Below are 144,179 nucleotides of genomic sequence, written 5' to 3'. Positions count from 1 at the left end.
CTGTTGTGGGACTTTGCGACAGTTCAATGGTTTTGGGCCGATGTGTGGAGATTTGTGACACTGTACCAGGTGCTCTCCACCTTACCCCTCTGATCTGTCTGTTTGGTGCCTCATTAGAGGATTCCCTAAGTAAAATAATATACACATATATATTGACACTAGCAAAAGTCATAATAGTCCGTACATGGCTTGATGCTGATTCCTCTGACTTCCAATAAAGGCGAGCTCTCGTAAATGATGTAAAGGACCATGAACGCTATATGTACAAGGTTAAAGGTATCAGTAATAAATATTTTCAGATATGGCTTCACTGGTAGCAGCGCCGGTGCTAGGGTCCTTGGCGCCCTAGGCACAGTTTGAAAATTGCCCCCCCCCCTTTAAAAATCGCTGCGCCCCCCCTTTAAAAATCGCCGCCCCCCCTTTAAAAATCGCCGCACACAATTGCTTGATAGCTTATTTGTACACTGAAATTTAAAGTTGATATTTGTGTGCTACATGAAAAAACAGTCAGTATTTAACTTATGTGCAAAACAGAAAACTAATTTGCACCCCTTGTAATGTAACATGGTTTTGTCCAGGAGACTGAAATAAGATACCTCTTCATTTAAGATCCTTAATGAATCAGGTCCATAGTCTTTAATAGAGTGGGAAAATTATATTTTATGGCTCATATTTGTAGATTTCAGTGCTAGGATTTAGTGGTCCTTTAAGATATTTGAATAAGTAATAGTTCTTTTTAGCAAGCTAATGTCATTGTCTTTTGTCTTGAAGTTTCCTATGGACATGGATCACTGAACATGCCTCCTTTAATAATTAGTGTGTGACAGGCCAAGTTAGTTCATTGTTGGGGCGAAGCTGAGCATATGTACACAGCATTTCAGTGGTATAAAAGTAGTTAATCTTGTCTCTTCATATCACAGCTGTACAGAAATATACTTTGGAGATTTTTAAAAAGAAAAGGGCCCTTCGGTTACCAAGCACTTACGTTTCATCTACATTATCCTTGTCACTTATCATGACTCCAAGTGATCTATATATGATCACAGTGGAGTTTCTGCACAGTTGTGCAATGATAAAGAGCATATTACTTCCTTATTTGTTACTTTTTTCCACAAAAAAATGACAGACCAGGTGTTATCCATTACTTTCTATGGGGAAACAGCTCTCATTGAAGGATTGGGAATGGAATGTAATTGAAGTTCAATTGAGAAACTTTAAAAGTAGAATGTTAAATAATTTACATTCAGTTAGTTATATATTGCTTATTTGTTTTTGCTTTTTCCTGCACAACTGCCCTGCAATAATTATTATTGCCATGTGGTTCCATTTGCAGAATTGATCTAGTTGGCTAATTATTGTGGGAGATGCAGGTTTCAGATAAATGATAAAAATACTTGTGCTTAATTTTCCTTTCTTTAAGCATGATGATGATTATTAGAAAACTGGATTTATTTTAATATGCGTAATATTATTTGTGCACGTTGTAAGCTCTATAATGTTTGTGGATTACCCATGTGATATAGAAATGTTTAAGCACCAATAATAGTATACAGGTAGTTAATAACTTTCATACATGATTTATTTAGCAAATAGCACCAGTAGGTCACATTGACCCTAGACATACAGGATGTGCTCAATAAATGGAACAGCAGATTACATTCACTGCATAACTCACCAGCTTTTCCCACTTGTTCCCATGAAATGTTCTGATGATAAATATAGGAGAGCACATTTAACTATTTGTACATATGTTAAGTAAATACAGTGGAACTGTACGGAGTGATGCATTTTGCCTTCAATATTTGAGCAAGTGACCTGTGAATTCAGCAAAATAAAAACAGTTGTTGTTTTCCAATGCTTGATACACTGCTATACTGGAAAGGGGAGTGAACTATATGTGGCCACAATGCTTAAATCAGGACTCTGTGTTGGGGCACATTGCGATAACACATAGACATAGTGTATCTTGTAATATCTTGGACAACATATGCTCTCTAAAGACAATGTGGACCCCATAAGCACTCTGGATGTGCCGGAATGCAGAGAAGGGGGTGGCGTGGGAACAAAGTAGCCTCTTTTGGAGCTGTGGTGCTTATGGTGGGGTGAATTATAGGCTAGAAAAAGTGTCTGCGTAAAGCAATAGCTTCCTATTGGCCCGCACGGTCACACTGCTCCTTCTACATTTGCCGAAGCTCCATGAGCAAACTGGCACGATCAAAACCCCATAACAGAGTAGCGGTGAACAGGCAGCCCTTCTCCTCATAAATTAGTAACGGGGAGAGAAACACAGCCTATAAGGCTGCCGAAGTCTGCCTGTGCCATCAGCATGGCAGCATGCGAACAATTGTTCAACTCCAGCGGCGCTGGAGTGATTTGAGAAGGCGACAACTGCATCTCCTTGAAGAATTGAGGAGAGATATTAGAAGGTGTAAGTTTACAATTAATAAAATAATTATCATTTTTTCCCCCAGAGATGATTATGGTTTTATCTGGCCCATTACAAAGCAATATGGCTTATAATAACCTTCATTGGCCAAAATACAAGGCCTGCTATGCAAAAGGGATGTTTTCAGAGTCAGTGTGGGATTAATTCAAACCTTCCAGGTCAAGTCCATATGAAATTGGTCTAGTGGTGTGTTCCTCACTCCTCAACCAATCCCTTTCCCCAGTCCCAGAGGAGCAGTCCAGTCCCAAATTCTGGGAGGGAGCCCTGGTCATAGTGGAGGAGCCCCTGGAGGAGAATGCCATGGAGGAGCACATGGTGGAGGAAGCAGGAACATTCCAGGTCCCTTCAGAAAAAAATAAGTATCTTGATTTTTTAATGCAGTCTAATATTAATTCCTATGTTTGGCAGCATAAAAGTGTAGTCTTCAGAAGGCCTTCCCTCTTGACGGATTTCCTCGTCATCGCTAATTAGTACCCCACCCACCAGATCATATTACCGTTAAATCATTCATGCGATTGTTTTACTTTGATGTGAACTATAAAGCTAATGAGGTATCAGCACGGTGGCTTAGTGGTTTGCACTTCTGCCTCTCAGCACTGGGGTCATGAGTTTGATTCCCGACCATGTCCTTATCAGTGTGGAGTTTGTATGTTCTCCCCGTGTTTGTGTGGGTTTGCTCCGGGTGCTCCGGTTTCCTCCCACACTTCAGAAACATACTAGTAGGTTAATTGGCTGCTATCAAATTGACCATAGTCTCTGTGTATGTTAGGGAATTTAGACTGTAGCAGGGACTGATGCGAGTCAGAGAATATTGTGCTGCGGAATTAGAGGTGCTATATAAATAAATGATGATGATGATCAGCTAGGAATTTGTGAATTTTTTTTACTTTATGTACACTTTCTCTTCCCAAAAGTTTGACGAAACAAGAATTCCAGGAACCACAATAGCCAGATTTTCAAAGTAATTTTACTGATGATCAATGCGAGCAAACTTCCTGAACTTTGTACAACATATAAATAAGTGACCCCAAATATGACGGTTTCTGAAAAGAAATGAATAAGCCTCTACCGCCCAAGTCCCGGAGATATCTAAATCAGTTACAGGAATAACACAAGCAAACATTCTTTTTTAAAAAGGTAACATTTACTAGAAAATGTTCCAAAGTTTCTCTGAAATGTAGTCATCCATTAAGTACATTTACTTCTCTGTCAGGTTGTTGTGACTAAAAGCCAACAGATGTTTCTTTTAGTCATCATAATATGAGAACACTCTAAAAAACATAATAAATTTAAGCGTGAAGATTAAAAAAGTAAGTCACACAAAAGTAAAACCACTGACAAAAGACAGGGTCAGATGTAGTCTAAGGAGGAATATACTGCAAATCCAGTGTCTGATCTTCTGCTTTGTCTTAATTTGCCTTTTTTCTCTTTTATTAGTTTTCATAGGCAAAACATATTAACATATTAAAATAGCAAAACATTTACCTGGAACCACCTCCAAATTATCTATAAACCAAGGAAAACTGGTACTCACTGTCATCAGCGCAAGAGAGGGAGCAGTATCCATCCATATTGATAATAAACAACAATGCCAAAGCCCAAGATCTTATAAAGGCAATGGTGAAAATACACAAAAAAATACCACAAAGGAAAAAAAATACTATGAGTTGCTGGAAGGCTTGTACAAGCAGTGTAAGAATGGAGCATGAAGGGCCCACTAAGGGAATGCAAAGGTAGATTCTCATGTAACAGCATGTGTCCCACCACGAAGTGGCATGGACAATTACTAAAGGGGGTGTGGCCAATTGCCAGCTAGGCATGGCCAACCACCAGAGGGGAGGGAAGGAAAGGAGGGGTAGTGATTCGTTTTTTCTTCTGACAAATGCAAGATTTCTAGAGGGTAGCTTCCACGTTATACCACCAGAGTGGTCATAGCCATCATGCAAGAGGCATGGCTATCATTTTGGTCATGACAAAGCAGTTGCTTTCCAACCCCTTTCCATCTACTTTAAATTAGAGATGTTCACTGACCCCCATGTTCTGGTTTGGTTTTGGTTTTGAATCTGGATTAACTTTGTGTTTTGGTTTTGGCAAATCAGCCCTTGTATGTTTTGGTTTTGGATCCCTATTTTTCTCTAAATTCCCTATTTTTTTTGGATCCCGATTTGTTTCTAAACTCTCAACTTTTTTTGCTAAAACCACATAATTTGGCTCTTTTTTCTTCCCTACATTATTATTAACCTCAATAACACTAATTTCAAGTCATTTGCAGTCAATTTGGACCATCTCACAGGTTACAATATTATTGTCATACATTTTTAAACAAAGACTGCAGTGACCTGGCTGGATGCTAAGCGACAGAGCAATGACTTAAACACACGGTAGTGCCGAGCACATCTAGGACACATTGCCACACAGCAGTGTCAGTAAAGAAAAGTGGTGCAAGATGGAATTGTCCTTGGATCATGAAATCAGTTATGGTTCATTTGATCGCTCCCCCTGTTTCTTGTATAACTGTGGAAATTCTACAGTTAATACATGGCGAGGAGCGCTGACCCCCCTGGGATACATGCTTTTATCAGACCCAGACCAATCCTGGGTGCCAGACAATGTACTAAAAAGAGTCATTGTAATTCACAGCAAAAAGCAAGTTCATCACTGAGCTTCGAATCAGTCCCAATTCACAAAAAATTATAATACAGTTAGGTACCTTTGTCATAAAGTGCAGATTACAAACACTTTGTGTAATACTGATGAAACAGCAGCAAAGTGGAAGGCAATATATATACAGTAGACAAGAGCAGATTTTAAAATGTTGTGCTGAGTCATCTGCATCATCAATGGGTGTCTAAGATTTTTGCAAAGCACACAACAGTATATAGCGCATGCAGGTAACATTGGCACACAGCGGTAGCTGAAAGGAAAAGTGGTGCAAGATGGATTTGTCCTTGGGCCCTCCCACCAACCCTTAAGTTGGATCTTAAAAAGGACATGCACACTTTAACAAACCAAGCACTTCAGCGACAAGGAGTCCCACTGTTGAGGCTGATGTGCTTGGTTTGTTTGGGCCCCCACAAAACAAGCTAACAATGAGCTAAAGGCACCTAGGGTAACAGTGCTGTTAATGAACTCTACTGTGGCAAGATGTTGTCATCATCCTCAGCCTCATCCTCACCCTGATCAGTTTGTTCATCATCCTCACACATTATTAATTTATCACCGCTGGAATCCACCATTACAGAAGTCTCAGTATTTTGATTTAATTGGCGGGAAAGGCCTTCCTCGTGGAACTTGAAGTTCATTTTTATGAACATCATCTTTTCCACATTTTGAGGAAGTAGCCTCCTACGCCGATCGCTGACAAGGTTCCCGGGTGAGCTGAAAACTCTTTCCGACTACACACTGGAAAGTGGGCAGCTTAGGCACTGCAAAGCAAGTTGGTACATGGGTCTCCAATATTCCTTTTTTTCCTCCCAGTATGTAAAGGGACTGTCTGATGTGTTTATTTCTATGCTGTTGTGAAAATAATCCTCCACCATCCATTGAATGTTGATAGTAGAATTAGGTGAAGTTACGGCAGAGGTGTCATTTTTTGTTCAATTCTTTTAGACCAGACCAGATGTCAAAATGTTGTGCTGAGTCATCTGCATCATCCTTAGATCTCTTGGGAAAGCTAAGTTGTTTCCTAGCAGCAGTTGAGTGAGAAACTGAAGGAGGAGACGCCGTCCTGTCACTTAACACTTGAGCTGTCATCTTGCTCACCAGGAGTTCCTTGCACCTCTTCAGATCTGGGTCAGTTTGAAACAAAGAGAAGACATAGCTCTTAAACCGAGGATCAAGCACAGTCGCGAAAATGTAGTGATCCGATTTCAAGATTGTGATAACTCTTGGATCCTGGCAAAGCGAAAAACGTACTTGATCTACAAGTCCGACATACTTTGCGTTATTGCTATGTTTAATCTCCCCCTTCAGTTTCTCAAGCTACTTTTCCAAAAGTCTATTATTTTTATTATTATTATTATTATTATTATTATTATTATTTATCTATAGGGTTCCACAAGGTTTCCGCAGCGCCGTACAAAATACAGACAGTGAAACATACATTTTAAAACATACAGAACAATAAACGAAAATTACTAGGGCTTCAAAGCTCCAACATAGCATACACATTGAAGGTGGAGCAGAAGAATAGGTAGAGACAGGAGGGTATAGGGCCCTGCTCGTGAGAGCTTACATCTTAAAGGGAGGGCAAACAGACAGGAGGCACAATGGGAAGTCAGAGGGGAACAACTGCAGGAGAAGCAAGAGGCAGGACAGGGGAAGACAGAGGAGGAAAACAGGCATAGAGAGCAGGTTAGGTAGCTGGCTGGAATGCTTTGAGGAAGAAGTGAGTTTTAAGTGACCGTTTAAAGGTGCACAAATTGGGGAAGCGTTGGATGAATTGTAAGAGGCCATTCCAGTGAAGGAGAGCAGCCGGGGAGAAATCTTGGACTCTGGAGAAGGATGAGGTGATCAGAGTGGAGGAGAGGCGACGGTCATTGGCCAATCGCAGAGAACAGGATGGGGCGTGGGTAGACAGGAGGTTGGAGATGTAAGGGGCAGTGGAGTGGGAGAGGGCCTTGTAGGTGAGGGTGAGGAGTTCGAATAGGATTCTGTAGGGGAAAGGAAGCGAGTGAAGGGCAAGACAGAGAGGGGAGGCAGAACAACTGTGGGAGAGGAAGATTAGTCTCGCAGCAGTATTAAGTATAGACCTGAGGGGGGCAAGGTGGTAGAGGGGGAGCCCGGTGAGGAGAAGGTTACAGTAGTCAAGACGGGAAATGATGAGTGCATGGATTATGGTTTTAGAGGCATCCTGAGATAGGAAGGGCCAGATGCGGACGATATTGCAGAGTTGAAGGCGACAGGATTGGACGAGAGATTGAAGGAGAGGGAGTTAAGGGTGACACCCAGGCAACGGAGTTGGGAACAGATGAGATGGTGGTATTGTTAACAGTGATAGAGAGATCAAGATGGGAAGAAGATTTAAAAGGAGGGAAGACAAGGAACTCAATTTTAGCAATGTTAATTTTGAGAAAACGTGAAGATATCCAGGAGGAGATGGTGGAAAGGCAGTTAGATACACGAGAGAGGAGCAGGGCGGAAAGATCGGGAGAAGAGATGTAAAGTTGAATGTCATCCGCGTAGAGGTGATATTGGAAACCAGAAGAGGTGATGAGATCACCCAGGGAGGAAGTGTAGAGTGAAAAGAGTAGAGGTCCAAGAACCGAGCCCTGAGGAACTCCTACAGGGAGGGCAGAGAGGGGGAGGATGAACCAGAAATGGATACAGAGAAGGAGCGGTTAGCGAGATAAAAGGTGAACCAAGCAAGGACAGAGCCAGAGAGGCCAAGAGAAAGAAGGGTCTGCAACACGTCTGTCCTGCCTGCTAATTAAGGGAAATCTAATTAAGGGAATTCTAAGAGAAGTCTAATTAAGGGAATGACTTGACTCAAGCCAGCAGTGTCTAAACTCACTTCACAGATGACTACTTTGAATGATTTTAGCACCTTGCACAACACGGAAAGTATTCTCCACTGCGCTTGAGTAAAATACTTCCTATCCCAATGTCATGGCTTGTGGAGTAATACTAGCATAGTCGCCATGGCGTCTGCGATCCACTTTGCGACTGGGTGACAGCTTTCATACTTGCTTCCTCTTGCAAAGGTTTGTTTAACAGTCAATTGTTGTAAACTACTAGTAGTCTTCTTTTTGGTCTGCTTTGGTATGAAGATTCACCCCCAGCAGCAGCAGCAGCAGCAGTGTCACACTTCTGGTATCACAAACAGAACCCAATAGCCAGGTAGTTCTGAAATAAACAGGATTTATTTTGATATATAAGTAATTCTCAAGAGACCAACAAGAAACGTCCAAAGTATCAACAAGATAAAGGTCTTGTAGAAGTATCAAGGAATTGTATTCCAAATCACAAGGGAGCAAGTTTCATGAGACAGTCCCGGCCATCTTGGATAATGGCTATTGTAAGGGCAAGTTCATAACAGAAATCCAAGATGGAGACTTCATGAGGCAATCACGGCCATCTTGAATGAGGGCAAATCTAAGGGCAAGTACATAACAGGATGCCCCCTTCTCAACGACGTCCTCCGGACGACTTAGGACCAGGCTTCCCAGGATGCTGTTGATGAAATGTTTTTACCAAAAGTGGGGCATGAACATCCTAAGCAGATTGCCAAGAGTTATCTTCTGGCCCGTACTCCTGCCAACGTAGCAGATACTTAATTGATTTCGAAATATACGAGAGTCCAGAATCTTTTCAACTATAAATTCCTCATGCTCATCAACTTGAATTGGCTCAGGAGGAGGCAATGAGCGAACCAAGAAATGGATTCTTAACTGAATGTTTCAGTAATGACACATGGAAAACTGGATATACCTTCATGGAATCAGAAAGATTGAAACGAAAAGCCACTGAACTAATCTGTGCAATTATCTTTTATGGACCAATAAACTTACTTCCCAATTTAGCAGATGGTACCTTCATCCTTAAATGTCTAGTTGACAACCATACTTCATCACCAATATTAAAAGTTGGAGCAGCCCTTCGTGATCTGTCAGCATCACGTTTATATCTTTCTTGAGCAGTTTTCAATGTCTCTTTTAATAATTCAAGATTATTTTGCATAAGAATCAGTCTTTCTTCCACAGCAGGAATTGGAGAGTCACAAGGTAGATTGGGACATATATTTGGATGATATCCTAGATTAGCATAGAAAGGGCTAAATCTTGTAGACGAGTGTTGAAAATTATTGTATGCAAACTCAGCCATGGGGAGGATATCAATCATCTTGTAGGTGACAAATATAACATCTGAGGTATTGCTCAAGTGTTTGGTTTGCATGCTCCATTTGTCCATTTGACTGTGGATGAAATGCAGTGGACAAGTTCACCAAAATGCCAAGGGATTTGCAAAACTGTTTCCAAAATCGGGATGTGAATTAAACGTCTCGGTCTGACACTACATCATTAGGAACGCCATGCAAATGAAAAACTTCTTTTATAAGTAAGTCTGCTGTTTCTTTTGCTGTAGGAGTACCATGGTCATCTTGAATGAGTGCAAATCTAAGGGCAAGTACAATACAAGCAGTGGGACTCAAGAATTCTTCTGAGGAATCCAGAATAGTGCAGGAGTCATCTAGCCTTAGCAATTTGGATGTAGGACTACCTCCAATCGCTACTGAGAATATTGATGAGGACGGTGTTGTGGGTGTCGATCTCAGGTGTTGGGATCTAGGTGAGAGAAGGGACCTAGCTGATGATGGACTGCTTGTTGCTATTTTTTAGCATAAGTTTCTGATTTTCCCAACAGCTTGCCATGAACTCGTTTCATATGGCGTAACATGGATGAGGTTCCTAGATGGTTAAGGTCCCTACCTCTACTGACTGAGGCTTTACAAACGCTACAAATGGCTAGACAACTGTTGTCAGGATTTGGGTAAAAATAATTCCACACATAAGAGGTGGATGTTTCGGTCTTATGCCCAGGCATGACAAAGGCTTTCTTCTTATCACGTGCAAGAACTGCTTCCACTGGTGCAGGACTTACAGAAACAACATCATCCTCATCAACATCCTCATTAGCCCCCCTTGTCAGCTACACAAATACCCCCCTCATCCTGTTGCAATTCTAAAGTGGCATCCTCAGTTTGTGTATCACTGGCTGCACTTGGGCTGTTCATGCACACATCTGCAGAAATGTTGAAAGGGGCCTTCTTTATGGGTACACTATCAGACAGGTCAGAATTTCACATAGCACTTGTGGATATACTCACCTCAAGGATTTGTGTCAATTCTGAATCTTAACATACATTTTCCTCTAATGCCTTTCTGTTTTCTTCCAGCTCGGCTTTTACATATAAGAGTATTTGGACATTACTTTTGGAGTCCGAATGACAAGGTCTTGCTTGGTCATGACTGACCTTACAAGAAGATGCCTCAGTGACAGTTGCAGAACAAGCACTTATAGAGAAAGGCGAAGGCCTCATTCTTTCCTTTCTACTGCGTGTGTAAAATAGCATGTTGGCAATTCTATTTTTTTCTGCAGATAACTTTGCCTGGATTACAGGTCTTTTTCTTGACCAAGGTAAAAAGTGTTTTTTTACATTTTTGTTTCCCTGACTTAAAAACACTATGCACTTTAACATAGGCTTTAGCAGATGACGTAGAGGGATTACTATTATCATGACTGGTACCAGCAGCTCCTTGGTGCTCCTGGCCTTCTGTGTACTGCTGTGAATCAATTTTGATAATACAGTACAATGTGACTGCAGATTAAAAGCAACACTGCCAGCCCTATTATTTTTACTTTAGCAATGACAATTAGCAATGGAGCAATGGAGCTCTCCTCTTTGTGTTTTACCTATATGACACAGTACAATGTGACTGCAGATTTAGAAAACCAAGCCTGCCAGCCCTATTATTTCTATTTCAGCAATGGCCTATTAGCAATAGAGCAATGGAGCTCTCCTGTTTGTATGTTACCTATATAACACAGTACAATGTGACTGCAGATTTAGAAGACCTAGCCTGCCAGACCTATTATTTGTGTTTCAGCAATGACAATTAGCAATGGAGCAATGGAGCTCTACTGAATGTCACTGTAGACTTTGAAGAACACTGCTACCCCCACCTCTTTCTTTTCTACCTATGACGCTGCCCAACTGCACTAGAGACTTCCTGTGCTATCCCTTCTGTGTCCCTCTGTGAAATGGCGCTGGATCGCCATGGAGGGCGTTACTTATAGAATCCAAAACTCGCGAGATCCGAGATCCAACGATGTAATGATGACGTTTTGCCTCGTTTCCAATTCCGAGGGCGCGCGAAAGTACTGAGCCGGCTCGGCTCGGTACTCGGATCTACTAAGTTCGGGTGTGTTCGGTTCTTGGGGAACCGAGCCTGAGCATCTCTACTTTAAATACATGGGGAATGCTGCATGCTCTGTTAGGTGCATACACTCACCCTTTATGAGCAGAGCAGTGTGAAGAGGAACATACCTCTCAACTGTCTTTGCCCTGGGGACAAAGTCCTGACTGAGTGGGACAGTCACTCAAAATTAGGGCTTCCTCATCAGAATCAGGATTGTTGGCAGGCTGTCCTGCTCTCCTACCTGTTTGTACAGTTTTCACTATCTGCTGCTGCTCATGTAGTATGAAAAATTGATAATTATATGAAATATGTAAAGTCTAGCAATGAGTGAATCCACTAAGCCTTCCTCCCTCAAACCAGCCCCAACATCAAATCAATAGCCCCCATGCCTAATAAATAGGCCTCACATGTATTCACATTTAATAAATGAACCCATTTCCTTTTAAACAGCTTTGACAATAAATAATTAGTATTCACATTTAATAAATAGACCCTATTCACCCCAAACTCAGCCCATATTCAATTATTAGTCCCCAAACTACACCTACATTAAATTGTACTTTTTAAATTAATAATCAATACAATGATCCCACTATTGAATTAAATAACCCCACCATCAAATAATCTGCCACCCCTACCAATAAATTAATATCTAGTTCCAACTCTACCCACGTTACATAAAGAAAGAAAATAAATTACACAGGGGTCTAATTAAGCCGCCTAGCGGTTGATAAAAAGTCCGGCTTGCATTATACCCCCTGACAACTGTTCAACATCCATATAAAAGAAACAACGTCACAGGAGACTTGCTTGGTGGAGAAAGGCACAGATTTATTGAATCAAATCAAATCAGTGTTGGCGAAGAAAGCAGAGGCCAATAAGCTATCAGCCGTTACTAATGTCAAAAGGCTTCTGACGCTTCTAGGCTGTAAAGATGCACAACTATCCTTTAGCTTAGCAGCAGCCACACAAATGGTGCCCCATCCCCCCACACACACACACACACACCAGAGAGGAAGTGTTAGTAACAATGAACCTCCCTTTTTGTGGGAGAGTGCTTTACCACTACCCCCCCCCCCCATAGTGAGAAGATAGTCTTCTCGGTACGACCTGGGTGAGGGACAGTGAGTGAGGGACAGGGTCAGCCCTGGAGTAGAAGGTGAACACCGGCTGGTGTTCCCTGCAGATAGAGGGAGGAGGTCCAGGGGGTTCACTACACCCAGTACCTAGCGAAGTTGCATATCTGACAATTAGTTGTTTGTTTTAGGGTCCGGGCACCTGTTGTTAGCTAGTGCCAGTTGTGTGAGTGGTACATTTAGACTCACCTGTAGAGTAGTGGGAGGATGTGTTGTGTTCTGTCTTCTACAGGTGACGGAGAGGAGCAGGAGAGCAAGGATCGGAAGTTGGAGTGCCCAGGTGAGTATAACGCTCTATTCCTTCTTCCGTGAGGTGACAGAGGTTCAGTTGCTGGTCTAGTGGGAAATGAGAGCAGCTGGGGTGTCTCAGAAGTGGACAGAAGGTGGCCATTATTTGAAATGTAAGATATTTGTGTGCGTCTGTCCTGTTCCCCGCAGGTGTTACAACTGTGTGTAGGGTGGGGTGCAAATGTTACACAGTGCACCTCTTTCTCAAGCCCTGGCTAGCTGAGAGCCATGGGTGGAAATGTCCCTGCACATGCAGGTGTTTCTTTGTAGTTAGTGGGACACAGGTGATGTCATTTTGTGGTGCAGTGCAATAAGAGTCACAATAATTTGGGCGCCAGACCATCTCTATCACAAACTTAACTCTTTATTTACACTCCTCTTCCTCCAGCACGATAATCATGATAGTTACATCAATAAAGAAATATATATATAGCTCCTTACTCTCTCCAGCACAGTTCTTAATGAGAAATACGAATATTGTTGCAAATATATCTCCTTACTCCTCCTGCACCGTTCTTAATGTTATCTAGATGTAATATAACATAGTTCACATGTCTCTTACACTCCAGTACTCCATACTTCACTGCAGTTTCCCCTTCTCTGCAGGGGCATTCATATGGATGCTAACAGACAGGCAGCTTCTCACAGTTCAGCCAGAATCACAGTGTAGCTTATCTTCAACACATATGCAGTTCCTACATGCAGCCACTTGCAGCAATTCCCCCCTTCTCTCCAGGTGTCTCTGCTCTAGGGACTCTCCCCCTAGTCAGGCACACAGTTCTTGCCCTTGCGCAGTCCCCGTGCTCGCACTTCCAGGCAATGCCGGGGGAGCCTGGAAGGAAGCTCCCAGGTCCCCAGCTACATCTCTTCTCTGTCTGTCTCTTCTCTTTCCCCGATTTCTCACAGCCCCTCCTTCCTCTCACTCAGTCTCTCACAGGCTGGGCTGGGTTATCACCATAGCAACCAGTTTGTCACTTTTCACAAACACCTAGCTTGCCCTCTAGGTGACCCCTCCTGTATTCACTGGGGTGCAGGGTTTACTAAAACGCCACTAGGCGGCATAACACAATAATCATAAATACTATACAACTAAAACATGTCTAGTAACTCAACAGCAATAGATCATGAATAAAGGCACATCAGTGTCATGGACTTATCAAATAATTAGTCTTGTGAAAAGTGAATCAATGAAATAGAAAAAGTCAGAGGATTGCTCTGATGAAACTGTTCTAAGTACCGGAGAAATGCGTCAGTGCTTGGCACTTATTTAATCGGCATGGAGAATTTCAGAACTTTTATATATCTTAACCCCAGGTTTAGTCTGTACTCCAGCGGACAGTGAAGTAAGTGGATCGATACTGGGACATTTCTATTATTACCTCTCCATTCCATCAATGGATTCCAGGTGGGACAAGCGTCTTTCATCTATTTACTTCATACAGCACGTATTGCTGAAGCTAATCTCTGCATGCTAACAATTTCTTTCTTTGGTTGACGAGGTTCTCTGGTAGAGCCAGGAGAGTGACTATTTCTATTTCAGTGATTCACTTTTCACAAGACTATTTATTTAATAAGTCCATGACACCAATGTGCTTTTATTCATGATCTATTGCTGTCTAGTTACTAGACATTGTTTTATTTGTATAGTATTTATGATTATTGTATATTATTTTTAGATATTAAATATTGTGTGGATTCAACGCTCTCCTATTTTTTCTTTCTTTGTAGCCATTTGCAGATACAGATATCTGCATGTAGGTTGTTGCGGTCCACTCATTTCTGTTTATTTGCAAATGATTGATAGCGCCTGAGATTATCATTTGTTTGGGTGCTTAAATGCCTTCAGGCAACCTTATCTATCAATAAATACGCTACAATTTTAAAAATAAGAAATATAGCTGCTGACAGAGGAGACTGTGATCTCTTTCTTCCCTGATTTAATAATAGGGGAGAAAATTTGCTGTGCTTACAATCTTATAAAAAGAAAAGTACAAGCTAAAATATCTATAAAAATTAGAGATGTTCACTGACCCCCATGTTTTGGTTTTGGTTTTGGATCTGGATTAACTTCATGTTTTGGTTTTGACAAAACCGCCCTCGCGTGTTTTGGTTTTGGATCCCGATTTGTTTCTAACATCTCAACTTTTTTTTGCTAAAATCACATAATTTGGCTCTTTTTTTATCCCTACATTATTATTAACCTCAATACCATTCATTTCCATTCATTTCCAGTCAATTTGTGTCAAGTGACAAAAACACAGCTACCTCTCCTGTTTCTGTATGAGCAATGGCACTGGAGACTGGAGAGTGACAAGAACACTGCTACCCCTCCTGTTTCTGTATGAGAAATGGCATTGAGCAATGCCACTGGAGACTGGAGAGTAACAAGAACACTACTACCACTGTTTCTGCATGAGCAATGGTGCTGGATGTCCTGGGGAGGGAGGTACTTACGGAATCCAAAACCCGCGAGATCCGACAACGCAACAATGACGTTTTGCCACTGAGTTCGGGTGGGCTCAGTTTTCAGAAAACCGAGCCTGAGCCTCTCTAATGGAAATATTTATAAAACAAAGTTTATATATATATATTCATCCTTTTGATAAAGTCTGATAGACGAAACGCGTCAAGGATCTTCTCTGAGGTGCACTCGTTTTTGGAATCACTAGCTGAGGACGCTATTGTCACTTACTTGAAAAGGGCTGAGGAATCTTATCCCCTGTCGGTATATTGATGTCAAGGAGCCAGGATTACCGGTGTCTGGCGAGATCATAACTGGACTGTGGATGATTCTAGTGCACAGATAAGCTTGAATTGATTTTATATAATGTACGGGCAATGAATTTGCTGTTTATGGATACAATTTTATGAATTAAATGATGTTTCACTTTTGTTAAAACGCACTACTCTATTGTTTGCTATTTTCTATCTGAGTTCTAGTCTGGAATACCCTAATCTGCATAAGAAGGATTTGGAGTTCGCAGAGGGATACTATCTCAGATAAGCGAAATTATATTATTCATCTGGTACGAGGATAATTTGATAATCAATCTGATCACTGCTCTAACTTGGCAATATCACACTATGTTCTGGCGCTTCTTTTTCTCATTTGTTTATTTAGATTGTACATCTGCAAGCTGATGTATCAAAGGGAAGCAGCCTAATGTATGTGATTTTAAATATTTTGAGCACAGGTTTTTAAACACGTGATCATTGGTGTTTGCACTGAGCGCCGTTGTCTTTTTCACATTGTTTTTATATATATATATATATCTTAAAAACTTATATAATTAAGAAAAAATATTTATATACAGAAAAAAATAAAATGGATTAAAATAGGCATATTTCCATACACACAGCAGTGATAACATATATTCATTATTTGAGTGGCAACATAGGTGGAATAATGGAGTAATACCAGGCAAAAATGTCCCAAGATAAGTCTGTGTTATATATCCTCATAGAAATGGTGGTAAATAGTTGGAGAACAAGTCAGATCTTATTAATAAGAAATATGCATGTCTTATAAGAACGCAATATATTATTTATCTGTAATGTCAAATCACAGATGCACTGTCTATGCAGTCTAACCCCCACCCCCTCTTGCTGGATTTCCTCACTGACACTGATTTTTCTATATAAGCAGTAAATTCATGTAAGAGCACACACATGCAGTGGAGTCCACCAGGCATTGTTATGGTTCCCAAGTGAACCAGTCCATCCTTGTGTACAAGCCAATACATTAATGTCATCTGAAGGTGGAAAACCCCATTATATTTCTTATTAATAGAATAAATGTAAAGTTCAAGTATACTTATTATATTATTATATAATGTATAAAACAATAAATATATAAATAAGTGGTTATACTCTAATGCCATGATTGCCAAATACATAGCAATTACTTTTGCTTCCAGAGGGCAGCATGTGTAAATCTTACATACCTGTGTCTGTCTCATAACACTCTCTTAATTATGGTCTGCGACTGTGATTGGAAGCATTAATATGCCAGTAGGAACACTTTGATCACCCGATTGACTCCTAGGTGCAGACAGAGTGATCTCTGTGAGACTATTTTGTCCTGTGCAACAAGAGGCATGTCTGGGAGCTGCCTTAAATACCTGTGATGATATTGATGTCATCACCAATGATTCCCATGAGGAAGGAAAGTCTCAAAGCAGCTCTCTCACAGTGCTAAATTATAGCCTGTTAACACATGTTGTTATAATACAAATATGTAAATAAATAAACACCAAGCCTATAAGGAATGACAAAAAGAAAATAATCAATAAAATTAAAAAACACAAAAGAAAAATGTATTTTATTACGACCAACACAGATCCAACCACTAGTAAATTACACATATTTATTATGTCTATAATTGTTTCAAATAGAGGAATAAAGTTTAGGGTATTTGTGTACCTATAAATGAAAAAGATATTTAATGAACTATGCAGTGCCTGATTTACTGGTTCGGGCCACCCTAGGTCAGTAGGCTAGTAGCGTCCCCTTGCCTTCCACACTAGGCTACTACACAGTAGGCTCCACTTGGCTTATTAAAAGGGTCACAGTCATGTTTGTCACTCATTTAATTTTCATTAAAATCAGAACTATATGGCAACATGGAGACATGAGCGAGTGCTACTGAGAGTGACGATGTAAGGGTGGCTGCGCCTGACATTATCCTTGTCTTTTCTCCCCCTTATCCTCACGTGCCCACCCAAGGATGACTCGTTATCTTCACCGTTTATCATGGGACTATGTCAAGATTAAAAACTTACTACATTTTTCATGTTTTCTTTTTACTTTGGAGAACAACTATTTTCTTATCTTTAAAAACTAATTTCAGTTTATACCTCTCCCTGTTATAATTTTTCACCCCAAAACATTTTGCACCCCCTAAAGCCTTTGCGCCCTAGGCTGCAGCCTAGTCAGCCTATTGGATAATCAGACCCTGTGTCACGGAGCCTGAGTTTGGAATAGGCCTCGAAGCCCCGCTCTAGATAGACTTACTTCCAGAGAGGTGCGGAGTCTAGCGATAGAGAGGTATTCACCAGGGATCCCCGCAAGGGAATATGGACTTAGCTGCTCTCTATTCGCAGGTTGCGGTCCTCTAAGGGGAATTAGAGCAGGGTGAGATGGAACTGTGGAGTGGAGCAGGACTGCTGGACGATAAATGCTGAGGTTAAGGTGAGTGCCAGTGAACTGAAGCATTGAGGTCTTTAGAAAATGAATAGCTGAGAACAAGACTGATTATGAGGCACGAGGTTCCTGTAACAATATCGCAGGTCTTGATCGTGGAACAGGTAGCACACAATACCAACTGAGAGGTGGTGAACTGCAGAGAACTGATGCACTGAGATCCCTGGAAAGCAAATAGCTTGAGGACGGGACCGATGATGAGGCACGAGGTCTTTGCAATAATACCACAGGTTTGATTGTGGAACAGGTAACACAGGATATCGATGTCAGACGGGAGCCAGAGAGAACAGTGTCCTAACAGGTAAGGAGACCTGAAGATCTGGCAACTTAGTAGAGAAGCAGGTGCTTTAAATAGACAGAGCTTGCAGTCAATTAGCCAATCAAGAGAATGCAAGAAGTTTGAAAAAACCAGGTGTGCGCATGCTCAGTTCAGACCAGCAAGTGAATGCAAGGAGTGAGAACCAAGGGAAACAGGTAAGAACAGTGACCAAAATACAGGTTATCTGGTGCAATGTGTGACACCCTGAAACTATGGTACCAAAAGGAAGCCCCATTCACTTGAGCGGAGAAAATATGTGTATAATTCACTGGCACTGCAAGGATTAATATGCTAAATGACTCTTGATCAGTCTATATGAAAGGCATATACTTAGTAAATTAACATGTATTCAGTCTCTAATGAACTTCATTGCGGAATTGATCACTTTATGGAACATATTTAGCACAGTCAGCTCTCTAATAATGAATGCACTCAATAAGTGCAGTGAAAGTAAAAACCCAGTATATATAATGTACATAACTTGATTTTTTTGAACCGCAAATTGAATTTGTTTTTTAATTGACACATGGAAGCTGGTTTTAATCAAAGCCTCAATGAGTCGTATAATTTAATATTGATGCTATCACCGATACAGTATTTTTATATTTTGTTAACTCCAAGTCAATATTCCCTAGTTACCAAGATAAATTCACTTTAAAAGACTGCTTGTTTTTAAAGGCGGTGTGTAATTTCCATTCTAAAGCTCAATCATTTTGATTAGTAGGACATTACCTTGTTCTTTCGAGTCTTAATGTTCCTGGCAGGTATTACCTGTGCCATGTAATGTACTATACTGTCTTGAAAGCTTTCTCTGCGCTGTGTGTTTAGTGAATAATCAATGTCTCCACAGCTCTAAGATTTTAATTTTATAAATGCTAAAGGCAGTAAAAAGCATAAAATGTTAACCAAAATTTAACAGTGCATTTTGGATATTTGTTTTATGTTATTGCTCATATTTTAAAATATATAGCTTCCAAGATGAAGAAAAATCTCTGCAAAACCGCAAGCGCTAAACATTTATGGCCTGATTCATGTTCGGACATAAGTCCGTTTGTGTGCCGTATCTTGCATGAAATAGTTCTGCGCATGCTCAGAAACGGATTTTACGCCAAACAAGGCAATTGCATGAAATTCATGTCAAAATTCAATTGAAACTAATAATTGCTATGACTTGAAGGACGGAACAGGGGTTAGGGTGAGGGACAGACAGAGGTAAGCAATATACAGTAAGGATGTGCTGACACAGATGCAGCTGATTCATATCACAAGTAATGTCCTTGCTCATTGTTGACAGTGACTGGGTTATCCTTTTTCATATTTTAGCAAACGATTTATTGCTTTACATTTAAGATCTTTAAAAATGGTAGATTAAGTACGTTTCATACATTTCTTAAATATATGTATATTCATGGGCTTATCTTTGTGGAGTTTGTATGTTCTCCCCGTGTTTGCGTGGGTTTCCTCCCACCCTCAAAAAACATAATAGTAGGTTAATTGGCTGTTATCAAATTGACCCTAATCTCTCTCTCCCTCTCTCCCTCTGCCTGTGTATGTTAGGGAATTTAGACTGTAAGCTCCAATGGGGCAGGGACTGATGTGAGTTTAGAAAGTAGACATATGTACGTCACTAGCTAGCATAGAACATATGTATGGAAGAAAGGCAGACCATAAAAATGCATTGTATGTACAGTACACATTGCGAACATCTTGATTTATGTATTTAATATACTTGGCTTTATATATAAGTGAAGGGTCCAGAGTAGTAGAGCAAAGGAATCAAATATTTATTATATCAATAGATATCTTACCTATTTGTTGGCTTAATCCTTCCAAAAGTGAAGCACAGAAGTGTAACAAAGAAGCAGTTGTTTTCAATGTAATAGGCTATGTCTAAAAGTTCAGCTTCCATTTTCATAGTTGCAAGACAATTACTAAAATGCAATTGCTCTCTGGTCTTAAAATGAGAAAATTCCTTGATGAGAAATAGCTCTCCATCTCTGCATCCTAGGTGTATCCATCAGTTCCTCCAGACTCTAACTTTAACCGTAAACTCTCTCAAAACTATACTCTTTTCTACTCGCAGACTTTTGGCGTAACTAGAGGCTCCTGTTCAATAGTGTGCTTGAGGGAAGGATAATGTAAAGCCCACATTACAAGATCCATTCCATGTGCTTTGATACGCTAGCATAAAACTTAACTCATTATGATGTATAGTATAGAAGACAAAGCACATTCTGAGGATAGTTGAGCTGGAGGTCAGAGTCAACACAAGGATGAAACAAGTGAGTTATGAGGGTGCAGTCACACAGGACATGGCTATGCCACACATGGAGTATTATGGCCGTGTAACAAAATTTGTTGAGTAGTGTTTGTGCAAATGTGTGTCACTGGCTTTTATGTATTTTAATGGTGGTCTCTGTGTAGTGTCTGTGTTCAGTTCTCCTTTGTAGTCAAAGCCAGTATCTCATCTCAAAATAAGACCATGAAACTCATTTACTAAAGGACAAAAAAAACATTGCCAGTGAAAATGGGTGTTTTTCTCACTTCACCCCATACAACAAAGGGTTAAAACTGACAATGTACTTTTCTAGAACAAAGGGTTATGGTCAGGGATAACACAGATACAGCCTTTGCATGGGGACGCTTATTAAGCAAGAATTGTGATGGTATTTGTACTGTCACAATATCTGTTCCGCTATCACCATCTTAGGATGGCAACACCAGATGTTCTTTGAGTAAAACTTTTTTTTCAATGCTTAAACTTTTTTTTCTTTCAATTTTTTAAAAGTTTTATTTATTAATTTATTATTTATTAGTGGAACTGAAAGCCCAAAAGCCCATCTCTAGTGTTTAGAGAGCAAAGCTGAACATATTTTAATGGCAAGTGGGCAAAGCTCAGCCAAATGTTGTGACTTCTGTGTAAACCTGAGCTCAACCTTGTGGTTAATAGGCAAAGACTGTCCAATGTACTTACCGACCCTAAAACATCAGTTGCGAGGAAACAGAATTTTCTAGTGCTGACTGACTGAGCTCCATTTCTTGCTATGCACAGCATAAATCTGTTTGGATTTCAGTGAAGGACAGAAATGAATTTCTATTAGCCAATTATACTGCTGAGTGTTAGAAGCTCTGTCTCACGGCTGGCAGTCCTAGCTTTCCTTTGGCTGCTACCGCAATGAGCCCCATGCCACTTCCGCAGGCTTCTTCAAGTGATTAGGCCCACCAAAGTTGCTACTTCTGCATCAATGGTAGTCCTGCCATTGCTGCATGCCAACCCTAATCCTACAGTCCCCCATGCTGTCTATCCTTAACTCTAAGCTGTCTCAACCTCATAGACACATCTTAACCTACTCAACACTCCAAGTCCTATGTCTGAACTCCATCCTGCTGACTAAACCTATGTGCCTCCTAATCCAGCTTAACTGCTTCTGCAAAACACAAAATCAAAAGGTAAGTGGAATCCAAGAGTAACAGAACCTGATGGGAACCCCAGGAGCAAATGGCTTACAGCAAGTGTGCTAATACTCCTTTAGAAATTTTCCCTAGGATGAATCGCTTGTGTTTTGGTGGATAATTTTGAAAATGAAGTAGTAAGTTGCAGGGAATTGAACATATATATACTTTTTCATAAATGTGCTTTCACTATGTAGGGACAATGTAGTTTAACATCATGCATTCAATTGTTCCAATCTATTAGAGGCAACACATCTTTTAAACCCATAGCCCTCTATGTCTATTTCCTTCATCAGCTGGAGAAAAACAATATTAGTCATATTACAGTGTGTGATATTATCCTTTCACAGGGCACAACCTTCTCAATAGATAAAGATTTTTAATTGCTTTTTACTTTACAAAATAATCAAGATTTAAACACAATACTTTTGCATGTGCTAACAACAAATGTGTGTCACATCAAGGCATAAATGATATCTTTATCATTTACTGTGTTATATTTTTATTGACAGGGTGTGTGTTTATTGATAATATTTAACTCAGAGAAATGGTGTTTAGAGTTCAGATAGGACTTACAATTATCATCATAAAAAATAAAGAGACTTTAATGTGTTTAACATTGTTGTGATTATTACAAGTCCCAGTATTTCATGCAAGCCCCTGCATGGTTTCCAAACATCTCTAATTACTATGGAAAGTAATATTAACGATTTCCACTATTTCATTTGTGCTTATTCTTTGTACTTTATAATAAGAGCTGCATTTAATATATCTGTAGACATATCGTATTGGCATATCTACAAACATACCTAAATTCATAAATATGACAAATAAAGTCACTCCCCAGAACCGCCCAACCTGCCCAGCACCCCACTAATCTATCCATAGGTGTTAGTAATTAGATCAGTCTGGTTCCTATCAACGCTACTTGTAGTTTAGAGGCACTAAATGAGGTAAGTCCTATATTAAAGAATTATAAATTGTTAGGAAAGGTACCCATCTGAAATACCTTGAAGTGGGAGATGGACATCCACAGTGTCATGACTAACGGTACTGACATGACCTCCCAGAACAGATGGTAGAGGTCTTCACCTTTAGAAGCTGCCTTCCCTGTAGAGCTCGTTGCGCTCACAGGTACTCAGATGACCCCAGGTCTTATACTCAGCGTAGTGGGAGCTTATGTACAGATACCGTAGCTCAGGAGATGGGAGAAGAGAACCGGTGTACAGGAGACTGAGTCGTTTCGGGCTCCAGGGGGTCAGGGCAACAGGTAGACTACCAGAATCCTGTAAACAGGCAGTGGCCTGGGCAACAAGCACACAAGCAGAATTCGGAGAACAGGCAGAGGTCAGGACAACAAGCAGAATCCAGTAAACAAGCTGAGGTCACAACAGATAGCAAACAGGGGTTTCAGGAAAAGAATCCGCAGGGATAAGAAGCAGGTCAGCAAAAGAATAAACAGAAGTTATAACCGCCAGAGAGCTAATTGTGCACGCGCCTGGCTGCTTCTCATGCCAGGACACGGTGTTACAGGCAAGGAGTGTCCCTACCATTATCTTGGCAATGGCCAGGGTGAGGAGGAAGTGATGCCCCGATCGCCATGGAGACGGCATGGGTCACGAATGCGGGCACAACAGTGAGTTGTCATAACACATAGATTGATCAAAATCTGCACTAAGAACCTCATGTTTATTCTAGTGGGTTAACTATAGAGTTTAATTATGTATAAAAATGGTCTTAGTGCTTAACGACTGCACCTGCATCTTGGATTGTAATACATTTATTAAAATGAAATTCCACCCACAACTGACGAGAAAAACCCTTTACCTTTACATGGGCAAGCCTCTTAAAAAAAAGATATCCCTGCAATACTTGTACAACTAGATACCTGCAAAGCTTGCCTGTGAGACAATGCCGTTTTAAATCTGCCCTGCAAAGTCGCCGAATATCAGCAACTTGCAGAATGTGCAGATTGATATATTTATTCCCTGGTGTCCTCTTTGGCTTATGATTAATTTAAGACATAAACCTATCAGTATTTTTTTAAGAACAACAGAATTTAAATGAATGGTGTCGTTCTAAAGTGATTAGAGAAAAAGTAAATAGGACTTATGACATCTACACTTTAGCACAATCTTCAGATTTTACCACTTTTAAACACATCTATATGAATAGCTGCTGCCGCTGATGATGATGATCTAGACACACTTCTAGTTTGTGGAGGAATCCTTTGCGTGCACATCGGTAAGGTGGTCAAGCCATACTCATTAGAATGTAGCCTATCATTGTACTCCTTGCTTCATGAATATTGATCTGGAATGAAATTATTAATGTCACTAATTCCTAATGTATTAATAAGGTGCAGTCTTATGATTGTTTTCTGAACCCACAAGATCGGTGTATCCACTGAGTCTAGCGGCTAGATTTACTAAGCTGCGGGTTTTTAAAAAGTGGGGATGTTGCCTATAGCAACCAATCAGATCCTAGCTGTCATTTTGTAGAATGTACTAAATAAATGAAAGCTAGAATCTGATTGGTTGCTTTAGGCAACATCCCCACTTTTTCAAACCCGCAGCTTAGTAAATCTGGCCCTAGGAAGGTGCTCTTTGATGAAAAAAAAAAAAAAAGGTTCAAGGGTTCTGATCCAATTGCCATACTGGAACCACTACAGAATGTTTCTTCTATTTAAAGAACAACAGTGAATTACAGAGTTTTGTTTTATTTGTCGTCTTAACATAATTAAGAAGCCAATGGATAAAGTATAGAGGATTTTTGTTTCTGTCTAATGACTATGGCTAGGACTCACTACAGTGTTATTTACTTGTGACAATAATATTTGTTACTTGTGCTAATTCATTTAAATCATGTGTCAATAACACATATTGAGAGGAAGCAGCGTGAGTGAAAAATATACACTTTTTACTTAAGTAAAATAAAAATGTCCTCCATTTTTAGATCTTGCTTAAATGTATTTATTTTCCTTAAAAAATGCACTAAATAATTTAGATACTGTATATAACCAATCCCATATAAAACTAAGAACGGTATTTATTTCAGTTTTGGTGATTTAGCGGTACTAGTGTGTACACCGATCCAGTGCTGCTTTTTTGACCAGGAACATAATGTCCATTTCGTGAATTGAGGTTGGAAGATGAAGTTTCTGTTCTCAAAATTTGAGCCCGAGATTTGCAGCAGCCAAATTTGCTCATTAAAGTGTAGAAGTCTTTCCGAAAAGCCTTTGTAAAAAAGGCATACAAAAATGGGTTAGCGCATGAATTAATTGGATAGAATAGAACTAAAAGAATCTTGGAATTGGACACCGTTATTAGAGGAACCTTTAGTGATGCAGAAATGGCAAAGAATGAAATGGGTGCAGTGCACAAAAAATTTGTGAATATTAAAACCGCCATACGTATGGCAGTCTTGGTGTCACTGTGCGAGGAGACAATATTGGGATTTCGTACCGTTACATATATATGGACATAGCAGATACAGATAACCACAAATGCCAAGACATTAAGCACTAAAATAAATATTATGTATGCCTGTGAAACTAGCGTCTCAATGTCCATCGGTAAACATATGCTAACCTTATTGTAGCTACTAACTCCAACAATCGGCAGAACAGCAACTACAAATGCAAATATCCAACCAGATATCATTATGATTAATGCATGCCGAAATCGAACTTTGCGTTGTAATTGCATTGCAAAGGTTATGGTATGCCATCTTTCCAAAGTTATGGCCGCCAGCGTAAAAACCGAAAGTTCGCTGGCAAACATTGTAAAAAATCCCGCTGAGTGACAGCCTGCACCCGTTTGCCATTCAATTGCATAGTTATAATACTGACTTTTGGTTTTTATGTCCACAGATGCAATGAGCAAAAGATAAATGCCCATGCAGAAATCGGCAAAACTGAGATTGCACATTAAAAACTTAGGGACGTTAAATTTGGACTTACTAGTTATCAATATGATTAGCTCTACTGCGTTGCCCGTGATAGCCAAAATGCTGATACACCACATAAGAATTCGGAGAAAATTGTATCCCATTATATCTTCACATGGGTTGAATTCATCTGGTTTAGGAAAGCAAGCAACATGTTGCACATCAACGCAGAAATCATAGTCAAAAGCATTGTCCAAGTGGTCAAAGTGTAGACCATCGCTTAGCTGATAATCGGATTGTGCTGATCTCTTATCCACTGACGGCTTCAGTTCTTCGTGCGGGAAATAAATAGTTTTATTGCAGAATGGGTGCAGATCTGAGCTGGGAAAAGAAAGCAAAGTGAAGTTAAGGAAATACAAATATATATATATAATATATATAAAAAAATTTAACTCAATTTTTTTAAAATAAATCCATATGGATGACAGCAATCAAGTAAGAGATAATAGGGAAAGAAAAAATAAACACTGTCCCGATACATGTCAGCATTTCTATGCATAGCGAGATATGTTGATGGAAAAAAAAAACATTTCTACTGTAGCAAGCAATATCAGTATAATTGGGCGGGTAGTGGAAGGGGAAGGAGTGGGGATGTTGGTCGTCAACTGTGGTGAATTAAGGAGAGGAATATTCTCTGAGATGGAAGAAAAGCAAAGGAAATGGCTCTGGGGAAGAAGGACTACGAACAGGGGTTGGAGGTATGGAAGAGGCAGCCCATAGGGGAAGAGCGGCCGGGGACATTACTAATATAGCGAGGGAGCCCAGATTTGGTGAAACTTATCTTCCTTGTCTCGTCAGTCAAAGATTATTTTCTCCATGTTAGCTATGAATCAGATATAGAATTTTAGAAAAGAGACGAGGGAAGGCTCCGTGCGTTTTCACAATTTGGCTATCAGGCACCTAGCGGCCGCTAAGACATGCAAGCCCAATTTTGCAGAGTGAAAATCAACGTATTGTATAGGATCGGAGAGGAGGAAGGACCAATGATCCTTCCTGATAGGGCACTGGAGAAGGGAGGACAGGAAGCCAGCTGCTTTATCCCCTCATGTAAGAAAATAAGCTTTGAATTTGTTCAATAATAAAATAACTTATATTCTGTTGGTGTTGTAAGAATGCGTAAAGTAGAAATATGTTGTAACAAGCTGTAACAGAACCTAGAGAGTATAAAATATGTTGGAAGTAAAGTTGGGTACACACTACAGATTTTTCCGACCAATGTGTTATCTACAACAATTGTACCATTGACTTAATAAAAAAAATAAAAGTCCCGATCAGCATGCCGATTCATGTGTACACACTGCATATTTTTTAAAAGATTCACCCTCAGATCTGTGCTCTTCATCTGTAAACTCTATGGAGATCCTGAGTGCATTCACACTGCTGGATTGGAACGAGATTTATAGTTCTGCTGAACAATCAAATGAAACGACGAACGGTACTTTGGAACCACTATCGTTCATCGTTTAAGCATACATACTAATGCGATATTGACCTGAACTGTCGTTTTTTTGTATGACTGACCCAATATTCGGCTGGAAAAACCTGCAGTGTGTACCCAGCCTAAGGAGATGGTTGAAATGAGTGGTTGTTTTATCCTTTCAAAGTCTTCAATACAAATCTTGCTACAATTCAAGCGTGTACTGTTATGAGCCGCAGCAGTGCCTCAAGTTGCTGCTTGACATAATAGTCCTGGGGCGTTTATTATTCCGGTCCTCTTGCTTCTCATTGATCTATGTCTGTATATAAGGCAGAGATGGCTTAGCCTCCCTGCTGGTTATAGCGTCCAGTTCCTGGCTGCGGACCTGCTCTTTTCTATTCTGCTTATTCTTGGATTGCTGTCTGTGTATGACCTTTGGCTTACGTTTCTGGACTTCTGATTATTTGCTTGTGACCCTGACCTTTGCTCGTGACTCGGATACCCTAGTTTGCTGCCGGCCCTGATCTTTGCCTGAACCTGACTTTGCTGAATGCTCCTGCCCTTGGACCCTGGCTTCTTCCTGACCATGTTGCTGCTGTCATCACCTCCTATTCCCGTGCTGCGGCATTACTCATAAGATTGCACTACATTGAGTTTAAGACCTGGAGGAATCTGAGTACCTGTGACCATATTTAGCTCTATGGGAAAGGCGGCTGCTATAGGTGAAGACCTCTGCTGATAGTTCTGTAAGCTTATGATAATAGCTGGTAGCCATAACATGTATAACTGAAGATATGGTCAGTGTCACTATTTAATGAAGCAGTTCATTTGCTAAATAATCAGTGGGTTATAGCAATCAGATAGATGTAGCAAGTGTTAACATGACACCAGGTGCATAATGATATTAAGTTGTGCCATTCCTAAATTACATTTTTGCATTGTGATACTATACCAAGCTGTCTAACTTGGCATTATTTGTTAGATATAGTAGCAGCGGTGGACGCTTGTGGGACTCTTATTGTATCATGAAAATCATTTATCTATGCAAGCCATTGGCTGTCAGAACATGCTGGTTCTTAGTGAACTAGAAGCACCAGCATGCTGTGGCAACCTGTGCCTGCTGGAATATCTAGTTCCACACACTAAACTAATGATAAATAAGTGGACACACATTGACTTTGAAATAAATTTTATTTAAAAGAAAAGTCTTAACCATGTTATTAGTAACATAGTTAATGAGGTTGAAAAAAAGACACCAGTCCATCAAGTTCAACCAATTTTGGATCTCCTGCGATCCCTCACTTATATTTGAAATTGATCCAAAGTAAGCAATGGCCAATCTGTTTCAATTCTGTCAAAATCCCCCCAGACCCAATATTGCAGTCGCATTTTTACCCTATATCCACTACTATCCTTAATTTTAATTAACAGTCGTGTCCCTGGATACACTTTTATGCAAAAAAATTGTCAAACCCTTTCTTAAACATATCTATTGAATCTGCCATCACAACCTTCCCTGGCAGTGAATTCCATATCTTGACTGCCCTTCCTTTGCTGGTTGTGAAACGTCCTCTCCTCTAACCTTAGGGGGTGACCGTGCGTCCTGTGTATAGTCCTTGGGTTAAAAAGTTCCCATGAAAGTTCTCTGTATTGACCCTTAATGTATTTGTACATAGTAATCATATCTCCTCTTAGATGCCTTTTTTCTAAAGTAAACATGCCTAAACTGGCTAACCTTTCCTCATAACTTAATGACTCCATACCCTTTATCAATTTTGTCACCCTTCTTTGAACCCTTTCTAGTTCCAAATTATCTTTTTTATAGAGTGGTGCCCAGAACTGTACTGTATATTCAAGATGAGGTCTTACCAATGATTTATGCAGTGGCAAAATCACACTCTTCCCTTGCATTAATTCTCCTTTTTATGCATGCCAATACTTTATTTGCCCTTGTAGCTGTTGCTTGACATTGAGCACTATTGCTAAGTCTACTGTCTACAAGCACTCCCAAATCCTTTTCTATTATAGATTATCCTACATAAATTCCATTTAATTTAGAGATTGCATTCTTGTTTTTGATCCCTAAATGCATAACCTTACATTTATCTGTGTTAAACCTCATATTCCATTTGGTCGTCCAATCCTCCAGTTTATTTAAGTCCCTCTATAGGGAAGCTACATCTTGCTCTGATTTTATTACCTTACAGAGTTTAGTGTCATCTGCAAAAATAAAAACTTTACTCTCTAAACCATCACCAAGGTCATTAATAAATATATTAAAAAGGAGTGGTCCCAGCACGGAACCTTGAGGTACTCCACTTAAAACTTTTGACCAATTAGAAAATGTTCCATTTATCACAACTCTCTGTTCCCTATTCTCTAACCAATTTTTGATCCAAGTACAAATGTTTTTTCCTAGACCCAGTTCCCTTATTTTGTAAACCAACCTCTTGTGTGGAACTGTATGAAAGACCTTTGCAAAATCTAAGTAGACCACATCTACTGTGCTGCCCTGGTCTAAGTTCCCACTAACTTCCTCATACTGATTCCCACTAATAATCTTATTGTGCACCAAGTAATCCTGAATACTATGCCTTAATATACCTTCCAGCACTTTCCCCACAATTGATGTCAGGCTTACAGGTCTATAATTCCCTGGTTGTGATCTTGTTCCCTTTTTAAACAACTGCACCAGATCTGCTATTCGCCAATCTTTTGGTACTGAGCCTGATGAGATTGAATCTATGAAAATTAAGAATAGCGATGTAGCTATTTCTGAGTTTTGCTCCATTAGAACCCTTGGGTGTATGCCATTTGGACCTGGAGCTTTATTTATCTTAATATTCTTCAGTCGCCTTAACCTTATAAATAAAGAGGGAATCCCTTTCCTGAAGTAGTCCATAGGGAATCTTCATCCCAACGTAGTATAAACTGAAAGAAAATAAAAAACCACAGGAGACAAATGCAACAGCTACTTATGGAGTCCCGCTGTTAAATGTCATTGAACCGAATGGATCTACCTACATGTAGTGTTGTGTTGCATATGATGCATTTCAGCACCAGATACAGTCATAAGCCAGCAGCTTATGACTGTAGTAGTAGCACAATATTATTATTGTAGTACAATATTATTATTTTCATTATTAATTTATTTATTTATAAGACGCCACAGATTCTGCAGCACCGGATACAGAAGCAAGTAACAAATAGATGGGGTAATACATGTCAGTAGCTCAGATGAGTGTGAGTAATGTTATGGAAACTCACACAGAGTGCAGCAAAAGACAGGACAGGACGTACGAGGGACAGGAGACAGAAGTGGGACAATAGGTAGAGAGGACCCTGTCCGCTAGGGCTTACATTCTAAAGGGAGGGGTGATGAGAGACAGTAGGACCAACTGAGAGAAAAATTTAGATGGTAGATGAGGAAGAAGAGGTGATGGATAGAATGGTTAGGAGGTGCTAGGATATGCATGCTTGAAAAAGTGAGTTTTGAATGAGTGTTTGAAGGACTGAAGGTTGGGGGAGAGGGGTCTTTTCACCCACGTCTAATGTTATGTTCTGCGTATGACAAATTTGAAATGCCTATCTAATAGCTTAGTGACATGGAACTGAATGCAGGCACAGTGAAAACTTGTGCATCTATATTCACAATTAGCATTTTGTGCCAGACGCAGCCTGATAGTCAACATCTACAATACATTATAGTATAATATTACAGTATGTTTTTTGTGCACTTCTACTGAAATGTTCTGCATATGACGCATATGAAATGCTCCACATGAGAGAGCCTGCAAGGGACAAGTAGTGTCAGGATTACAATGCATTGTATATGAAGTAGGAGTAGCCAGTAATTAGGTAAGAGTACTTAGCTACATAGCCAGAAGAGTTAGCGGATGAAAACGAGTCCTACGAGTCCAGCCACTGACATAGTACCTACTTTCCATTACTTGGTGATAATCCAATAATAAATATGGAAATGTAAATGTGAGACAAATGGCCATAAAATATGTAATTTGTTAGTATTTAATGGTATGTAAAAAAATATTAATAAAAAAAATGTAACATGTATGTGTGTAAAACACATATTTATTTCCATATGTTACAGATGCATATCATGTATGAAAATATCTTTAACTTAGCTGTGTATTAATGAAGATATGAATGTATAAAATAAAGATATTTTCCTGCATAATCAAAAAATAATCCATTAAAAAGTATAAAAACATACATATGCCAAATGCCCAAATTATTTACATGTTCTGTTGATCAATACAAACACAGGATAACATTGTTCATACAGTATATTATGATCCACTGCACATTTGGCAGGCAGAGGAGGAAGAGAAAGCAGCCCAGGGCCATGAGAGGGGGCAGGAGGAGGTCCCCGATATAACACATAGTGTAAATCCCACAAGTTGCAGACATGACACTGACAAAGCACTGCTCAATGTATATAGCATGTGTGTAGATGTTTGACTTCAGATACATTGCTGCATTTGTTAACAAGCATAAGTTACCTAAAAACTGTTTACCTAATAACTTCCAAACAATTGCTATTGTGCAACATAATGAGCCTGATTCATTAAGGAAAGTAAGGCAAAAAAATGAGTACGTTTCCTCTGGGACAAAACCATGTTACAATGCAAGGGGTGCATATTAGTATATTATTTTGCACATAAGTTAAGTACTGGCTGTTTTTTCATGCAAATACTTGATAGCTTTATTTTTACATTGAAATTTAAAGTAGATCTAGGACATGCCCTGCCCCAACTATAAATCTGTCCCCACATTCTAAATTTACCCCCCCCCCCCTCCAATGCAACATGGTTTTGGTGCAAAGTTACTCTTTTTTTTTTGCTTACTTTCTTTAATGAATCAGGCCCAATGTATGTAATGGTGTTTCAGCAGTTGTCCATAGAGATGCTGGAATCTCCGTTAATATATAAATATATATAAGACACAGGTAGGACTTCGCTAGAGACCACATATATTTTTTCACTGATCAGTCTCTAGCACAGGCTACCTGTGTTTTATATGAAAAACAGAAAAGAAATACATAGGATACAAGGAACAGAACAATAATGACTGCATTATAAATGATACATTCTTCTCATCTTCTCATACACGGTTCCCGGAGAAGACGGCGGTGTCAGCAGGATAGAGCCAGCAGTACCAGAAGAAGTCAGGTGGCGCAGGACTTGTGTCTGCTTTCATATGCTACAGAAGCAGCTGAACAACACTGCACACTGACTGTCAGATTATTCAACCACCTGGCTTCATTGCTTTAGCTTTTTAATATTATAATTAATTATTCTTTTTGTTTTTAGCTTAATGTTTTTGGTTATTGAAAGTCATTGTATTCTGATTGTATTATTTTATTTTATATAGCCCTTGGTACCAGATATAGTTCGCTGTCACCTCTTCTGATACGCAGTGATCTTACGCTTTGGCAATGTAGCTCATAGCGATGTTGACCAGGGGTTGATTCTGGACCTGCAAATTAAGTAGTTGCATATTTTACTTAATTCCCAGGGAAATTGGACTTCATCCAACTCCAATACTTTATGTTTTATATTTTTAGTGAATTAAGACAAGCTTTAGAGTTGTTTTTCTATTTCACCTTTTAACATTTATAGTATACAGTTACAGTATAAGCTTATTTAGATACATACAGTAACATTAAATAGGACGTTGTCAGATACAGATATTGTACATTAGATGCTGCTTTGTGGTTGCATCTGGATAAAAAATTCACCACTCACAGTACTTTGAAGGCTACTCCGTGACTCCATTCGGTTCCATTTGATTTAGCATTTCATTTCATCATACTCAAAACATAACAGTAGACTAACGCGCCTGGCACAAGAGTGCGTCATATGCAACGTAACTCTAGATAATACCATTCAGTTCTATGGCATTTAACGGTGGGGTTCCATAAGGAACAGTTGCGTTTTTTTCTTGTACTTTTTCTTATTTTATTTCACTTTGAAATACAGCGTGAATGTAGATTACCTTTGGATTTAGATATTTAATAAAATGGGTAATGAGGGTATGGGGGAGATTTTATTAAATAAGTGTTCTTTGAATCCAGGTTTGTGTGTTTATTTATCATTAGTCCAGTGTGTTGAATGACAGGTTTCAGTGGGCCCTGCTGCCAGGACATGCTGGTGTTTTCAGTTCAAAAAGCAGCAGCATGCTGTGGCAGCCATTTGTAGTGCCCACAATTCAATTCTACACATGCCAGCATACCCATGTTGTTTAAATTACTTATTTGTTTTCAATAGGAACAAATTTTTATGAGTGAATGACTTTATTATGAAGTGAGTTACATAGCGTATCGGTGGGAAATTAAGAGCTACGACAACTGGTGGTAGAAAGCAGTACTGCATGTAAAACATTTAATTGTGAACTGAAACCTCTGCAAAGTGTTGCGATGTGTTTCCGTGAAGAGCGTTACAGTAATGGAACTCTAATATGCATGGCATCATTTTATTACTTGTTACATCAGTAGCTCAATGATTATAAACTTATTTTGTACATAAATGAATGTATTTAAAATGTATTTATTTTATGAATTATATGTTTGGAGCTTGTTTAATTGCCCCAAACCACTGTCCCCATTGAAAATCATGGGGACTGCGATTTAAAGCGAAACTTAGAATAATGCAGTATATATCTATGATATCTCCTGCATTAGGCTTTTGTTACATAGCTATGTTACCTAAAAATACCTACACCATGGGGAAAAAGCCTTCACTACATCGGTAATGGCTTAATAAATAGGCCCCTATATCACTCTACACCGGCGGTTCCCAAACTGTGCGCTGCGGCTCCCAGGGGTGCCGGGACCCAGCAGCCTCCTCGCAGCTTGTTACTGACGTCTATATTCAGTGACAGCTGTGGGAGAGAGGAGGCTGCTGGGTCCCGGCTCCCGGCGGATTTGTTAAGTTTCTGTGTTCTTTGGTTTTTCTTTATGTCTGGCTCGCGGCACCCCAGTGACAGCGCCGCAGACAGAGGGGCAGAGGAGAGTGACAGAGGGGCAGAGGAGAGTGACAGCGGGGCACAGGAGAGTGACAGCGGGGCACAGGAGAGTGACAGTGGGGCAGAGGAGAGTGACAGCGGGGCAAAGGAGAGTGACAGCGGGGCACAGGAGAGTGATAGAGGGGCAGAGGAGAGTGACAGCGGGGCACAGGAGAGTGACAGCGAGGCGTGACAGAGGGGCAGAGGAGAGTGACAGCGGGGCACAGAAGAGTGACAGCGGGGCACAGAAGAGTGACAGCGGGGCAGACAGAGGGGCAGAGGAGAGTGACAGCGGGGCACAGGAGAGTGACAGAGGGGCAGAGGAGAGTGACAGCGGGGCACAGGAGAGTGACAGAGGGGCAGAGGAGAGTGACAGCGGGGCACAGGAGAGTGACAGCGGGGCAGACAGCGGGGCACAGGAGAGTGACAGCGGGGCAGACAGAGGGTCACAGGAGAGTGACAGAGGGGCAGAGGAGAGTGACAGCGGGGCACAGGAGAGTGACAGCGGGGCACAGGAGAGTGACAGCAGGGCAGAGGAGAGTGACAGCGGGGCAGACAGAGGGGCACAGGAGAGTGACATCGGGGCACAGGAGAGTGACAGCGGGGCAGACAGAGGGGCACAGGAGAGTGACAGCGGGGCACAGGAGAGTGACAGAGGGGCAGACAGAGGGGCACAGGAGAGTGACAGGGGGGCACAGGAGAGTGACAGAGGGGCACAGGAGAGTGACAGCGGGGCACAGGAGAGTGACAGCAGGGCAGTGGAGGAGGACACAGCGTGAGAGGGGCAGTGGAGGGGACACAGCGTGAGAGGGGCAGTGGAGGGGGATACAGCGTGAGAGGGGCAGTGGAGGGGGACACAGCATGAGAGGGGCAGTGGAGGGGGACACAGCAGAGAGGGGCAGTGGAGGGGGACACAGCGTGAGAGGGGCAGTGGAGGGGGGGACAGGGTGACAGGGGGCAGTGTGAGAGAGGGCAGTGTGCCTGAATGCAGAGGGGGCAGTGTGTCTGGATGCAGAGAGGGGAGTGTGTCTGGATGCAGAGGGGGCAGAGTGTCTGGATGCAGAGGGGGCAGAGTGTCTGGATGCAGAGGGGGCAGAGTGTCTGGATGCAGACGGGGCAGTGTGTCTGAGGGCAGAGTGTCTGGATGCAGAGGGGGCAGTGTGTCTGAGGGCAGAGTGTCTGGATGCAGAGGGGGCAGTGTGTCTGGATGCAGAGGGGGCAGTGTGTCTGGATGCAGAGGGAGCATTTTTGCATACAACTAAATAAGCATTTCTGTCCTGACCTAAATACCTATTATAATTTTTTGACCCAACTACTTCTAAAACAGGACTGCTCAATAATTATTTTGGAGGGGTGCCTTGAAAAAATTTGGAGACTCTAAGGGTGCGGCGAACTGCAAAAGTTTGGGAACCACTACTCTACACAGATAAAAGAACAATGGAAACATGATAGGACCAGCAAAACCATGCCATAGCCTGCACTCGAGGGGTTTTCAATGCAGGTATGTTTTTTTCTAGAAGACCTGAACATGCTCAGCTGTAAACTAAACTTGCCACTTGTACATAAAACACATAGTGAGATTCATGGTGACACGGCAATTAGCATTGCTACCTTGTAGCACTGGGACCTTGAGTTACATTGAAATCAGGGTGTTCAAAGATATACTGGTAAGTTGATAGGCTCCTAAATATATTAGCCCTGTTGTGGGCCTGTACTAGAGAAATTAGATTGTAAGCTTGACTGGTGCAGTGACTGGTGTGCTTGAATAATCATTCTCTGCACAGCGCTGTGTAATATGCTAGTGCCATATAAATAAATAGTAATAATTATTATACAGATAAGTTTAATACTTATAACATAGTAGGTGTAGTTCTAGAATAAATCATATCATTTTTACAAGGAAGGAAGTCGGAAAAAGCTACAACAGAGCACGTAATTTCTGTCTTCTTAATGGCACATTCTGTATCCTTAGCACGCTGAGAAAAGACACTGAAAAATGACATGAAAGTTCCAATGACATAATTCTCAAGACCTCAGGTGAACGCAGTTCCTATTTCACAGACAATTTATTTTAATTGCCTTTTCTTGGGACTATACATTCACAATCAATACTTTACTAGAATAATGTATGTCACATTATTAGGTCAATGACGTGGGTGATATAAGTTATAATTTGAATCCGTGAGTACCAGTGCTTCCAATTTTGTACAATTTATGTTTCAACTGGTTATGAAAAGTTAGACACTTGCATTATTATTTTAATGAATATTGTGTAAAACCAACAGCCTCAGTACGCTGTTGGTTAGTGTTACAAAAATACCTTCTTTAAATTAAGTGAAGGAAATCAACTTTGAATAGGGAGGAACAGATACACAAAAAATGTATATGAGTATGTCAGATCACCTACATTTATTGGCTGTTTTCAAAGCAAATAGAAACGTACCTTTTCTGTTTCTTCCAATTTGCAAAGGCGCAGCAGTGGCTTGGGTAAGTCAGGTTGGCTTCAATCAGATTGGACAACGTTTCCAAAGCAGGCAGCTTTTTCAAGTTATAAGCATGGTTAGCTATCAGCTTTTTTAGATTTTCCAGACCATAACCCGGCAAAGAACTGATTTGTGTTTTTGAAATATCCCTTCAAAAAGAGACAAAGTGGAATTATGGGAAGGAAAACACTTCCTTATGATTCAAATTTGATTCAAACATTTTTTAGCTTATTGAAATTGTGTTGACCTCATCTTCCTCCTCAGGCTTTATTTTGACTCTGGATAAATAAGAAAAAGTCTTTCAACAAAGAATGATTTTATTAGAGTTTGACCGATGTACCTTTTACCTCACTATAGCGTCATATGTTTTGGAGTACATTTTTCTCAGGTTATTTATCTTTACCAGTATCTGGATACTTATAACATAAATGAAGAAAACATTATTAATACAGTCTCAGGTATGCAGCATAATGCTGTGCGATGACTCCACATAGACTTCTCCTGTCAAGTTATGATCTTTATCAGCGCTGAAGCCTACTAATGATGTTGTATGAGAACATAGCATAAATCCATATATAACAATAGTATATATATTATATATGCTCAATATTGTAATAGTATATAATACTCAGAGTAAGAGTACTTGTAAATTTTAAACCAGGATACGCCATTTTTATAATCCAGCCTGTGCCACAAACAGACCCGATATGTCGCTTCCGATGCCAACCACCAGACCATGCACAATGATGTCAGCTGGTCAGGCCCCTTCTACTAAGGCAACAGCATCTATATGGAGAGACACCAAACCATTCCTCACAACCAAACCATTAACTCCTAAGTACCCACATGTGTCTCTCCCCCTGAGTTCACAACACCCTCACCCAAACTCAATAACCTTACAATAAACACTTCACTCCCCAATAACTTTCTATATATCTATATATTAAATACAAAATGTCTCCCATAGGCAGTAATATAAATGTCAGGTTTAGGAGCATATACAATGTAAATGTGACCCTGTGAGCAATCTAGTTAGGGATAACCTAGACCTGGCCTACCAGCTCGCCTCCGTGCTGACTGTAGCAAGACAACATTACCCTGTTATTGACATTGAGTACTGTATTGAGGGGATATGTTGCTCCAAATGGAATGATATGCCACGTGGTATATACCGGTTAAAAGACAGAAGGACCCAATTATACAGATCTGTGGTATTAGCTGGCACTTAATAATATTTGACAATAATGATAATGATGATGATAGAAAAAAAATCTTCACTCTGAGGCAGATCTAATTTGCTTCAATTTACTTTATAATACGGTACATAAATATCTGTTCTTTCCCCCTCACATCTCTATGTGACGCAAGGGAGAATGAGCAGAGATTTCTGTAAAAACTTGTGCACTGTGTCTCCGCTGATTGTTCCGGAGACAAATTACGTCCCCATGGACCCATGGACCGTGCAGGAGCATCTATACCTGTAGGAAAATACTAAACTCTGCAGCCACATTAATCATCATCAGCATCAGCTATTGATATAGCGCCACTAATTCCGCAGCGCTGTACAGAGAACTCACTCACATCAGTCCCTGCCCCATTGGAGCTTACAGTCTAAATTCCCTAATATAGACACACACACACACACACACAGACTAGGGTCAATTTAATAGCAGGCAATTAACCTACTAGTATGTTTTTGAAATATGAGAGGAAACCGGAGGACAGAGGGGAAACTCACGCAAACACGGGGAGAACATACAAACTCCACACAGATAAGGCCATCGTCGGGAATTGAACTCAAAAATATCACAACTGTCCCTGGCATTGTGACACATAACTGGCGAGCGCCACACTTTTTTGTGGTTTACTCCCCATATAATAGTAGACAAGGTATCTTGTAATTTTTCATCCCCCTAAGCATTATCATTCATCCTGATAAAATAAAGTAAATGGGCCTTCTTAAAATACACAGACTTAGATAGGAATTCTCCATGCTGGGGCTTTATTAATAAATGGTGCAAGCAGAACATATATGCTGTGAGTTGACCTATATAAACCAATAAGATATTGGCTAATAACTGTAAAGTCTTTAAGGCTGCTATCTGATTGGTTGCTATAGGTTACACACCATCTTTCCACCAGAACATCAAAAGATATTTGCTGTTTTCTTTTTTGATACATTGTAATTTCTTCTTAGAATAAATAAACCAGCGATACTTAATTACTATCTTTGCCACAATTATTCCAATTTTATTTGTTTGACTTGTGAATTCCTCAATTGTTGCTTAATTGATGCAAAAATAAGTCAATGTCTGTTTAAGCGATCACCTACAGAAAGTAATGCTAAGTTTGCAGAGAGAGACGGAGGCCACTAGGACAAGGTTGGAGTGGCAGCATTCCTTGCTAGGTACAGAGTAGGCACAACGATGCGTCTAGTATTATGGAGCAGTCAAATATAGCATTTCATTTTGTGGAGTCAGATTATTAAAATGAGATAATTAGGCAGAGACAGTGCATTTTTAGGGACATTCCTTCCGTTTCACCTGTTTTTCTCACCAGCACCTAAGACACACTTTGCACGTTCCATTTGCACCTTGGCAGAGAATTGTATTTATAGGTCTACTTTGTCCAATGTAAAAAAAAACTTCAACCACACAAAAGTGTTACTTGTTCCATCACTCATAATTATTTTTAGCCATAAATGAGGCTAAGCCTCAAACTCCATGGCTAGGTGTCGTCTTTGACTTAGAGCTGTCATTTGTTCCTTATTTCCAATCTGTCCCCAAATCCTGTCACATGCATCCAAAAAATATCTCACTGCAAACCTTTATTCATGCCTTCATAATCTTCCTCATTGACTACTACAATTCCCTTCTTACCAGTCCTCCCCTAACCAACTGATGCACAACCCAGGCACACATGAATCTCACATTTATTGCCGCCTACAGGAAGCAGGACAGGTGCATGGTGCCCCTGTAACTTACATGTACATGCTTCAGTGCCTACTGTATGTACCATGAAGGGTTATTTAATACAGCATTAGATGCAAATATTTGTGCACACAGTTATATTCTTATTCACCATGCTCTAACACTGATGATATGTTGAACTCTGCTACAAGCAATGGGTGGTGGCGATATCTTCACAGCAAGGTCAGGAAAGATAATATTGCAAAATGAAACTCTACGGTCATAAGACCTACTCATCGCTAACATCGCTCTTTGGAGGTGATGTGGAGCGCAGACATCGCGCTGCGCACATTGCCAGCAATTACAAACAATTAAAAAACTTTGCTCATTTTCCATCATACATCCATTCTCTCAAATCTCCGCCATGCAGTGTCTCACGGACGTTCTGGACACACTTAGCGGCAAATTGAACTCCCCCCTTTATTCTTCTTTGGTAGAGGCACACATGTCACAAGCTGGCAGGATGGTTGGTATTAAGGTTGAATCCAGTCATCAAATAAGTTAGTTACATTAAAAAAGGAAAAAAAAATGATTTTAAGGTGTCAACTTTGTTTCATATAGATGTACATTTGCCACCACAATCCAGCATCAGTGTGACAGCAGCATGACATCACTACTCTGTGCTGCTGGATAATCTTGCTCCTTCAGCTATCTAACTCTCAGTCTGTAGCTTTCTGCTTGCCTTCATTCTTCCCCTGATATCATCCACATCTCATCTGTGAGGAGTTGGTATGTTCTCCACGTGTTTGTTTGTTGTTTCCTCCGGGTCCTCCGGTTTCCTCCCATACTCCGAAAAAACATACTGGTAGGTTAATTGGCAGTTAACAAATTGACCCTAGTCTATCTGTCTGTGTGTGTGTTAGGAAATTTAGACTGTAAGCTCCAATGGGGCAGGGACTGATGTGAATGAGTTCTCTGTACAGCGCTGCGGAATCAGTGCCACTACATAAATAAATGGTGATGATGACATGATAGTTACCATAATACAGCCCTCATGAAATCATTGTCCTGCTCTCTCGTACGCACTGAAGGGCCAGAAATAAAGAATAGCAAATAAAAGGTGCTCTGACCTACTCAAAAGTAAAATTTCAAATAAAACTAATACATGAAAAAAGCAGAAAATGAAAATTATCAACTTATCTGCTCGGTTGTACTGTTACACACAGACATCAGACAGGCCTCTTATAGTACAAATGACTGAACTACATCAGCCAATTGGAAGTGCCCTTAGGACTTCACTGACTTTCAGATTTGTGTTTGCAATTCCCATACTTGTATCTGGGATTTATGATGTGCAGCGCAATATGCTAGTAAACGGACACCTCAGAATTACAAACTAAACTTATATATCTCAGGTATTGATTTGTTCTTTCTCATAGATCTAAGCTGTAGACAAAACCAAAGATCTCACAAGTTTAATTTAAACCTCATCAAGGAAAGATATAACTTACAATACTTCAGGTCCAGTGGCTCCATGGAAAACAAGATCTGGTAATGTTGTTAGTCTCTGATTGCCGCTCAGGACTCTGCACAATAAAATTCAAGGAATTAATAACAGTATAAAATGAGAACATGTAGCAGATAAACTTGTTCAATAAACTCACAGTTCATGTAAATTTGTGCCATTGAATGCGTGGTTTTGTATTTCCTCAATAGAATTCTGTACAAGCTTCCTGGAAAAAATAAAACTTTTTTTTAAAAAGTTTATCAAGTAGTGTTATTACTGGATTATTGTGCATTGGTATATCTAAAGTTAGTTTTTAGTGCATTAATAGGTTCCATTGTCAGGAATATTGGGTCCATTTACTGTAGGTCAGAGGTGTCCAAACTCAGTCCTCAAGGGGTACCAACAGTTCATGTTTTCAGGATTTATGTCTGTAGAAACAGGTGACATAATTACTGACCCAGCCAAATAGATTAACTCACCTGTGCATGATTAAAGACATCCTGAAAACATGAACTGTTGGTAGCCCGTAAGGACTGAGTTTGGACACCTCTGATATAGGTGTTTACTGTGACAAGAACATATCAAACATTATTTTTATGACGGGTACCTTCTTGAGATCAATCTGCATCTGCTGTTTTGAAGAGAGTGGATAGGTAGAATAACCTGTAGCCAATTAGATCATCATTAAGTTCACAGCATACAGTAGTTCAGGAGACAAGTGTGCTGATTTTATGAGAGTCAGTGACCTGTACTGTGACCTTGTTAGTTAGACAGGACTGCATTTCACAAGGGCAGTGTAATGACATGGAAGGGAAATGGAGGCAGGCAATAGACTACAGATAGACATATTATAGCAAGGAACAAGGTATAACAGTGGAACAAAGAAGCGATTTGAGGCTCCTGTCAAATTGTGGTGGAAATACTGTACCTTCAAAAGCATTCCTAAAAAAATAGTTAGCTGCAAGCAGATGCTTCTATTGAGACAATAGGGGCCTGATTCATTAAGGAACGTAAATGTCGATATGTGCCGTATTTTGCTCAAAATTGCACTGCGTATGCCCAGAAATAGAGTATACGCCACTGAATGCGAGTGCATGCAATTCATCTTTGAACACAAAGGACACAGCCAACAATCTGAATGGTGGAACGTGGGAGGAAAGGGGCGCATGCATGTAGGCAAAGTACGCATGCCAAGATCGAACGCACGCAGATCCATCTGAATCACACTCTGGGCATATCTTTCAGGTACGTGAATTTTAGCCGTATCACATGCACCAGCTACAGGGCAGGTGTAAGTGCCAAGTGATAGTGATGACGGTCGCGTGTACATGCTAGAACGCGGGTTTGCAATCATGAGTAACTGTAAAAATGCAATTTGAACAGTAAATAAATAATAAGGACAGTTTCGCCACTGTCAGAAACCTTAATGTGTAAGATTTTTTTTTAAATGAAATGTTTCGATTTTTCACTGTTATCAAGTGTTTCTTCTTTTCTTGTTTTCAAAATAACCTTGTTATTTAATATCTGACTATAAAACATAAAAATACATAGTTTAATTTTATTAAAATACAAAACTGTTCAGTGCACATTAGCTCAAGTGATGCAAAAAAAATAAATAAATTTGAAACATAAATCAACAGTGTCAAAATATATCCAGTGCAGACTCACCAAGTAATCCCCAGAATTCCAAGTAGTAGTGTCTGCTCACCTTTTAGTGATGCACCTACTATTTGAATTCTTGTAGGTTAGCCTTAGTCAGTTTCTTATGGATATACACACCTCTAGTTGTTTAATAAATCCTCAGTCAGCTCCAACATTTGTATATATAAGTAAAGATACAAATACTAGCAGATATAGTGCATTACCGTTTAATTAAATCTTCAGTATTAAAGAATAAAAACACACTTACAAAATAATATATAAAAAACAAATGTATATAAAAAATGTAGATGCAAATATTCCTACCAGAACTGGAATGTCAATTTTGCAGTGTTCAAAAAAATGCTAAAATCCCCAGAGTCTGTGATCACCGGACGCTAAGTTCCAAAGATGTAGCAGTAGGTAAGAAGATTTTAATAACACTTTTCCCAGTCCTCCAATGAGTTTCATTTGCAAGTCACCGGTATATTTTAAGGCAGATAGGGTGAAGTCAGTTTAGATCCATTTTATACTCGCTGTGACCAATTGCGACATTTATTAACAGTAGTTGCTAAAAATGAAAATGTTAATATACATACATACAATGATCAGCCACAACTTTAAAATCACCTGTCTAATATTGTGTAGGCCCCCCTCGTGCTGCCAAAACAGGTCTGATCTGTCGAGGGATGGACTTCACAAGACCTCTGAAGGTGTTCTGTAGTATATGGCACCAAGATGTTAGCAGAAGATCCTTTAACTCTTGTAAGTTGCGTGGTGGATGCCTCTAAGGCTTGGACTTGTTTTTCAAGCACATCCCACAGATGCTTGAATGGATTGATATCTGGAGAATTTTGAGGCCAATTCAACACCTTTAACTCTTTGTTCCTGAAGAATTTTTGCAGTGTGACAGGGCGCATTGTCCTGCTGAAAGCGACCACTGCCATCAGGGACTACCGTTGCCATGAAGGGATGTGTTTGGTTTGCAACAGTGTTTAGCTAGGTGGTATATGTCAAAGTAACATCCACATGAATGCCAGGACCCATGGTTTCCCAGCAAAACATTGCCCAGAGCATCACACTGCCTCCACCGACTTGCATTCTTCCCATAGTGCATCCTGGTACCATCTCTACCCCAGGTAAACGATGTACACGCACCCAGCCGTCCAAATGATGTAAAAATAAATGTGAATCATCAGACCAGGCCATCTTCTTTCATTTCTCCATGGTCCAATTCTGGTGCTCACGTGCCCATTGTAGACACTTTCGGCAGTGAACAAGGGCCAGCATTTTCATTCTAAACAGTCTGCGACTATACAGCAAGCTGCAAATCGCTGTGAGTTCTGACACCTTTATATCATAGCTAGCATTAACTTTTTCAGTAACTAGTGTTATAGTATCTCTCTGTGGGATTGGACCAGATGCTATGCATAACTTCCCGCAATAATGATAAAGGTAATTTGTTTTTCTTCTGAATGTTCTAAATGACAACACTTACATAGTATGTTTTTCTCTCATTACTATCGTGAGAGGTTTTCAATGTTACTAAAACACTTTAAATATGGTGTGACGGGATTGGGCAACACCGCCAAGATAATCTCCCAATGGACCATCAATTCGCAAGGTTACATGGACTGTCAATCCAGGACCAGTTCTTAAATTTCACCCGGTGGATAGGGGGAGGGCGATTGTTCACACATGGGGGAGTAAGAAGTAAGGGACAGGAAGTGAGGGACAGCTAGAAGCCCTGACATGTACCAAAAGCATGGAAGAGGTTAATTTCAGGATGGACTGGGTGCTATTTAAGATCTGGAGGTGGGGAAAGCCAAGGATTATCCATTGTCCTCTACAGGACTCTCCAAGACATTATGGAAGGGGAGCCACTGTGGAAGGCTGACTCATCTCCACTCCCACTCCAACCCCCTGGTCCAACTCTCACTAATGTTCAAGAAGGAGAGACCCAGGGATTTGCCCGAGGGGAGGGGGGGCGTGCTTTCTGAGGATTCATTTCCTGAATTGTACATCGCTGACTAATGTTGAGTTTCTGGGCTCTACAAGCAGATCCATTGATCATCACTGTCCTGTATTTTGGGAAGGAGGCTGTTGCTCCATTTGGGGAAATGTCAACACCTCACTCCATTGGGAGATACTGGGAGGTTCTGGGTAAATTGGTGCACCCACAGAAGTAGGGAGACTGATACCCAGAGTTGGCTAAGTGGCCAGAAACAGCAAGATACCAGGACCCCCTGAATCTCCTGTTGACAGACTCTTTTGCCTGTGGAACCTTTGCATGACTAAAGTGGGTGGGGAACTTTGCTGGGACTCCTTTTGACACTTGCAATCCGCTGACCTATTGTTTTAGTGTGCAAGCATATCTCCTGTTGTGTTGCTGTAGAGAAAGTAAAGATAGCATTATATCTTTCATTCTCCGCCTTGCCTGTGTGATTCCTGAATCTAAGAGGCCAGGGTAACCTAGTGATGTTCAGTTCTAAAAACCCGGAATCCTCACATACGGTAGTACTCACTGTTGTTTATAACCTTCTCCATGGTAATCAGCACGTCCATATATTAACACTATGCAAATGGGAATATTCTGTTATAAATTGGCATCTTATGTTTCTAATAGCAGAAATGGACTTTTTATATATCTGTCTCCAAATTCTTGAATTGTGTCCCCTTTATTCTTAATAGGTTTACAAGCCAGACATACTTCTCACTTGTGAAATCCCTTGGTTCTAACTTCTACATTTCACCTGACACATGTGAAAGGTACTTTTACTCATTGATAGTTTTAACAAACTAGCTCTACAAACTAATATCGGATGAAATTTAAAAAATATAGGGAAAATATATAACAATAAAATTAGATCTAATTTAACAAAGAGAGAGAAGCAATACAATTGTCACAGAAAGATACGACAATAATCATAAAAAAAATCAGATAAGTGAGGAAGTGTGGTAGTATTAGATAACAAGAAATATATAGCAGAAATAGAGAGACAATTTAATGGGATGACTACTTATACCAGATTAAAAAAATTATCCAACTAATACAATTTAAGACAGCTTAAATAATTTAATAATATATACATAGACGACAGCACCCTTATTAAAGAAGAACAAGCTTATTTTGTTATTGATGAACTATCCACACCATTTATATACATTGTCCTGAAGATACATAAGAGAATAACCAATTCCCCAGGAAGACCTATTAATTTCTGGGGTGATTGGAATAATTAAAGATCTTTCATCCTTTATTGATTTTTGTTTACAGCCCTTAGTAGTGCAGAAGTCTTCCTATTTAAAAGACACAAGTGATTTTCTGAAAACATTATATATGATGAAATGGTGAGATGAACATTATTTGCTTACAGAAGATGTAACTTCATTGTACAAGATTATTGAACATCAAAAGGGATTAATAATTGTTGACTTTTTCTTAAGAAAAAATGTACTCAAACAAGGTCTAAACATTTTTGAAAAGGAGGGTATTATGTACAGTTTGTCCAAAAATGATTTACTTTAATGGACAATACTACATTCAGGGGACAGGCATGGCTATAGGCTCCATGTTTGTCCCAAGCTATGCCAACTTATTTTTGGCTTATTGGGGCAAAGTAAGCATTTGGGAATCCAACCCATTTGGGACAAGCCTATTGTCCTCATACATATTTGTTGACGACATGCTATTTATTTGGAGAGAAGACAGAAAAGAACTAGAGGAATTCTGCACCTATTTAAATAATATTAACTATAACAGTACATTTGCATTTAATATCAGCCAAACTTCCATCAATTATTTAGATTTAAGTATCTATATAAAGAAAGGACGGTATACACTAAATGCTACAAAAAATCCACTGATGTGATTACGTATATTCAAGCGAACATTGAACATCATGAGAGCTGGCTGAATGGTGTTCAATTCAGCCAATTCTTAAGATTAAAAGGAAACTGCACAGAAAAAGATGTTTTAGAATGTCGGATGGATGACATGGAAGAGAATTTCAAAATACAAAACAAAAAAATTAGAACAAGCAAAAGTAAAAGCGTTCAAAAGAAAAATAGAAGGAAACAAATAACACTGATAAGTCTTTTATTACTAAATATAGTTGTCACCAGAGGGAAATTAGAAAACATTTTATGGAAATATTGGGGCATTATATGTAAAGTCCCAGCACTAAAACTTACCTTCATTTATGGAAGAGCCCCAACTCTTGAGGATAAACTAGTTAAAAGTGCCTCTCTGGAGAATTTAAACTAGGGACATATTAGAACCAAGGGATTTCACAGGTGTGTATTATGTCTGGCATGTAAAACTATTTAGAATAAAAGAGGCAAAATTCAAGAATTTGTAGTACAAGGCCAGACATATAAAATAAATCAATTTATAACATGCAATAAAAATAATCTATTTTATTTGATGGGATATCATTGCTGCCTCTTTTATATGGGCAAGACTTCAAGAGCAATTAAAGTGTGGCTAGCCAAACACATCTGGAATATTAAAAAGAGAAAGGAAAATCACTCTATTTCAGTCCACTTTAAGGATAATGTATCATTGATTTTTGGAGATACAGGATAATTGGAGATATAGAAATTTTGAAAGTCAACTTGCCCGGGCAGAGGTGTCTTGGTTTTATAAATTAAATAGTTTATTCCCTAATGGTCTTAATAAGAAGTTTGACATTAAATGGGTTTTAGCCTAAAAAAAGACCAAAGGGACCATATAATTGGAATATGTGAAAAGGTTATAAACAACAATAAGGGCTACAATATCTAAAGCATCTTAGTAACGTTGACAACGTCTCACGATATTGATAAGAGAAAAATGTTCTACGTAAGTGTTGCCATTTAGAACATTTGGAATAGAAATGATTTGCCCTTCATCGTTACCTCGGAGGCGTCCAGGTTGCCATGGTAACCTCTCGCCAGAGTTGTGGGTGATAAGTCTGCTTCAATATCTTAGCCGACGAGAGACGCAGAATGGAAGAAAAGAATGCCATATGGATTATGGGAATTGGTTATTAGGATAGCGTGCCACAACAAATGGATATTAAATTTCCTGAAAAGTTAGAATTTGAACTGCGCAATGGTATTTCTAGTATAGGAAAATAATTATGTATATTAAAATGTTAATTTTTAGCAACTAATGTTAATGAATATCGTGACTGGTCACCTCGAGTACAGAATTGACCAAAACTGACTCCACCCCAACCGGCTTGAAAAAGACTGGTGACTTGTTTTTGAAACACCTACTGCAACATCTTTGGAACTCAATGTCCGATGATTACAGCACCCTGGGGAATTTACCATTCTTTTGAACATTTTAATATTAAAAATCCCGTTCTCGAAGGTAGAATTTACATTTTGGATATACATTTATTTATTGTGTATTATTATGTAAGTGTGTTTTTATTCATTAAAACTGGAGATTTTTTTTTAAATGGTAAAGGAGTAGATCCGCTATTATTTGTGTCTTCCCTTATATACAAATGGGGGAGCTGACCAAGGATTTAAGGCAGGGGTGTCTAACCTTTTAGCTTCCATGGGCCACATTGGAAGACGACGAGTTGGTTTGGGCCGCACATAAGATACACTAACAATAACGATAGCTGATCATCCAAAAAACCATAGAAAACATAGTTAACATATATATATATATATGAGAAAAAAAGTGAAATATATATATATATATATATATATATATATATATATCACTTTTTTTCCAAATCCCCCTATACTTACCTTTCAATCGCCCTGTTCAAAAAATCCTCTCTAGTTATTATACTATAATCACTTTTTGCATTGTTTCGATGCAATATCAATAAAGTGCATTTAAGCCAGGCATTGTATATCAGGGTGCCCTGACCAGGCCTGCGGTACCTGACATATACATCACTGTGACCCCAAATTGTGACCTGTTTTGCTAATTACACCACTATGTTAGTTAAGGGATAACAACTTATAATGGGCCAAAGAGAATAATATATAATGCCCCATTAGTATTACAAGTAGAAGTATGTAGCAGGGAGATAAGGTCCATGATGCTCCAGGACCAGGTGACTTTTGTTCACTAGTCAGCGTCCCTTGAAATAATAAAAAAAATCCCCCTTAACTTACCTTTTAATTGGCTTGTTCTTCTGTCCTCTTCTCTTCTTTTCTTCAATTCTGTGCTGCTGATTGTTCTTCTCGCGTGGGTGACTCCTCTGTGTTGTGCTCCGCAATGGATGTTGGGTGTGATGACATCACACCCGACATTCACTGCGAGCACCGCAACGGAGGAGGAGACAAGGGAGGGAGCCGGAGTACCAGCTGACGTGATCGCGTGACCGCAAGGTAAGTATTTTCTTTTCTTTTTTTTGTAGGATTTTTTTTTCCATTAACAGTGCTGCCCCCTTGCCACAACCAAAACTCCTTCTGGGCCACATTTACAGGTGTGCTGGACAACCCTGATTTAAGGAATAACTAGAAGTGTGCATATCCATAAGAAACTGAATATGGCTACTATACAATAATTCACATAGTAAGTGCTTTACCAAAAGGTGAACAGGCAGTACCACTGGAGATCACTGGGAGAAGATGTAGAGTCTGCACTGGATATATTTGGACACTGTTGAATAGGTTTCAAATTTTATTGCATCATATAGGCTCAGACGCATTACATGATTTTGTATTTTAATGAAATTACACTATGTTATTTTTATGTTTTATATTCACATATTAAAAACCAAGGTTATTTTGGAAACAACAACAAAAAAATAATTAATTCACAACTGGGAAAAATATAAGAATTAGATTTTTTTTTGTATACACATTAAGGTTTCTGACAGTACTGAAACTTTCCTTATTATTTATTTACTTAGTTATTCTTTTAAATGTGGTGTGATTGCTAAAGGGAAGTTTGGCTGCAGTTAGTTGGGGCACTGTAAGAATATATGCACATTTATTATATATTGTTTTGTACAGTAGGCATTAAGAACATCTTGATATATGTATTACATGTGAAAAAAACTTTTTAAAATGTATTTTTATTAATTATTATATTACCAGGTGATAATGTATTTAATAATAATTTATTTTAACTGTGCGTTCTGATGGGACTAAGAATACATATGCATTGTGCGTATCCTACAGTGTGTTGTTTCTGTCTGCATACGACCATATAGTCAGAATGTACATTTACCCGTATTCAACTAGAAACGTTTCTTGAGATCCTCTTAAACCTGAATATGGGTGTACTTGCATGCAATTTCTGTCCAATTTAAAATAAAAACGCAAATTGTGTTCACTTCACGTTTCTTGATGAATTAGACCTTAGATTTCCAAACTGTTCGCCCAATTATGGGCCAATGATTGTTGGATTTTGGGTGGCTAAACTGTAGTGAAAATCAAAAAGTGCGGCCAAGCCACCAAAGCGTGAAAGACTCCAGACCAAAGAAGATTCTTACAAAAGAGAGTGGAAGACTGCCCCGCAATATAGAGGGTCAAACTATTTTGGATCCCTAGGTTTACTTCTTATTTCCTGGGATGAATGATCCTTAGAATAAAACATGTCTGCCTATGTTTTCTTTAAAATTCTCCTTCATAAAGATACATTATTTAAGTTATTATTCTAATATATGGACATACTTACAACCTGACACTTTCTTTACTGAGTCCAGCAAATGCATTTCTTTCAATTTTCTTTATATTTATATTATCTTGAATATCCCTAAAAAAGAGAAATAAAAATAATTTCTGGTATTAAACATTGGATGAAAGTTGTGTAATACATTTATATCACTTATTGCTGTGGGCTTCTGTAGACTGTAGATGCTTTTAAACTTGATGGATGTTACCTGTTAGAAGAAGTGTGAGTCAAATGCTAGAGAAGAAAGGAATTGAGAATACAGGTCTATGAATAGAACCGAGCAGTGTCTGGGACATCCATGTAATATTTCCTATAAGTAACAATAAAGTACCTGAGCATGACAGTAATGACCCACGAACCTATACTATCATCTGTGACAAAGGAATGGAGTAATCTGGCCTGATTTATTAAGGAAAGTTAAGCAAAAAATTGAGTAAGTTTTCTTACTCAAGTTTTCTGGACAAAACCATGTTACAATGCAAGGGATGCAAATTAATTTATTATTTTGCACATAAGGAAAATAATGTCTGTTTTTTCATGTAGCACTCAAATAATTGATTGCTTATTTGTACACTGAAATGTAAAGTTGATCTAGGACATGCCCTACCCCAAATATAAATCTGCCAAATAATAAACTAATGTGCACCCCTTGCATTGTAACATGGTTTTGTCCATGAGAAAACTTACTTATTTTTCCCCTTACTTTCTTTAATGGATCAGGCCCATTGAGTCTAGTACAGACATATGAACTAAGTCCCAGCATTCAGAGAAAAAAAAAATACACATATGATACACTACAGTAGTTCATTTACTTCAATTTCTCTACAGTGTTTACAGTGTAAAGATTGATATACACTAGGCAGTAACTATTTAACAGAATACAAAGCATAATTCATCACTGCTAACAAATCAATGGAGTATACAGGAATTCAGTGGTGTATAGTAAAACATTAAACTTTTTCAAATATATAAATTAAAATATGATAGCATTTGAACTAGGTAAACTGCCATAAAGCAATAAATACAATAAATAATAAATATACTTTTTATATATGTTTTTATATTTGTTTACAAAAAAACAAACAGTGCTAGGAAATATGTTGTGCTGGAATAAATTATGCATATTATTAGATATCATTACTCTCAGGAGGAAGTACATTTTTAAGATAGATGGAGAACCTGTCTTGGATGATCTGCACCCAAGTGTGCTGAAGGAGCTATGTTCAGTTATAAATAACTTTTAGTATAACTCCTGCATAACAGGATCCATGCGGTAAGACTGGCACAAGGCAAATGGGAAAATCTGAGATGGAAAATAAGATATATATATATATATATATATATATATATATATATATATATATATATATATATTTATATATTATAAGGTATATTCAGTGGTCCAAGTGGAAATTTAGAAATGTAATAGTTATATAATGAAGTAGTTGGAGAAGTGGCAGTATGGCATACCATCGTAAACACCCCCACATCGACCACTGGGTATCAGTAGACAATAAACTTAGTGACATCCCCAGGTACAAGTTTCTTCAGCTTCAAGCTGTAATTTCCCAGCAGGTTCTGTTCAACACTCCCCTCTGCTCTGATATCCCTCAAGACTGACAGTTCTCTCTGCCCAGACCACTAATCCAGTGCCCTTCTGGGTCAAGTTCTCTGGAATTATCCCACAGCTCAGTCTCTCCCAGGATGTTCTTCCATCTCTCGTGCCCTCTGCTCTGTTTTCCAATCTCCAAACACACAGACCCATTAGGCTCTGAACCCTTTTCACAGTAGCCTTCTGGGAGATATAGTTTCTCTTCCTGGACTGGTAAATGACAATGTCCTTTTCTTTTCTTATTGATGCAAATGTGATTAGTAGTCCCTGGATACTCAAGTTCAACTGCAGCATCCACAGCGGTTTTACTTATAATAAACAAAATAACAGTTGGGGTGATTGAGCTAGAGATTTAAACTAATTGCCATGCATGGGGTCAGGGAATTTTGTTTTCCCCCTGTAAGGTTAAAGTGGCAGTTGCTATTGGGGAGTTTGCTTTGAGTTGGTCTGGATCAACACACTTGTCTGTATGTCTTTTATGTATGTCTTAAGCTAGGTACACACTAAAGAATTTTTCACCAACTTTTTATGCCGATCGATTTTACATGCGATCGATGGTCCGATCGCTCGGTCCATGGACTGCATACACACTAGCCTTGTTTAGGACGATAAAGGGAAGAGCGGACGTCCCTTTAGCGACTTTTTACAGCCATGTTGTTGTGAGCAATGACTGTAATTTTGTACTGACTGTTGTGGATCGGTCGGAAGTTTATACACACTACACAACAGAAATGAGATTGGAACGAAAATATTAAACGGTACGACCAACCAAATAAGGCGACAATCGTCCATTTGAGCAGACTTTCGACCATCGTGTCACTGCACACACTGACCCGACTTTTGAACGAGCGGTCGTATGTCGGCTGATTTAGCCGATTATTGGATGAAAACTGTGCAGTGTGTACCCAACTTTACTTCCTATCCAACTACCATCCACCCTGTCTCTGTCTATCCATTTATCTATTATAACTGTCTGTGCATTATACATGTTTGGTCTGCAACACACCTTTTTTTCAATCCACATTCTATGGCATTCTCTTCCAGCTTCTAAAATGATTAAATATTTAGGAAAATGTGCTTAAAACTTACAGAAATACTATTTCGAGAGACTGTATCCTGGAAACAGCAGGGATAAAATGTATTCCAGTGTTGTATATAAACCTAAAGGAAAGGATACAATTGAAAATTAAGTTTCAAATGATTCTTCTTAAATACAGCTCTTAGTTTAATAAGTAAGTATTAAAGCTAGAATATAATTAAACTATAGAAGCACTATTTTCTTCATATGTGGTGTTACAATCATTAAGTATTTTAGAGCTATTGAATTTACAGTATTATATAAGAAATATATGCAGGGAAGCTGCTAATGAAATGTCCTGTATTCTCTTCTATAATAAGAGTATTAAAATTCGGATTCTGAAATACCCCAGGTGTTATAATTACAGTATCCATGGGACAGCTGTTAAATTCACAATGCCATCGACTAAATAATTCCCCACATAACAGCATTATGAGAATATATACTTTATTCTTTGTATTTCCAACATGATAATATGTTTGCATTAGTTTTGGAATCATGAGCTCTGTGTGAATTATTTAAGGACTAAATGACAGAGACTGCTTGTGGCTTATGTATTTTGCTTCTTAAGAAACAATTAAGCCTTCCGCAGTCTGCGTAGTTTAAATTCTACAGAACTAAATAAATACTATCCTTTATCTATGATAAAATGTGGCTTATAGAAAAATACTTGACAGACCTGTTTATGAGTTGGACTTTGCACAACTGAGATTAAGTAACACTGCTGAGATTCCAAAGATTGATGGTTTAAGAGCTAGAGGGGGAATTCAATTCCCCATGATGTGCCGCCGAATATCACATCGATGTCTGAATGGAGTACCTGAACATCACTTTTTTTCTGCTCACCTCTATGGGGGTGGATGGGCAATCAGCATAGATACATCGGTGTGGAGTAGGGATGGTGCATCGATAGAAAACATTGGTTGTACCGATGTTTTAAACATTGGTACAAAACATTGTTTAATCCTAAACATTGGTTCAGGAACCGATGGTAACCAATGTTAACCGATGTTTCCATATTTGTAATTTTTTATTTAGTAGACTGGCTTAAACACACAATACACCATAAGCTTCTGAAAACATCCTTATGTTTCTCTAATTGTAGGCTAACAGTGTGTTTGTGTGTGTGTGTGTGTGTTAGTGTCTGTGTGTGTATATATATATCTATATCTATATATATATATATATATATATATATATATATATATATATATGTATATATATATATATATATATATATATCTATAATATAAATGCTTAGTGGCGTGTGTTAGTCTGTCTGTGTGTGTGTGTGTGGAAAAAATAAAACCAAGCTGCAGCGCCACCTGCTGGGCAGAGTTATACACTGACCTACTAAATTCTTAGTGTGTGTGGAAAAAAAAAATCAGAAAGGGCTGAAATTTGGTATACTAAGATGTTTTTAATTTGTTAATTTAATTTGTTAATTGTTAAAAGTGTTTATAAAGATTTAAAAAATATATATATATATTTCTTGAAGGAGAAGTGACAGTTGGGAGTGGTTGGTGGTTGCCGGGGGTGACAGTGGGGAGTGGTTGGTGGTTGCCGGGGGTGACAGAGTGAGAGGAGTGTGATACTCAGGACCACTGAGAGAGATCCCTGTGTCTGGATAGATGTGGCGATGAAAATGAAGGATGAGGTGATGGAGGAGAATGATGAGGTGGTGACATGTGGACAAAACCACTTTAAAAAAGGGCGCTTACGTCGGGAAGTAACGCTCTTCCCCTGAGGAGGCCTGGGCTATGGCCCAAATGCATGACAAGAACCTTTTTAACACCTTAAGTATCTTGATTTGACTAGAATGCATGAGTATCATGCACGGGTTAACTTATATATATATATATATATACGAAGCATTAACAATAAGTAGCAAAACTTTAAAAACTTTAATAAAACAGCTCACTGGCACTACTGGCGCCTGAGTCATTAAGGAAAGTAAGGCAAAAAAAAGGAGTACATGTTCTCTGGGACAAACCATGTTACAATGTAAGGGGTGCAAATTAGTTTGTTATTTTGCAAATAGTTAAATACAGGCTGTTTTTTCATCTAGCACACAAATACTCAATAGCTTTATGTTTACACTGAAATTTTAAGTTGATCTGGGACATGACCTACCCCAAATATCTGTCCCCACATTTAAAATTTACCTCCTCCTCCAATGCAACATGCTTTTTTGCCCAAGTGCAAAGTTACTCCTTTTTTATGCTTTGCTCTCCTTAATGACTCAGTTACTAAGTGACTAATGACTTTTTTAAACTGGATTTGTAATGATAGCAACATAAACATATAAAATAACAAAAACTGCGCATACAGCATATTCATTGAAACTGTGAGTTTATTTTTATCTTTTGCAATATAGGAGTATACTATTGAGGTAGATTCATTACGGGCCTCACAACAACGAGGGAAAAAAACAATTGAACATGGGAAGAGAATGTTGGAAAAATATCTGGACATGGGGGTGTGGGGAACGCAGGTCCAATGCACTTTTAAATTGGCGCACAAATTCTCTCATCCCTGCTCTGAAGAAATAGTAAATTTGAAAGTAGCTTACCCTTTACCCTATTTCTGGTTTTACTTTTAATGTCACCAGCCTTTAGAGAACAGGCGTTCTGAAGGAACTGAAGTGCCCACATTTGTCAAATATTGTCTCGCTATACAGTATGTCCACCATCGGTAAGCATAGGAAAACACAGGAGAAATCTAGCGTTGGTGAGAAAACATTGGATCCTCACCATTGCAGGATTAAACATCGAACATCGGAACCATCTAACCCCTAGTTTCCCAAACTGGATGCCGCAGCTCCCAGGGGTGCTGCGGCGCTGTCACAGGGGTGCCAAGGACAGGAAATGGAAAAAAAACCAAACAACAACTTACCAATCTGGCTGCGCGCGGGGACCAGCATTCTTCTCCCTCCTCGCTTCTCACTGAATGTCGTCATCATGTCCGACATTCATTGACAAGAGCCAGGAGAGAGGAGGATACTGGGTCCTGGGCGCCGCCGGATTGGTAAGTTGCTTTTTTTTTCTCTTCCAGACCATGACAAGATGCACAGGCACAGAGAGTGTGGCGATGATGCAGAGGGGGTACCGAGAGCGTGGCGATGATGCAGAGGGGGCACCGAGAGCGTGGCGATGATGCAGAGGTGGCACAGAGAGTGTGGCGATGATGCAGAGGGGGCACCGAGAGCATGGCGATGATGCAGAGGGGGCACAGAGAGTGTGGCGATGATGCAGAGGGGGCACAGAGAGTGTGGCGATGATGCAGAGGGGGCACAGAGAGCGTGGCGATGATGCAGAGGGGGCACAGAGAGTGTGGAGATGATGCAGAGGAGGCACAGAGAGTGTGGAGATGATGCAGAGGAGGCACAGAGAGTGTGGAGATGATGCAGAGGGGGCACAGAGAGTGTGGAGATGATGCAGAGGGGGCACAGTGTGTGTGGAGATGAAGGAGGGCACAGAGTGAGTTAGCTGTAAATTATTCTTTGACAGAAATATAATTGAAAAAAAAAATATAAAAATATTATTTTCCCTTGGATTTATGTGTATTTTTGCATACAACTAAATAAGTATTTCTGTCCTTACCTAAATACTTATTAAGTTTTTTGACCCAGCTACTTATAAAATGGGACTGCTCAATAATTATTTTGGAGGGGTGACTTGAAAAAATTATGGAGACTCTAAGGGTGCCGCGGACTGCAAAAGTTTGGGAACCACTGATCTAACCGATTGTTCTGAAGAAACATCAAACGGGAGGGAATTCACTTCTCATTGAATTCCCATCAAAGTGTCTAAGCCATTAAAGTCTAACAATGAGCCCAGGTGGATACAGAGAAAGTCATATTATTCCCCTAAAAATTTCAGGTCATAGTGATCCATCTTACTCTATTAGCAGAGTGGAAAAACAGCTTATCATAATGCAAAGCAGAGAAGCATCTAATGACCAATTTCCACACTAGTGAATTTGCAAAATTAACATACTCATGAGGTTCATGAAAAAGATTTAAAAAAATAATAGTTTACTTGATTGTTTTGGGTAAATTTGTCTACTTAAACAAATGGCACATATCTTATCAAAAATTGAAACAAGTTCTTAGATGATTGTAGATCTAAGCTATTAGCCCCTTTTATTGATCTATCAACAACTCAACTCCAAATTAAGAATGACTGAGGATGTAATTGCAACACAAAAGAGTCAAAATTGAATCACAACCATAAATTGGAAACATGCAATTAATGTATCACATTTGACTTCCTCCATCACACCCTTATCTACCTTCTTCACTTTCCAACCCCACAATTGATCACTTTATTAGCTACATCTCATCAAACATGACCTTGAACACTTATAACCAACAATAAACACCCATGCCTCAACAATACTGGTCGGTGCAATTCTTCATCACGCATTACAATTACTCCTCAAAATGCCCTATCACATATATCCTAGCCCTATCACATATATTAAATGTACCTCTTTCCCCTGCCTGACGTTCGTGTGGACCAGTAATTTAACTACTGCTTCCTGGCGGTTCATCTGTATATGATTGGATGTATATGTATTGTCCTGATTGGCACTTACTACTGTAAAGATATCACTGAGCTTTCTGTCCTTTTGCTAAAAAAAGTATAATATTTTTCAGGACCACAGTTAGAGCATTCATGTGGTTGGGGGCTGTGACCAGGCTTTTAGGACCCCAGCTGTGACTATTCCTGGCGCTCCTCACGTACCAGGTGTTTCCATTTTATCATCCAGAAACTATAGATCTAGCCATGAAAGGGAGTATACATATTTGAAAATACAACAGATTGCACAATTTAACATACAAATAAATGGATAAATATATGCACACTATTTTCAGTCACTATAATATACATATCTGTCATTTAAAAAAAAATAAAAGCAATTGTATGGAACCTCATGATCATCATCTAGTTACATATACTTTTTTTATATTAAGGACAGGAGCCAGTGGCTTCAAAGTGAAGGAATAATAAATAGCTTTGAAGAACATGTGATTCTTCTCGTGTCCTCATTTTCATGTAACAGAATGCAGCCATGTGACTTCCCAGCATTCATTATTGGTGAAAGGAATACCTTTTGTAACAAATCACAGCTTGTTCTGCAGACTTCTTTAAAAACCATCAATAGTCATACAAAATCCATAAAACTATCTACACCAGAATCAAATACATATAAATAAATAAAAACTTTGACACAAAATGGAATCACTATCAATATTTCAATAAATGTTTTAGGTTTATTTTTCAGCTGGTCAAATGCATCTATTCATGTCTCATGCAGTGCAGGGATAACATACCCAACACCTTATAGTAACTGTATTTTAATATAGTTTTTTCTACAATGTTAACATGCTATTAATATTAACAAACACTGAATACTGCTTACAGGAGAAGTGACGTTGTACTGTTCAAATAGCCGATGCAAGAGGAAAACAAACCTAAAACAGGGTGGACATTGTACTGAGCAAATACTCTAATAATAGACTTCCAGTGTAGCATTGTTACATTTTTAAGTCTATTTTATCCTATCTGTTTTTCTGCTATATTTTGTGCAAATTGAGTTTTCCGGAGGAACAGGCTGTTTTTTAAGAGTGGATTCCTTGAAGTTCTGTTCCACGGTGTATTTGTTAAATCCTATTTCGCTGAATTTATAGTCTATGAATAGAGTTGGAATAATGATGGACAATTTACGTGATGTGCAAAATTTTTCCAGACAAATCTGATATGAGGCGAATATTTCACGGAGCGTTTTTGCAAATTCTGCTAATTTCCAGCACGCAGTTGATATCTGGCTGCGTAGTCCTACGGAATGTGTTGATGCTATGTAAACACATATTAATTAATAAAAAAAGAATAAATACTGACACTGCTTTCTGCAGTTACTGCTCCTCCTTATAAGTCTTTTTTTATTAACAAGAAGTGCAAAGTGGTTTCAATTCCTAGCACTGTCATGTTGAATACCAAGAACATTAATCTGATTTAATAATTATTTGCAATGATGGTGCCAAGTTGGCTCGGTTTGTTATGCTATTTTTGGAAACGAGTGCTTGTTTCTTCTACCGTGAAACAGAATACTGCTTCTCTGTGCACAGTAGTAGCCCGAAGAAAAGTGCCTCTTGTAACTCATTGATTTTTATTATAAATATTTCTTTTTCTAAGGCCTTTGGCAAAGAGTTTACCACTACAACTATTTAGTGCCAATGATCTGTTATGTACAAACAACAACAATAAAAAGTAACAATAACAGTATCCACTGTAATATCATTAGAGAACTACTGATTATTTATTATTTTATTTTCCCACAGACAGATAACAGCCTTTTGTACACAATGTTATAAACAATATGGTGTTGCTGAATGTTTTTCAAATAAGTTGATGACACGAACCTATGTATGTGCTAGATGGTCAAATCGCACTTTGGTGCAAAACTAAATGCTCTGCAGGTATGCAATTGTCTGGTTAGCAAATGAGCCTTTATATTTTCTACAGCCTACCCATCACCTACACAAAGAGAAGGTGGCTAATTTGTGGGTGGAACCATTATTCAGGTTATTAATGAGCTAGGAACAAGTAACATCACAGAGACATGAGGCACTTCACACTTCTGCCTCCGAGATGTCATTAGTTCTAAGTGAACTGCACTCTCAAGAACATAAGTGGAAATGTTCAGAAAGTGCTGACTCTGAGGGGGGTATTCAATTGTTAGCGAGATCGCTGAAATACTCGCGCTCCAAAAATATTACCGTTAATATGGTAATATTGCGCGTAAATACCGTTAATACGGTAATTTACTCGCTGGATTGTATTAACGGTAATATTTTTGGAGCGCGAGTATTTCCGCGATCTCGCTAACAATTGAATACCCCCCTGAGAGTTTAAGAAAGCAGGTGCATGACGCAGAAGTAGAATAAGGGTTATTACGGTGAGCCTAAAAAAACATAGGTAGAAAAAACATAGGTAGAGGTAAATGAACATAGGTAGAGGTAAATGAACATAGGTAGAGGTAAATGAACATAGGTAGAGGTTAATGAACATAGGTAGAGGTAAATGAAAGGTTTAACATTAGTAAAAGTTAACAGATGGTTTGGACAACCTCATCTCTAAATCCCTGAGTAGTTAAGTAGTTTATGTGCTCCACTAACTGAAAACAGAAAATACCATAGTAAGTGTAATGTCAGCTCATCTCCGGTGCAGTTATTCAGTTTTTGAGCAGTGTAGGAGGAAGCTTTTCTAAACACTTGGTATTTGCACAGCTGACCAGTGGCAGCCTCTGAACCAGAGATCAAAGGTTACCAGAGCTCAGGAAATAGACTTGAAATTCCTGAAACTCTGGGTCAGCTCCAGTAATTTCCCAGCCATATACAAAAATACAGGTTTAACCCATAAATGGCTGCAGTGTAGGCAACATTTCCATTTCGTGCTGTAAAATGTGGCAGCATTCTATTTCCATAATGTTGTTCAATAAAGTCTGTTGACATAGCTCCAAGAAATGAGCATATGTTGTTACTTGTGCCCGGATCAAACTTGGCTAGGGGCAATGTTGGGCTACATCTGTACCTCAAGAAAATATTTATTATAGACATTGACAGTGTCCACAAGGAAATGTGTGAACGATACAGCAGATGCCAAGATATATCCCTGTAATTGCTGCATGCCAGAGATTTAGAAAACGTGTTGCTATTTTTTGCTGATATATACAGTGAATAACATAACATTCTATGAAAATATCTGTCTGTATATGTAACGCTTCAGTCTGCAAATACTCCAACTATACATCTTAATTTGTACCCATCTGGCAGTATTGTTTAGTAACATGCAATATATACGCTAAGCTGTATTAAGATTGCATATTGCGATAGCTTCACATTGTTACTGGTAATATCCGTTTTGTGTGATTGCAGGATACTGTGAAATGTACTATTTATTTGTGTTTTAACATAACATGTTACACTCAATCTTTATTATATTATTATTACATGACATTATATAAAAAATGCATATAAACGCTATGCATTTCCGCAGAATTTGGGACACGATTCATATGTGATTGATATACATTCGAGGCTTTCACATATGTTTGCAAATGCCCTGAGGATGCAAGTGCTATGGAGCTTTTCCCATTCCTTTCATTGGTTCATTCATTTCAATGGGGTTTCGAAGTGTATGTGCTATATGTATAAACCTCATTTATTTTAATGGGCCATTAATAGTAATTGGAAAGCTCTCACCCTAAATTCCAAAAAAACCAACCCCAGCCTCGTCTGGTTCCCACTGTAACAGGAAATCAATAAGTGTGGGGCCCTCTGCCATACTGAAAACCAGCCCTTAGCAGGAAAGTACTGGGGATATTCCAGAGCTTCAGTTCAAACAGCTTGGCCTGGGAACTTCTTTTCCAGACCAACTAGTTTGCCGGGAATCAATATGCATTTTATCAAATATATCGGGCAATGTACTACCCCAAAACTCATTAGCTAGCCCCAGAACTATACAGCCTGGGCTGCTTTCCGCTAATACAGGGGAACAAGCTTGTACCTATGAATGATCTAGAGCTCTACTCATACTTGCCTACTTTTCCTACCATGTTTTTAGAGGCTCTGGAAGCAAAGTAGAACAAGAGTAGGAGGGCAGGGTGATGACACAGTTTTGGTGTAAAGTGGGTGGGGCAATCATATTATGAAGCCCAGCCCACCTCAGTGCACAGTCCAGTGTTAACTGGAGTGGGTTGGGCTTGAAGCATCAGTTTGCCTCATGCCCCTGCCCACCTGGTGGCAGGGAAACACTCCCAGGAGATTTGTTTGATTTATTGGAAGTCCATGAGGTCGCCCCCTAATTTGGGAGTCTCATGGTCATTCCAGGAGAATGTGTAACTTTGGCTTTACTAGCTAGTATTAAGTTTAGACCCCAGAGGGGGAGGTGGTTTGTTTTTTTTTTAAATCCTATTTATTTGCACTTCTGTGATATGTCATATCCTTTTGCAAATAAAGTACAGGCCATGACTTGTCTGAACTTTAAAATTGCAATGTAATAGTGTTTTGTAAACCCTTTTACACTAGTATCACATGGCGTCGCTGGTTCCACCCTGACACCTATCTATAGCCCTGGTTTTTCTCCAGTTAGCTTAGTCTTCCCTTTCCTTTTCTCAGGTTCTGTGGGGTTTAAGTGTAAAAAGGTCCTTGCACATGTAAGTTTAATAGCCAATTGATGTGACACACGTGCAGTACAAGCATAAATGTTAGAAGAATAGGCCAAACCATCTTAAATAAAGTCTCACTCCTTTATTTGCCCCTACACTACTTTACTTAGATACAGGTAGCATAAGTAATAAATAATGTTTCCGAGGTATACCTCAGAGCTAACACTGGCTCTCATTGAGGATTGTCTCAATGAGACAATGATTCTTCATCACCTCTTGCGACCTCCCTTGACTAGGTGTTAAAGTGAAACTAGGTTCCCAAGGATCTGAATACAACATAGAATCCTAGTACATCCATAAGTACTGTGCAATGAAGTCATTATGTGCATCATAACATATTTTCATAACAGAAACTGTAGGCTTTTAATGTTATACACATGATCTTATAATTGTCCTTATAATCTAGAAGGCAACAGGTTTCAAGAAAAACAAAATGAGAGTTGGAACAATTAAAAGAAGTAAAATAGCTCGGCCCTTATGGTAGCTGGCAACAAACGTGAGAGGGTAAGACATACAGAGCAATAATTAAAGGTTTGAGGATAGAATGGTTTCAAGATATGCGTTTTGAAGAGCACTCAGACTGAAGAACGTCATATGGAATGTGGCAATGAACACCATTGAATGGGTGCAGATCAAATTAACATTTAAAAGCCTATATGGAAAGATACACTGAAAACATATGAAACTGTTTAATTTTAATATAGAGTTGGGCAATCGGGAGAGAAGCAGAATGTTCAATGTCTGCACATTACAAATAACATCTTTTAAAAAATCTGAAGGAAAGAAGTGTAAGGGTTTGCAGAGAGGAGCAGCACAAAACCAGAGACTGAGAGGTGAAAGAGTGAAGCATTATTCCTCCAAATAGACTGGAGAGTAGAATGTCTATGAAGGGTAAGGTCAAAAAGCAATGTGCTGCAATGGATGAGCAACTATATAATGAGATTAAATTAGACCCATAGCAAACCACTCTGTGAGAAATGGTTGTGTGGCAGAGATGCTTCAAAGTTGAGAATTTGTTTAATTACATATGATGTAAGGAAGGAAATCGGAGGCAGTTTGAGATGTGAAATGATTATATTTATTAGGTTGCACTGAGTGGAACATTTGGAAGGGAGAATGGCACCAGTGTTTTATATGTTGCTGCTACATGAGAGTTTAATATGTACCTAGCTCCTATATTGTCATTGGTCATTTATTAGCATTGTAAAAGCATAATTTCTGTTGATAATAAATAAGATAAGAACAATGTAGAAATATTTCATAGAAATCTAGACATTTCTTACAGATACTTGAGCATGGGAAGATTCTGGAAAGCATCTCGATCAATGTTTTCAAGGCTGTTTGCTTTTTCAATTCTTCTAAAAAGAAAGATAGGGAAATGTAACTTAAATATATATTCATCTTTAGAAATTGATTAAACATTTATATTTCATTAGAAGCAATGTGTACAGTAGGCTTAAGATGCCTCAATACAGCTTTTCTCCAAGCGCAATTAAAAACATCTGTCTTGCAAAAGAAAAACATTATTCCTACTGGTTATTTTATATCAATGATTAGTATAATTAAACACTTATCCATAAAAAATGAGTTGAGTTTTTCTGCTAAACATAGTTTTTTCAGGTCCACTTTCAGTCTACCTGAAAAGTTTTATTTTTGGGGTTAAATGTGCAAAACACCCCTTTATATTTAATTAATATGGTGTAACTAACTATACCATTACTAGAGAGTACAACTAGAGAGTGCATCTAGAGAGTGCATCTAGAGAGTACCACTAGCGAGTGCATCTAGAGAGTGCATCTAGAGAGTACCACTAGAGAGTGCATCTAGAGAGTGCCACTAGAGAGTGCATCTAGGGTGTGGAGGCATCCAGCAAATCGCAGACACGTTTTACAAATCTTTGTATTTCTCCTGTATGTTTTTATTACCTTTACATTAATATTATATTAATATGCATTTGCGCATAGATTGATTACACAGCCCAACAGCAAAAAGATTGTTTTCTTTTACTTGCTAGTGATATTTGAACAAATTTAAGGTATTTTGTGGTTGCTGAATTCAAAAATTAAAGTAGTTTTTTTCGAATTGGCTCTAGTCCTTGAGTTAATAGGGAATGTAACACATGCAAATTGGAATCTAGCAGAACATTCTAGAAGGTGAGACACACAAATATTCTTGGTGATCATTCTAGAATATTCCCCCTCCATATATAAGTGATCAACCACATAACCAGCAGTCAGTTTACAGTTGGCAGTTGAGTGGTTCGTGCTCTCTGTAGTGTTTTTCGTGTTTCACATCCATGTGATATATTTGCATACATGTATTTAGTGTAAATAAGTTAATTTGTGGTGACAATTTGTATATAAAGTGTTTCAAGTAAGAATTAAGTTAATTGACAATAAAACCTGTTTTATTTACAGTGTCCATATAACAATATCATAATAAATAAACTTTATTTTTTTGGTGTGTCCATTTAGAGAAATAGAAGTTCTTCATGACGAGGCCACTTAAACAATCTTAATGCATTCTGCTACATCTGTGGCGAATGCTCTCTGCAAAAACAAAGAGAAAACATCATAGACTTTGTAAATCAAGGTTATCTTGCGTATTTTGACATGGCGCTTGGAGACCAAGACAAGTCTTGGGCTCCCCTTAAGGTTTGCAAAACCTGTGTAGAATGCTTATGACTGTGGAAATAGAGAAAGGAAAAGTTTAAAGTTCACTGTCCCTATGATGTGGTGAGACCCGAAAAACCACCACGACAAATGTTATTTTTGTGTGGTTAATGTGAAATGTTTCAATAGATACAGGAAACTCAAGTGGGAATATCCTGCTTTGGAATTAGCAAGGTGACCTGTGCCACACAGCAAAGACATTCCCATATCAGTATTTACCACGGTTCCTAAACTTTCATTTTCAGATGTAGAATAAATTTAGGACTTAGGTGGTAGCAGTGGAATGAATATAAAGGAAGCATTTCAACACCTCGGCCGTTCTCCCAAGACGAACTCAATGATCTGATACGGGACCTCAGTCTTTCAAAGCATGCAGCTGAACTTTTAGCATCCAGACTATAAGAATAGAACTGTCTACAGCCTGAAACTAAAATAACAGCTAATCAGACAAGAGAGTTGAGACTTCTTCCTTTCTTCAGCCAAGATGAAGAACTTGTATACTGTAATAACATCCCTGGACATCTTCTTTATATGGGAATGGATTATTGACCAGGAGATAGGTGGCTTTTTATATTCAGCTCCAGTAGAAGTTTAAAATGTGTTTACAGCACAATGATAACTGATGTGTATCTCTTCCAATTGCTCACTCAACAAAACTTAAAGAAGAATATGAAAATATCACAATGATCTTGCAGAAGCTAAGCTATCAACAGTTGTCTATTTGTGGTGATCTAAAGAGGGCAAACTTCTTGCTTGGGCAACAAATTGGATACAAAAATACCCTTGTTTCACCTACTTGTGGGATAGACATGGCCTTCAAGAGAAAACATGACTGAAGGCACAGCGGACATCATTCTCCAATGACTCCATATCAAGCTGACACTAATGAAACAATTTGTTAAAGCCTCGGAGAAAAATGGTGATCACTTCAAATACATTTATTGATCATCCCCTGGCATAAGTATGGAAAAACCAAAAGGTGGAATATTTGATGACCCTCAGATTCATAAACTTATGAAGGATTCTAGTTTCACAAAATATATGAATGGTGTTGAACAGTGGCGGGCTGGGACGGGGGGCAGGGGGGCAGATGTCCCCCAGGCTAGACCCAAAAACTCTATTTTGGGCCAGCCCTAATTTCACTTATTCGGTTGCTGGCCCCTTCTCCGGGACCAGCCACCTTCTCATTGGCTGCTGCTGTCAAAAGCACATCCTCCCTAGTCCCTCCCACTAAAAGTTTTGGCCGGCTTCTGTTGTGACATGGGACGCGCACCACGTGATAGGTGCCGTCCCATGTCAGAAGACTGAAGAGCTGAGCGTGCGGCACAGATAGAACAAGGTAAGTGTAAGTGTGTGTTCTGTGTGTGTGTGCGCACGCGCTGTGTCCCTGCTGTACTTTTTCTGTAGCCTGAGCCATTACAGCTTGTGGCCAGGGAGAATCTCCAGAAGACGGGGATTACCTTATTTCTTTTACCTTCTTCCGCCTCGACCTGCAGAATGAAGAGGGGTGTAAACAATGGCTGGGGAGGAATAAGACCCGGTGCTAACACAACCCAAGCTGGGCTCACTGTCCAGGTCAAATTTGCAGGATGTTGAATACACAGCGCATATTTTCTGATTGGTCACTAGCACAGTAGGGCAAATCTCCTGTCACGATGAGTGATGTGAAGTAGTTCTGCTGGGACAATGTTAAAACTGGTGAGACCATACTTAAGATTTAAACATGCTAAAAGAACAGTGGGTGTAACCTATTATTTGGCATTAGTACTATTGCTGGCATTTTGTTGGCTTGTTACTGGACATTACTGTTGTTGGCATTTTACTGGGCACAGCTTCTGGTGGCTTATTATCAAGCATTACTATTATTGCAGATATATTACAGAACTAACACTACTACTGATAATTTACTGGGTATTACAACTACAGGTGGCTTGCTAACGGGTTCATTACTGTTACCGCTGGCATACAATTTTGCACCACAACTACTACTGGCATATTATTTGGCATTATTGCTAATGTTGGCAAATTACTGGGAACTATGACTAAAGCTGATATTTTATTGGGCAATGCTACCCCTTTTGGTTTATTAATGGGCATTATTTTTCCTGCAGCAACTGTGCCCAGCTGATTACTTGGAACACACACTTGTAGCAGGCAGTGTTTGCCTGTGCCATGGGTCTCTTGGCAACCAAACAAGGCCCCCAACTAGACAGTGTCAGACCACATGTAGGGAACCGGGATGTCATGTCTCTTGTCTGACAGCACCAAGGGCAGATACATGACTCTACCCTATAAACTGCAGTTTGTTCATCTTTATTAATTTATGTGAAGGGTGCCTTTGGGGGAGTTGGGACCTACATATTTTGGCCCAAAAATTGAGCAGGTTGCTCAACATTGGAATAGAGTAACACAAGGCTCACCACCCTCCTACTATATGGCATCCATGCCATTGCACTGAGGCAAAGCAGGTGAATATGGCTCAGATTTGAAAATACTGTGCTATATTTTTACATATGTTCTGGGTTGTTGCTCTTGTTTTAATTTATCTTCCCATGACTCCATCCATTACCCTGCCATGTTAAAGCAAACATCTATGTTCTACCCTCAGAGCTGTTAAGTTCCTATGCCCATTATGTGAAAAGCAATAGTTATTTCTTGAGAACAGACAGGGATTTTTTAGGATGGGGCCAGCGGCTGAGAAGAGAGCTGTAGGAAAGGGAGGTGGGGGAAAGGAGGTAGGGGTGTTAACCAGGGGCGGTCCGAGCAGAGCGCGTGGCGCGGATAGAACAAGGTAAGTGCGGGGTTGTGTGTGTGTGTGTCAGCAGCATCTTGTATGTATGTGTGTGTGTGTGTGTGTCAGCAGCATCTAGTATGTATGTGTGTGTGTGTCAGCAGCATCTTGTATGTATGTGTGTGTGTGTGTCAGCAGCATCTTGTATGTATGTGTGTCAGTGTGTGTGTGTGTGGGCCAGTAAATGAATGCCTTGTGTGTGTGGGGGGGGGCAGTAAATGAATGCTGTGTGTGTGTGTGGGGGCCAGTAAATAAATGCTGTGTGTGGGGGGGGGCAGTAAATGAATGCTGTGTGTGTGTGTGGGGGCCAGTAAATAAATGCTGTGTGTGGGGGGGCAGTAAATGAATGCTGTGTGTGTGTGGGGGGGGGGGTCAGTAAATGAATGTAATGTGTGGGGGGGCCAGTAAATGAATGTAGTGTGGCAGGGAGGGAGGTCTTAATATAATGTGGGAGGTAGGCTATTAATTTAATTGTGGAGTGCAGGTGGGGGCTAATTATTGGGTGTTATTTTATTTGTGGGGTGGTGGTGGGGCAATTTCATTTAATAGTGAGGCCTATGAATTTATAATGGGGTAATTAGACCTTTATTTAATGCTGGGGTGGTTTGGGAGCTATTTATTAATTCTGGGCTGGTTGTGGAAAATGAGGTCTATTTATTAAATGTGATTATGTATTTTTTAATGCCTGTGATTGTGTGGGAAATGGTAATATTTGTTATATGTAAATGCTATTTAAATTATTGTTGGGGCTGTTTGGATGGAGGGAAATAGGTTTATATATTAAATGTGTTTGCTATCTAATGTCAGGGTTGGTTGGAGGGAAAAAGATCTATTTAGCAAATGTGAATATTATTTTAATGTTGTGGCTGGAGGGAGGCCTAATTATAAATGTGAGTGCTTTTGATTTAACATCGGGCCTGGTTTGATTTTTCAAAATTTCATGTACCCATTTTTTTTTCAAATAGGGCCTCCAACATTCCAGGATCCAGACAACCAGCAAATAAGCTAAAGTAACCAGCAGCCACAAGTGGTGACAGTGACAAGAACAGGTAGGAGAGAGCAAGACAGTCTGCCAACTGTCCTGAATCTAGTGGGACAGTCCAGAATTTGGGTGACTGTTTTGCTTAGGACAGTTGGGAGGTATGTCCAACTTCACCGTGTACTGCTCGTGAAGGCAGAACTGTGTGCACCTAACAGTAGTGCACACTGTATTGCCTGTGTATCTAAAATGATATTCATGCTACATCATAGGGGGTTACCCTGTCTAAAGTGCCCAGGCCCCTCAGAGCCTTAATTCAGCTCTGGGCTTGGGCAAATATTATATGGATTAAGCAACACTCAAATAGCCTCTTTTTATATAGGTAAATATAACCAAAAACCACCCTTTAAGGATGGGCAGCTACTTATGGACCAGTGCTTTGTGCCTGCCCCCCGGGCTAAAGTCTGCCAGCCCTCCCCTGGTGTTGAAGCTTCTGCCTGGTGCAGATAGGTCTCAGTTGTCAAGAACACAATTATGAAGAACTGGTGCAAAACATGCTCACAAAGTGTAAACATGTAGGCACTAATATGAGCATAAAGGTAAACTTTTTCAAAAGCCACTTACACAGATTTTCGGATAATTTTGGTGATTTTAGTGAGGAACAAGGGGAGAGCTTTCATCAAGATATAGAGGTGATGTAGGAAATGTATCAAGGCACATGGGACAGACACATGATGGCAGACTAATGCTGGAGCCTCCAATGTGAACTCACATAAAAGATAATCATACAAACTGTGTTTTACTATGCATTATTTATAATTATCTGAATGAGCTTACTAGGTTTATCTGTTACTATACCGAATAAAATGTCATTATGTATTTAATGTGTTTACATTTCTATGATTTGAGACAATTTCATTGCGATTTGTAAGTGGGCTCTGCCTGACCAATACAATTTTTGAATTTTTATGTTTTTCCATGGGATACCTATTAACTAAAAAATTAGAGCCAATCTAGCAAAACCGATGTCATATTTGGAACCAGCACCACAAGGTTACCCAAAAATCACTCTATTATTATTGTCAATAAAATGAGTGTTGACCAGAGTTATCTGTGTGACCTGTGTGTTATATTGCAATTAAAATGTAGGCAAAGAAATGGTTAGGAACCTTAAAGGCACTCTGCACCCTTTTTCTTTTTATGTTCCTATCCTATAACTTTTCAGTTGCATCCCATTTTACAGCTATTTGAAATATCAACATTTGACTGTGCTTGTTTTCAATAACAGTAGAGATTAGCGACATTGTCACACATTGGTGTGATGTGGGCGTGGCTTTTGTAGAGCTAGGCCACCCCTTTCTCTCCTCCCTTCTCCTCCAATCAACGCCCCATCATTGCCATACGCATCAGTTCTCATGGCACCGGTTCACTGCTGAAACTATGGAGACTATGTATTGAGAAACATATGGAGGGTAGAGGGGTGCATTTCCACTATTTCCTCCGCATTCGACTCCAGACAGTCACTGTGCATTTACATCTGTCAGGGGCATACTTGGAGGAGCACTTAGGCCGAATCAAGGGTGTGCATGCATGGTAATGCCGTGCAGCGTTTACTCTTCCCTCCTTCTCCATCAGCCCTGAGTTGGTGGATGTTAGCTCTGCTCCGTTTTTTGAGCATAACTGAGTTATATGTAATAACAAATTAATAGATGTCAATGCTCTGCCCAAGAACAGAGCACTGGTGTTTTATCTGCAATAGTACACATAGCCCTATGTTCCCGACCATGGAGAAACAAGGGCCAAACCATTTAGATTAGCAAGAGTTGACAATCAACAACAAAGTCTTCAGAACTCTCTTGTCCTTGACAATTCTTTAAAAAAAACCTGAGTAGTAAAGAGCAAACTCAGTCAGACTACACTGTCTTCTTATAACATAATTGCTTTATATTTCTTCTAGTGATGAAAAGTGTTATGACACTCAAATGCAGAGATTAGCACTAGTAGTATAGTAGTATAAAAATTAGTATGATGTTATCCATGATCAAACAAACTGTGCCCAGAGGTAGGCAGCAAGGATGATAGGACAGCAACGTAGCAAAGGTCTTTCAGAATCCAGAATCATGCAGAGGCTAAACAAGGGCAATTGGCCAAATTAGTAAGAGAATGTGAGAACACAACAACATAACAGTCAGAATCGGGAATGCACAGAAGAATATTGGCAAGATACTGGAGAATTCAGCTGATCTTAAAGCATTTGTTCAAACCTTTTTGTGCTAGTAAAGGTACACAGTGTGTGTGAATGCATGTACATAAATGTGCTCCATAGCAGACATTCCAGCTATGCACTCCTGGAAAGGAGATCACACATTGGTGCAATTTTATAGTCATAGGTTTAACATTTTCCTGGGACTTATGCTCTTTTTTTTTTCTCCTCTCAAGGGTGTGAAGCATGTTTTGTGATTGTTTGGGGAATACTGGCTTTGTCCAGTGACCCTCAATGAATCCTGATTGCTCAGCCAATCCGAAGTCAATGTTACTTGCTGACCAATGGGAGTCCATAGCTTCCAAAGCAAAATGTTTTGCTTGAATAGATAACAGTGTGCAGCAACTGCACCGATTAGTGTAGGGTGATCGCGTTAGTGTTTTCCAGCTGTCAGTATTATAGATCAATGGAGAACTAAATATGAATGTCGGATGTAGTTTTTAATTCATACTTTAATTAATGTTTTGTCTTTTTTTTTTAAATATACTGTATATTCCCCTAATTATTATTTTACATTTTACATAATTTGTCCTGGCCACCTGTCAAAATTTAAAACCAGGACTTTTTGAGGGTTTTTTTCTGATTCTTTTTTTAAAAATATGCATTAATACTGATTTTTTTAAATTGACTCATATTGTAATTTTCTCCTGTGTGCTACTTAATTAATAATTGCTTCCAGCATTGGAATCAGCACCACCTGTTTTATTGCATGTGCCATTATTGCTACATAAAGGGGTTATTAGTGACCATTTATAATATATTTCACTTTTGATACTTTAGATTCAGCTCAATTAGCAACTTTGAGTAGAATATTTTCATTCAACATTTTCCTTGAAAGCAATGGCTCCCATTGATCTCTTTATCTGATTTGATGTGATTTCATTTGAACATTTATTACTGAATATGTTATACAGCAGAATCCTTTTGTGTAACATAACTGGCTACATTTGCCATCTATGGTGCTTCATCTTTTCTTCTGTTTTGTTCCCTTATAGCTCTAATTGCTGTCACTATTTCCACTCACTCTTTCATTCATTCTATTCATATACTTGGTGTATTGCTACTTCCTCCCTTATTTATTTCTATTTTTGTCACAATGGTGCAGCATATATTGTTTTCTTCTCCACATCACCTCTTCATTCTGTAGGTCAAATTATTCACAAGTTTTTACTGGTTGCGTTCCATCTATTATATTATTCACCTTTAGTCTTATACTTTTATAGGTTGTATATTAAATATGTATTAATATACAACCTATATTTTCAATTTTTTTTCAATATTTTCCATAGGGACTTTTTGGGGAATTTGCATCTATGTAAATAAATTGAGGAGGGACTTCTAGCTCGGAAACATTAGAATGAGAATGTGTCATTGTGCTTGGGATAAGACATAAGGATATCCTTACAAAGAACTGTGGAACAAATAGGGTTGGAGGTTACCGTAGGTTAATAAATGGTTCTAATCTGCTGTCAAATTCTATGCTTCTATGTTTCTATCCCCTGCTCGTTCATTGTGTCCCAGGAATAGGAGAATATATTGGCAGGCTGCCTTATTGTTAACATAGAGTGTCTTTTATCTAAGTTTTGTAGTGTCAATTTAAACTTATTGTTGTTGCCTCAATAAACACTATTTTGTACCCTATTGTGTGCTGTGCTCATGTACTGGGTGCTTCACTTTTTTTTGTTTGCTTTTGCTTGTTACTATTTGCTAGAAATATTGCAATGGGAACTCAACAGTAAAGACAGGGATGCCTATACTCATCTTGGGCCTGATTCATTAAGGATCTTAACTTAAGAAACTTCTTATTTAAGTCTCCAGGTCAAAACCATATTACAATGCAAAGGGTGCAAATTAGCATTCTGTTTTGCACCTAAGTTAATTACTGACTGTTTTTTCATGTAGCACACAAATATCAACTTTAAATTTCAGTGTACAAATAAGCTATCAAGTATTTGTGTGCTACATGAAAAAACTGTCAGCATTTAACTTATGTGCAAAACAGAATGCTTATTTGCACCCCTTGCATTGTAACATGGTTTTGTCCAGGAGACTGAAATAAGAAGTTTCTCTAGTTAAGATCCTTAATGAATCAGGCCACTTGTTCTTAACAAGTCTAGACATAAAATTGTATTGATGCCCCGAATCTTGCATTAGAGGAAAACATTTATTCCCTGCAAATATAACCTAAGCACTGTCTCCGTAAAAAGTAAAGATCTTGTTTCTCTATTGAAGTTTTCTCTACAGCTGATCCATCAAGACACGCATTGACTTAGTGCAATCATTTTGGATCGGACCATATTGACTAGAATAGGTGTCAAGATGCAAGAGACTTGATGTATGACTTTGGTATGAGTTTCAGCAACATTTATTGGTAAAAGAGAACCTTAATAGATCCCAGAGGGCTTCAAATAGCTCAAAAGTTGTTAGTGTTTGAAAGCTTGGTCAAAAAACTTTGTTCATTAAAAGAATATATAACCACATAGGCTATTTTATGCCAATTATAGCCAATAATATTCAATAGATGTCAATTCACAATAGTTAATATATCCTATGTATGCTTCAGTTATTATGTGCCATATAATAATAATGAAAACATATACAGAACTAATGATCTTCATACCATCATTACATTCAAAAATAATCATTCAATTTAGTGGATAGTGAGAAAATGGATCAAATTAAGACATCCGCTATGAGCCACTTTTAGACTGAACTGGCTCCCTCCACTTCACTCAAATTTCTCACATTCACCCACAATCTTTAGGTATCTGAAAGTTGAGTATACTTTGTCAAATATAGTATTACTTACATTTCTTGCAGCTGAAGATTGTTTGAGAACACGTTGGCCTCTATTGATTTCAAGTCATAGTTTTCAGATATCTCTCTGTATAACAAATGTACAGGCGTCAAATTAAACAATGTTTTGTTGTTTTTTCCTCAAATACAAAATATTGTCACATCATTTATTTTGTATGTATACACCAAGAGATATCATGACATAAACATTATAAAGTAATTAAATGGTAAATTTTGGACATTTTTTACTCCTTAGTGGTCATCTAGGAACTAGAAAAAATTGAGCGGTCCAGTCTATTGTATTTGTGGATATGTAAACCCTTATACTATGTTTTGACATATATGTGGGCAGATGTTTGTGAGTTTTTGTTCTGTAATAGGAATGTGCAGGCCAGTCAAAGGAAACTTGCCACTTTAAAGTCCCCCTTACTATCACTTTTGGATCAACTAATTTATACTTTTCCTTTCTTTGTCATCAAGCCTGGCCCTTTACTTAGAATACTGAGAATTCCCACCGAGATCCTATTAAAAAGGGGAGGTCTGAAGGAAGCTGTTTCTTTGAACTACCTGGGAGGACAGGAGGAGGAGGTTTTCTTCACCATGGGCCTGATTCATTAAGGATCTTAACTTGAGAAACTTCTTATTTCAGTCTCCTGGACAAAACCATGTTACAATGCAAGGGGTGCAAAGTAGGATTTTGTTTTGCACATAACTTAAATACTGACTGTTTTTTCATGTACCACACAAATATCAACTTTAAATTTCAGTGTACAAATAAGCTATCAAGTATTTGTGTGCTACATGAAAAAACAGACAGTATTTAACTTATGTGCAAAACAAATTCCTACTTTGCACCCCTTGCATTGTAACATGGTTTTGTCCAGGAGACTTAAATAAGAAGTTTCTCAAGTTAAGATCCTTAATGAATCAGGCCCCCATGTCTGTTCAACAGGCCACAGGCTTCTTTACATACAGTTGCTGCAGCTGGGGAGATAATAAGCTGCACAGTATTGGTCATCTCTGTTTTAGCTAGCAGGAATGGATTAGGTGTAAGGCTGCATCACTACTACTAGGCAGCCAGGGTAGCTGCTTAATCTATACCCCTGGGACAGGGCCCTGTATTGAGTATAAGGAAATATAATTTATATACAGTTTATGCAAAAGTGTGGTTACCCCTGGATCAAATCCACTAATTCTCTAATTGAAAAGAAGTGAACGTAACACATAATCGAAGAGAGAACGCCATTTATCCTGTGGGCTGAATTTTCATATTTATAAATGATGCTGACTTACCTCTCCCTTCTGACAAAAGTCCTCCTCTGGACAAATTATGTGTATTACTGAGCTGAGTAACATACATGAACAGACTGTAGTGTTTGTAGTTAACTAAATATGTCCTATATATTTCCTTTCACTTCTCTGTTAGAAGGACAGCATGTTAGGGGTATAGTGTCCTACAAATTGAGATCTCCCTTTTAAATTGCTTGAGTGAAAAATATTTTTATTAACAATAAGTAATAGAGATGATTCTAAATGAAAGCATTTTATATGCTCTACTTGTCAATAAATATTGTAATAAAAAGTGATGTTCAGAAGGTGGAATGCCCATAATTATAACTGTATTGAAAAGGTTTAAATGCCTGTAAATTAAAAAAAGCAGTGGTGACTAAATAGTCACGGATAACAGAGCCATCGCTACCACTAGTCGAGCCTAAGCGGCTGCTTATGATACCAACACTGAGGGGTATATTTACTAAACTGCGGGTTTAAAAAAGTGGAGATGTTGCCTATAGCAACCAATCAGATTCTAGCTGTCATTTTGTAGAATGCACTAGATAAATGATAGCTAGAATCTGATTGGTTGCTATAGGCAACATCTTCACTTTTTCAAACCCGCAGTTTAGTAAATCTAGCCCTGAATGAGTAACATGATGTCATTCAACCAGTTTTCTAATGCCCCTGCGGTGCACCCATGCAGAATGCATCCTTCATTTCAGTCGGGTGCTGAAATGAAGGATGCTTCATCCAGCTGGACCAAGATTCTGGAAAAAGGCACCCACCCGAAGACTTCAGACTGGGAAAGTGTACACCAGTGTATGTTACTAACTTTGAAATTCCATCATAGCGTGGATGCAGTTTGTGTTGTTTTTAATATTGTTTTAACACTTCTTTTGTAGAATAAAGTTGAATTTTTATCGTAAACCATGGGATCTTTGCATGCTTGCGTACAAGATGTGCACTTTAATGTATTTTAATGTAAATCAGTATTATATAGAGTACACTATGTTGCCCTATCACAGCATTGAGGATTAATGCACACACTCGTAGAAGAAGAAGAAGATAGTCTGTACATGTAACACAGACACACTGATAGCTTAAGTATGATTATTTTCCAGTCAATCATCTTTTGATCAATCATCTTTTGATGGATACATAAAATGTTTACTGTGGGTTAACAAAATTGCAGTATAACAAGTACCTAATACTGAGAGGACTATACACACGACTATTTATTTCCTGTTTCCGGTCCTGAGAAATTTCATATTCTCAATTTACATGGTGAAAGGACTCCCTCGTTGGCAGCAAATAGGAACTGTGGAGTATCTCTTAGGTGGAGCTGGACAAATATATTTTGTTGCTCCTCAATGTCAGTGTTAAGCTGGGAGTGTGTTGTCACAGCCAAGCATTACACTCCCAGTCTGAGGAGCAGAGGAATATCAAATGCCTACTCTAAAAAACTAAACGTAACCAATAATAAAATACATATTATTTAAGACCTAGGCCAAAAGATAAAGAAAAAATGACCACCAGCTTATTTTTTGGAAAGTGACAACAACTTGAGGAAGATCCAGTATTTAAACAGAATTGGACATACATACAATTACTACAAATTGTATATACAAAAGGGGAAGAGATATGGACACAGAGGGGTCAAGTCAGGGAGGAAACTACATCAAAAGAAGAATAAATGAATATCTAATGGTATTTTCAGATTCTCATCTAAAAAAAGCTTAATAAACAATGGATTAAAATGTGTTCCCTCTTCTGACCCCAATTTGATCTCTTCAATAAATGAAAATAATATATTAGGAACTTAAGTAGAAAGCAGCATTTTACACTTAAGGATCTAGAGAAAATAAATATATAAGCCAATACCATTATATTAAATATCAAGATTCAGACTGTTTAAACGGGTTGGGTACGGAATAATGATACTCATTATTCTGACATTACTTACCCCGACGTTGAGAGACCAAAGGCCTCCTACCCTGACCAGCGTGCAGGACGACTTCTGTGTATTGCGACTGGAAGTGATGGCGTACCCTAAAGAAGGCGGCGTCAGCTGATGATGTCACCGATAACCACAACGCGGTCATCGGTGCTGTGGAGGGGGTAATGTAAGTATTACCCCATTCACAGCACCGATGACTACGTCGCGGTTATCGGTGACGTTATCAGCTGCCGCCGCCTTCTTCAGGGATCGCCATCACTTCCAGTCGCAATACACAGAAGTCGTCCTGCACGCTGGTCGGGGTAGGAGCCCTGCAGTCTCTCCATGTTGGGGTAAGTAGTGTCTGGGTAGTCAGCATCAATATCCTGTCTACCACCGGTTTAAACATGTTAGATGATCTGGATGGAAAATAATGTTAGTTATCAACTGAATAACTTCTATACTAAATTTAACTCAGAGCCTAACTTATATAAGTCTTTTTATTGTCTTACGTTATAAACTTGATTCAACCTTGGCTGGGGGGTTAATATCAAGACATTGCACTTTTTATTTGTTTGTAATCCCATCCTTCCAGTCTATTAACATTTGCCTAAAATACAAAATCATAAGGAACTCCCTCGATTGCTCTATTATTTCTGGAATTGGTTCACTCATTTCTAACTTATCATCATCATCATCATCTTGATCATTTATTTATTTATATAGCGTCACTAATTCCGCAGCACTTATCATATTGTGTAGATCACTAATTACAGATGCACACAATAAGGACACTATTCATATGATTAATAAACTTTAGGTTGCCACCTGGAGAGAAAAAAAACACTTCCTTACATGTGATGTACAGGCTAAGTTTACAAATGTTCTGCATAATAAATGTATAGGGGTAGTTCATAAACAACTTGTTAATTATGATAGGATCTCAGAGAGATGACATGAAGTTACATTGCGTTCCACTATACTCATAACTATTTTCAGTGTAATCACAAATATTTCTTACAGATCTCCAGAACTGCAATGGGCACCAGATTTGCCCTGAGTTTTTTCAACCTACATATGAAGTTATTTGTAGAGGAATAAATATGGTATGGCTCAAACAGGGCTAACATTATGCTATGCATATGATATAAAGACTAGATCTTTTATTTTGGTTGGGGACACAACATCCATTAATGAGTTTGTTAAGCACTTATATAATAATTAATTAAATTTTCATTTTACATACACATATACTTTTATACATATAAGTATTTGGATATTGCCCTATCAGTCAAGTGAAATAAAATTGAGGTTAATAACTATAGTAAATCAGTTAATACGTTGAATCAGCTACATTATAAAAGTAAGCACTACCAACCATGGAAAAGTAACATCCCTAAAGGGTACCTGACAAGACTCCAGAAACATTGCACATCAAGAGAAGTGTTTTTAGAACAAAAATAAAGTATGTTAGATTCTTAAAACAAAAAAAGTTACTAAAAACTGTAGAGTTCTAATACTGTAAAGTAACCCACGAGATCTAAAGCTGACGTCCACAAAACCTATAAAGCAAACTTTAAGAGAAGGGACAGGTTTAGGTGCGTGTTTCTGAAAGAGGTCTTCCGAATATTTACTACTTTATATCCAAAGGAGTTCAATTAAACTATAGACTTTAATAATTTGTAACTTCTATATACACATAACAATGGGTACATTATAATATAATATGTATTCAGTAAGTACCTATTTGCATCTCATGATAAATTTAACCCTCCTTTTTATTTTCTCATAGTGTATGAGGTTTAAATGATGAATTTATTAGAAAAGGAAAAAAGATCCACATGTTATAATATACTATTTTGTGAAAATAATGTTATTTTGGTGAAATTACGATTACAAAATCAATTAAATCCAAATATATATACATTTTTTACATTTTGTATAAAGGTTTATTGTTATACTACTGTTATTTTTATACACAGGGTTAATTTATATTGAGTAGGTTAAATTGACTGATGATTGTAGCAGCCCGCTTATAAAACAAATGTTAACTAATTAAACAGCTTTATGATTTACTGTTTATGGTTTATATATTGAAAAGAACCATGTTTCTTTCAAGATGCCTTTAAAAAGCTAGATAAGCAAATCAAACTATATCAATAAGATTCGGGTAACAGTGTATTTCAGTGGGACTCTTCAGCCTTGTCCATGTATAAAGGGATTCTATGACTTTGATATTTGCCTAATTGCAGTAGTAAAACTAGGAGCCCCCAGGCCCGTCATTTGTGTCACGGCTCTGCTATGTGCAGGTCACCGTCGTCAGTGAGATTTTTTCCCCTTCCCCTTGGATTAAAATGAAAGAAAACGACCCCCATGAATTTAGGTGACTAATGAATTGGTGTTTTTTTACAAGTCTTTTTCCATTTGTCCAAGCAGGCCCTGGATAGCAGTGCTTGTAGTTTTACCAGTTCAGCATACCCAAATAGTTATATGGCTGCCAGGGCTTGATGGGACCACATACAAAAATTATATTTTTGGGCTAATTTATACTATTACCACAACACCTGCACGCTGTTTTTTCTTGGTGGGGACCACCTTTTTCGTTGGCCTCATTCCCCTAGGATCCCATGCTAAATAGGATCGATCTGTATAACAGGGGACCCCACTCTACAGGTTTCCCTGTTCTGACCAGCCAGCCTATCAAAGCCTGGTACTGTTTGTAGCTTTTTCAGGGGAACCCCATGTTATCCCCCCTCATACACACACACACACACACACACACACACACACACACTATTGCCACAACCAGCCCAGGCTAATAATGTTGGTGTTTAAATAATTTTTTTATGTAAAGCCTGGAATCATTATAAATCATGTCAGATCATTTAAACCTTTAATGTGACCTTGAATAGATATATAGATGTTGCCTATAGCAACCAATCAGATTCTAGCTATTTTTTGGTAGAATGCACTAAATAAATGAAGCTAGAATCTGATTGATCTCCACTTTTTCAAACTCGCAGTTTAGTAAATATGCCCCTAGGTGTACAGGAACCTGAGGAATTTTTACCTGTTCTAGCTTTTCCCCCTGTACAATACCAATTCTATACAAAAATATTTTTTAAAAACAAAATATGGTAAACCTTCTACAGGCTGGGCGGCTTTCGCTACACCGTTCACTTCAGTTACACTTTAAATGCATGTTCTAAAGTCGCATCATTACGCTGGTCACGTGCAAAGTCCTCCAAAGGAACAAAATTGGTATTGCGGATCAGTCCGTATCCTCACTAACAAGCGGGGAGGGCTCATCTGCGACATCACCAGCCAACGTTGCTTTAACTGTCTATGCTTCCCCGCGTGGAAGTCCTGCTGTGACCCCCAGTTGTATCAGTTGCTAGCATGTCCGGCAAGACATGCTCACTGAGGATCTCTTTAAACAGTGGGAAATCTCGCTAGAGAATAATATACGGCAGTTTAGGCGCTATGGCAGCCACCACCATAACTGTTTGGTTTTTAAGTGTGCCTGACAGAAGTGTTCTCAGTTGTCCCATGTATACACAGAACCTTCAACTTGGGCAATCGAGTAGTTATAGTTTCAGGCAAACAAGGCACAGCTGGAATTCAATGTAAGGTCACTCCCAAAGTCAACCAAAGCTAGGACAAGATTTTGGTTGATAAGCACAGTCACCCAAAATAAACAAGAACTTCCTGATGTGGGACTCATAATATAACAACTTGAATATGCAGGTCCAACATGCGCAACAGAACAGTACATGGGTTCCGATAGTTTACGTCACACAGCCCTGAAAATACCTGTCTCACCACATTCGAAGCACTTTGGATTAGATCACTTTGTAACCAGTCCTCTGTCAGTAGCAGTTTTACCATTGGACCCTATTGTGAGATTTGTCAAATCTGTCTTTTGATGTGGCATCGCCTCTGGCACGAACACATGTGCTTTGGTCATTTGCTGTAAAGCACAAAACCTCTCTACCTCTGTTGCAAGCTCTTCATAAGTTTGTGTGTCCAATTGCAGCACCCATCTTTGCAGACCATGGTCCAGCCCCCAGATGCAGAGATATATCACCAAAACTTCAATAATCCGAGTAGGAGAATTCTCTTCTGGCTGCAGCCATTTTGTTTAGATTTTGTAAATCTCAGCCAAATGTGGTCTGACAAGTTTGTCGTTTTCATAGCACCACTCGTGATAGCGCTGGGCCTGGCCCCCAAAATCTCAATGTGAGTTAATATCTCTAACTTTAAGCACTTATAATCAGAGCCCCGTACCACATTCCGATACATATAAGCTCGATGAGCTTCGTCAGTTAGATATGGTGCCAGCCTCTCAACTCGAACTGCTAGAGTACAATTTACCCTCCTCCCACAGCCCTAACTTTATGGACAGATGACACTCCTACCTTGCCTTTAAAAAGGAGTTCTCTGCAGGTGCTCTGTTTGATTGCAGGCACACCCTGTCAGCTGGCTGCTAACTGTGGATAGAGATGCTTTTAAACCACTTCAAAATCAGACTCTTTACTATTATCTTGTAACACATATGTCCTCCACCTGTTTCTCTTTAACTTAGGTGCACTACTCTACAAATCTGTAACTCTGTTTGCAACCTTTCTCTGCAGATTTGCAGCTAAATACCTACCTCCTCTTTTTTAGCAACTCTCTCAAAGGACACCAGATACGCTTCTATGTCATCAGCTGGTGACATTTTCTGCACAGCTGGACCAGGTGGTACTTTTCGATCACGCCTCATCTGGACTAACTGTTCCCTTAAGAGCCTGGTGTTTTCCTCCTGTGCCTCTGCCACTGGTAGAACCTGAGCTTGCTGCTTTTGCTGTGCAGTGGCCACATTTATGAAGGTTCTCAAAACTTCCTCCATGTTAATACCTATGTGGGTTGGGTAGCGTAAACTTGCTTCCCTAAGTATCTCACTCTGACACCACTTGTAAAACAGGCATATTTCAGGTGATGCACACACAGACACCTTTTTGATTTTTACTTTGCTTTTATTGTCAAGATGGCAAAGTAATTAATAGCATAAAGTTGCACACACTTTCTTGTATACCAAATGCTAAAGTAACAAAGACCAACTCCCTAGACACCGGCCACTGTCTGGCATCAGTCACACTGTACAAAAGAAAAAGACAGGTTTAAATAGTTTACCCTCCTCCCATAGCCCTAACTTTATGAACAGATGACACTCCCACCTTTCTTTTAAAATGGAGATCTCTGCAGGTGCCCTGTTTGATTGTAGATGCACCCTGTCAGCTGGTTGCTAACTGTGGAAAGAGCTGCTCTTATACCACTTAAAATCAGACTATTTACTATTATTTTGTTACACACCTTTATCTCTTTAACTTAGGTGCACTACTCTACATATGTGTAACCATGTTTCAACCTTCCTCTGCAGATTGCGGGCTAAATGCTCAACTGATCTTTTAAAAACCTGTGCAAACCACTCCCTTTGTCACTATATATATATATATATATATATATATATATATATATATATATACACACACACGCAAATATATATATATATATATATATATATATATATATATATATATATATATAAAAAATAAAACATTATATGCACATTTTTATTGAAAAGCCTGCAATTCCCTGCCAAGTATAGTCAGCACAGACGCTTGTTCATGTTAATTGCTTTTTATATTTTAATTAAAAATTCAGGTCTTCATAACATTACTTGTAATTGTGAGGCAAAAGAGGAAGTTTGCACTGCTGTTCCACCACGAAACTCAATAAAATGTTGGTGCAATTTTGTTCATGTCTACCTGTAGATTATTGTTTTCTTATTATTGGCTTGTAAAATAGTGTAGGATACAAAATAATAAACCTTTAGTGCAAAAATTGTGGACCAGCAAAAAACAGACCACATTTACCTTAATTTTTAAGCACTATAATTCTAAAGCATTGAATGTAATCCAAATGCTATTATATTTATACACACACTTTACTATGGTATTTTTGTTCAAATTAAACATTTACATTGCTTGAGAACAACTCCAATACCTGAAAAGTGCCATCATTTTCTTATGTGTATTTTTATGAATGTACATAAAAAGATTAAGTCTAAACCAATGTGGCTAAATAAAAAGGTAAGGGAAGAAATGCAAAGGAAGAAGCGTGCATTTAAATTGTTTAAGTCTGAAGGGTCAGAGGAGTCCTTCCGTAGGTACAAAGAATGTAATAAAACATGCAAAAAGGAAATTAGATTGGCTAAATTTGAAAATGAAAGGCAAGTTGCAAAAGAAAGTAAGACAAACCCCAAAAAGTTTTTGAAGTGTATAAATGGCAAAAGGATTAAAAAAAGATAATAAAGGACCCCTAAAGAAGTAAGATGGGTGAATTGATAAATGATACTAAGGAAAGAGCAGAGGTATTAAACACTTTCTTTTCCTCAGTATTTACCAGAGAGGAACAAATGGCAGGAGTAATACATAAAAATGGAAATGAAACCATGCCATTAATTAATACTTGGTTGAGGAAGAAGTCCAAAGGCGACTGAAGAATATTAAGATAAATAAAGCTCCAGGTCCAGATGGCATACACCCAAGGGTCCTTATGGAGTTAAACTCGGAAATAGCGAGACCGCTATTCTTAATTTTCAGAGATTCAATCTCATCAGGCTCAGTACCAAGGGATTGGCGAATAGCATATGTGGTGCCGTTGTTTAAAAAGGGGACGAGATCACAACCAGAGTATTATAGACCTGTAAGCCTAACATCAATATTGGGGAAACTACTGGAAGGTATTTAAGGGACAGTATTCAGGATTACTTGGCACGCAATGAAATTATTAGTGGGAATCAACATGGATTTGTGAGGGATAGGTCATGTCAAACTAATCTAATTAGTTTCTACGAGGAAGTTAGTGGGAACTTAGACCAGGGAAGCACAGTAGATATAATCTGCTTAGATTTTGCAAAGGCCTTTGATACAGTGCCACACAGGAGGCTGGTTTATAAAATAAGGGAACTGGGTCTAGAAATCAGCATTTGTACTTGGATCGAAAACTGGTTAGAGAATAGGGAACAGAGAGTTGTGATAAATGGAATATTTTCTAATTGGTCAAAAGTCTTAAGTGGAGTACCTCAAGGTTCCGTGCTGGGACCACTCCTTTTTAATATATTTATTAAGGACCTTGGTGATGGTTTAGAGCAGGGGTGTCCAACCTTTTAGCTTCCCTGGGCCACATTGGAAGACGACGAGTTGGTTTGGGCCGCACATAAGATACACTAACAATAACTATAGCTGATCATCCAAAAAACCATAGAAAACATATATATATGAGAAAAAAAGTGATATATATATATATTTATATTTATATATATATATATATATATATATATATATATATATATATATATATCACTTTTTTTTTCAAATCCCCCTATACTTACCTTTCAATCGCCCTGTTCAAAAAATCCTCACTAGTTATTATACTATAATCACTTTTTGTATTGTTTCGCTGCAATATCAATAAAGTGCATTTAAGCCAGGCATTGTATGTCAGGGTGCCCTGACCAGGCCTGCGGTACCTGACATATACATCACTGTGACCCCAAATTGTGACCTGTTTTGCTAATTACACCACTATGTTAGCTAAGGGATAACAACTTATAATGGACCAAAAAGAATAATATATAATGCCCCATTAGTATTACAAGTAGAAGAATGTAGCAGGGAGATAAGGTCCATGATGCTCCAGGACCAAGTGACTTTTATTCACTTGTCAGCGTCCCTTGAAATAATAAAAAAAATCCCCCTTAACTTACCTTTTAATCGGCTTGTTCTCTTGTCCTCTTCTCTTCTTTTCTCCAATTCTGTTCTGCTGATTGTTCTTCTCGCGCGGGTGACTCCTCTGTGCTGCACTCCGCAATGGATGTTCACATCGAGCACCGCACGGAGGAGGAGACAAGGGAGGGAGCCGGAGTACCAGCTGACGTGACCGCGTGACCTCAAGGTAAGTATTTTCTTTTATTTTTTTTGCAGGATTTTTTTTTCCATTAACAGTGCTGCCCCCTTGCCACAACTAAAACTCCTTCTGGGCCACATTTACAGGCGAGCTGGGCCGCGGGTTGGACAACCCTGGTTTAGAGAGTAAAGTTTCTATTTTTGCAGGTGACACTAAACTCTGTAAGGTAATAAAATCAGAGCAAGATGTTGCTTCTCTACAGAGGGACTTAAATAAACTGGAGGATTGGGCAGCCAAATGAAATATGAGGATTAACACAGATAAATGTAAGGTTATGCATTCAGGAATCAAAAACAAGAACGCAATCTATAAATTAAATGGAATTAATTTAGGAGAATCTATAATGGGAAATGATTTGGGAGTGCTTGTAGACAGTAGACTTAGCAATAGTGCTCAATGTCAAGCAGCAGCTGCAAGGGCAAACAAAGTATTGGCATGCATAAAAAGGGGCATAGATGCAAGGGAAGACAGTGTAATTTTGCCACTGTATAAATCATTTGTAAGACCTCATCTTGAATATGCAGTATAGTTCTGACCACCACTCTATAAAAAAGATAATTTGGAACTAGAAAGGGTTCAGAGAAGGGCGACAAAATTGATAAAGGGTATGGAGTCATTAAGTTATAAGGAAAGGTTAGCCAGTTTAGGCATGTTTACTTTAGAAAAGAGGCGTCTAAGGGGAGATATGATTACTATGTACAAATACATTAGGGGTCAATACAGAGAACTTTCATGGGAAATTTTTGCCCCAAGGACCATACACAGGACACGTGGTCATCCCCTAAGGTTAGAGGAGAGGACATTTCACAACCAGCAGAGGAAGGGGTTCTTTACAGTAAGGGCAGTCAAGATATGGAATTCATTGCCAGGGAAGGTCATGATGGCAGATTCAATAGATATGTTTAAGAAAGGGTTAGACAAATTTTTAGCGGAAAAGTGTATCTAGGGATACGACCGTTAATTAAAATGAAGGATAGTAGTGAATATAGGGTAAAAATAGGACTGAAATATTGAGTCTGGGGGGATTTTCACAATTGAAACAGATTGGTGGTTGCTTACTCTGGATCATTTTCAAATATAAGTGCAGGATCGCAGGAGATCCAAAATAGGTTGAACTTGATGGACTGGTGTCTTTTTTCAACCTCATCAACTATGTTACTATGTTACTATGTTACATCATTAAACTTTACTACTATTATTAGTACTATGTTTTTAAACATGTACTCAATAAAAGCCTTGTAACCAATTGCCAAGTATATGTATTTAACTAACATTTCAATGCAAGTAAAATGCATGTAAGTGGCTATGACGCTACAGATCATTGATTCTTGTGTTACCATATCCACTACAGCTGTAACTAGCAAACATAGCGGTAGCTCTCCATTTGCATTCTGGGTAGAATCATTGTGATACAGTGAACTCCAAACATTAGTAAAAACGTTAGTTACAAACGCATGTCAAATGCTTTTGCTGCTTGATGTGGGTTTTCATTTTCATTTTTACTAGCGTTAAAAACGCTAAAACAATACCTACGGTTACCTAGCCTTAGGTAGTTAATAACTAACTTAGCATAGCAATAAGATCAATATTTTCAATAACATTCTGTTTCCAGTAAACAAGTATGCTAACAATAAAATTGTTCTTTTCAATAAACAAATAAATAATACATTTATATGGAGGGATGATAAAAGGAAAGAAATAAGCAATTTGTGCTTTGTTTCTTCTATAAAATGTAGACTTTTTATATAGTTCTGAATGTTTCTGAACACTAATAAGGATTGCCATAGAAACATGCTCTGCAATTAGTTTCCAACTGATGCTGGCCCGTAAGGTCAGCTTTCAAATAGAAAAAGAAAATAGCTTTAAATCAATTCTTTTTATTCTAACAAGAAATGTCGCAGGTGGGCTAGAAAATGAATCTTCGAGGATATTTGACTGTCTTTTGCTCTGTTATTACATGAAATAAGCAATTGTTAGTTTTGGAGTGCAAGTGAGCATTAAAAAAATATAAACAATATTGGGGTACATTTATGAAAATTACAGTACACGTGTACAAAAAGGGTGGAACCCATAGTAGCCAATCAGATTCTATAATTTTTCAAGTACAGTTTTGAATTATTGCTATGGATCACATATCTTTTTTGCATTTAGCAGCTTGCTGATCTGTGGAACTCACTTGGCTCTGGATGGTCAAGATAAACAGAGTGGGGGTGGCACAGGACTTAACTGGGATATTGGGGGTGGTTGATGAATACAAGAGCAGGATTGTAAGGGATAATATTAATTTCTAATACAATGGTAAATAAAATAATTAAAATGATGTTTAATAAAATACAATGAATTGAATTAGTAATGGTAGTTGTAAAAAATATAAAATAGATAAAAATAATACAAGTAAAATAAATTAGATGGAATTAGATTAGATTTGGTAGAATAGGAATGGATAAAGTGCAGAGGATGGATAGGAGAGTGATGAGAGATGGTAACCTTACCGTTAAGCTCTTGCATTCATCTACCACCAATGCCACTCTGGACTTCCCAATATAGAACATAACAAAGTAGAGAATGAGGCTGATCTGGGCAGCAGCAAGCTGGGGGCAACAGGTGAAGGTTTAGCAGGCAGCTGGGGCCTGCCTGTTGCCAACCACTGATATAAATGTTTCCCATATAAAAGGTGAATGAATGGTGCAGCAGCCACCCCACTGAATATAATAGTCAACATCAGGGGCCTGATTCATTAAGGATCTTAACTTGAGAAACTTCTTATTTCAGTCTCCTGGACAAAACCATGTTACAATGCAAGGGGTGCAAATTAGTATTCTGTTTTGCACATAAGTTAAATACTGACTGTTTTTTCATGTAACACACAAATACTTGATAGCTTATTTGTACACTGAAATTTAAAGTTGATATTTGTGTGCTACATGAGAAAACAGTCAGTATTTATCTTATGTGCAAAACAGAATACTAATTTGCACCCCTTGCATTGTAACATGGTTTTGTCCAGGAGACTGAAATAAGAAGTTTCTCAAGTTAAGATCCTTAATGAATCAGGCCCTAAATCATGCCTGTCCAACCTGCGGCCCTCCAGATGTTGTGAATCTACAAGTCCCAGCATGCCCTTCCAGCTATCAACAGGTTGTCTACTGGCAAAGCATACTGGGGCTTGTAGTTTCACAACACCTGCAGGGCCGCAGGTTGGACAGGCCTGCCCTAGATCATCATCTTGGATGACATCAACAAGTCAGTTTGCAAGACAAAAAAAATAGGCTATGGCAATAGACACTTCATCATAATCTCCACTGCTTCATTAGTTTATGTTGTACAACACATGAAAATAATATTGTTTTTGAATGTGGGTACAGAAATAAGAGTATTACTTTTGCCCGCATTCAACCAGTTCCCCAGCATCGACAATCAGAAGATACAAAACTTAACTCCCATGCGGATGTTGCATTTTTGATTCCCTAAATCACCTGCCTACCTTTTAATATGTAGAATTGTCTAATACAGTGTAATTTTTCTTTAAATCCACACATAACACAAAACTGTCTAAATGACTGTACTTACATTCATCTCATTAAGCCATTAGCAGCACGTTCTGTGAAATCTATCCTGCCCTACATTAAGTTCACATTTAGACTTATGTTTTATAAATGACCTCCAGTGTACTCTGTGCCCACTTCTGACAGGACTTTCCCATTGCTGAGCATGGTTATGAAGTAATTTGTGGGGTTGACAAGTTGTTGTTGTTTTTTGCTAAATAACAAGTGCAAAAGGGAGACAAAGGAAGTAGACCCCAGCACCTATATTCATTTTAATTAGCAAGCATAAAAATTACTGTCACTTAACTTGTGTTTAATTAGCTTGACAAGCAGAAGCCATTGCCACACCTTTCTATGGAGAAATTGTGTTAGGAGACATTTCGCTATTTAAGCTTCTACATTTGATTAACTTCCTTAAGTGAAAGAAGAGAATTATGTTGAAAGCAAGGTGAGTTCTAATGAGAAAAATAATTGTTTCTGCAGGATGTAGAGATGCATGTTAAAAAAAAGAAACTTGGGATGTAGAACATGTACACGTTCTTGCAACAATGTATTTTATATTCAACATTGTGAAATTTACACAAGGAGCTTCCTCTGAAGCTTGTGTGGTGCTAAATGATGTCATCTTTTTGTTATCAGTAAGTAGATAACTGCTATCAGTTATTGCTATACAAGTCTCCAACTTACAGCTTTATTGTACATCTGCATGGAACAAAAAGGATAGAAAAACAACCTTCAAGGTCTCTCCCACAGCTATGTCTTATTACAACAAAAACAAAGAAGTGATTGAATAGAAACAAAAAAACATGGAAATTGATAGCAGAAAAGACTCCATAGGTCCGTTTAGTCTGCCATTTTTGTGCATGTTTATTTTTTCTGGGGAGTGAGGGTGGTAGTAAATGGGGGGGAGGGGTGGATGTTGTGTGTGTTTTGGGGTTATTTCGTTTTTTTTCTTACTAGTGTTGAGCCTTGCTCCACTGCTGAAGTTATGAGCCAGCTCTTAGACTAAGGGCTAGATTTACTAAGCTGCGGGTTTGAAAAAGTGGGGATGTTGCCTATAGCAACCAATCAGATTCTAGCTTTCATTTATTTAGTACCTTCTACAAAATGACAGTTAGAATCTGATTGGTTGCTATAGGCAACATCCCCACTTTTTCAAACCCGCAGCTTAGTAAATCTAGCCCTAAGAGAGCTTTGGGATGGAGCTCAGCGTATGTAGTTGCCACTCTTTCTATTAAGGTGCAACCTATCTGCAAACTATCACGTATAGTACAGAATGATAATTTTCCACACAGTGCCCTATGACAAAATTCAGGTAGGGGCTTGTTAATATCGTTTTTGCCTCCTGGGTCCCCCAATGCCCCCGATCTTTTCTCAATAGCAGGGGCACGGAGAGGAGGGGGGGGGGGGGTACATTTTACCCGGGCCCTCGCTTGCTAATTTTAAATTTTTCATATTTTAAAAAAAATAAAAATCTATTTGTTGATTTATTTTTTTTCCCGCGCGGGAGGGGGATCCGACATTGGTGGGGGGAGCTGGAACGAAAAAAAAATAAAGAATCATACTCACGTGATCGGCGCAGCGTCCCTCCTTCCTCTCTTCTCCATTCACACTGACTACCGGGCGTGACGTCATCAAGTCACGCCCGGCAGTCAGTGAGGAGCGCCGCAGCCAGACAAGACCAGAAGAAAGAAGAGAAGAGAAGAAAGAAGAGAAGAAAAGAAAAGGAAGGAAGAAGCTAAAAAAAGGTAAGTAAAGAAACGGAGAGGCAAGGGGAGGAAAACAGAAAGGGACAGTGCTATAAAGAAGAGGGGAGAGAGGCTAAAAGTAAAAAAAAAAAAGGGGAGAGAAGCACTAATTACAAAAAAAAGGGAGAGGAGCACTAATTAAAAAAAAGGGGAGAGAAGCACTAATTAAAAAAAAGGAGAGAGAAGCACTAATTAAAAAAAAAGGGGAGAGAAGCACTGGTTAAAAAAAAAAGGGGAGAGAAGCACTGATTAAAAAAAAAGGGGAGAGAAGCACTGATTAAAAAAAAAAGGGGAGAGGCACAGAGTGAAAAAGAAGGGGGGAAAGCAGCATGGAGGGCGCAGTGTGAGCATAAGGGGGCACAGTGTAGTTGTGATGAAGGGGCACAGTATTGTGTGTGTAATTGCACAGAGGGCTTGTTGCAATGTAGTGTGTGTGAAGTAGGTGGTGGCTAATTAATGGGCGCTATTTTGTTTGTAGGGTGATGGTGGGGCAATTTAATAGTGGGGACTATTAATTTAAGATGGGATGGTTTGGGGGATATTGAATATGGGGGGTGAGTTTAGGGAGAATGAGGTCTATTTATTAAATGTGACTATGAGTTATTTAATGGCAGTGATGATTACGGGAAATAGGTATTGCTGTTTGCAGGAAGGGAATAGGTTTATTTATTAAATGTGAATACTATTATTTTAATGTTGGGGCTGGAGGAAGGCCTAATTATTAATCGTGGGTGCTATTGATTTAACGCCGGGGCTGGCTGTAATTTTCCAAATGTAGCCATTTTTTTTCCAAATAGGTCCTTCAACATTCCAGGATCCGGACAAGCCGCAACTAAAGAAAGCCACAGGTTGAGAAAGTGAGAAGAACAGGTAGGAGAGAGCAGCACAGTGTGTGAAATGTTGTGATTCTAGTAGGGACAATACCAATTTTTGGTTAATGTTGTGCCCAATGTAAGGTGCAGGCCAAGACTGAACTCTCTGTGTACACACTGCATTGTTTCTATACTACACTGTGGTGCTAGATGTCCTGAAAGTCAGGAGTGCTTGGACATATGTAACGCTCCGGCGAATTGAGAGCCTAGTGATTTTGGTGTTAGCCACGCCCCCAAATGCATGACCACACCCCCAAATTTTTTTGCATGATCGACTATAAGGGGGGCCCCATGAATTTGTTGTACCGGGGCCCTGAATTCCTCTTGGCAGCCCTGCTCAATAGAGCAGAGCTGAGACTTTTTCTGAGCATGAGGTCCTCTAGTACAGTAGAGCAGGAGCCTTACAGGGTGGTGACCCCAACATTGCTGGGCCACCCACACCACTGGGCCCAGGTGCCGCTGTACTCCCTGTACTGAATTGTTACTACTCTTCAAATACTGCTGCGTGTTAAGAAGTTTGCTCTGCATGTTACACTGCGCTCTTTACATAGAGAGAAAAGTCTCTTCTCCAGTGAGTACCAACCTCTGTTTAATGCAAAAATAAAATCTGTTTATCTTTTAAAGTTAAATGTAAAATAAGACCCATATTTATATCCAAGTAACATTGGTTAACATTAACAAGTGCATCAAATATAATATGTATACTTAAAATGGTCTAATCCTTAAAACAAAGTAAAGAAATTCTATTAATTTAATAGCCCGGAGCTGAAACAGGATCTTCTGGAGCTGAAAGTTTGGGTTCCAAAGCCGAAGCTGGTAAACTGGGAAAGCTGCCAACACTATCCTGTGCTGCTACATAAAAGATGCAAATGTGCAATTTGTATTGTTTTGTCTATAAAAACATTCTAGACATAAAATAACAATAAATTCAGTAAGGGATATTATACAAAGTCACATCAAAATCATATAAAATATACTGTAAACAGGTTCATAATTAAAATGTGGTTTTACGGTGTGTATGGTTACTAGGAGAATCTATATGAGATAAATATACACTAAAAATAAATGGACAAGCTCTAAGTAGGATATCAGGATCCACCTGTAGTATATTGTAACCAAAATTATACTGCACATTAGATAATCAGTGACAAAGAATTACTGTTTTACATGTAACTAAAAAAATTAGCTCATTATAAAACTCTTATTTTAGTATGACACAAAAAATAACCCTGGTCTAAATGTTCAAATCTGGTCTTGAGGTTTCAGCTTAATTTTTCAGGATCAAGGTGAGGTGGGTGCAGATTTGGCCCATTAGAATAGAAAACCTTTTTTTAAGAATATATAAGAAATTTGAATATTTTTTGCAATAGATGAAAAAATGTTTTTCTAATCTAATTTTTTTTTCATTGTGAAAAACTGAGATTGTCAATGTCCCTTATGTTTACATAGCAAAATAAATAGTTAACCAGATGCAAGTATGACTGCTTTAAGGAGAACAAATAAACTGTACATATGTCACTGTCTTTCCGTCTCACCATTCAAAGCATTTGATGATTTGCAATTAATTTTGGAAACTTTTGCAGCCAAAACGTGCTCTTCCTCGCGCATGTCATTTGGACTTGGTGCAATCGAGTGACTCTCAAATTGCAGATTATGCATCCGCCATATACCTCTCTCCATCTCTTTTGTTAGCCGCAACTGCTCCATTGCTAAACAAGGGCAGCTTATTACAAAGCAACATGCTTTATCTATATGCCATTGCCTAGTCTTGATCGCTGCTTAGAAACATAGTTTTGTTTTCCATACCATGCTGGGACTTTCAATTCAAACTATTTTGCGGGACTGAAGTGGCAGCATCGTATACTTCTCTGCACAGCATTTAACATTGCAGCTTGCATTGTTAAGCCATTATTTACTCTGTGAATCTCAGAGGAATGGGGGTCCCTGTTGGTGGAACCTTACCATCCAGGTAAGTGAGCTGGGCACAATGTTTGTATGAGGACATATTCCTTAATAATATTAAGCTATCTCTATTTCACTTACCAACAGTACGGACAGAGCAGGAATTGTTTAGACAATCGCAGCAATCATGTGCTGGTATAATGGAAGATAATGCACCAAATGATGCTGTATTAACACAGCCTACATATATACTATTCAGTACAAGAAGGCTACATGCACCAGTGGTAGCCGTGATTGCGATTTACACATTTCCGACAATCGCAATAGCAACAAAAGAATGCCGATTAGAATAATCCCGATATGGAGAAAATCCAGGCTTACCATGAACAAGACACAAAACATCACGCCTCTATAATCTAATGTAAGGGTTAGGTCTAGGGTTAGAGTTAGGTTTAGAGCTAGGATTAGGGTAAGGGTTACAATTAGAATCAGGATAAAGGGTTCTAGATTATAGAGGTGGTGGGTCCTGCCGCTTTAAAACCAGAAGTCTCACTATTGCTATTTTAATTGATGTCATTTGCAAAGCAGGCATTTTCTGCATTCAGAATGTATAGGAGACGTTTCGGGGATGTTGTGCGTCTTTTTTATGGTAGATCTGGATTTCCTCCATATCCGGATTATTCTAATCGGCATTCTTTTGTCGCTATACTGATTGTCGCAATTAGCACTATCGCAAAAACATACCCCACCCAAAGGCACATGCTCTTGGCTAGTTGCTTGATGATTACACTTCTTTGAAACACCCTCCATCTATTTATTTAGATTTGGGTTACAAATATAGTGATGTGGTCTTAAGCAAGCACAATTAGGCTGCATTTATTAATTGCTGTAAACTCATAAAAATGGCTGACACATTGTGCACTAATGAAGGCAATAATCCAAAAGCCCTACTTTTCAGCACTTTAAAATAAGGTTTTTACTTTTACCAGAATGGGCATTCCCAATAAAATGTTGCTGCATGCTTATCCCTATGCAATCTAATATATAAATGCTTAGTGGCGTCTGTGTATGTGTGTGGAAAAAAAAAACAAGTTGCAGCGCCACCTGCTGGGCAGAGTTATACACTGACCTACTAAATTCTTAGTGTGTGTGGGAAAAAAAATTCAAAAAGGGCTGAAATTTGGTAGGGCTCAAACTCATTTTCGTGAGGTAATTTTACCTCATGAACACACATGTGTAGAGGCGTGCGTTAGTGTGTGTGGAAAAAACTATTTTCTCAGAAAGGGCTCATCCAATTGACCTGAAATTTGGTATACTGACATTATTTGACAAAAAAATTAGAATAGTCAAGTCAGTTAACTTCCATCATCCCCCCTTCCCCCCGTGGGAGGGGTAGTAAAGGCTAAATTTACGAGTTGAGGGTCAAATTCATTTTCGTGAGGTAATTTTACCTCATGAACACACATTAAAAAGGCCGCTTGCGTCGGGAACTAACGCTCTTCCCCTGAGGAGGCCTGGGCTAGGTCCAAATGCATGACAAGAACCTTTTTAAGACCTTAAGTAGCTTGATTTGACTAGAATGCATGAGTATAATGCACGGGTTAACTTGTATTAAATATGCTCCATCTCAGCATTTTATTGGTTAGTAAATGGCCCCTAATCACAGTTTTTCCAATGGACCATTGATAGAATAAGACTTATGTTGATGAAGCTGCTCAAGCTTTGTTCTTATGCAATTTACAATTTGAGTGTTTGTTTACTGCACCATGAAATTATATTATGATGAAATTGTAGTGTGAACAAAACACCAATTAAAATTTGTACTAAACACTTTTCTTCTTATTGATCAAGGCTATTTTTAAATACTCATTTTCTAATGTAAAATACTGATGGGGAAAAACTAGTTAATTTTTTTACGATAAGTGTTCTTCAACATACCCTTGGCCCTTTAGTGCCCAGCAGATATAAATCTATGTCCTATTATGCTGGGACATTGTGCATCAGGATGTTGATCTCTGTAATGTGAATCAGGCAGGCAGATGCTCTACTGTATCCTCTTCCCACTGAAAGCAGGCTGTTATTAATGGGACACCAGATAAGTGAAATATAGCACTCATTCAAGTGTAGAAGTAGAACTTCCACTTTGGATTGCTATGATGATGTTACTGTGACGGTAATCAGTAATCAGGTACTGCCTATAGGAAGTCTTAGTTATAGAGGTAACCATGACAAAGTAAAGTAAAAATATAGATTAAAATATGTAAAAGGAACAGAATAAAAATATAAGGAAGATCCCTGCTTCTCTTCATACACCAGTTGTGTTTGACTTAGAAATATTTTAAATGAGTGTAACCTGCTCACGGGGAAAATGCATGAATATGGCCTTAAACCCACAAAAAAGGTAATAATTCCAAATTTCAAAGCGCAAAACAGTCATTTCAACTCCTGCTGATTTGTGTGAGTCGGCCTAGACACATTTATCAAGCTACGGGTTTAAAAAGTGGACATGTTGCCTATAGCAACCAATCAGATTCTAGCTGTCATTTTGTAGACTCATTAAAATTAATGATAACTGGAATCTGATTGGTTGCTATAGGCAACATCTCCACTTTTCCAAACTTTCAGCTTGGTAAATTTACACCATAGACTTAAAGAGCAACATTACTGCTGAGGAGTATCAGTTTGCACGGCAGAGAGGAGGGGTTGTATGGACTGAAGCTGTGCCTCATTTAGCTGAGCAGTGCGGAAATAAAATTTCAGTTTGTGGATCTAGATAATTGTAATAAGATAATAGGAAAGAGGGTGCATTTTCGTTCTTTGCTGTGAAAACGGGCACATGGCCATTTCCGCTCCACAAAAGGACTTTTTGCACCAACTCAGTTATGGTGTTGGTTATGTTGAGTCCTATATTTTTAAGGGTTGGATACGAATTCCCAATGGAACAAATGTCAGACCATTTTTATTTCTTCAACAAGCTTAAAATGTATATATTTTATTTTCTTTTAACAGCGCCATTTGGATTAAAAGCTTACAAGATTGGATCGTACAGATGAAGAACAGAGTTGGTAAATATGAGTTTTACAGGTTAAATCTTTTTAAAATAAAATCTTCTGCTTTAAACAAGGGGTGTCTTTTATTTACATTTTGCATTGGCGCACCACAGGGCCCAGTGGCCCCGGTATTAGGGAATGCTGGCACTTGTGGTTTCCCAAGGGTACCTCTAGCGAGGTGGTACTCACTTTTTTTTGCTGGCCCCAACTCCATAGGGAATCCAGCACTGTGCTGACCAGCCTAGGGCTGTGTGTCCTTATTGCATGGGGACCCCTGCCGCGGGTTTCTCTGCTATAGAGCCACTAGCCTGGCTGACAGGGCTGGTTGGAGAAGAATCAATGGGAACTGCTTTGCAGGCACACTACAATGCAATTAAACACTTCACACACATAAAATTGACAACTCTCCTAAATATAATATAGACATCTTCTGAGAGCAGACAGATGACATGCACCTTGAAGTGTGCTGGGCATTCATCTAAGATTTTTTGCAGTGCATATCATGTGTGCTTTTTAAATAATCTGGCTGCAGAGACAGAAGTCAATGTTTTTCTAGGAGCATCTCCCGTGCCACTATGAACCAAGGTCTACGGGGCCAGAATGGAAGAACCGCGATTACGCATATCCCAGTTTGAAGTCCCAAGGTCTCATTATAGCATCTATTCCCTCTGCTGTGGAGTCTCTGTGTTTTGACTTGTCGCCATTAGAACCATTTGAGGGACCCCATACTTCTCCACCAACTATTAAAACACTTCCTTGTGTAATAGCCACTCCCCTGGGTGGATATAAATCTGACTGACATAATCTGACAACCTGTTGTCCTTACTTGATTAATGAAGAATGGACAGAGGCATCAGATTGATTTCTGCACATGATATGATTATTGATTCTTATTGATTATTGATATGATTTCTGAGTCTTTCCTCTGAAACTGGAGTCTGTGAGGACTCCCTAACATTTAGGAGTCTCCTGGACATTCCTAGAGAGTAGATAAGTATGTGTAGGGATCCATAACTGACAAAAAGTCTGTTCTAATTTTATTTTGCCTCCATTGTTACCAAAGTTTACATTATAAGCATGCAATTCAGGGAACGAAGACCATGATGTTGGGATAAATTAAGCGCCCCATTTACAATTAGAAGCAAATCCAGCTAAAGGGTAAAAATTTACAACTGGACAAACCATATTGCCATATCAAACCCGTCTAATTTTCCCATACAGCATAACAAAGTTTTGCCAAGGTGAAAAAATAAACCACCTAGCTGGATTTACTCCTAAAGCTAAATGAGGCCCTAAATGTGATACATGATCCAAAGCCTGTCTGTGACTCCTCGATTGTCGCAAGATTTCTTCCTCTGATGATGCTGCGACAGATGTTGCTGACGTAATTCCCCAGTAAGATGTTGGCAGGAAGCTGATCCTGAGTCTAACTTAACTTGAGTCTTATGATTCTCCTATGAGTCCCCAGCAAGGGTACTGATTCCAAGAGCAGCTTCTCTTTCAGAGGTTACTATTATTTGCCATTACCATTGGTTAAGGATAGCACAAATGCATGGCCCTTTCTTTCAGTCTCCACTTACTACCAACCTTAAAATTGAACTTCGCTTTGTCTCCAATTCTTTTAAGGAAATAAAGGAACTGCAGCAAGCTCAGCTTGCTCTCTTTTATCAAGTTCCTCTCAGAGACTGTTACCGGGAACATTTATAAACCTACTTGCTTGGCTCAGCTTCAGATATTTTATCAGATACATTTACATCAACCATATTTTCAGCTTTATAAGTTAAGTGTGGTATATTATGTTTTCTAAGGAAGAACACCTCCATTTATTCCCCCTGTAACATGCCCAAAAAGTTTATTTGCAATAGATATAATGTTGATATGACCGTATTGAATTCCTATAATTTTTCAGGTTTCACCCAAAAATATCTCTATTTTGGAGTGTTTCTCAAACATTAAATAATTTTCACCAGAAGATAGCACTGCCAATTGATTAGCCACAGTAATAACTTATTTCCTTTACATCTCCCCATTACACCACATTTTTGAAGATCTAACTAATGCTAAGACATAGATATCCAATTGATCACAGTCCATCAGCAAATGCAATGGACAGCAAATACAGCAGAATCTCTATTAAATCCTAATTAACAGATAGTACAGTCTCTCTCACTTTAGTATCTGTGGAATTAACTTACAGTGAAGGTTTCCCTCACTCTCTCTCTTGCTCTCCTCCTTTACACAGCAGGTCCAGCAACACATCCAAGGTTTGGTGACTGGAGTGAAGGCATCATTGCTTGCCTCCTCCAAGTCGCAGTGTTGAAATGTGATTCACAGTAACACACATTCCCTTGCCGGCAGTCACCTCTATTTATTAAACAGGAGATGACAAGTTTTTCCTGGCAGTGCAAAGGGACATGGCAAGTTAACTCCTAAGGGGGCGTATTCAATTGTTCCTCCGGCCGCCGGAAAAACGAGCGCGTTAAAACTATTACCGTTTATACGGTAATTACTCGCTGAATTACCTTATGAACGCTATTTACGCGCAATATTACCGTATAAACGGTAATAGTTTTAACGCGCTCATTTTTCCGGCGGCCGGAGGAACAATTGAATACGCCCCTTAAGAGGTCTGAGACGCTTCCTTCAACATGTATTTGTTTTCCTTGACACAGGAATGGTTTTGGATACATCCACCGTGTTCCCACAAAGAATATTTCTATCATTACACCATTTCTTTTTGCTTTTAGTATATAAAACATAGTATTACCCACAAAGAGGAAACTTTATCAGGACAGCTTCCTGTCAGATCTAAGTCAGTATAAAAGGCCCATTTGTGATGTTTATTTCTATAATGAGAAACCTTATATATGAAGGCTAAAATAAGTGAGCTAATTTTTAAACGTTAAACTTTAAACAAGGATTTTTTTCTATAATTTGGAGCATGATGCCTAAAATGTATGAATTTGCATTTAAAAATGACCCCTGTCTGTCTTCACACTGACCTACGTATTTCCCCCTTTAGTAAATTGTTTGGCAGTGTTCCTTATAATTACTGTAGGAAAAAACTGGCAAGTGATCATGTCAATCATGTATGACATCATTACAAAACAGCATATTTTGTCTTTTTAATTTTCTGGATACTGGGTCTCCAGATAACTAGTCCCATACCTGTATTTTAAAACTAAAGGAAAAGTACATTCAGTATGCCTATTTCTTGTTGCCAAATTTTAAACAATTTCTATCTATATGATGGAAATTAGTTACTACATACATGTTTGTAACTTCTTCAAATCCTGAGAAAGCTCCATTTGGTATAACCACAATTTTCGTGTACACAATTCTCCTGTTAAAAAACAAATAGAAAATGGAATACAAGATTAACAAGGTACTCAGTGTTGAGATAAACAGCAAAATAAAAAAAAATTAAATTTATCTTAAAGTTGTGTGGTTATTTTTTATATGAATACGTTTCATTAGTCTGTTTTTATGTCCAACAATAATCCCTCAGTGCAGATCCATTGTATACCTTCTTCAATCATATACGAAAAAGCATTGCATAAATATTATTATGAAAGAGGGAAAAGAGGGAAAAATTATTTTTGTGACTCACCCCAGATTTTTTTACATGATGGTGCTATAAAGTCTAACAATGCTATGACTCTCCCACACTATAATGAGGCATTACTGAAAAACTCAAGCATTGACATTGTGAAACAAAATAATAGCTAATGTAAGGTTAGGTACACACTGGAGCTTTTCGTCCAATCATTGGGCCAATCAGCTGACATTCGACCGCTTGGTTGGAAGTCGGGTTAGTGTGTACACGATGGTTGAAAGTTGTCCCAAAGTGACGATTGTCAGGTCATTTGGTTTGTCGTACTGTTTAGTATTTTCCTCCCAATCAACTTCCAATCATGTACTGTGTGTGCTCTCATGCTCACTATCTCCATAGAGTTTACAGAGTTGTGCTCTTTTCAGCCAATACTGGTGATATAGTTATAATTCGGTGGTCTGTCCCACGCAGTCTAGACTTTTCCCTGACTGCAAAGAAATATGAAAGGTATGTCCCACTTTAGTGTTGCTCTGCTTGTGATTGATAAGCCACATGTACCACAGCATTGCCACTGTGTTTTAAGGGTAGGGGTTGGTGTATGGCTTAGTGCCCCTTGTATGCTGACTGCACCCACTCCACCAGAGCATATATGCCCCTGTGTTGTGATGATTTGACAACCCTTTACTAACAACATGGCCCCATTTACAACCCAAGGTCTTTCACAGCATTTTCCAGGTCCTCTTTAAGTTCCCAATCTGGTCTTGACTCTTGAGTGACACTAGTGGGTCATCGACTGTAACCAGGTTAGCTGTGATCTTTGCTTTTAGCAAGCCTCCTTCCTTTCATTGGTACTTGGCCCCAAGGTGGTCAGACAAGCTGAGTCAGCTTTAATAGGAGTACACAGTACAAAATTAGCTAAAAAATAGAATATAATAAACAAGAAAATCATCAAGGAAAATGACATGGGTTAATTGTCAGGGTAAACGCAAGGGTCAGTAACAATATATGCAGATAAACTGCAGAACCCAGGATTACAGGACATTTAATGTGCATTTAAGTGATAACAGGCCTGGATTAATTTAGATGCAGAGCTCCAACTTAGGCTCATGCCAAGTTAGGGTGCAAGGTTCCATGCTAACCAACACAGCTGTACAGTTGCATAACTTGGTAAGAATAATAAGAAGCAGTCAATTGAGCTTGCAAACACCTAAAAAAGCTGATCTGATTAGGACCTAAAAGAATTGAATTCCAGGGCAAGAACTAAAAGAAACATACAGGATGAGTATGTTGGGAGATCATGTAGAGAGGGATAAGGACTCATAGACATAGCAAAGTCAAAGCCACGAACGGTACAGGCCAAGACAAAAGACAGGAAGCCAGGAGCAGGTAGTCATATAGCAAGATAAGTAGTGAGCCAGGCCAGGCTTCAATAAAAGAAGTCAATGCATATACAAACAGTACACGGAGAAAAGGATAACCAACAAGACATGGCCAGAAATAACAAAAGTATAGAAAGTAAAAAGACCTGACACCCAAATGATTACTAGTTTCCTGGTCTTAGTGTGCTCTCAGCCCTATACCAGTTCCTTTACTTCATGAACCCAGATGCCCTGGGACTTGGATAGCATATGAGGAACTTCAGAATTACTCTAGGAAAGCTGGGCATGACAGGACCTTGACAGGGAGATAAGGGAATGGATTTCAGGCAATAATGGATAAAAGCAGATGTGGGGTAAACAACAGAACAACAATATAAACAAGACAAACAAGTAATAGAATAAAAGCCACTGACTAAGTGAGGATGGGAAGGCTGGGGCAGAAACAACTCAAGGATAGAAAAGGAAATGACCTTACAACAAAACCCCTACAGGAGTACCAAGTGCCTGATCAAAGTGTACACTGGAGCCTACGCAGTCGCCTCTCCCTTACGGGCCTCTCAGAAACCTTCAAGGGATAGCACAGGGGAAGCTAAAATGCAGCAAGGCAAGCTGGCCATGACAGGGCCATGACTAGGAGACAATAGAAGGCTAGACAATAGCAAACCAAAGCGGACACAGATTAAATGTAATAGCAAGAAAAACAAGACAAATCAGACCAAGACCAGCAGACGTGGGACAAGATTCAGGCAAGGCACATACAAAAATATCCAAAGACAGACTGGATGCATACAGTCATAGCTAAAAATATGCCCCAGCAACCTCTAATGTAATAGCTTCCTTTGAATACTCTGGATGTTTCTGGGAACTAACTACAGCTGGGCTTGTGACACAGGGAAGACACACTGACTAGACAAAACAATAGGTCATGAAGAGTCCAACCAGCACCTGCATTAATAGCCTAGAAGCTACCGAACCACAGAGGTCCCAAGTCCAAGTCCAGTTCGGACCTGACAACCTGATAGGGTGAAAAATAGTTTAAAAAAAACAAACAAACCAGCGTGTTTTTATTGTCCCAAATTCTAAATTAGACTTTTTTGTCCTCTCTAGAAACAGAAAAAGAATTGCAATTAAAAGGAAATATGCCTTTGGCAAATTCTCTCATTTGTTCCCACTATAATCCAAAGGAATCAAAATAACTGAAAGAAATCAAAGAAATAACTTCAAATGTTTCTAATTATTTTTTGCTCTTATTTATTATTATTATTATTATTATTATTATTATTATTACTTTTATTATGACATCTAGTATCATGTGCATTGTCAAACAACATAAATGATAAAAGGTGTGTAGTTATGTAAACAAAATAATTGAGATTATAATATTGGGAGAGAGAGAAGAAGCTATTTATACCATAGCTCACATTGTTCTGCATTGTCATTTCGCACCGACAGAAGTTTACTTAGCAATGAAGTGAGAAAAAAGAACAACATGTGCTTCCAATAATGATATTAAACCCCGCTGTAAAACAGCAACCTTGTAACTATGCAAATAATTCATTCATCTAAAGTTTATACCTTTGAATATTTGTGTTTTATTGTCCATAGACATTAGTGTAAAGATCCCCATAACTATTCTCATTCTTTCCATATAACATGTAATTATAAATTGATGGGGCCTACAAGTGTATAGATCAGTGACTAAACATGGATCCAAGTAAATAGGTTAGAAGCTGGGGGGTCTTATACACACCGCTAGGTGGTAATGATCAGTGTAATTAGTAAAAGTGAGCCTCCAAAGATGGTAATTTATATCACCTATAGCATACTTGCTAAATTTGGTAAAGAGTGCTCCGGGAGATCAGGGGGAGGTGGGTGTGTTGGGGGCGCTGCCCAACGGATCGCGTCATTTGGTCCCACCCCCTAAACATCAAGCACATTTTATGACCAATTTGTTATGGCTAACGGCTATAGTCATTAGCTTGTAGAACAGGTGGTAGAGGTCTTCTCCTATAGCAGCTTGTCGCACTCACAGGTACTCAGATGCCCCCAGGTCTTAAACTTAGCAATGTACAAGCTTATGGATATAACCGTAGCACAGGAGAGGGAATGATGGCAGGATATAAGCCTAGTAAAGAACTGGCGCAGGTCACGGGGCAAAAGCAGGCATTGAGGTAAGGTTGAGACAACGGGTCAGGCCAGCAGAAAGACAGGATAACCGAGTCACAGGCAGAGGTCAGGGTCACCAGCAATAAATCACGGTCCAAGAAACAAGCCAGAGATCATACACAGAAATATAAATCCAAAAGTACAGGAACAGAGTAAAGGAGCAGGTCAGCAGCCAGGAAACTGAGCGATATAACCGGCAGGGAAGCTAAGCCCTCCCTGCCTTATAAAGAAAGAAGGGCCAATGAGGATTGGAGAGCCACAAGGGTGGTAACAAGGTTCATATGATGATTAATTAATAAACCTCATAGCGCACGTGCACCCAGCTGTCAAATTAGCTGGGCCACGACGGTGATATCAGAAGTGAGTCGGCTTTTGCCCTGGTGACAGCAGGGCCATCTTAACAACATTATGGGCCCCCGGGCAAAGCAGTGCACCAGGGCCCCTACATATATAGATATATATATATAGATATAGATGTATAGAGATACAGATATAGATATAGATATAGATATATAGAGATAGAGATAGTTAGATGTACTTGCTCAGTGACCCTTGAAGGTTTTTTTTGCAGGTTTTTTCTTTTGCAGGGTTATCTATTCTAATTAAGAGCCCTGCATATGGGCCCCCCTTGCCCGTGGGGCCCCATGGCACCTGCCCATCGTGCCCAATGGAAAAGATGGCCCTGGGTGACAGCCGGGGCACATGGCGAAAGTGACGTCCCGGTCATCATGGCGACGGCCGGGACAAGAGGTGCAGGCAGAGAGCGAGCCACGGCGGCTATCAGAGAAGCTGTGGCTCTTGACAGAATTACAATGGTGGGTGGGGCAAACAATTCGCGCCTTAAGCTCCTTTCTCGTCACTTTACTGTTAGGCTCCGGGAGGTTGCCCTGTTCTCTCGGGAGTAAATTCGGGAGTCTCCCAGACATACCGGGAGAATAGGCAACTATAGGCTTCTAGTATAGTAAACAAAAGATCCCCAGAAGCTTTGTCTATTATACATGACTAATTTAAAGTGTACACAACAGAAAACAGGGTTATAACAACAAATATTCATTAGCCAGAGGTAAATGTTAATTTATATTTTTTTACAGTACAGCTACAAAACCTCCATTTAAAGCAGATACACACTGTCCAAAATAATTACCCTTCAAGAGATGTCTTACTTATACCCTAAAATATTTGCCACTGCACATGGGAAGACAACTAATTGAATCTTGAATTATAAAAGTGTCTTTGCTGTGGCAAAGTTATATGATAAATAGCCTATTCATCACTTTTATCATTAAAGCAAGGAAGTGCTTACTGATGCTTGTTTTTAATCTATTTTTCATTTAAGCCCTTTATCTTAGCATCTGCAGTGAACAGAACACAACTATTGCTGTTTTTACACTCTCTATATTATTTCTGATGCTATCTATGGCCTTCATTATCTTTACTACTAGCGTATATCTTACCAGGGCTATTTCCACTTTGCACTTGACTTTTTTTTCTGTAATTTTGATGTGATCTATATGTGCATAACAATCTGAACATTACGCATAGGAATAAATACTATAAAGTAATACATGTCCCAAACTTATATATGTATAGAAGAGATTTGCAGAGAAGAGATCAGAAATATTTCACTCCACTGAATCAGGTAAAAGGTTTCTATGCAATTTACAGCTAGGAGAAAAATAAATGAAAAACAACAATCATCATCATCAACATTTATTTATATAGCGCCAACAAATTCCGTAGCACTTTACAATTGGGAACAAACATTAATAAAACAAAACTGGGTATTACAGACAGAGCATGATCTCAAAATTTGAAACAAAAAATTGTATACTCTAGCAAGCATATTTAACCATAAAATATAGTGGTTAGCACTTCTGCCTCATGGCACTGGTGTCATGAGTTTGATTAACGACCATGGCTTTATCTGTGGGGAGTTTGTATGTTCTCCCTGTGTTTGCGTGGGTTTCCTCCGGGTGCTCCAGTTTCCTCCCACACTCCAAAAACATACTAGTAGGTTAATTGGCTGCTATCAAAATTGACCCTAGTCTCTCTCTCTGTCTGTCACTCTGTCTGTGTGTGTGTGTGTGTCTGTGTGTGTGTGTGTGTGTGTGTGTGTGTGTGTGTGTGCAGGGCCGTCTCTCCCATTGGGCACAATGGGCAGGTGCCCGGGGGCCCTGCAGCCCAGGGGGCCCGTCAGAGGCAGCGCAGAAAAAAAAACCTGAAAAAAAAAAAAGAAGAAAATACTTACCTTGTGGTCAGCTGGCGATCCGGCTCCCTCCCTGGTCTCCTCTGGATACCTCTTTTCTAAAGTAAACATGCCTAAACTAGCTTAACTTTTTTTATAATTTAATGACTCCATACCCTTTATCAATTTTGTTGCCCTTCTCTGAACCCTTTCTAGTTCCAAAATGTCTTTTTTATAGAGTGGTGCGCAGAACTGTACTCTGTATTCAAGATGAGGTCTTACCAACGATTTATATAGTGGCAAAATCACACTGTCTTCCCTTGTACCTATGCCCCTTTTTATGAAAACCCATACTTTATTGGCTCTTGTAGTTGCTGCTTGACATTAATCACTATTGCTAAATCTACTGTCTACCAGCACTCGCAAATCCTTTTTCATTATTCAAGTTCCTCTGCTAAGAGACTACATCTTGCTCTGATTTTATTACCTTACAGAGTTTAGTGTCATCTGCAAAAATGTATTCTTTGCTCTCTAAACCATCACCAAGGTCATTAATAAATATATTAAAAGGGAGTGGCCCCAGCACGGAACCTTGAGGTACTCCACTGAAAACTTTTGACCAATTAGAAAATGTTCCATTTATCACCACTCTCTGTTCCCTATTTTCCAACCAGTTTTCGACCCAAGAACAAATGTTGTTTCCTAGACCAAGTTCCCATATGTTGTAAAACAACTTGTGTGACACTGTACCATAGGCCTTAGAAACAAATAAGATTAGTTTGACGTGACGTATCCCTCACAAATTTATGCTGATTCCCACTAATAATTAGAGATGAGCGCACTCGGATTTCCTGAATCCAAGCCCACCCGAACGTTGCCGATCCGAGTCGGATCCGAGACAGATCCGGGTATTGGCGCCAAATGAAAACTTGAAAGCGAGGCTCCGAGTCATAATCCCGTTGTCGGATCTCGCGATACTTGGAACCTATAAATTCCCCGCTAGTCGCCGCCATCTTCACTCGGGCATTGATCAGGGTAGAGGGAGGGTGTGTAAGGTGGTCCTCTGTTCTGGTAGATCTCGTGCTGTGCTGTTTAGTTCTGTGCTGTGCTGTGCTGTGCTGTTCTGTGCTGTGCTATGCTGTGCTGTGTTCTGTTCTGCAGTATCAGTCCAGTGGTGCTGTGTGCTGTGCTCTGTTAATTTTGAGTTCAGTGGTGCTGCTGGGTCCTGTGCTGTGTCCTGTTCAGTCCAGTCGAGCTGTGTCCTGTGGTCTGTGCATCTAAGGGCATAGTTATTTCCCCATTATTCCCAAGTGTTTAAAAAATTATAAAAAAGTTATAAAAAAAATACAAAAAAATAATTTAATTTTTTTTTAATTACAACAAAATTTGCCAAACCAATCCTGCAGTATAAGCCCATTGGTACTGCAATATTACCAAGTTCACACATTCAGCAGTAAAAGTCCAGTGGTACTGCTGCAATATTACAAAGTTCACACATTCTGCAGTATCAATTCAGTGGTGCTGTGTGCTGTGCTCTGTCAATTTTGAGTTCAGTGGTGCTGCTGGGTCCTGTGTGCTGTGTCCTGTTCAGTCCAGTGGTCCTGTGTCCCGTGCTCTGTGCTTCTAAGGGCATAGTTATTTCCCCAATATTCCCAAGTATTTAAAAAATTAAAAAAAAGTTAATAAAAAAAATATACAAAAAAACTAATTAATTTTTTTTTTAATTACAACAAGATTTGCCAAACCAATCCTGCAGTATAAGCCCATTGGTACTGCAATATTACCAAGTTCACACATTCAGCAGTAAAAGTCCAGTGGTACTGCTGCAATATTACAAAGTTCACACATTCTGCAGTATCAGTCCAGTGGTGCTGTGTGCTGTGCTCTGTCAATTTTGAGAAATTCAGAGCCGTGGAGGTTTTTTTATTAATTATATTGTGGTGACCACTCCTCTACGCAGTCCAGATACATTTATTGGTGCGATTAAGACCAGTTGATGGTTTTCTTATTATATTGTGGGGACCACTCCACTACGCAGTCCAGAAAGATACCTCGTTGCAACGTTTTGGACTAATAACTATATTGTGAGGTGTTCAGAATACACTGTAAATTAGTGGAAATGCTTGTTAATGAATGTTATTGAGGTTAATAATAGCGTAGGAGTGAAAATAAGCCCAAAAACTTGATTTTTGAACTTTTTACTTTTTTCAAAAAATATCTGAATCCAAAACCTTTAATCCGAACCAAAACCTTTCGGCAGGTGTTTTGAGAAACAAATCCGAACCCAAAACATCGCGAAAATCCGAATCCAAAACATGAGACACCAAAAGTCGCCGATGCACATCCCTACTAATAATCTTATTGCGCACCAAGTAATCTTCAATATTATCCCTTAATATGCCTTCCGGTAGTTTTCCCTCTATTGATGTCAGGTTTATAGGTCTATAATTCCCTGGTTGTGATCTAATTCCCATTTTAAACAACGGCACCAAAAATATATCGAATCACATCAAAATAATCATATGTAAAGTATTAAGAGCTTAAAATTCTTATCTTTTTGTCTTTAACAATTAGATCCCAAAACTTGATGAACATGCACAAAATGTTACTTATAGAACCAAATACATATGCATCCTGTTTAGTGTTAAAACTTTATTTCTAGGTACATAAATTGGAAGTACAATAGAGACAGTCCCCACATAAATAATAAATCCTCAAGTAACAAAACAGTCTACTAAAGAATACACATGTACAAAGGATGTTTCGACAATAGTTATGTCTACCAAACTAACCAACAACTGAAATAAAGATAACAATCTAATAACAACCAGGAACAGGGGCTACATTTTATCTGCAATTAAATGTGTAGTCTGAATGTCTATATCAATATTATGATGATAAAACCTATCTTCCAACTGCACTTATGCCAGAACAACAAATCAATGGACAAATAGTAATTATACCAGCAGATGCTAAAGCAAACAATATTTTGTGATTGGCCAGATAAAAACATGTATGTAAAATCATTAAGAGAGCAATTAATTCATTGGGTGAGAGACAGAACATTGTAGCCTTGCCTCTTCTTGAGCAGGTGGACTGCCTTGGTTTTAAACAGAGGGTTTGATAGCCATTGTAACTATGTTCGTCTGTGTTGCAGAACATCAAAAAGTGGAACAGGGATGTGCTCCTTGCCTATGCGCATCCAGCACAAATATATGCATTTGTGTAAAATTAAATGTGCTGAGTCTTCATTTTCCCTTCTATGATTTATTTATTATATAGATGTTTTTCTTTGCAAAATGTAATTTTCTTCTTTCTGCTCATATTTGTTTGTATTTCTTTGTTAAAAATGGGGAATAAACCCAATTCACTGCAGTGTTCCACTAATATTCATTTTTCAGGACTCCAGTGAGGATTTTAACAGTGAAGACTCTTTCAATGATTTTAAATAGGCAAAATTAGGTAGATAGGTGAATGAGCACTAAAAATGAATGGGAATTCGGAATTAGAACTCTTGGATAGGGGCATAAGATCGCATTGCTTTTCAGAGCAGAGAGGGAGCCTTGGGGAGTGCTCTGGGGTCCTATGGCCGGGGAGGGATGCGGGGTGGGGGTACACCCACTGCACCCATACTATTTCCTCCACTGGTTTGGGTATCTAGCTCTAGAGAGTTGATATTAATTTGCTGTTATGTCTACAACAGTTCAGCTTTAACAATTTCAGAAACACAGTAGAAATGTTCACTTGATGAAGTGATGCAGAAGATCCCGGGTTATTTGGGTAAACTATTGTAAAATGTAATATAATATATGTAATATACTGCGGTAGCTTCCTACACCTCCTAAGAACTGAAATTACTATTAGTGGAATAAATTATTTCTTTGTACATTGCATGTAGTAATTCCCCGTATCCCTTTCCCTGTTTTCCCAGCCATAATTCTTTAATTCTATAATATTTGTGTTACAGGTGATATTTGTTTTATTCTGTAAATTCACTTTCTTTAGGTAAAAAAAAATGTTTTCATTATGCTTGTATATATTATTTATATATTCACTTAGAACTCTGTGTTAGTCCACATTGTTTAAAAATGTATTAGCACTGTTTGTTCCTGTTATCAAAATCATAGGTTTGTTTTTAAAAGTACAGCATAGGTACTATTTTATGTGTAGCACAATGCGAGCAGTTTACATTACATTGTGGTCCTATTTGTTGATCCTATCCCCGAGCAGTAAGGATTTTGTCATCAGAATGGTACACAAAATTACAATGACCTTTCCCTAGTTGTACCTGTACTTCACATTTTGAGGATGAGATGGGCAGCTTGAGCCTAAATAACCTCTGGAGTATCTCTGCTATATATCAGTGGGACAGGATGATATATTCAATACTTTTCAGTGGACATCTGATGGTCTAAAGTGTATTGCAGCGTCTGCGTAATGTCTATTTCTTTGTGACCTATCAAGCATGTATTGTATCACTGTTTCTTGGAATAATTCTTCATTTTTGGTGCCAAAGTCTGATATTTAAGAAGTGAACCATACAAAGGAGTATCTTCTAAATCACATATAATAGTTTTTCCTTTTGTTCTTTCTGATCTGCACAGTTTTAACCTTTTTATATTTTTTTGGCATTGTCAATGAAAGAAGGTTTCTGCATGATTTGTTTGGCAGTATCTGTAGTTGGAAAGTGTTTCTTTCTAAGGTTAAACATTTATATAATTGATAGTCAAACCTATTTGAAACATACCAGCAGTTATATACTTAGCCTACAATACTTTAAAGTCTAGAGGAAAATTGTGGAGCAGTATGCACAAAATTAAAACGCTCTAATCCTCAATCGCAAAATATAGGAATGTATCAAATGAAATCTGGAAAAACACAGTGATATTGCAAATATTGGGGGTCATGTATTACAGGGGAGGGGTAGGCTAATTTGACTAAGCAACCTATTAGAAACATTTTAAAGGAAAAAAAACTGCAGGCGGCACATTGGCCCAGCCCAAATTAGCCAACTAAGGGAGCGGCCTGGTGGGCAGATGCCCCCTGCTCAGCCTGACCTTGATGCATTATGACAAAAGCAGTACTTCACGTTGCATATCTCTGGCACCTGGTTGTTGCAAACAACATACATGTGTGTTATGTACATAGACTGGGGCGTTAACAGCATTACCGTTAATATGGTCATTTTAACCTGGATTTCATCTCGCAGCTCAGGGAGCCGCGAATAAAAATCCACCGTTGAAATTACCGTATTACGGGTAATTATGCGCAGTTTTACTGTATTAACGGTAAAACTGCTAACGCCGCATTATTCTCGGCAGAATTGAATCGGCCCCTATGGGTAGGAATGGCAACTGAGGAGGGTAAACTGAGACTTTGCCTAATGTGGAAAAACTCTTGATTCATTCAATCCCACTGGTTCACTATGAACTGAAGCGGCAGTGACACAGTGTTCACCAGGATCGTAATAAGTGCCATTGTCTTCTGGAATGTACGGAAGCACACAGCTGTGCATGCTTATCCTACACTGTACATTTGTCAAAAGGACAAAGGAAGTAAACAAAAAACATGGGACTTGAGTCCTGGATTAAATATACCCATGCTGCTTCTCATATGTGGAATTGCCAATCCACAGCAAAGTATGGAAAGAAAAATTGAATACAGAGAAGCACAGAGTATATATCTAGAAACCTCACGTAAGGTCAGGACACACCATTAATAGAACTTTCCCAAGGTTTAACAATCAAATTTAATAAAACAATATTTTAAAACATCCAAGGATAAAAAAGTGCTTCATAATACAATATATTCAACATGAACAGAAAAATCACTTTTTAAAAGGGTCATAACTTTATGGAAAACACTATTCCTAATGCATTTAGTCCAGTAAAGAAGGCAGTTTCTGTCACAGTATTAATAGAGTACAGCCAACTTTATCAAGGTATAGGCTCCACCGATAAAATACATTTGGAACATAGTCATACAGTCTATTCAAAACGGCAATTTAAGTCAAACATTGAGAGAGCATACAATATTTCTGCAATCCTTTGGTGTACAGATGCGATCTCTGTAAAGTTCTTATGTGGTGATAATTACCAAGCCGTTATCCCGATGGCAAACTCCACTTCCCACTGAAAACAACGGTTGCTAATGTGATCATCCACAAAAATAGCTCATTCGCTGTATAGAAACAAGTCCGTATGTAAATAAGTAACCAATGCCCTGGAGTCAAAATAAAAGAGAATGACGCATTTCTCTGGCAATATGCCAGTTTCATCAGGGGATATTATTTATTAAAAGTATTTTTGTGCTTGAGTGTAGTTTTGAAATTTGCTAAATTTACCTGTCTGAGTAATATAAAACCAAAACTGGGCAAGCTGCACCCACATTTTGCATTGGTCAGCTAAGCACACCTCAATATTCACTTTTAATTCATTGCTGATGTTTCTTCAACAGGATGCTCCATACTTGAAATCTTCCCTGGACCCCATCTTGTTTAAATCCAGTCCTGTCTGTGAGGTGAGACTTTGTGTGTCTGGCCTGTGCACCCATATCAGTGACCATTCAGTGAAAGATCTTTTTCTGGCGCTATACAGCAGAGACGGAGGAGTATTGTGCAAATCTGTTTCAGTGTGGAGTCACCAGGGATCCATTAAGAAAACTAGCAGGAAAGTTAAAGTAAATGGAAATGCTGCTTTAAACCTATGGAAGCAGGTGCGAACTTAGGGGGTTTACAGTTGTTTGGAAACCCCCCTATGCTCGAATCTCCCTTTCACCTTCAGAATGCAGAGACCAATAATTGACCTCACTGTCGGTTTTTCTGTAGTCCAGTAGGAGCCCCAGTGACATAACGGGGCTGCCAGATGAAGGCAGAGGAGCCATGCAGCCTTTCACTGCTGCATTGGTACCCCTGCCTTCTAAAAGGGACATCCCTTCCTTCGCACCATGCACTGCCATAAAGAAAGCAGCACGCTCACCAGTTAGTTTAAACAACATGTAACCCGCCAACGCATCTGTTCAGGTGATTCCTTTACTTTCACTTATTCCCCAGCCAACCGCCGACTTTCCTCCCCCTCATGTTTATGTGTCTCATCTATGTCTCTTGCCCTCGTTCTCATGTCTCTATCAACTCTATTTTCCCTCAGTGTTTCTTTCTCCAATTTTGTATGCATGTACTTCACTCTTATTTCTTCTTTCATGTGTGTTTCTCTCTGCGATTTTTTTTTTAAACAATTAAAATAAAATAAAGCATTTTGTTATTGATACTAATCAGAACAGAATAGGAAACCCCACTCAAGAAAACCTGCATTTGCCCCTGGGAAGGAACACTAGAAGGGCCCAAATAAAAGTTTGGGCCCCGCATCTAGAGAGCTGAACAGCACAAGGCCCCTCTGGTACTACTGGCTGGTGGGTACCAGGGTAGTAATGTGAAAATATAGTGCAAGCCCTTGGGTGAAAAAGCTAAAATACAATATAAACATTTGTGGCATTGACATTATCCCCACCACCACTATTATTATTATTATCATTTATTTGTTAGGCGCCACAAGGTTTCCGCAGCGCCTTACATAGTACAAACAGTAGACCATACAGGGTGAAACATTACAGAACAATAAACACAAAGTACCAATGCTTCAGAAACTCTGGGCAGACATATGGAGTAAAGCCGGAGCAGAAGAGTAGGTATGGAGACAGGAGAGGAGAGGGGCCCTGCTCATGCGAGCTTACATCCTAAGGGAGGGTGGACAAAACAGGCACGAAAGGGAGGCAGTAATGCAAAGGAGAAAAAGGGACATGGGGAGAGAGGGGAGAACAAGCAGAGTAGATGAGGGGTTAAGTGGATGGTTGGTAGGCTTTCAGGAACAGGTGAGTTTTGAGTGCCCGTTTGAAGGAGCACAGATTGGGAGTGAGATGGATGGAGCTCGGGAGGTCATTCTAGTGCAGGGGGCAGCTCGGGAGAAGTCTTGGATTCTGGAGTGGGAAGAGGTAATTAGAGTGGAGGAGAGGTGACGGTCATTTGCCGAGCGCAGGAAGAGGGCAGGAGTGTGAATGGTGAGGAGATTAGAGATATAGGGAGCAGTAGACTGGGAAAGAGCTTTGTAAGTGGTAATAAGGAGTTTAAAGAGGATTCTGGAGGGGAAAGGGAGCCAGTGTAAGGCATGGTAGAGAGGGGAGGCAGAGGAGGAGCAGCGTGAGAGAAATATGAGTCTAGCAGCTGCATTAAGTACAGATCGGAGGGGGGCGAGATGGGAGAGGGGGAGGCCAGTGAGGAGAAGGTTGCAGTAGTCTAGGCGGGAGATGATGAGTGCGTGGATGATGGTTTTGGAGGCGTCTTGTGAGAGGAAGGGCGATGTTGCGCAGTTGGAAGCGACAGGCTTGTGCAAGGGATTGGATGTGGGGGCAAAAGAGAGAGAGGAGTCAAGGGTGACACCCAGGCAACGGAGTTGGGTGACAGAGGAGATGGTTGTGTTATTAACAACGATAGAGAGGTTGTGGTGGGAAGGGAGTCTGGAGGGAGGAAAGACAATGAGTTCAGTCTTAGAGATTTTAATTTTGAGAAAGCTTTAGGACATCCAGGAGGAGATGGCAGAGAGGCAGTCAGATACACGAGAGAGGAGGGTGGAAGAGAGATCAGGAGAAGAGATGTAGAGTTGAATGTCGTCAGCATAAAGGTGATACTGAAGACCAAAGGAGGAGATGAGCTCACCAAGGGAGGAAGTGTAGAGCGAAAAGAGAAGGGGGCTGAGGACAGAGCCCTGGGGGACTACTACTTTGAGTCCACCATCTTTTAAAGGGATATTTATAGTTCTACAACCAACAGCATGCAATAAACTCATGGGCTGTCAGTACATGCCGCCAGTTGTAATACCACAAAAGGTTGCACTATATTTTGACATATTTACCCTCATAAATCATAAGAGTCCAATGCTGAGTAGACTGAGAGTTAGGCTATGCAAGGGAGTGGGCATTTTTCTTTTACTTCGTAGTAATGCATGTGAGCCTGGTGGTGACACCTGCCCGGCCTTTCACAGCACACCTTGCCAGGCACTACAAATAGGCAAACCCCAAAATAAAACCGGATGCTTCACATATAGTTTTACCATGCTATTTGGTCTATACCACATGTGTCTGGCCTACACTGCATGCAGTTTATAACTGCCACACTTTGGGTGTGGTTTGAGTTGTCACCCTCGCATGGTTTGCATCTGAAAACTGCATGCAACGATTGGTGATTTGCTAACAACACACTAAAGTGACCCTTACTAAACCTCCCCTAAGTGTTAAATGCAGAATTCCCCCTATGCTGTTCAGGATTCCAGCTATCATTCCAGATAACAGATCCCGTAACGCCACATATAAAATAAAAGAAAAACAAAAAAGAACATACTATTATAAACTGCAATTAGGGAATTAAGGCACGATTGTGTGGTCTTTTTTCCACCTGTGTGGTCTTTTTATAAATTGGGCCTTTTCTTTCGCCCAACAGACTTTAATAGACGTAAATCTGTTGTGCATATATGAAATAATCCTCATAATCAAACTGGCAACTCGGGTATTAATAATTTAATAAATGCTGCTACACAGAGATAAGTGTGCTATATAAACAATGTGTGTGGTAAGTCTTTAGAATCGAGTGAGGCGATTATCCTCATAGAATTATGTTAAGTATGAAAGGAATTGATATGGGCATCATGGTGGCTTAGTGGTTAGCACTTCTACCTCACAGCGCTGGGGTCATGAGTTCAATTCCCAACTATGGCTTTAGCTGTGTTGAGTTTGTATGTTCTTCCCGTGTTTGCATGGGTTTCCTCCAGGTGCTCCAGGTTTCCTCTCATACTCCAAAAACATACTGGTAGGTTAATTGGCTGCTATCAAATTAACCCTAGTCCATCTGTGTGTGTATATTAGTTAGGGAATTTAGACTGTAAGCTCTATTGGGGCAGGGACTGATGTGAGTGAGCTCTCTGTACAGCGCTGCGGAATAAGTGGTGCTATATAAATAAATGGTGATGATTATATAGTGGCACTGAGATAGATATCAGAATCACCAATTTAAGTATATTAGCAGTAAAGAGCTGGCGTCTCACATGTCTCTGGCTCCTCTCAGTTTCTGAAACATTTACATGCATATTTGCGCTTGTTATTAGTAGCTTTCCTGTATAAAGTATCTCCTATGAGAGGGTTAGTGGCAGAGGCACCTAACTAAATGTTTTCATTCACTTAGACAAATAATCCCTATCAGATTTCAAGTATGTATTAAAAATGGAATATCAATCATAGTTGCTGGATTTATTGCACCCCTAACCTTCAACTTAAACTAATTATCATCTGCCACTAGCTCTAGGTCTCCACATGAAAACCGGTGTTGAAATGCAGCTTGATTTATGCTTGTCCTGTCTCCTGGTTTATATACTTTTATAATAAAACTGATTTGTTTTTTGATAGGACCAATAAATTAGTAGCATGAAGGCCCAGTAAAACTCTAAATAGCCAGATCATAAAACATATTTAGGGATAAGCAGGAGAAAAGACAACATAGGGTACTCATAAGACCAAAGGACATGCACAATCTATAACAGGTCAGGTAGAGGAAAACATATACAAAGTACACTATTTTCTTGCCAAGATGTATAGCAAAGGGGAATATTGAACATATAAGGAACAAGCTCAATATTAAAAATTGATAAATATGAATGTAAGGTTATAAAAGCAATTCTTCAGGAAGCTGCAAAATGGAAATCTGGAGTGCAAATGTCATTTTGTGATGTCATGCGCATATTATTACGCAATTGCTCCTGCAAGTTCACAACAAAATATGGTAAACTAAGAAGGTGCCCAATGTTACTCTGGATAGGAGTGCCTGGGCAGATTGCGATGTTCCATAGTGAATGTGGGCTAGGCTCAACCAATGCACTTACAAATACAAGATTTCATGGCGAGGAAAGAGATATTTAAAGAGAACAAAGGGGAGGGGATTGTGCATTTTGGGGGCATTTTCTGGTTAGTGCTTCTTTTCAGCTTCTCTTTTCGTGTTTTTTGCACAACATCTAAAGTTCTGATAATTAGCCTTTAGACTCTACTATACTTACTGATTTGGCTGGCAAGTGCATGATTTGGCTTGGGGTAGCATTATTTGGCTGTGTATGGCATGATGTTCCTGGGGGTGGCATGATTTGGTTGGCGATGGCATGATTTGGCTGGGGAGGGCATGATGTGGCTAGGAATAGCATGATTTGGCCTGGGGTAGCATAATTTGTCTGTAGAGAGCAAGATGTGGCTGGGGATGGCATGATTTATCAAGGAATGCAGATACGTGCCGTATTTTGTGCTAAATTTCTCTGCGCATGCCCAGCAATTAACTATATGCTATTAAACATAAGTGTATCAAATTCAATTTCGAGTAAAAAGGACCTTTACTACAGCCTATGATTTAAGGTGAGGAACGGGGAGAGGAAGGGGCGTATGCATATAGTTAATGTACAGTAAGGGCATGCCAAGGTTGAGCGCACACAGCAGCGTCAGCTTGCAGGTAGAGACAAACAGGAATAAACCATTAACCCTATGAAAATATACACAGCCTGTGCACATAATGCACGACAAACATGCACAAAAAGAAGTAAGACAAAGTCCAGTAATCCAACAATGAAATAAAAGCAACATAGAGCTAAGTGTAGGTAATTGGTGGACAGGAGCTGTCTACGAGGATAAAGATCCCTAATGAAAAAATAAAGAATTAATTAAATTATCCTGACACTAATGTTTGTGTGCCTGGAAACTAAATAGATGTGTGTTTCTCTGAGCATTTTTATTTTAGAACTGTTTCTTCAGCATGAACATTTCTCTGATATGTTTGAAAAATTGGTTTTAAAAACATGCAGGTAACTGGGGAACATTTTGACAGTTACTGAATACATCATTAGTTACTTTCAACACAATTAAACGTTATTATTATTGCTTACCCTTTCACTGCAGTAAGTGATCTTAATATCAAAACCGAGCTAGCTTGGGAGAGGCAATGGAATCATGTAGGTGTTGGTGAAACAATAGGCAATGTGTTTGACTTAAATTTTGTTTTTTAGCTAGCTGGTCAAATCCCATTATCATGGTTGCTATAAAGAGTTAGCAAAACAAACCCCCACCCAGCAGTAATTTTTTGGTTTACCTTTAGCACAAAAAGGTGGTGTAAGCTATCCATTTGGGGTCAGGACATGGCTGAATAAAATGGACACATAACCTGGGTGGATTTCCTTATACAAATATATGGATTTTGGATCGCCCGTTAATCATATCTCCTAAATTTGGAACTCCCTGAGTCTGAACAGACTTAGGCACACCCTGGGGTGTGTTGAGCACTTCGGAAGTCCTGGGTTTCCCTTTAATTCCTTCTCCCCCATCAATCATCCATTTAACGATTGTGTCAGGCAAGCGTTCTATGCTGAGCATTGGTGAATGGGACATAACTTCCAACATTGCAACTTGCAGGACAAAGATGACCTTGGTCACGACAGCTGGACAGAGCCCTTAAATTGGGCCTGACCTGCCTAAATTAAGACAGATGGAAGCAGGGGTGCAAGTTCTTGGGAACCCCCTCCACAGATGATCAGGACAGAGTTTTTGTAGGCCATCACAAAGCAGCAGTGCCAAATGAGTGTTACCATACTGTGTTAGGGGCATATTGGGGGAGGTGGGAAGGAGGGTGACTACGATGGAAGAGTGATTGACAGGACCTTAACGAAGGTGAGAGATGGAGGACAGCAAGGATGTGGGGAGAAAAAGAGTAAAGAAGAGAGACCAAGATTGGCTGGGAAACAAAATTAAGAGAGATAAAGGACAAGGCTATTGGTGGCTTGTTTTGATTGTTCATACCAGTTGTTGCTGCTTTCACAACTTGATGCTTTCTTGGGAAAAATGTATAGATAGATGAAATATGGAAGCCGAGCTGAGTAATAAGCGATCACAGTACATAACACAGAAAATATAGTATATAATACATACTGTAACAAAGGGAGTTCTTTGTCACAGGCCTCCAAGAGAGGAATCAGCTATTCCGCTGACAGTTTGCAGCTAAAGACTACAATCCAAGCTACATACAGGTATAGCAGTGCACCTAGGTTCAGAGATATACAGGTCTGAGACATATGTGGTAAAGGAAAAGTATGAAATGTGATTTAACTTATATGCTTTGAAAGTGTCTTATCCACAGTTAACAGCAGAGCTGACGGGATGTGTCTGTAGCGGAGAGGAGTCACAGAGCATCCGAGGAGACTTCCATTTAAAGACAAAGTGGGAGTGTCACCAGTCCATCAAGCTAAGGCTGTGGGAGGAGTTTCAACTATAAAAAACTGTACTTTGCATTTGTGCATTGTGAACAATGCCGGATAGTGACCGGTGACCAGAGAGGGAAACTGGGACTAGGCAGAGTTAAGTTGCCTGGTGTCTTCCTGACAAAGTAAATGGCATTTACTGTGGTGGAACAATAAAATAGTGTTTATTTTAAGCAGGAAGTTGTCAGTGTCTGAATCACCTGAGGATGCCCGTGTCACAATACATTATGAAAAACCACACATTTATTACACATAGTAGGCCTGATTTATTCAGGCACGCAAAAGGAATGTATTGTGCGTTTTTAAAAATGCACGTAAATCAGACATACATGTGTCCGTCTTCAAGAAGCGGATGTAAAGCTACTTCTATTGTTGAATACAGATCAGGGCCATCTTAACAACATTATGGGCCCCCGGGCAAAGCAGTGCACGGGGGCTCCTAGATATAGATATAGATATAGATATATAGATGTATACAGATACAGATATAGATATATAAAGATAGAGATAGATAGATGTACTTGCTCAGTGATCCTTGTAGGTTTTTTTGCAGGTTTTTTCTTTTGCAGGATTATTTATTCTCATTAAGAGCCGTGCCTATGGGGCCCCCTTGCCCGTGGGGCCCCCGGGCAGCTGCCCATTGTGCCCAATGGAAAAGATGGCCCTGATACAGATCTAGGTGCGCTTTGCTCTAACAGACAATACACTGCGGGATACATCCAATACAAAACTGTAATATCAAGTCCCAAAAGAACATACAGAAAAATCAAAATATTAATGTCACCATTAATAATAATAATAATAATAATAATAATAATAATAATATTAATAATAATAATAATATAGTCATTAATGACAAAACCAAAAAGAAAATCCTCCCTCCCCCATAAAATACATTATTTTTAGGATACTATTTATGTCTACACTACATAAAATGCATTTTTAAAGTTACTCCTGATTGCAAACACATGTTCCAGCAGGCATACGAGAGCGGCATCACTAGTAATCTGCACTTACACCGGCACTTTCACGTTCTATATTTATAAAACAATAAGCATCAGAGAGATCAAACACTCCCAAGTGCAGTTAGTTCATGTTTGTAGGACCATGCCTTTAAAAATTATGAGTTCAGAAACAATTGCACTATCACTACACCTGTTGTTTGTACAATATTCCCAGACAGAGAACACAGATGAAAATGCTGGCAGAGATTATAGGTATTGAAAATACTCTGCTACAAAACTTTCACTATCATCTTGGTTACTTCAGACAATTCTTATTGTTGCTGAGTAGCTAATCTCCCATAAGGGTACATTGTGCTAGTGTAGTGCATGGGAATGTTGCTAGCAGAAACTCCCAAGTACTGTTACAAATTGTCTCCTTGAATTCAACATTTGTTATTTTAAAAATATTTTCAAGAACAGCTGTTGTTCTTGTATAGGAAACAGTTGATCAGCCCGGCGGTCTGGGTACAGTACATAGACTGGTCATAGACATTGTTTTATAAAAATAGAAAATCCAGTTAGGATTTCAAAACATATATTTGTTTATGTTTAAATTCTCAACCATCATTATTAGTGTTAGTGCTATAGTCATGTCAAGCTAAACCTAAAGGAGAAATGACAATAAATATAGCAATTTACCCGGTTTCAGCAGAAAGAAACGCAAAAATCCCCTTTCAAAACTCCCCAAAACAGAACATGAATTTTCGAGGAAAGTCTACTACCATGGGAATGTATTTAATATCCTTTTATGTGCAGAGCCCCTACATATTATAAAGCACTTCACATTAATATTTAATCATTCACCATAGTCCCTCTCCCATTGAAACTTACAGTCTTAGGGGCCTGATTCATTAATGATCTTAACTTGAGAAACTTCTTATTTCAGTCTCCTGGACAAAACCGTGTTACAATGTAAGGGGTGAAAATTAGTATTCTGTTTTGCCCATAAGTTAAATACTGACTGTTTTTCATGTAGCACACAAATATCAACCTTAAATTTCAGTGTAAAAATAAGCTATCAAGTATTTTTGTGCTACATGAAAAAACAGTCAGTAATTAATTTATGTGCAAAACAAAATACTAATATGCACCCCTTGCATTGTGACATGGTTTTGTCCAGGAGACTTAAATAATAAGTTTCTCACGTTAAGATCCTTAATGAATCAGGCCCTAGATTACACACGCAGAAGGGTTAATTATGTCGGAAAAAGATAAGCAATTAATTGGCCTATGCATATAAAATATACAGTTCTATCAATTGTGATCAAATTATCCTCTATATAAGTTCAAAATACAATATGTTCAAAATATACACTGTATTAAAAATAAAATAGTAACATATCAAATTCATGTATCAATATAAAAAAATGCAAACTATAATATGCAAATGATTTTTTCACAAACACTAATTTATCTATCCAACATTTGATTCATATATACATATTTTATATATTAATTTTAATCTCCATTCTTATAGTATAGCTTATAAGTTTATGGTTGATTTAACTTTTTATGTCATGTATGAATTTATTATTAAATGTATGAATTATTACTATTGATATATGTATACCAATGGCTTATATTTATAGATTATCACAGGGGAATGAATATGGTGGATAATGGATTAACATTGTTAAATAGAGCCCATTTGTTTTCAAGTTTCAATTAGTGATGTGACTGCAGAATGTTTTAAAGTTGGACTCTCTGGAAAAGTGAATGGTAAACTTATATATTTTTGAAACCATCTGAAGTACACTGTGAACCCCCCACCCCGAAGCACATTGTGCCCCCTGAAGCATACTGTCCCCCTGTGTATCACAATGTCCCGCCTTTTGCAGCACTCTGTTCCCCCTCTTGCAGCACACTGTTCCCCCTCCTTGAAGCACGCTGTTCCCCCATGTATCACAATGTCCATTCTCTTGCAGCACTCTTGTAGCACAATCCCCCCTCCCTTGAAGCACACAGTCCCCCCTTTGCAGCACATTCTACTCCCTCCTCTCCGGCTCTTTATTCTTTACTTTGCTGGCTCTTTTCTTCATGCAGCTGCTCCTCTCTGCCGGGCTCCTCACTGACTGTCGAGGCATGATGATGACGTCACTCCCGACAGTAAGTGAGTGGGGAGAGGGAGGGGGAGAGGAGCGAGAAAGGAGGAACAGTTCATTCCTACCTGCCCTCACACACAACAGATAGTGTGTCTCATTTTAGAGGGGGGCAGCGCCACCGCCCCCCCCCCCTCCCCTCCTCTGGATCTGAAGCTGTGCGGCGGCAGGTGGCTGTGGAAGGCAAGCTTGGTGGCCACCGCACAGCAAAGTAGATGACATCAGTGGCGCCCTCCAGAGCCGACGCCCTAGGCAACTGCCTAACGCTGCCTAATGGTAGTGCCGAACCTGGGTGCTGTTCTTTTTCTGGGAGACCCAAGTAGAGTGCATTGCAGTTGTCTAAGCGTGTGGACATAAATCCATGTGTGAGAGTAGGATCTTGTGAGGGAATCAGATTCTAGATTCTGGTTCTTCAGATGAAAGAATGAAGATTTAATCATGGATGACAACTGACGTTTAAATGTCAAGCCACAATCAAATACAACACCAAGATTCTACATATGATCAGTGTTTGGAGTTTGCAACTCCAAACTCCCAAGGTAAATCCCAGTGGGTTGGCAGGGCTACAATCTTGTTATTTGGTGTTGAACTTCTATTATAAGAACCTCTGTTTTTTTCAGGATTCAATCATAGACAACTGCCACTAATTGGATCTGAGCTAGGTAGCCATTTAGGATTGGTGTTGGGTTCCCAGTACCTGAAGCAAAGGACAGGTACAGTTGAGTGCTGTCTGCATAGCAGTGGTAATCCAGGCTATATATATGTGTGTGTTATTTTTGTCAGAGGTAAATCAACCAGCATGTTTTTTAGAGTACCCAGAGGAAGCCAATGCAAAAACAAAGGAATAACAAAAAAAATACACACAGATGGTGCCCTGATTGGAATCAAATCAAATCAAATCAGGCTTCTTCTGCACTTTTTAAAATGATTTTTTTCACTTGTGCACATTTCATTAATTTAAAGAAGAGCACCTTAAAATTTTTCACAGACTTCTTCCTCAATCAACGTTATGAAGTCAATTACCTGTCAATTACCTGTTATGCTGGCATAAATTAAAACCTTGCATCAATATTTTATAGATTTTTTTCCACTGTTAAGTATGGGTATCAAATACACTGAAAGATCTCCTGTCATCTTCACAAAGGGAAGGTAGTCATTGTGCGAGCGGAACCAAGATACAGGAGGAAGCAGTCTATCAATTCAATAGAAACTAGAAAAACTGAGACATGATGCTCTTGATCTACCCATCAGCGGAGGCAGCTGTTTGGTGGACTTAGCTCAATATTCATGAGAATGCAACCTATCATTTCAATAGAAATTAGTGACAACCCTAAAGCACAGTATTCACGCAATAGAGGCAGACATGTCGGATGAAACAATATTCTCAAGATTGTATCATATCAATTCACCATTAACTAATGTCATTACAGGGACATAGTTCACAGAAGAGCAGCAGCCATTATGCAGACTTCAATTTGCTATGAACCAGAGAATATTCATGATTCTTGAATAACAGAATATTTATGAGTTGACAACTGCTCTTGAACTCACCAGAAATCTGGGAACTCACATTGAAACATTATAATATGAAACAAAAACTGCTGGATTGCAAAAGCAGATCCAAGTATTTTGCTAAACTTTCTATAGTAATACTGGTTCCAGTGGCGGATCCAGGGGGGGGCGATCGGGGCGATCGCCCCCCCCCTAGCAGGGGCTTGCTGCCGGCGGCTGCACACTATGTGCAGATCCGTTCAGCAGAGAGAGTTAGGGAGAGAGTCCTGCCCAACTGCTCTGATTGACACAATCAGAGCAGCCGGGCAGGACTCTCTCCCTAACTCTTTCTGCTGAACGGATCTGCACATAGTGTGCAGCCGTCAGCAGCCTTAGGTGTCAAAAAGGGGGTGGGGCTAAATTGCCCCCCCCTAAATCGCCCCCGGTACAATTAACTTCTGGATCCGCCCCTGACTGGTTCATCGATTTTTTGGAAAGATATACAAATACAAATATTCTTCCTCCTTTTCTCATTTTCTTTATTCTTTTTTTACTCCTTTGAATGACCCATTAAGAAATTGTGTCTTAGCTTGCTTGTACATTTACATATTTGTATGGTTATATGTGTTTTCAATCCATAGATGTGTGTAGTTTTAATAGTTGATGTAAATGTAACAAATTTTCTAGAGTCATTGAAATTGGTTATCATCTCTTTAATAATGATTGTTCAATCTCAGAAACTGTTTGCCTCTAGAAATGTGCCATGTACGACTATGTTTTCAACTATAGTATTATATAAGGAAGCTCCACAATTTAAAATCTGTACAATATTTATCATGCTGCAGCAGTAATACAAAACCCTGGCTCATCTGTATATCTGTCTTTAGCCTATGGTGCATGCTTGTAATCACAGATCCCCATTGCAGATCCAAGTTTTATACAGAGAAATGCACAGCTGCACAAATGTCAGACAAGAGAGTTCCCAGGAATGTTAATCCAAAAATAGAAAAATCTTTGTTGTAGCGATAAAAATGATCTTCGGGTCTCACAAGAAATCTATCTTTGCACCCCAAAGGAGATAGGGTGCTTCATAAGAGGCATGTCACATAAACCCTTGACCCTCAACCTGCAGTCACTCCCAAAGCTCTCCTGATTGATTGCAGGTGGAAGTATAATGGTACATAGACCAATCACCTGTGCTTCCTCCTGCAGCCTCTGTATTAACAGTATGCTGACTGACACCACAAAGCACAGGAACTGGGGGAGGAATGGGATGAAGACAGAGGAAGTATCCTCATTGTCCTGTACTTACAGTATTCACTCTGTCAGTCACTGCACTGATAAAAAAAAATGTGAGTGCAAGAGGAAGTGAAGGTGCTTAATCTATGTATCAAATGGTGCTTTCCACCTTCAGTCAAAGGTTCAGAAGCACTGTGACTATCCTCCATGGTTGCCTACTCTCCCAGAAAATACGGGAAATTTCCAGATTTCTGTGAGTCCTCCTGGACTCCCAAGAGAGCAGGGCAACCTCCCGGTTCCTGGCCACTTCATTAGTTAAGTGTCAGAGGCGGGTCTTAGTATGCGATCCACGCGTCATTGTGGCCCCACCCGATACTGTAATAGGCTAGAAATTGTGATGACTGTTTAGGGGGTGGGGCCATTCACTGCGTCCCGCAACCTCACGCCCACCTCCCCCCAAATCTCCTGGCAAGTTGGCAATTCTGCTATCCTCACACTAAGGTACTGTTCAGGTAAGGGAGAGGCATTAATGGGGGAGTTATTGAATGCCTGCTATAGTGGCATAAGGGGGGGTGCCATTATTTGGGCTATACTAAATTAATAATACTTAATTTCTTTCTAAAAGTTATCCAATTTGAAGTTACATTCACAATCATTTTACTGGCTATTCTTAGAAAGTTCAAGTGAGAAATTGTGTCAAAAACTTTTCCTGCAATTGCAATATCTTTGATGCAAATTATTTATCAGAATTTTGATCTATTTACAGGTGGTGGGTATTTATGCAAAATGTATTTTATCTGCCTTTCTTCGCCTGGTGTTCAGGTGCTTTACTCACCTGTCAGGGTGAAGAGGCAACATAGTTACTGCGCCGGAAAGGCTGGTGCTGCCATTAGACAAATCTAGACAGTTGCCTAGGATTCCAAAGGTTATTGGGCACCTAAAACACTGGATGAGTGATATAATGTCGCTCCCCCAATGCTGTTAATGCCCCTGCAGTTCCCCCCATATGGAGCGCCAACTGCTGACATGATGTTTGCAGAACATTACACATGGAGTAGCTATTTGCTCATCAATGAGATAAATCAATGTCACACTTTTCCCATTAAATAACAATGACATATTTTACTTTCTATTATGGAAGTATGGTACCTTTAGACTGTGAAATGTAGTCTGCACCAACTGTAGGTTGGGAATGTCCCTAGACAGACCACTGACATGAACATAGTAATATATAGCATTTCATAATAACAAACTCGGCATAGTGCCAACATTATTTTATTGTGACCCCTCTGCTCTGCTGTAACCAGCTTCTTACAATAACTCTCGTCTTCTGTACTCTTTGTACAAACAATTATACAGTTATTTATTTTTAGGGCTCTATTCGTTCGCTAGCTGCCAATTTCAGTACAAGTATGGAAAAGTACATATCAAGTCACATAATTCCAACTTAGCATCATTTATTGTATCATCTAATGACACATATTTGGAGACAAGCGAAGTTGCGACAAAATGTCATGCAAATCGAGTTTTGAGAGAAAACTGGCCATTTCACAGAGGCGAGAAGGTCCAGTGTCACAGTCTTTCAGTTCCATTTTTGGCTTCGTTATTCTGCAGAAAAGCATTTTGACACTGTATTCGTAACTTTGCATTTTGTCACTACTGCATATTCAACCTTCGCACCTTCAAACAAAAGTTCAGGAGCAATGTGACTATCCTCCATAGTTGCCCACTCTCCCGAATATATATTCTGCACAACAGTTTTAAATATTTGACTCATCTTTTACCCATTTAAAGGGTCATAGGAAATACGGGAAAAATAGCAGCCTGGAATCCTATCCTGGAACACAAGCAACATTTCGTATGCAAAATGAGTAATACAGCCAGGCAGCTGTATTTTAGTGGCACTGAAAATATAGTAAACAATCTTTTGATATTGTGCCAAGAACTGTGTTTGGATAAAATTCCCACATAGAATGTCCTTGTTTCTTTACACTTATCACTTCAAGACAATATTACATAAACTATTGAAAGTGGATTGCTGTCTGGAGAAAGTATTCATAACATATGTACTTAGCATATATCAGCATATACCTACCTCTCATTGTTCCCAAATGGACCATACCCTAATCTGCTCAAGTCATGCCCACCCTTTATGCCACTCCCGTTGCCCACAAAGTCAGAAAACTTTTCAGCTCTTGAAATCAGCACAGTCCCACAAAAACTGGAATTGTTGGCAGGTATGCATATATTATATTCTGGGATTGTGGAAAGTCACATAGGACCATCTGTGGCCTGGCAGACTTGCATGGGCCACAGGTTGGAGAAGGGAAAAACAGGGCGATAGGCAAGTTTTGCCTGTAAAGACATAGCCGTTTTTATTCTGCCTGCAAAGAGTTCTCAGAGGCATCTTTCTATTAACTTAACGTCTCTAAATCTTTAGCTTTCGAAACTCCTTCTGATATAGTCATGTCTCTCAAAAATAAATATAAATTAAACTGGCAAAACTTAGCTATAAATTATCTGGGAGTACAAATCCCCCTACACCCTCACAATACTATAGATTGCAATTATTCTATACTACTCAGCCAATTTAATAACCTTACCAAAAATTGAGCGGCTTTGATGTTTCGTGGCTAGGCCGGATGGTGGCAGTGAAAATTATGTTATTGCCTGTACCTGTTTAGAACTATGCCTTATACTTTATCCCCAACATTTCTCTTTAATTTCTATGCCATAGTATCTACTTTTATGTGGAAAAGTAAACAACTGAAACTAGCCAGGGATCAGATCCAAACACAGAGGTGGTCCTACATTCTCAAAACTAGAGTTTTATCAACTGGCTTCCCTATTGGATTAGTTGAAAGGATAGCTTGCTCCTTCCCCCTCAAAGCCCTGGGTTTAACTTGTAAAACAGCTAACTAAATCCTTTCCTTTAGAAAACGTTACCTGGATTACAATAACACCAGCCCCCTCCCCCCAAGACCTCTCTCCTGAAGACTGTATCTGACACCCTAGAAGCCTGGGACAAATTGTTGACTTTCACTCCTGACCCTTCCCTCCCTTCCTCCTTTCTATCTACCCTAGGTCTATCTAAACTAATCCCAGAGCTACAGCTCTCCTCCTGGCTCCTCTTCTTACAATTATCTATCGATCGATAGATAGATAGATAGATAGATAGATAGATAGATAGATAGATAGATAGATTTTTTTCACTGAAGCCTGATACCCCTTTGTAAAACAATATATAAATCACCTTGTTGCCCTTCTCTTTTGATGAAAGGTACCAAATATCAGTTCCTGATGAGGCGACACTTAAGGATTTCAATCACACAACTGTTTTGAAAAGAAAGTGTTTTAATCCATTTTGATCAAACGTTTCAGTTTACAACTTTTCTCATGGACACCTTGATCATGAGGGCTGGTTGGATGACCCATTTTTCCCTTTATGTATTTATTTTTATCACTTCTTTTTATTGCCAGTGGGTCTGGCGGCTCTATAGCTGCCAGACCCTCTGGCATTGTTGTTTTAATGGCGGCATTATGACTGACGGCATTTTCACTGTCAGCAATCACAATGTCAGTATTTCATCCATGCCGGTAAAAATGTACATGAAGAGATTTTGTCTGTCGGCATTTTCGTGTCTGTATTATTTCTATCAGAAATTTGTACCCAACCTAACAAAGCTTACCAAAAAGAGTCTCGCTTGGAAACATCAAAGACAGAACACAAAGTGATGTCCTGTCCCCCGTGTAATGCCTCAAGTGGGGTTTCTGCTAAGAGTGGCAAAGCAGAGGACCCTATAACAAGACTATGTGTATAAGGGGATGCTGGTAATTGTAGTTTATACAAGCTACTTGTGATGACATAGATTCAGTAACCACAGTATAACACAGGAAATGTTGGTTTGTTTTCTAAAGCTTAGAAGAGGTTTAAGAATAATAAATTTGTTTCTCTATTACCATTTTGAGACAAAGAAAACATTTAGGTGTGGGTGGAAAAAAACGCTTTAAGTGAACAGAAACATTTTTAATGTCACACTAATTATTTTGTAACAATATAAGATTTTAATGATATATAACTATGTTTAAATTTAAAGTCTGAAAAAATATTTTTAGATATTGTTTAGGATGATATGGGGCATACATAAGTGCTCTTGTTCTAGCACCTTCATGCAAAACCAAGGTTTGAAATGTGACTAGGGTGAAGTAATGATTCACTCGTTCCTCCAGGGGCATTACTAGGCGGCTAGGGTCCCCACATTCAGATGCAATGATTGAACACAATAAACAACTGATTCCAGCATGGCTGCGTCTAGTGATGAATCCATCAAGGAAACAATCTGAACACACCAAGGCTCATAACAGCCGCACGGTCTAATGATGCAGCCCTGTGCCTCTGACGGATCCAAATATTAACCCCCCCTCCCTTGAGGAGCGGTCGCTGGGCCCCAATATTGATGTTTTTGCTGAAATTTCCTATAGAGTTCTTGTTTAAGTCTCTCCACATGAAGATTCCAGGCCAGTACTCATAGTCTTTCTACGGGTCCCTAACCCTTATAGTGCACTAGATAATGGACTTGATCCTACACTTTTTCAGAGTCAAGGTTTCTCCACAACAAACTCTTGCTGTCCATCTGTCAGCACAGGAGGAGCTTTATATGTCTCTCGATTAGAACTTTTTTTTAGATTGGTAAGCTGGTTTTAGGAGAGAACAGTGAAATGTTGTGGGGATCCTTAGAAATGGAGCTGGAACAAACTGGATTTCATTTTTTAATGATCTTATAAGGCCTGATGTATCTGGGGCCTAACTTCATTGATGGTTGTTTAAGTCTGAGCTTATGGTTTCAGAACCACACCATGTAAGAGCCCTTGAAACTACAGCTTTTATGATGCTTATCGAAGAGTCTTTTAGAATGTTTAGAAGCTTTATTGAACTTCCTTCCAAATACTTTTAGATGGTAAAAAGCAACATAGGCTTCAGATTCAGAGGATAATGTTTTGAAAATAAACAGGTCTTGGAATAAAGACATAAAAGAAAAATAGCGCAAAACTTAAAATCAAAACATCAATATTTAATCAGTAATAGCCAAAAGATATTAATATGCCAATAGGCATGCAATTTAAAAATCAACAACAAGGTAGAGTGACCAAAAGTGACAAGGATGATGCCACAGTCCAGACACTATAGGTAATTTCGTTGAATATATATCCAGGAGTCCCAACAATCAAATCCTCCAGTGTTGCAGAGTACGGTGGTAATTATCAATCATGAGAGGACTGGCTTGATTGCATCTCGCACAACTACGTGTGCATATCCACTATAGACAAAACACTGTGTGGTGAAGGAGGAATTACCTACTATGGCAGAACGAAATATATGTCTGACTCCAGTTAGGGCAACCAGCTGCTGATGTCTAGTGGAAAGCTGTTATTAAATCCCACGATCACTTTGGTCTGTAGCAGTAGACAAATAGGGTCCAACCCCGGGGTTACAGAAAACAGGTCACTGTCGTTGCATAAGCACAAAGATGTCCTAGCCTGACGCGTTTCTCGGCAGTCAAATGCCGTTTCATCAGAGGCAAAAAAATCTTGGAATAGAAACCAAAGTTACAGAAGGAGGGAAAAAGTACCTGGTGCAGCATGTGGCATGTTATAATAAGAAAATTTTGTTCAATTATTTAGTGATGGGACCCAGAAAACATTAAATATGATCCAGGACCTGGTTAACCTGCTCGGTATAGCCATTCATTTGGGGGTGATCGCCAGTACAAAAATTGGTTAACCCCTTAACAGAGCACAAAAATATCTTCCGGATCTGGCAATACATTGAGAATCATGGTCAGATACAATATTAATAGGAGCTCCAGAACACATTTTGAATAAGCAACAAGGATACTTCTTTAGTTGAGGGAAGAGCTGTCAGAGGGACAAAATGAGCCTTATTGCTGAATCCATCCACAATTACCCATATGATGGTAAATCCTCTAGACTCAGGTAACTGGACAATAAAATCCGTAGACAGACTGGTCCAGGATATTTTAGGGATGAGCAGAGAGAGCAATAGAATGCACTGGTTGACCTCTCACTGTCTTAGTGATAATGCAGCCCCATGCCTCTGGCGAATCTTTATAGTGGGTCCCTCAGTGCTTGACTTTGGTGTGGAATATGTCATCTGACATCACTAAGCAGTGCTTGTTTCCTCCTCCTTGCTTTCAGGAATAGATGCGGATTACTTCAGCTTGTATTAACTGCCATTGGCAATCTGACACTGCCTGGTGACAGTAGAACTATTAGTGCCATGCCCTGCACTCATCCGACAGTGATGGGGAAAATAAAATTGTGGCATAACTTGATACCTCGGATTCCAGCAGCCATGCACATGCTGTTTATGCTTGTAGTTCTGTCAGTGCCAACATGCCCAAACTGTCAATGGTTGTCTGGGCTTGCTGGGACTTGCAGTTCCACAAAAGTACCTAATCTATTTTTGACTTATCCTGGCACCCACTGACAAGGGGTGCCAGGAAGAGAATCAGTGCTTTTGAGCAATGGGCTGATTTGCCCTCGGGAAGGGTCCAGCATATTTTTTGTGCTCCCAATTATCCTAGGAAATTATGGACCATTGTGACTGGGCTGTAGCTAGTTTCAAATTATGTCAGTTGGGCCTCATGCTGTCTCCCAGTTATAGTGCTGTTTGTAGTCTTTACAAGGGTGACCCCAAACTCATTATTCCCCTGCTTTAGGAGTAACCAGCCCATGTTAGAACACTGTTGCTGGTTACTCATTTTATTTTGGGGGCAGCGAATTGTGATGCACCTGCCCCCAGACTGGCCAACCGGGTTACGGGGGAATTCCTGGTGGGCCCCACTGCCCAAGGACATAGAATACAGCGCGACTTTGCCAAGTTCCGCACCGGTTCCATTATTCCAGTGCACTTCATCTGGAGGGGTACTCCTCCTCCGCTGAACTGTGGGGTTGAGCACCTCTCCTCCTTGCCCCTGCATATATTGCTGGTACCCAGGGACTGAATTTAAGTATGTCTTGATAAGCACCTGCTTTTTATTATGTCTTTTCTTTGAAGTATCATGCTGTTCTGCAGGTAAGTCTTTATTAACATCTCCTCTCTGTACCATTCTTCCTGCCATTTTCCTAACTATTCTAGTCTCTCTGTCCCTCCCCTGTTTCACCAGCCTCCCTGCTTTTGCTGTTTTGTCAGCCTCTCTGCCCTTCCCATCTGTGGCAGCCTCTCTGCTATCTCCCCCGTCTGCACCAGCTTTTCTGCCCTTACATCATCTCCACCAGACTCTCTGCCCTTTCCACATTTGTGCAAGTCTATATGTCCTTACCCTGTGTGTGTTAGCCTCAGGGCCGTAACTAGGTCTGTGGGATAGGGGGCGACCGCCCAGGGCGCAATGCTGAAGGGAGCACAGTTTAGGAATATTTTAGGTTCATTTGGTTAACATTGAGGGCTAGGGGGCGGTATTTGTCTTTCTCGCCCCAGGCGCTAGAATTCTTAAGTTACGACTCTGGTTAGTCTCTCTGTCCTACCTCTGTCTGTATCAGCTTTACTGCTCTACTTCTGTCTGTACAGTCCCCTTTGACCTCATCCTGTCTGTGCCAGCTTCTCTGCCCTTTCACTGTTTGCTTCAATCCAACACTATAACTTCATATTGTATTATCAATTGTACGTATCTTAAGATTAGAGATGTTCTGGTTTTGCTTTTTGATCTGGATTAACTTCGTGTTTTGGTTTTAGTTTTGGCAAAACCGCTCTTGTCTGTTTTGGTTTTGGTTTTGGATCCCTATTTTTTTCTAAAATCCCTTTTATTTTTTGCTAAAATCCCATAATTTTGCTCCTTTTTTACCTACATTATTATTAACCTCAATAATACTAATTTCCAATCATTTGCAGTCAATTTTGACCACCTCACAGGTCACATTATTATTTTCATACACATTCAAACAAAGACTGCAGCGACCTGGCTGGATGCTAAGCGGAAAAGCAATGACTCAAACACACAGCAATTCATAGAACATCTAGAAAACATTGCCACACAGCAGTGGCAGAAAAGAAAAGTGGTGCAAGATGGAATTGTTCTTGGGTCCTACCACCCACCCATATGTAAGATATTGAAAAGGACATGTACAGTTTAACAAAGCAAGCACTCCAGCGACAAGCAGTGCCACTTTGTGGTTGAAGTGCTTGGTTTGTTTGGGTCCCCACAAAACAAGCTACCAACAGCTTAGCTGCCTTAAGCCTAACAGTGCTGTCAATGAACTCTACATTATTAAACCATGTCTGCTCATGCTGCATGTGAAGATACATGGTTCCCAAATCACTCAGACATGGTATTAGAGGAAAAATAGTAGGGATGATTTATTCTGCACAACAGGGTTAAATACAGCACGGCCCCATAACGATAGCAGGTCCAACAAGTGAGGAAATCAGTTCAAATAAATCCAGTGGGATAGGTACAGCACAGTCCCCTTAACTGTAGCAGGTCCAACAAGTCAGAAAATCAGTTCAAGTAAATTCAGTGAGATATGTTCCACAGCAACTCTCTGGCAGAGCATCACCTCTTGGCCAAAAGTTAATCACACACGTCTCCAGCTCCCCTGTTAGCCTCTTTTATCACCTCCTAATTCCCCTTTGGGATCTGCCTGCCCAGTGAAGTTGCAAAAGGTCTTCATTGGTGGGCTGCTTACACTATCCAGCCCCCCTCCCCTACCTTCCCAGGTGTCTTCAATCAGGTGACCCCTACTGGGTCTGGCTCCTGGCTGGCTGTAGAGCTCACTAGTCGACAATGGGGAGAAAACAGAAATAACAAGGATATCTTAATTCACTTAACACCTGAGTGTTCCCTGTGGAGGTGGAATTTAACCCCTGAAGTACTTTTCCAAGGATATGTTATATCTGATACTTCCTGATAACAACATGGCTAAAAAGTGCAGTTCAGGTATGGAGTAGATTAAGGGGTTGTAACATCATACACTATGCCTGTTATTTTACGCTGCATCTTTAATCTCCTTCTCCTCTGTAGATACCTCTCTCTCATCCCTGAAGAACTGCCAAACTTATGTAGATACAGGAATGAATTTTACAAATGGAGTGGCATTAGATCTGCTTCAGACAGTCTGACATGGAACATGTGGTTGGCATGGAATCTTTCATGTTGGAATACGCTTGATTGAACAGAGATTTAAACTAATATATAGACGCAGTTCAGGAGGCCATACTAAAGTTAAAACATAACCGGCCGGATGAGAGCCCAGATCTAAGAGAGCTTGTACACGAGAGATACACTGCGCTTCAGAAGAATAATACAGAGGAGGCCCTGAGGCAGGACAATAAATATGTCCAGTTTAAAGAATAGCTAAGAGACCTGAGAAAACAGATGGGTGTGTCACTGGCCCCTACAGACTAAGCTTTGGAAGATGAAGACGAGGAGATCACAGTCACCCTAAGCACATGGCTGGTATAGTGAAACTGAGAATGAATCATAAAATCAGTTATGGTTCATTTGATCGCTCATTCCTTGGATAACTGTGGTAATTCTACAAATTATACATGGCAGCGCTGACCCCAAAGGGATGAGTGCTTTTATCAGACCAAGAACAACCCAGGGTGCCAGACAATCCATTAAAAAGAGCCATTGAAACTCACAGGAAAAAGCAAGTTCATCACTGAGCTTTGAATCAACCCCAATTCCCAAAAAATTATAATATAGTTAGATGCATTTGACGTAAAGTGCAGATTACAAACACTTTGTGCAATACTGATGAAACAGCAGCAAAGTGGAAATTTTGAGTAATACATATACACGTCTATTTAGACATCCATGCTTACATTACTTTTTCAAGCAACGTTTTTCTTTGTTAATAATACTGTGCCTTTGTACCGTTCCAAAAAATTAAAAATAATCCTTTACCATTCTTTGGATGTTGATAAGAGATAGTAGGATCAGGTGGATTTACAGCATAGCTGTTACTAATTTTGGTCAATTCTTTTACAGTAGACAAGACCAGGGGGTAAATGTATCAAGCTGAGAGTTTTCCGGCGGGTTTGAAAAACCAATCAGATTCTAGCTATCATTTATTTAGTACATTCTACATAATGATAGCTAGAATCTGATTGGCTGCTATAGGCAACATCTCCACTTTTTCAGCAATGACAATTAGCAATGAAGCAATACAGCTCTCCTTTTTGTTTGTGAGCTATACAGTACAATTTGACTGCAGATTTAGACCAAGACTGCCAGCCCTATTATTTCTATTTCAGCAATGACAATTAGCAATGGAGCTCTCCTGAATGTCACTGGAGACTTTGAAAAACACTGCTATTCCTCCTATTTCTTTTCTAGCTAGGATGCTGCTCAACTGCACTAGAGACTGTCAAGAACCGTGCTACCCCTTCTGTGTCCCTCTGTGAAATGGCACTGGATCGCCCTGGAGGCCGGTACTTATAGAATCCAAAACTCGCAAGATCCGACAACATAACAATGATGTTTTGACTTGTTTTCAATTCCGAGGGTGCGAAAAAGAAGGCTCGGCTCAGTACTCGGAACGGCGAAGTTCGGGTGTGCTCAGTGATTGGGGAACCGAGCCTGAGCATCTCTACTTAAGATATGTATAACTCAAAATACACATGTAAAGCCTCACTTTTGCAACCAGAGATTTACACCTACATTCAAACCACAAAATCACTAGCCTTTTATACATCAGTGTTTATTTCTTTTTTAAAAACACACCTTCCAACTGTGCCAAATTTAAGTGGAACACTTCCAATTTGAGGAACTTTGGCACACTGTGCTGACTGTGGACAGCTTTGTCCTGTGGTGGGAAAGTTTGGAGGTATGTCCCATTCACTGCAGCTCTGCATAGCTCTGCTGCTTGCACATGCCAATAGTGAGTGTGGCATTGTAGGAGTGTTTTGAACAGGGATGGAGATCTCTATTACATGACCACCCCCATAAAAGCAAAGCCGCATGTGCACAAAGTCCCGATTCTCCAACTTCAAAAGTTGGGCGGTATGGTAAAGGGCACCTGGAATATGCAAAATGTGTTCTTTTGAGAGTATAGCCTGATGGCTGATTGCTGGGGGATAAACAAATTAGTTAATTTGAGGAAGCCCCTGGAGCTCTTTCCACTCACTGTATCTCATTTATATTTCACGTCTCACAAAATAAAATTTAATTTCTGTGTGCTTATGAGGTACACAGTGTGCCTAACTGCATTTAATTAGAAACAACTGTCTTTTAGTTTAATATACATATATGGGCACTTATATTGCCACGCAGCTGGTACCATATACAATATGGGATATAACGAGCGTGGGCTTATTGCCAAGCAGCTGGTACCATATACAATATTGGATATACCGAACACGGGCTTGTTTTTTCTCTGATTTTGTTTCACAATATATATATATATATATATATATATATATATATATATATATATATATATATATATATGGATATATATTTATATATATTGTGAAACCAAAAATAGATGCAATAGGCACTCTACTTAATAATCCAGTTGAAAGTTCCTCAATATATAGAAAACACTCCACATGTACAGGTGGCTGCCTCACTCCCAAAGGACTGGGTGATAAATCCAGATTTATCTAAACAAAACAAAAGGAGAAGGGATAGGCGCCTAATAGTGTATTGCCTCCCAAGTAATATTCCTATATGCGTACCAAATATATATAGGAACATGCGCACATCAGCAGGCTACTGTGCATGTCTAATCTGGTATACTTCTTAGATGTATGGATTCATCTCATGAACCAAGAAAACAGGAAAAAATTGCGTATAGTGTAATAATATAATATATTATAACCAATGTGGATCCCACCACCACACTGCACACTCCACTGTGAATAAGCGTACCAGAAGTATAAAAAGACAGGCTTCTCTGTGTCTCTTATTGCTTGTTCTTCATTAATGTCCTTCTACACTGGAGGGGACTGAGCTGCAGTTTCTTCCCCCATGGAAGTGTTTGGTCCCTGCTGCCCTCAGGGGAGGAGAGCAATAAGTTTAGTCTCCTTGTTTTTCTTACTTCTATGCCCGTTGCACATTTAATTCCACAGGTTGCTGTCATGTATGCATCTGCTAGTGTAGTATATATGATATATAGCTTGTTCAGATGGAGAATCTACGCACGCTCAGCTTTGGTAGTAGAGGCTTATCAGGATAACCACGGTGTAGGATAAAGTAACTGGAAGACTGGAGGCGGAGGCAAGACCTGGGTAGCGGAACTGTGGCCAGAAGAAGGGTCAGAAAACAGGCTGAAGGTCAGGGCTGGCAGCAATCAAGCAGGTCCAAAATTCAAGCAAAGGTCAGGTCCCAGGCAATGAAGCGATATCCAAAATCCAGGCAAAAGGTCAGGGCAACAGGCAATCAGGCAAAGTCCAAGAGTTCAGGCAAGGTCACAATGTAGAATCAATCAGGATTGTCAGGAAACAAGCAGGTCAGCAACACACAGGCAGCGGACACTATAACCGATAGGGAGACTAAGCCCTTCCTGCTTTAAATATATGGAAGGGCCAATCAGAATCAGGGCGGAATTAGCCCCAGCAGTGCTTTAATTAGCTGACAATGTGCAAGCACCCGGGTGCCCAGCTGGCCGGGTCGCTGTGGTGAAATGAGCGTCAATGCCGGTGTTATGGTGACAGCCGGGACGAGAAATGGAAGTGTCACCCCTGTCGTCATGATGACAGCCGGGATGCAGCCAGGGAGCTGAAATGAGTCACGGCAGTGCCAAGCCGCTGCGGCTCGTGACAATAGGTAGAAGCTTAATATGATACAAGTTCATTAATTTAAAGCAAATTCACTTCTCAGAAGCAATACTAATTTTCTAAATATTTATCCCACTTTATAACATTTCTATAAGCACAGCCATAGTCACCCAAATGGTCTTCATCCTCCAAAGATGGTTGTACATAGAAATGAAGATAATTTTGAACATCTACCAATGTTAAATTCACTGATCAGTAAGGAACGTATGCTTCCCATTGATCTTCAACAGCCTAATGTTTATTATACACTCCTACAGTACTTTGTTAAGATGAGAAATGGCTGTTTTTCATTGCAAATACAGATGTGGAGCAATTGTGCTCCTCGATTTGTGCAAATTAGTCGACATTTCTGCTGAGACACATAGCTTTGCGTAGGAGCAGACGCTTGTACAAGTAGATGGGCCGAGTGAATGTGTTCCCTATAAAGTAGGAAAGAGATGCATTGGTACACCTAATTTTACTGAACAGCACAAAACTGAGATTTCATTTGGCAGAAATTATTATAAGGAGACAATTTACATTACAGAAGTAAAGAAGCTATTATTTTTGACTACAATGGATCAATAAAGAAGAAAGAAGATTTTATTTTATATATCACAAAGTTATATCAGAACAAGGATTTTAGGTGATTATTTATTCAGTTATAGATTATTTTAAAATTGTGTTCGTGTTAGCATACCTAACTGTCCCAATTTACGTGGGACAGTCCCGATTTCAGTGCTCTCCTCTGCTATCCCAATTGACAAAGCTTTGTCTCATGGGTTAGAGAGTTGTTAGGCATGTCCCATTGACTGCTGCTCTGCATATCACCAGAGAACGGTTGCCACACAGACCTGCCACTGGTGCGCACATCAAGTAATGGGTCTTGAGAGGGATGGAAGGGGTAACCTAATGCTTCAAAAGCACTAGTACACCGTCTAGTGTGACCACATCCCCATCGCTATGTGGAAAATCCCTAGCATTGTAAAGTGGCCATGCCTATGTCTCGATTCCTGGTGTTCCAAAGTTGGAAGGTATGTTTTAGGACTGCTGTTCATTATACTGGGACATCGGAGTAGCAAAGTTTCCACTTGTGGAGACCCAATAATGATCATTACAGTGCTCCCCAAAGTCCAGGGTGGTTGATATGATCCTGAAAGTTTTTTCAGGTTTATAGTCTGCAAGCATGTTGTTTTTGCTGATCCTTCCCCACACAAGACTCATGCTCATTATCTCCTTGTTATAGTGGAAACCAGCTCAGGGTGTCTAGTACAAGGTCTGGATGAGGATAATAATAATAATAATAATAATAATAATAATAATAATAATAATAATAATAATAATAATAATAATTATTATTATTATTATTAGTAGTAGTAGTAGTAGTAGTAGTAGTAGTAGTAGTAGTTTGTACAAAGTGCAGCATCTGTGATCTGAGCAGTGGTAATCTATTCTATTCAGTGTTTTATCTGCAAGTGACTGACAGTTACCTCTGCTCAGTCTTCATATGATGTCAATTCATTTGTATAAAAATAATGAAGTATTTTAATGGTTTATTATTACCAGCACCTATCATACAGTGTAAACTGCAGTTATCACCTCACATATTTACAATGAACATATGGAAAACAATTAGCATTATGCATGGAGAAAGTGTACTGCATGGGTTGCACAATGATAGTATAATCGCTTCTTGTTAAAGATAAATTGACTCATGCTACATCTGCATACAGGGCCGGCGAAACACGGTTAGCATGGTAAGCATGGCAGGAGGGTGCTGTACTTACCGATGCGCCCTGTCAGTCTGCCTGTGCTGAAAATATATATTTTTCTGGCTTGGGCACCTTCCTTCTTAGCCTCCAAGTCCCCGCTCTGAACAGAGCAGGGATCGGAATAGGCGCCTGGGTACGATGAAGATTGAAAACATCTGGCAGGGGTCACTGGAAATGACAATGACAACCCTGTCTGTTTCATATACAATGAAAAAATGCGTAAAAAAACAATACTCTTAATTTCATAGCTGACATGTCCGTTAGCCAACCTAGGCTCCAGCATAGGATCCAATGTACTGTACACTGAGGGACCAAGATCACCATAACCCATTTTATGTTGTAGGGTTTCTTCAACAAATAGAGGGGGAAGGGGACCCAAACCAGTATGTTGCCTATGGCACCATGTTGCTTATTGTTCCTGGTATTATAAAAAAGGAGTACAAATTGTTCCATTTCCACCATATACAACCCTGTTCTCAGCATAACAGCCTTATGCCCACAATAGTCCTATAGTTATTATACTAACAGTCTCAGGCCCATAATATAATATGCCCAACATAACAGCCTCATGGTCAACTTATACAACCAGCATAAATACCCACCTATAGTTCAACCTCAATCTCATACAACTCTGTGGTCAGAGCCTTATTCCCACCACTGTTCTAAATCCACTTTTTACAACTCTGTGCAATACATTTAACATATACAGCCACACATATATGAGGTGGGCCTCATTTTTATGCCCACTTTATACAGTCATCTGCCCAGCTAATACATACTTTCATCATCAGCTATGTATATAGCACCACCAATTCCGCAGCACTGTAGAGAGAACTCACTTACATTAGTGCCTGCCCCCATTGGAGCTTACAGTCTAAACTTCATAACAAACCCACACACAAACTAAAGTCAATTAAATATTTAATAGCAAGGTCAATTTAATAGCAGTCAATTAACCTACTAGTATATTTTCTGGAGTGTGGGAGGAAACTGGAGCACCTGGAGGACACCCACGCAAACACAGAAAGAACATACAAACGCGACACAGATAAGGCCATCGTCAGGAATCGAACTAATGACCTCAGTGCTGTGAGGCAGAAAAGCTAACCACTGAGCCACTATGCTGCCTACTTTTACCAAGTATCAAGTTTAATATTGAAAAGAATACCACTGTCTTTTACCAATGTTTTACAAATCTGTCAAATATTTTCCATACCTTCCTCCAACAGTCACATATTATTACAATCTGTGGAGCTTCATGTATTTGAAGATCATGAATAACAATAACAGGTGATTTTAATAAGGCAATGCACATTTTCCTTCTTTTTACCAAGTTCTTGAGTTGCTAATAGTCCTAAAAAGCCTTACATTGCTTTACATACATTTTAGAAATATAGTGATTAGCAATTTCTAAAGTCTGCAGGATATTGCATAAAATAATTTAGCTCCCAGTACGGTTCCCGAATTGCTCAGATGCTAAGAGCAAAGTTGCATATGTTGACGCTTTGCTTTTCCATTGCTTTATTAAATAATGTCTTTATAACCTATGCCTCCCTAATTAGTTTAAAGAGAACTGTGTAAATGGAATTAGTTTCTTACATACAGTCTGTAGCTATCCATAGCTACTTATGGACAACTACTTGCAAAAGGAACATGAACACAACTTTACAATTTCATTAGCGATAGAGCTGAATCAGGCCAGGATGATGTAATGAAATGTATATCACATTTACATTAAGAACAATGCAAACATAGAACAATGCAACATTGCAGTGTTACAGGAGACAATCAGCAAAATGTATACAAAATCATAAAGTTTTCATTATTCTCAGCAGAAAGTTTTGTACTTACACTTCTGAAGCATTTTTTGGAATATCCTTGGGAACGAACTCCACGTCTCTTCCCTGACAGACAAAAATACTGCTATAGAAACGACATCCACAACATTGGTGCAACAATACCAATGTGAAGATGTAGGTAAGAAGCCTCATAACTGCATACAGTACGTTGCTTGCTGCCCATTCAGTGATAAATCCTTGTGTCCTGTGACAACAAACCTGCTTAGGTCCGCCTTCAGCTGAGCCGTGCCCTGAAGTGCTGAGTAAATAATTCAGTTTGTAAAATACCATTTAGTGACAACATTATTTGATGGCAATTTTGTGACAATTTTTATTAAGGAAGTATTCCAGCATCACAAAGACCTTGAAGCAAAAACTTACAAGAGATAACAGCACAGGATTACAGCAAGAACAGTGAGCATAGCAGAGATTTTTTTTTTTTAAAAAAACAACTCGTTTAACTGAAATCACAAATGTCCGTGAATTTCTTGGCAGCACTTTACATGTGCCTATTAAAGGACTCTACCATGAAAAAAACAAAAACTTTTATTAATGTGTCATACTTTTCAAGGACCACTAAACCCCAAAATTAAAATGTTCAACTATTAAATATAAAGGCGATTACTTTTTTACTGTTAACTTGACATCCCCATGCAGCTCTGTTAAAAAATAATGTATTGGCTCTATAGTTGTCACCAATCAGGTTTTCATCTGGACAGTCTGAGGTTAGGAAGATTTATCCGGTTTCCTGTTCACTGTCTGTGTTCAAGTGAAGCGGGTAACTGGACACAGACCTTCTGAGACGGTGGGGCCCAATGCAAAGAAAAGAGACAGGGCACCCCCACATGGTACATCTCCCAGGGCTTGTTCACCCCCCCTTTCCACGGGAGCGGGCCGCTGAGGTCACCTTGCAATGTACTCCCAGATGGTCAATGACTGGGAACCGCCACATTGCCCCACTAAGAGAAAAAATTATTTTAAAAAAAAGTCAAATTCAAGATGGCAGAACAAACAGATCAGAAAGATCCATCAATCACACCGGGCCCCCAAGTCTGTCTGGGCCCATTATAATTGTACCACCTTTACCCCCATGATTGCAGCCCTGCTGTTAACTAACAACCCCGCAGCTCATCGTTACCTATCACAGGAATGATCTCCACTTTAGAGGGTTTGCTAGCATGACTAATTGCAATAAGTGCTCTATGGACATCTGTGATATCAGAAGCTGGCCTTGCACCATAAGATGCGCACTGTACCTAGGTCTATAGACCGTCATATACATTGTTTGGGGAGGGCGGTTTGATGCTGTCAACAATGTTGTAAGCTTTGTATTGTAATGAGGGGATGGTGTCACTAGAGTAAGCTCTGCATTCTACATGGGGGGAGGTGTGATCACAAAAAGCTCTGTATTGTAAGCAATGAATATATTGCTCAGCAATAGATCAGCAATAGATCAGCAGGTGAGGGTCTGAGTTTAATTTCCAGTCATTTCCAGTCAATTATTGTCAAGTGACAAGAACACTGCTATCCCTCCTGTTTTTGTATGAGCAATGGCACTGAGCAATGGCACTGGAGACTAGAGAGTGACAAGAACACTGCTACCCCTGTTTCTGTGTGAGCAATGGCACTGAGCAATGTCACTGGAGAGTGACAAGAACACTGTTACCCCTGTTGCTCTGTGAGCAAAGGCGCCGGATCTCCTGGGGAAGGAGGTACTTATGGAATCCAAAACCTGCGAGATCCGATAACACAACATTGAGGTTTTGCCACAATTCAGATTCAAGGACGTGCAAAAGTACAGAGCCGGCTTGCAAGCCTACTCAGATCCCCTAAATTCGGGTGGGCTCAGTTTTCAGAAAACCGAGCCTGAGCATCTCTAAGAATTACACACTTTATGAACACTGGTGTGCAATTATGTTACATAGGGATTGTGGACCTGATTCATTAATGAACTTAGGCAAGAAATGTGTTACTTAAGTCTCCTGGACAAAACCATGTTAAAATGCAAGGGGTGAAAATTAGTTTTCTATTTTGCACATAAGTTAAATACTGACTGTTTTTTCCTGTAGCACACAAATATCCCTTTAAATTTCAGTGTACAAATAAGCTATCAAGTATTTGTGTGCTGCATGAAAAAACAGCCAGTATTTAACTTATGTGCAAAATAGAAAACTAATTTTCACCCCTTGCATTTTAACATGGTTTTGTCCAGGAGACTTAAGTAAGAAATTTCTTGTCTAAGTTCCTTAATGAATCAGGCCCTGTACCTTTAATTAAACTGCCATGTATTTGAGCCACTTCTCTGTCACTAATTTTAGCCAGCCAGCTTGTTGGAGTCTTTGGCCAAAATTTTGACAGTTGACAAGAGATTATTAGAAAATAGACTGTAATTTACTGTAAATGAATGTTAATGCTATAAAAAATAATATTGGAACAAAACAGCTCAAAATCACATGATTTTAAATATTTTTCACAAATCTAAAACCAAAACCAAAGCACCAAAACGCAATGATGGTTTCAGTATCAAAGCCAAGACCAAAACACTGGGTTCTTTGCATAGCTATAATAATAATAATAATAATAATAATAATACATAAGTAAGTGAAAAATATTGCCATCTCTAAATATGGATGCAAGATGTGAGTACGCAAAGTGAGTCAATTTGCACCAAGAAGCATCTTTATCTTTACACAGAAGGTCACCTACTATTGAGTTTATAATATAAAAATTATTAAAAATAACAACAGCATTTTTCAATTCTGTCTGATAAGAAAACAAGTTTTAATTTAGAGCAATTGCTTTATGTAATTAAAGAAATTGGAGCACAGAATGAGTAAGACATGTTCCAAGTTCTGCATGAAAATCAAGTTTTGTGTCATGATCAGTTGAGAGAATGAGCTAGCAGTGCTGAGAAAGAAAGACAGGAAGACAGAATTTTGAGATAGAGATAGATGCTAAAAAAAAAGAGAGAAAGAGATGCAACAGATTATGAAGCTATTGTACAATAAGATATGTACTTGAGTGAGACAGTTACAGTCATACTGTCAACCCGCCAGAAAACTCTCAGCTTGATACATTTACCCCTAAGTGACCAATCCCAGAATTGGATCAGTCCAGCCCTCACAGACTGATAAGCAAGGTGCAACACCTGAGTGAGGAAATGTCCATACAATAGTAGAACACATAAGTCTGTCACTGCTTCTATTCCAGCCTCTATCCAAAATTCTGTCAAGCACAAGTTAAGAGTGAGTCAGAATC

General features: G+C 39.2%; 1 protein-coding gene across 5 annotated transcripts; it reads right to left on the bottom strand.

The window, feature by feature from the left end:
* Positions 1 to 23,541: 23,541 nt before the first annotated feature.
* Positions 23,542 to 141,292, bottom strand: FSHR (follicle stimulating hormone receptor). Of its 5 annotated transcripts, XM_075204093.1 has the most exons (11): positions 140,935 to 141,286; positions 99,361 to 99,432; positions 73,762 to 73,836; positions 63,531 to 63,605; positions 53,025 to 53,096; positions 50,327 to 50,404; positions 41,207 to 41,275; positions 41,054 to 41,128; positions 36,594 to 36,782; positions 25,724 to 26,031; positions 23,542 to 24,075 (listed from the first exon to the last, which is right to left on the bottom strand). In XM_075204093.1, the coding sequence occupies exons 1-11, from the start codon at positions 141,210 to 141,212 to the stop codon at positions 24,062 to 24,064; spliced, it is 1,305 nt and encodes a 434-aa protein (XP_075060194.1). In that variant the 5' UTR covers positions 141,213 to 141,286; the 3' UTR covers positions 23,542 to 24,061. The 5 variants fall into 5 exon arrangements, with proteins under 5 accessions (XP_075060194.1, XP_075060191.1, XP_075060190.1 ...); XM_075204090.1 differs by lacking the exon at positions 23,542 to 24,075 and having other exon boundaries at positions 24,711 to 26,031; positions 63,531 to 63,602; positions 140,935 to 141,290; XM_075204089.1 differs by lacking the exon at positions 23,542 to 24,075 and having other exon boundaries at positions 24,711 to 26,031; positions 140,935 to 141,288.
* Between the last annotated feature and the right edge of the window lie 2,887 nt (positions 141,293 to 144,179).

The sequence above is a fragment of the Mixophyes fleayi genome, chromosome 3 (genome assembly GCF_038048845.1).
Source record: "Mixophyes fleayi isolate aMixFle1 chromosome 3, aMixFle1.hap1, whole genome shotgun sequence".
Lineage (NCBI taxonomy): Eukaryota > Metazoa > Chordata > Amphibia > Anura > Limnodynastidae > Mixophyes > Mixophyes fleayi.
This window is presented reverse-complemented; position numbering and strand designations above follow the sequence as displayed.

Coding starts and splice junctions, on each gene's coding strand:
- FSHR (XM_075204089.1), bottom strand. CDS start 141,212: ATGGTATTTTACAAACTGAATTATTTACTCAGCACTTCAGGGCACGGC. Junction 63,606..73,761: donor AATCTTCAGCTGCAAGAAAT/GTAAGTAATACT, acceptor CTTTCTTTTTAG/AAGAATTGAAAAAGCAAACA. Junction 53,097..63,530: donor CTTCCCATGCTCAAGTATCT/GTAAGAAATGTC, acceptor CCTTTCCTTTAG/GTTTATATACAACACTGGAA.